The 130,414-nt window shown below is 47.3% G+C and overlaps 8 protein-coding genes across 8 annotated transcripts in view; 4 read left to right on the top strand and 4 right to left on the bottom strand.

Annotated features, from left to right (window-relative positions):
- The window catches only part of LOC309681441 (excitatory amino acid transporter 4-like), a gene marked incomplete at both ends in the record, with an annotated part of 17,123 nt that extends 9,457 nt beyond the window's left edge, over nt 1-7,666 (bottom strand). Inside the window, 7 exon segments of the mRNA XM_082495328.1 lie at nt 426-468; nt 1,357-1,561; nt 2,371-2,508; nt 3,379-3,597; nt 3,600-3,636; nt 7,539-7,648; nt 7,651-7,666. Coding sequence (XP_082351454.1) covers nt 426-468; nt 1,357-1,561; nt 2,371-2,508; nt 3,379-3,597; nt 3,600-3,636; nt 7,539-7,648; nt 7,651-7,666 — 768 coding nt within the window.
- Nucleotides 7,667-46,039: 38,373 nt separating this feature from the next.
- Nucleotides 46,040-91,630, top strand: RANBP3 (RAN binding protein 3; the record flags this gene model as incomplete). The annotated part of the gene is made up of 17 exons (XM_082495374.1): nt 46,040-46,118; nt 50,477-50,532; nt 66,956-66,992; nt 67,078-67,164; nt 68,981-69,052; nt 70,264-70,329; nt 71,882-71,974; nt 73,097-73,200; nt 76,829-76,948; nt 77,610-77,713; nt 80,054-80,132; nt 81,022-81,124; nt 82,004-82,128; nt 84,096-84,216; nt 84,872-85,014; nt 86,868-87,048; nt 87,962-91,630. 17 exons carry the CDS (start codon nt 46,040-46,042, stop codon nt 88,003-88,005), a joined length of 1,614 nt encoding a protein of 537 aa, XP_082351500.1. The 3' UTR covers nt 88,006-91,630.
- A 2,896-nt stretch (nt 91,631-94,526) lies between these two features.
- On the top strand, nt 94,527-98,007 carry NDUFA11 (NADH:ubiquinone oxidoreductase subunit A11). Its single transcript, XM_082495528.1, has 4 exons — nt 94,527-94,630; nt 94,741-94,833; nt 97,160-97,282; nt 97,814-98,007. Exons 1-4 carry the CDS (start codon nt 94,549-94,551, stop codon nt 97,924-97,926), a joined length of 411 nt encoding a protein of 136 aa, XP_082351654.1. The 5' UTR covers nt 94,527-94,548; the 3' UTR covers nt 97,927-98,007.
- A 1,596-nt stretch (nt 98,008-99,603) lies between these two features.
- On the top strand, nt 99,604-104,137 carry KLHL33 (kelch like family member 33). Its single transcript, XM_082495479.1, has 5 exons — nt 99,604-99,617; nt 100,435-100,962; nt 101,215-102,148; nt 102,574-102,744; nt 103,288-104,137. The coding sequence occupies exons 2-5, from the start codon at nt 100,440-100,442 to the stop codon at nt 103,862-103,864; spliced, it is 2,205 nt and encodes a 734-aa protein (XP_082351605.1). The 5' UTR covers nt 99,604-99,617; nt 100,435-100,439; the 3' UTR covers nt 103,865-104,137.
- Nucleotides 104,138-106,435: 2,298 nt separating this feature from the next.
- Nucleotides 106,436-109,687, bottom strand: GP1BA (glycoprotein Ib platelet subunit alpha). The gene is made up of 2 exons (XM_082495441.1): nt 109,542-109,687; nt 106,436-108,960 (listed from the first exon to the last, which is right to left on the bottom strand). The coding sequence occupies exon 2, from the start codon at nt 108,955-108,957 to the stop codon at nt 106,795-106,797; it is 2,163 nt and encodes a 720-aa protein (XP_082351567.1). The 5' UTR covers nt 108,958-108,960; nt 109,542-109,687; the 3' UTR covers nt 106,436-106,794.
- A 3,517-nt stretch (nt 109,688-113,204) lies between these two features.
- On the bottom strand, nt 113,205-121,927 carry LOC309681603 (butyrophilin subfamily 1 member A1-like). Its single transcript, XM_082495504.1, has 11 exons — nt 121,696-121,927; nt 120,906-121,010; nt 119,477-119,824; nt 118,645-118,923; nt 117,527-117,631; nt 116,986-117,006; nt 116,322-116,342; nt 115,610-115,630; nt 115,064-115,084; nt 114,575-114,607; nt 113,205-114,139 (listed from the first exon to the last, which is right to left on the bottom strand). Exons 1-11 carry the CDS (start codon nt 121,832-121,834, stop codon nt 113,622-113,624), a joined length of 1,611 nt encoding a protein of 536 aa, XP_082351630.1. The 5' UTR covers nt 121,835-121,927; the 3' UTR covers nt 113,205-113,621.
- A 2,320-nt stretch (nt 121,928-124,247) lies between these two features.
- On the top strand, nt 124,248-127,368 carry LOC309681604 (butyrophilin subfamily 1 member A1-like). Its single transcript, XM_082495505.1, has 3 exons — nt 124,248-125,644; nt 125,758-125,867; nt 126,494-127,368. Exons 2-3 carry the CDS (start codon nt 125,810-125,812, stop codon nt 127,012-127,014), a joined length of 579 nt encoding a protein of 192 aa, XP_082351631.1. The 5' UTR covers nt 124,248-125,644; nt 125,758-125,809; the 3' UTR covers nt 127,015-127,368.
- A 157-nt stretch (nt 127,369-127,525) lies between these two features.
- On the bottom strand, nt 127,526-128,257 carry LOC309681605 (uncharacterized protein; the record flags this gene model as incomplete). The annotated part of the gene is given in 3 exon segments (XM_082495506.1): nt 127,526-127,900; nt 128,130-128,172; nt 128,174-128,257. Coding segments are annotated over 3 exon segments (471 nt in total). The 5' UTR covers nt 128,227-128,257.
- Between the last annotated feature and the right edge of the window lie 2,157 nt (nt 128,258-130,414).

Here is a 130,414-nt window from a genome sequence, read left to right as displayed (position 1 = left end):
TGATGGTCAAAAGAGACCATTGGAGCATCACGTATCCCTAGGACCGAGATATTCTGGCTTCTCTGATAACCCTTTATACTGCTTCCAAAGGCAGTAGCACTATAGAAGACAGAAAGCCGTGGAGAATCTGCTCCCATTTCACTGCCAGTCCAAGCCTGCTACCTGAGATCACACGAACCCCTCCTACCTCTGAGTGTGGGATGGGATGGAGGTTGAAGCCCCCATTTCCAGACAGCTTGAAAAGCTTGTGTGGGGGATGCTATAATACAGACTAATGACTACAATGCCTCCTGGAGCAGTCAGACTTGGGAAAGTGTGAAGGCAGTATAAAGCAATTGCTATTCCATCCCTCAGAGAAATAGGTTGGACCATGGTCTAGGGCACAAGGTGCAAAGGGAAGTGATAGGCCAAGTGGGATTTCATACCTGTTTGAAGCAGGCTTCTACCAGGTTGGGTGGGAACATATTCCTGCAGTAGATAAAACAAAGAAAGAGTTACTGTCCTGTTTGACTAGCAAGAAAACATGGGCTTCCTGGCCAACACCTCTGTGCTGGAGCAGTATCTCAGGACACAACTCTCACAATTCTAGCTCAGGCTACAGAGCAGATGGGCCCTTTCTGTCTGACTGACAGAAGATGAGAATATGCTGATCTGGAGTCACGCACCCTCCTGCATCTTTTCAGACTCCCGCTGCATCTTTCCAGAGTCCAGAAGGTTGTATTTCAGGTATATGGAAAGAGACTACACACATACAACACTGGGATATGGGTCCATTGCAAAAGCATCATCAAACCCAGCCGAGCCTTGAAACAATACCATATTACAATTTTTAATATACTGCCTTGCTCTCATCCTCATCTCTACACTGTCATTTGAGCTCTCTGTTATCTTGTACATCAGAAACAGCTTCATACCACTTGAGATGGTACAGCTTTGCAATTCACCGTGTAAGGTCACAGCAAGGGAGGGAGAGACAATGTCTCAGGAACCACTGCCTCGATTTCCTTGGGTCAGTGAAGATGGATATTTGGAGTAGCCTTTGCTGGGTGAATTTCTGGAGGGCATGCAGTCATTGATAGTTGTCATTACTTGTTTTGCTGATCACACCTTGGCCTCTCGCATGAATACCTCTAACAGAAAGGCTGGACTCCAGAGCTCCAGGCCAAGTATTCAGTCTCAGAGCAGCAAAGCCAGTTAGCTAGACTGAACTAGAAGCAGTGGGCTGGGCAAGACTCGGGCATAAACCTCTTTCCCTAAGTGCGTATGCCGAAAGGTGTGACACTTCAAAAGTACATTCCGTGGAGGAATGTAATCACACTGTTATGGTCTCAAAATGAGACCATCTTGTTCACCTACCTCACCAAGTCCATGAAGGCATCTGTGGTCTGCACCTGCTCAATTCTGCCTTCTCGGTGAAGCTTGTCCTTAGATCCTTTTCCTGGGTGGATGATGATCACCATGAGGATGCCAATGAAGACTGCTATGATTGTGGTCACCATGTAGTAGACGACAGCCCGCATCCCCATCTTCCCTGAGGCTCTGCCATCCAGCGAGGCCATTCCTGGGGCATCACACAGAGAGACAAGGTGAGAAGGTCTATTGTCTTAGAGGGAAGGGGGAAGCCCAAGGAAGATTCAAAGTGTGCAGGCCACCTGCCTGAGTTGGATGGGGAGCTGGGGTCTCTAGGAAGCACAGCATACAAGGGGCAGACTTTGGAGCTCCAAGGTGATGTTGGCATGGGAGAATGTGGCTTGTGGTTATGAAGAAGCACACCACTGCTGGGTCTTAGGCTGCATTTGGGAATATAAAAATTTCTTCCTAAAGCTCTCAGAAGGGAAATAATCCCCTCAGTAAATTGGGCCTTTAAGTCCCTAATGGTGGGATGTTTCAGCAGGTGGAGTGCCTTGCAGTCCCTTTCACTTTCTGAAAGCTTGGCTGGCTGGCATGTGTTCTATGAGGACTTGGATGAAACAAGCTCTGCAGCCAGTGATCAACTCCAGCTCTTTTGGACTGACATGAATTAACCCTCCCTAGCCTGGAGGAAACCTGAAGCTGACTTACGCAACAAACTTGTTGTCTGAGGTTACGTAGGATGAAATCCTTGTTAGTGTTCAAGTGTCGGGCATTGGAAACACCACATTGTGTCCTCCCTAGTCTTCTGAGAAAGCACAAGGCCTTCTGTTTCTCTTCCCCACTACTGAGCCAGCGGGAGTATGAGTGTGAATCATCTTCACTACAGCTGTAGGTTCAGGCTCATCACTATTGGCCAAGGTAATCCAAGCACCTCCAGCTGGGGCACTCCCAACAACAGCTAGCATCCGTCTTTGCTGATTATTGCTTTGGCTGAAAGCAGCAGAAAGCATTTCTCACCTGTAATCAAGCTAGAGACAATGAGAGGAAGAACCAACATCTGAAGCATACGCATCAGCAGCTCGCCGGGGAAGGAGAAATACTTGATCTGGCGATAGGTCAGCTGGTAGGGCCGGAGGGAAAACGCCAGGATAATCCCTGTGGATCAGCAAGGGATGAGAATGGAAATGGGACAGTGTGATCCAGTGGTCTGTCTCAGTCCTACAGTGTGGCTTTTCTCTCTCGTCTCCTTTCAGCTCCTCCTCTTCCCAAAGGAGCAAATGCTCTTTTTTCTTTCTAAAAGGCTGTGATCCAGTTTTTACTGCATGCGCTCTCTCTCCCTCTGACATATTTATATGCACCGAAGCCTCGTACTAAACCACAGGTCTCCTTGTTGCTCTGTCTGCTGCTTCTCTGGGGTCTGTTCCCAGGAAGCTCCCGAACACAAAAATGCTGTGACCAGAGAAATGATCTCCCAGCCTAACCTAAGTGTGACTACACAGTTCAGAGACTTTGTCCACCCACCTCTTAAAGCTGTGCTCAGCACTGAGTTAGAGACATATAGCCTGGGTCGACAGCTAGGGACAGGCCACTATCTGCTGGGAAGATTTAGTTTGCGTTGTATCACAGCCCTTTGCATCAATTCCCCCTTCTGGTACTGTCAGACTAAAGCTGTGGGCTGAACCTGAAGAGCCTTTGTGCCCTGTAACTGCACTCACAAGAAGCCTTTGAACAAACTTGGATGATTTTTCATGAGGATTGGTAGAGCTGGATCATCAAACCCTTTCTGCTGCAGCCTGTTCCTAAGCTGCAGCCAGAAAGGATCAACAAGGACTCCCTCACACATGCCCTCTGCAAGGCCTGTTGTCCTTGCACACAAAGGTACTTCTGATTTGGACAGCATTTTGAGCTGTCAGTTCATCAGCTTCACCTCCCGAGTCAAATCGTTATGATAAAATAAAATCTTTGCAGAATAAACAAACTTTTCCCCACATTTATAAATGGTGCTCTGTGTTGCCACCAGCGTACCTAGTAAGACTGCAGCAATGGTGAAGAGGACAAAGGCATTTCTCCTGAAGAAGCTTTTAGCACTGTCGGCAGTGATGCTGTGCATCCGCTTCTTGGCCCGAGCTGCGCGCTTCTGCACCGCCTGCCGAAAGCGCTGCACCCGGCTCTCGGCGTTGAGCCGCTTGGCTGCGTCCTCGTTGAGGAACAGGCTGTTGACGTGACTCTGCTCACTCATGGTCGGCCCGGCTGCTCGGTCCCCGAGGCACGGCTCTGCCTACGCTGGGCAGGAAGAAGCACAGGAGGGAAACATAAGCTGCAGCACCCGACACTTTGCCTTCATTTTTAGGTCATTTCCCTGGGGCCCTGTGCAGGTTTATTTAGAATTGATTAATGAGCTCCTCTGCCCCTCTGCAAGGAGCAGACCCCGGGGAAAGGCATCTAAAGGGCTGCCAGGGTCTTGTCACGACTGCTGTGGTGTCTCTGGAGAAGCTCTGGCCTCTCTAGCACCCAGCCTGCACCGAGGAGTGGCTTGGGCAGCCAGAAGGGGCTCCACAGCCGCCCAGGCTTGTTCTTAGGAGTTTGGACAGGAATGAATTTTTATCACCTGGCATTAAAACCAGTTCCTGTACACAAACTGTTCCAAACAAGACCAAGCCTCCTGACACGCTTCCTAGATGGACAGACCCAGAACCACTTTCCCCATGACACCAAGCGGAAACGCCTGTTTCTGCAGAAAGGACCATAATTCATTTGCCTTCTGTGGAGCCTGAGGATAATGCTTTACTGACGTTCCTTTGAAGCATAACAGGACTTTCAAGTAGTCTTGTCAAACTCCGCTGATGGGGTTAACCTGCTCCGCTGTCTTCACAAATAGTACTCCAAAGAGGTAAATAAAGGGCCAGTTCTGCTCCATTACCTACTGGCTGCAAGGCCTGGAGCAGTGTACTGTTCTTTAACTGTTTATTTGTTTACTATTGTTCCCATATTCCTTAGAACAAAAGAACAAGGGGGCTACCCAGGCATACCGTCCACTCTGGAGTGCTAGAAGGCACCAGCAATCCAACAGTTCTTATCATTAGGAGGATTATTGCCTGATTATGAAGGTGCCATTTTTCTACTGTTACTGTGCTTTGACAGATACAAGGTCTGAAAATGATTCTTGTTCCCAGGAATTTGCAAAGAAAATACAAGACTAGATGAAACCAAAGAAGAATAAAGTCACCTTAGCACACCAGCAGGTGCTGAAAGACCTTTCTTCAATGTTGCAAGTCAAATAAAAGCTATTCCATTTACAATCCTAAAGTCAAGTCAAAGAAGCCATCACAACTGGGATTACATTATAAAATACACATCTAGTGGCCGCCATTTGGACCCAGATAAATGCCTGTCATGAACTGAAGACATTACCTTAAAGAGGAATTGGATCATGGTACAACATTGCAAGGTCATTTCCAACAGACAGATGAAAGAAAACCTCCGTTCTGATAGAAGATTTGTTTGCACAGATGCTAATATCTTCACGAGGTTCAGAGTGGTGAAGAGACACCTGAGGTGGCCCAGCCAAGCCACTGTAAGCCCTCCCAAGGTTAAGCTGTGTGAAGGCCACTGGCAAAGATTCTGGGCTTTTGCTACAGGAACCTTGCAGTGCTGCTGTGGTCACCCAAGCTTTTAGGATTAGCAAACAACATTCTGTGGATTTTGTTCCACTGATTCCAGCTTGATCACACATTCACTTTCTTGTTACATCACCCTGCTTTAACCTGTTGATGGAGCCAATATACATCAGACTGGGTGAAAACTTTGCCTGTCTTCTTCCTTTTCACTGCAAGTCCTCCTACTTTTCACAGCTATGCATGAGAGAAACGAACTGCAAAGTACATATTCCTTCAGTTCATTGAGTTTGTGCTTCCTGAACTCCACAGTAGGTTAAGAAACTGGATTCAATCCCCTGTGCCCTAGAATAGACTTGTATTATTTATGTAGTAGCCTCTCAGATATAGGGTTGGACAAACAAAATTATTAGCTGTCAGGTTCCAATGAGCCAGGATTTTCACCCATCTTATATCCTCCTGCCTTGCTAGTTACTGGCGTCGCTGGCTCTACAAGGAACAGGACACCTCTCAGATCTCACCCTTTGCCATCACAGACTCACTGAATAATTCCTTTCTGATCCATTTTATCTTCTTTTATCTGCAGGATTTCCAGAAGTCTGTCCCAGAGCTTACTGCTCTGCTCTGCTCCCAGAGCTTACTCGGTGAGATAAGTAAGTGTCTGCACTGTCAGCGACTGGAGGGATAGAATAGAACAGAATAGAATAGGACAGAACAGAACAGACCTCTTTCAGTTGGAAAGGACCCCTACAATGATGATCTAGTCCAACTCCCTGACTACTTCAGGACTGACCAAGTTAAAGCATGTTATTAAGGGCATTGTCCAAATGCCTCTTAAACGCTGACAGGCATGGGGCATCGACCACCTCTTGAAGAAGCCCATTTCAGTGTTTGACCACCCTCTGGGTAAAGAAATGCTTCCTAATGTCCAGTCTGAACCTCCCCTGGTGCAGCTTTGAACTGTTCCCATGTATCTTGTCCATGGATCACAGGGAGAAGAGCTCAGCGCCTCCCTTTCCACGTCCCCTTTTTGGGAAGCTGCAGAGAGCAATGAGCTTGCCCCTCAGCCTCCTTCTCTCCAAACAAGACCAACCCAGAGTGCTCAGCCGCTCCTCAGAGGACATGCCTTCCAGCCCTATCACCAGCTTGGTTGCCCTCCTCTGGATGCATTCAAGGACCTTCACATTGTGGGGCCCAGCACTGCACAGAGTGCTTCGGGTGAGGCTGCACCAACGCTGAAAACAGCAGGACAATCCCCTCTCTTGCCCGGCTGGCTCCACTGTGTTTGATGCCCCCCCAGGATGCGGTTTGCCCTCTTGGTGCCAGGGCACGCTGCTGGCTCCTGCGGACCCTGCTGCCCACCAGCACCCCCAGACCCCTTTCTGCAGCGTTGCTCTCCAGCTGCTCCTCTTCCCGTTTAGACTTGTGCCCGGCGTTACGCCCTCCCAGATGCAGAATCTGGCAACTGGACTGGCTCAGTTTCATGCTGCTGCTGATTGTCCAGTGGTCCCATTTATCTAGAGCCTTCTGCAAGGCCTCTTATCCCTCAAGGCAGTCAACAGCACCTCCCAGTTTGGTATTGTCAGCAAGCTTGCTAATGAGGCATTCAACTCCTGCATCCAGATCAGGGATCAAAACACTGAAGAGCACTGGCCCTAAGATTGAGCCCTGAGGAACACCGCCGGTGACCGGTCACCAGCCAGATGTAGCCCCATTCACTACAACCTCTTGAGTTCTGCCCTTCAGCCAGTTTTTCACCCAGCACATTGTGCTTATCCCGCAGTTGGACAGCTTGTCCAGAAGGATGCTGTGAGGGACAGTATCAAAAGCCTTACTAAAATCCAGAAAAACAACATCCACCACCTTCCCTTCATCCGCTTGTTATTGTAGAAGGATATCAAATTAGTTGCAGGACTTTCCCTTTGTAAGCCCATGTTGATTGTGCCTGATGATTGCATTATTCTTTAAATGCCTTTCAATAGTACTCAGTATAATCTTCTCCATTAATTTTTCCAGGAACTGAGGTTGGACTACAGCTCTGTAGTTCCCTGGGTCTTCCCTCTTGCCCTTTTTTTAGATTGGAATACCGTTGGCTAGCTTCCAGTCAGCACGGATGCGGTGCAACTTCCTAAAAGAACCTAAGGCAATCACTTCTAAAAGCAAAACTACCAAAGAAAGTTTCAAACCCCCAAACCTCTCTTCTTAGTCCCAAACCACTCATTCTTCATTAAACAAATCAGCCCACCCTGGTGAGGTGAAGTGCTATCTTACTTTGACTTTGCATGTCAAAGTTTTCCTCCCATCTCTTTAGTGAATTGAAAACAATCACACCACCGGCTCTGAAATCACCCATGGAGGGCTTGCTACACACAAACCAGGCTTTCCTTTCGCCATGGTGACCTAAGGAGACCTGCAATGAACCAGGAGTACACAGCTGGTTGAACCAGCAGAAACACAGACTCAGCTCTCCTCCAAACCTTTCTTTCTAAGAGTTGGACCATACCAAAGCAATGGCACAAATTCCCATACAGGGAAGGTGGGAGCAGAACCCACATGTATAAAGTGACTCACCTGCTCTTTTCTCCAGATGTCTCCCCATCCACGTGCACTGGAAAATGTATTTTTGTGCAAACAAAATGAAATTTCTATTTTGATATAGGAAAGTTCAGGATTAGTCATTTGATCCCATGTTCCACCATATGCTCAGCAGCCTTCTCAGAGCAAAACTTATCGCACAGAAGGAACTCACCAGCAGAACTTGCTCCTGTGATGTCCCCACCCTCTTGCTGACTTGCTCCCTTTCTCCATCTGCATATTTTGCAATACAGCGGCCCCTCCACAGCACATTCCCTCTGCATCGCTGGCCTGAAATTGTGTAAATATTCTCTATTGCATCAGCTGGAAGTTCTCAGACTGCTGCAGTAAGTCATCAAAATACTCTTGCAGATTAAACAGTCTGTCAATGGCTTGGATTTTCCTTCTTGTGAGGAAGAAGGTGGCTTTGCTCTCTTGGTGTAGGTTCTCCTATTCATGGCTGCTTCTCAGTCCCCACTCTGCCTGAATCACTGAGACATTTGAGAGAGCATTTTTGAGGTAACTTCAAGGCTAGAACCAGGAAGCACAGGATATTTTGCAAGAAAGTTCAGTGTTGCAAAACCAAAGCCTAGTTCCTGGCAATGAGGTTTCACATAAACAGTGGAATTTTGGCTATTTTAGGGACATCAGTCAGAAGATGGTGAAAGTAAAAAATGGGGAAGGAGGACTTTTGCACTATATTTTTTTTTGTTTTGCCCTTTGCAGATTTTTGTGTGGTTATCTTCCCATCCACCCAGGGAGAAGATTTCCAACACGGGGGGAGGAGGGCAATAGTGCTTAAGGACCTATAAAGAGCTAGAAAACAGGAAATCTCTGAATCGACTGAGACGCATCTCTTCCAGCTGGTACTGTACGTTGAAGAACACCCCTCCTCTTTATACCTTGTCTCTGCTAAAGCAACCAACATCAGAAAAGCTGAAAACATCCAGTGAGCAGCATCTTCCCACGAGCATGTTTTAAAGACAGAAGGTAATAAAATCCTGGCTGAGGGGAAAGAGGAGCTAACCATCGCACGCTCACCAGGAGGCAGGTTCGCTGGAGGGCTAAGTGTGGTAGCATCAGGGCATATTTGCATCCCCTTGTCACAAATTGCATACTTTTGGCCCCCCTGTGCACCCTTGTCCTTAAATACCGCTTTACCGTAAAAAGGATGTAAGCAATGTCAGGACATGAAACTCCTTTCATTTTCCCAAGGGTATCCTAGATCTTCTCAGATCTGTGACAAGGGGAAGCAAATATGCCCTGATGCTACAACCTCCAGAGTGTTTTTTTTTCAAGTTTGTCCAAGGAAGGGAGGTTGTAGCGAGGAGGGGTGGTCTCTTCTCCCAAGGAACAGGCGATAGGACAAGAGGAAACAGCCTCAGGTTGCGCCAGGGGAAGTTTAGGATGGATATTAGGAAAAATTTCTTCATGGAAAGGGTTGTCAAGCACTGGAAGAGGCTGCCCAGGGCAGTGGTGGAGTCACCATCCCTGGAGGGATTTAACAGAGGGGCAGACGTGGTGCTGAGGGACGTGGGTTAGTGGTGGGTTTGGCAGTGTCAGGTTGATGGTTGGACTCGATGATTTTAAAGGCCCCTTCCAACCCCGACAATTCTCTGATTCTGTGATTTTGACATTTGCAGAATGGGGAATGCTGCGCACAAACCTGAGTCTCCCATCCATCTGTGCTGGTAAAGACAGTGAGGAAACAGCCCTGGCAGATGGGCTGAGCTCTCTGCTCTGCTTCCATCGCTCCTGGTGGCTTGCGGGGAGAGTTCCCCTGAAACATGGGGAACCAAGCCTCTCCAAACTCAGAAACTGAGAGTAAAATATTACACACGGCAGAGAAACTTCTTGAAATATTACCTTCAATGTGTGCTTTGACTACAGACTCTTTAAAGGTACACAGTCGTGTGTCGTCCCCCCCTCGCCCCTCTCCCAGAGAATAAGGCCAGCTTGTTAACATGGAGAACTAGGGAGAGCAGTAGAAGTCAAAGGCAATCTTCAAATGCATCTAATTGAAGAAAAACCCACATCAGTAAGGATATAACCTCAGTGTCAGATCAACCAGATTTTTTTAAAAACTTTTCACAAGGACCCTGTATGAAAGGTTTTTAAAGCAATGGGTATATCGTGGGATGAAAGGGAAGATCCCCTTATGATCACTTCTGGTGACAGACAAAACCGAAACGGGTAGAATTTCATGGCTCTTTTTGCCGGCAGAGAGATTTCAGTTGTGAAGTCCAAGTTGTGAGAAACTGTGCAGAGCACTGAGCTATTCATCTGCTCCGAAGTGACCTGGAAGAAGAACTGCTGTGTGAATAAGTGAAAAGCAGTAAATAAAGGAAGAATAACTCTTAATTGTACACTTTAGTGACTCAAAAAGATATCGGAAATATCACATGAAAGCAAAGGCTGATAGAAAAACAGCGATATGAAATATTATGGAAGAAATTAGGGGACAGAAAAGAAAATGGTCTTATGATGACCTACAAATATAGAACATACTCCATCTCGGAGAGGATGAGTGGCATCTCCAGGCCTGCCCTGCTTGGCTTGCTCCGGCACCATGTGGCTACATCTTTGCTGACCAGACCCTGCCCTGTTGGCCGTCTGCTTCTGCTGCTCCCAGTCACCCACGCTGCCCCCTGACAAGGCTTTCTTGGAGGCCAGGTATTTGGAGTTGGCCCCTGAGGGTACAGGGTTGCCGTTTCAGACTTTGAAAGTGCCCAGGCAGGAATTACACTTGTGGGGAATAACACAGCTTTTGTGTTGCAACATTAAGTGCTCAAAACCCTTAAATGCTCAAAATAATATTTTCTTTTTTAGTACTCAGAAATCCACACGTGCATCCGCTACGTCACAACAACAGAAAAAAAATGAAATTGTTAGGGCAAATTTTAAGTCGTTTGCTGAAGGAATTTTGCATTTAACTCAGATTCTAAGAAAGCAACTGTGAACGCCTTCAATTTCTTCTTACTTTGGTTTTTTGTGCAGGCTGAGCTTCAGAAAAAAAAAACAAAACAACTGATGTTTGACTTTAATAAAGCTGCCATCACTGAAATGTCCCTGGGCTCAGTTATTCAAACAGCAGCAGAAAGAAGCAGGCTCTTAGTATTTCTTAAGGTTTTTTACATGCGGTGAAAGTTTTTGAGCTTCTGTATTGAGGCAGTCTGCATCCCTGGGAGCCCACAAGCACGTTCCTCCTGAGGGGTGAACGTGTCAGGCTGTCAGAGGGGTCGAGGGGAGTCTTTCCGCAGGAACGCATGGGCCATGAACCTGGGCAGGCACGACGACTCTCCGTCTACATGTTTCCTGGTGTCTGGTGTAGCTCTGCTGAGCCCTACAGGAGCGGTGTCTGAAACGGGGCAGTGTTTGGTGCAGTGGAGAGCCCAATGCTGTATGTCCGTAGGGCTGCGTCTGGGGGCAGGATTTTGGGGGGGACATGGGCTGCATCTGCATATGCAGAGCTACACAGCTAAGAGATGGGCTGGTTCCACGCGGAAAACAGCCCCCAAGAGGTCAGGGCAGTGGTGCTGGCCAGAGAAGGTCACTTCCGCGTAGCAGCGATGAACAGAGTTTCTGCCGGGGAGAAGAGAGTTTGTGCTGCCCAGAGAGAACCCGTTTCACTGTTATGTTTGTAACCAGTGGAGGAAACTCACTGTCCAAACAGAGCTTCGCACGCCTTAGCATTCCTTCACAACGGGAACAGAAACTGCATTTAAGCATACGGGAAATAAATCTACTCCATGCGTGTGCACGGCTCTGCCCTCACTCCAGTCACATGCAACAGCCTCTGGGGTCACTGGGCTGCGAGATTTCTGAGCATGAGGGGAAACTGCAGAAGGTCTTTGGTCTGGTTTTGTCCAGGCAACGGTCGGCATTAAAGTGTGCGGGATGAAGGGGAAATGCACTTGACTACATTACATGGCCCAGATGAAATTAAATGCTTGCAAACCGCTAACCGCAGTGCTGCCTTTTCTTAAGCCTCCATCCACCCCTGGGACCCCAGAGCTCTCTGGAGGTCCCAGGTAGGACCAGCACCAGAGTCCAGAAATTCTGCTGTGTTTGTGCCAGCAGGTCGATGGAGGAGATCCATCCCCTCTGCTCAGCACTGGTGAGGCCACACCTGGAGTGCTGTGTCCAGTTCTGGGCTCCTCAGTAGAAGAGAGATGTGGACACACAGAAGAGAGTCCAACGAAGGGCCACAAAGCTGATGAAGGGGATGGAGCATCTCTCATGAGGAACGGCTGAGAGAGCTGGGACTGTTCAACCTGGGGACAGGAAGGCTGGGGGCATCTTATCAATATATATACCTGAAGGGAGGGTGTAAAGAAGGCAGTGCCAGACACTTCTCAGTGTTGCCCAGTGAGCAGATGAGATGTGGTGGACACGAACTGAAGTACCAGGAAATTCTTCTTAAGCATAAGGAAAGGCTTTTTGAACTGTAAGGCAGACTGAACACTGGAGCAGGTAGCCCAGAGAGGTTGTGGGTTTTCCATCCTTGGAGATATTCAAGAGCTGACTAGATGTGGTCCTGAGCAACCAGGTTTGGTTGACTCTGCTTTGAGCAGAAGGGGAGTGGACTAGGTGACCTCCAGAGGTCCCTGCCAACCTCAGCCATGCTGTGATCCCCCCATCTTCTGCTGATGTGCTGTGAGACAAGGCTCTACAGGACTTTTCAGGCAGCACTGACACACACCGTCCCTGGCAATGCCCTGGAGCTGATTTACATGTATAATTAATACAGGGCTATGGTCTGGTTCCCCATTCTTCTCTAACCCACCGACCCCTGCACAGTACTCTTGCACCACACTGAAAGATAGACAAGAAAATGCTACTTTGTGGAAATGGCCAAGTGCCATTTGCAGCTATTGGACAGATCATGAGGACCCCAGGGGTGTCTGAGCAGAATCGGTCAAGAGGATCCACTGTGAGATACTCCTCTGGGACAAGGAAGGTCCTGACCACTGGCAGGATATGGCATTACAGGGCACTCTTGCCGTGGTATGTGGAGTCGGAGAAAGTAAATGCAAAGTTCAAGTGAAGACTTTATCTGCCTTCTTGCCCTGCACTTTGTTCTCTCATGAAGTAGAGCATCATCAGTCAGCCCGTGCCCTGCTCCCTCTGCACACTGGCATGGCTTTCTGACTGTTAACATAGCCAAGAGATGTCAGCAGATTATGACATAACCAGCCCCAAGGAAGGCAAAAAACCGTACGGCCAACACAGCAGAGGAGAACTCCAGCCTCCAGTGGGTTCAGGCTCTTGGCTGGGACAAACCCAGTTGTCACTACTCAGAACAAATGGATGGGAGAAAATGATTGAAACGCTGGTGCTTTACATCGTTGTTCCACTATTGCTAATGTCTGCGCAGAAGAACACACAAGGGGTTAATCTAATTAGTCAGTTTTACTCCTGGGACTGACAGAAGTCATCCAAATTAGAAATGACCACTGCAAAATCTCTCCCAGGTTTACCAGCCTCCAGGGACTGGGGAAGAGTGGCAATACAATCCCAAAGCAGCGGTGTTAGTACAGCGTGTACTGTCACACCACCGCCATGGGCATGGAGCGTGGCACTCGGGCAAGCCATGCTGCTAAAGGGATGACACTGGAAAAGCATGTCGGAGTCAGGCATCCCCCCCTCGACAACTGCTACCCCAGGCTCCCTCTTCCCTCTGCTAACACAACTCTTTTCTTTTTTGTTGTTGTTGTTGCTGAAAGACAGCCAGAGACTGTGAAATAACCAGCACTTTTGAGCCCACTGTTTCTCTTGTCTCCAAGGAAACTGGGCTATTATGTTCCACATCAAAACGACCAGGATTTTCAAGGAGGGAGGTCTCCACAGGTAGCAGCAGGGAAGCACCCTAAGGGGGAGAAGAGGGAGAAATCGCTGCAGGGGTTGGGAAGAGCTTTGCACAAGGTAGGCAAATACGGAGGGGCAAGGCAAGGGGTCGCAGAGAAAGCTGTGCTCCTCCTTCCAAGGTGGACAGCTTCTGGTGCTGGGTCACCTAGTGAGAGGGCAGAAGTTAAATAGCCAGTCCTTGCGTGGAGGGAGGGGAAAGCTCAGTGCTTGCGAGGGAGAGGTGTGCTGGGCTGTTCAAGGGAAGGCAGGCAGGGCCATGCTTCGCCCTCGGGACTCTGCTCAGTGGCCTGACAATTGCAGTTAGCAGCTATCAAGTCCCGCTTGCTTTTGGGCAGATCCCTGGCACTCCAGAGTAGGAAGCTGCAGCTGAGTAAAATAAGTGCTTTGCAGGGACCGTCTTTGCAAGGATGGCAAAGGAGGAGTGGATGTCTCCACTCCTGCCTCACTTTCCCCCATCAGTAGCTCAGTGCCTGTGGTCAGGAGCACTGAATCCAGCCACTGTGCTATTAGCTGGGGTTTTTCAGTCCTGAGGACCAGGATAGAGAGGCCTCACGGACTCCCTGGCTGGAGGCATCCTCACCCCTCGTGCCGTTGGATCCTTTGCAGCCTGGCCTGTTGCTTGCCCTTGGGAAGGGCGGTACAAGCTGAAAGCAATGCAGTCAAAGCGCCTATGCTGAAGATTTCCATTCACAAGCCCAACTGGGGTGAACTCAGCTGTCTTTGTGTTGCTATAGCAGCCCCTGGCAGGGCTTTCTGCTCAGTGAAGTGCTCGGGTGTCTCCATTTTCCATTCGTGACCGGGCAGCCAGCTCCCTCCCAGCCAACTCCTACCATGACTCCACCCAAGACCAGAACGGATCTGCCCAGGGTCCAGCCACTGACCCACCTCTGTGAGAAAGCAGCAGCTAAGAGGAGGGGAATCTGCAACGGGCAGGAATTTCAGCCCAGCTAAGCTCTACAGTGATCTCCAGCTGATCAGCTGGTTTGGGGCCTAAGTCTGGTACTGGGAGGACAAGTGCGGCTCTCCCCGTTGCTCCCCATTCATGGTGAGGTCCCGTGATAAGGTTGTCTCTCTTTAGCTGCTCACCAGGCATTTCCCCCCAGCCCAAAACATACAGTCCCACTTTTAAAGTATTCCCCTCTGGGCAGTCCCCTGCCCTCGAGCAGGCTGAAAGCTATCCCTGCTGCTCTCATGCATACGCCCAAGGAAATCTCCGTCCATCCTCCTGTCCTGCTTCAGTCCCTGGACCTGGCACCGCTCTTATTCATGCATTCAGATTTTCTAACAAAACCACTCACCTGGAACAGGTGCCAGTTGTCAAGCAGGAAGGGCGGCGGGTCTTTTTCCTCTTGGGGGATTATTCTGAGTTGTTTCGTTCTGTAATTCTTTAAGCTCAAAGGCAGGATGCAGGATTTTCTCCTTAGAAAGGTACAGCGTTAGCAGAGAGCTCTGAGCAGTACCTCCTGAGAGAGGAAAGGAAGACTGTAATATGCTCAGGATACATGGCAGTAGGGGGTGGGGGAGTGGCATGTAGGAGGAGACTGAAAAAAATCTTCGATGATTGCAGGAGACCAGAGGACAAAAAGCACCTGTCACCACGATGTTGCATATAGTCCATACTGGATTTAACACTACCAGTGTTTTTGCACTTTCTTCTGCTTTCTCACGCAAGCTGCAAAGAGAGTTAGCAGTAGCAGAGAGCAGGGCAAGCTGTTAAATGAGGACCAGATCTCATCCCCGTCCCACCCTGCCCCTCGGTCTGTTCCTTCCACAAGGGTGGCTGCGTGGCAAAATCCATCCAGCAGCCACGGCTGGATGCCCTGAACGGGCAGGTCCTTCACCAGTCCAGTCTGTGTGAGCAGGACCTCAGAGATCCAGACAGACCCCTGGGGTTTGCCTGAGGGGACGGACATGTGTCTGTGCCTCAGCCGAATCACTGTCATTTCCCATTGCTGTACTGGGCAAGTCACCAGGAGGAATCAATTCACTGCATGTGCAAAGGAAATATGTTGGTGATGCAGTCCGTCAGGGAGCCAGACTCTGCTTTCAAGGAAGCGGGCAAAACTTCCTCTGTCTTTACTCACTGATCTCTTAAATATTGACTGCTGCTGCAGCTGCTTTGGTAGAAGTCCCGCATTTCAAAATTTCCATTAATGCACTACGCTAAAAACACAAGTCAGGTTGCAGGTGTGAGCACCACACAGCCAGTGCTGGCCTCTGAATGAGGCAGAGGGAAAAATGATGTCCAAAAAAACCAAGTCCCAGCACCAAGGTTACAGCAGCACCTCTGTTTCTATCCCTACCAGATACATGACTCACAGGGGACACATCAGTTGTTTCCTGACAGTAGCCTTCTCCTTAATTCAGGTGGCACCAGTGCAGAGGCTTTGCTGCATGCTCCAGCTTCAGCGTGCCAGCAGCGATGCATCGTGTCTGCAGCTAGAACTTGCCACAGAGTTTGAACTCATCCAGCAAGGGGTATGTCAAAGCCAAAGTGTCAGGCTCATCTGACAGGGTCCTGGAACTGAAATCCCCCTGAGCTCCGTGTCCCCATCAGACTGCGGGAAGCGGAGAGTTAGACCTCTTCAGCCCAGGTTACAGAGAGCAACTCCCAACATCAATTGGCTTTTAATTGTCATAGAATCACTGAATCATAGACACACCTGTCCTATAAGAAAGGCAGGTCCAGAGGAGGCCCCAGAGATGCTGGGAGGGCTGGAGCCCCTCTGCTGGGAGGACAGGCTGGGAGAGTTGGGGGGTTCAGCCTGGAGAAGAGAAGGCTCTGCGGAGACCTTAGAGCCCCTTCCAGTCCCTAAAGTGGCTCCAGGAGAGCTGGAGACAAACTTTTTAGCAGGGCCTGTTGTTACAGGACAAGGGGTAATGGTTTTAAACTAAAGGAGGGTAGATTTAGACTAGATAGAAGGAAGATTTTTTTTTACGCTGAAGGAGGCCCAGGTTGCCCAGAGAGGCAGTAGATGCCCCATCCCTGGAAACATTCCAGGTCAGGTTGGACAGGGCCCTGAGCAACCTGTCTAGTTGAAGATGTCCCTGCTCATGGCAGGGGGTTTGGACTGGATGGCCTTTAAAAGACCTTCCAACCAAACTATTCTATGATTCTATAATTCTATCATTCTATGGTTTAGGTTGGAAGACCTTTAAGATCATTAAGTCCAACAGTAAAGTAGGACAGTGATTAGATGGGACTTTGCTGGACGTGCTATTTGGAGCCTGGGGTCTTGACTACCTCTGTCATTCTCCCTTGTTTTATCTTGCTTCATCTGCCAAATCAGCATGGGCACAGGCCATTGCTGCATCAATAGACACGTATACACGGTCTGCACCTGACAAATTGCTTGGTCTTCACAGGACGTGGTTGCTCGCATGTAAAAGGAGGAAATGGCACTAATCTTCTTATTAAAGGCTGCACGAGGTCTCAGGTCATCCAAGTGTTAGCTGGGGCTGGAAACCCAAGCCCTGTACCCGGCAAAGTTTCAGTCATCTTTCCAGCAAAGCGTGTATTGGAACGGGCTACGCAAGAAGACAATTTTGTTCAAAAATGAGTGTCTCTAGTTCTGGGGAACAGACTCCAGCACTCTGCTTGCACCACGCACCCAAAACACTTTCCTGCAGAAATGGGGCTGAGAGCCAGTGCGGCCACAGAGGGAAAAGGAGGCGGATCGCGGCAGCGTAGCCTGGGACAGGCTGATCTCCTTTGAGCCTTCTGCTGCGTCCGCAACATCAGCTGCGGGTGGGGCTGTCCCAGAGAAAGGACATCTCTTATTCCTCGTGCCCCCGCTTCTGTCAGTGGCTTGGCCAGCAGCTTTTCTTACAGGAGGGTGGGCGACTTCCCTGTTTGTCTGCCGGAGGCCGGGGTGAGCTGCAGCAAAGAGCGCTCTCTGCGCTCCGTGCATTTCTGGCACTACCCAGAGAGGGGCAGAGCTGCCGCGCACTTGGCCATCCCTCAGCTGCTGCGCGTGAACCCCTGAATCTACCTCAGGGAGAAATGGTTGGCTAACAGGGAATAATTGTCCTTTTCCACTTCCTATTCCTGAAGTCCAGCTTGGCTCCTAGAATCTGTGCTAATCCTACCCAGTTTTGTAATCCCCAGGTTAATACCTCTAGGCCTTTTTTAGCCATAAACTCACAGTGACGAACACCTTAAACCTTCTCCTTCAGCAACTTTTTCCACGTTTCATTTCAACTTGCACTTGTGGCAATTTCCAGACCCCTTCAGAGCAGCCGTCTGAAGCTATGGAGGAGGTGAAGAGCTCTGCTCCCTCGGGATGGAGGTGCCTGATGCCCAGGCAGAGTCCTGCCAGGGTGGAGCAATCCTTGGGGAACCAACCCCACGGTGAGCTAACCGCCCCCAAGCTTCTCCTCTCCCCACAAGTGCCAGGCACGCTTGATTGTCCACATCACACGGAGGCCACCTGATACTGTAAGTTACCAACCACGGGTAAAAAGGAAACTCACAACGTCACCCTTGTGAGAGGCAATGAGAAAAGACATGACAACTGCGCCTCATGTCGCTGAGTCCCCTTATAAAGTGGCCTCCGAAGCTATCCTTGCACAGCTGTTTGAAGATATAGGAAGGGGTTGTTGGGAAACAGCCTGGAATACTTTTCCCAAATCAGCTCCCCGGTGATTTTCTCCACAAAGCGCCTTTCAAAATGATTTATGCTAATCTCACACGTAGACTAAAAGTGTCACATAGGGACAGGGCAGTTTGTTTTGCACCCGCTCCCTCTTTAAACGTGCCCTCGGTCTGTATCTCAGCACAACTTAGAAAGACCCAGTAAAGTCCTGGGCAAAGGACTCCTGAGACAGATTTTTACAGAAGGTTTGTGTGTCTAAAAGAGAGGTTTGCAGGTCCAGTACAACAACTACTTCTTTATCAGCTCTTTGGTTTTTAAGAAATTCATTGATTATCTATTGCATGTTTAAAAAGCAAAACATCTAAAGATGAGATAAGTGTTGATTCATAATGTAATGATAAGGAAAAAACCCACACGGGAATCTCTGTTATTGTGCGGTTATGGCAAATTCAGTTTGCTGTACACAACCTGGGTGAGGCATTGAGGCTGCAGGGCTGGGTTAGAAAAGCCCAAGCAGATGTCCGTGTGCACCGTCCCAGGGTTTCACTGTCTTCCAATAAGCACTTCTTGCATCAGCCTTTTGAAAAAGTTCAATTTGTCCAAACCGCTGAAAAAAACAGCCATTAAGGAGCATGCTGTAATGAATCACAGGCGCAATTGTGCACGGCCCTGTCACCTGGACACGCGGACGACTGGGAGGATGGACGTGAACCATCCTTACCCAGACGTGTCGTAGGAACGTGGATGTTTTCTGCTGGAGTGTAGAAAGACACTGGGATATGCCCAGTTGGCAATTGTCATGGGGAAAGACATGATTTTCTTGTATGTTAAGCAATCCTATAACTCTTCCTTCCCTGGATTTTGCAATTCTGTGGTCTTGTTCTCCTTGTTACAGTAACCTTAATTTGAGGGTTGGGATTAATTTTGTGTCCTGCACTGCTCACTTGGCCCAGGGAGCAGCTGTGACCTTCATTCCAAGTTAGCAGAGTTTCCGCAAATGAACCTCCTTTGTGTTTCACAGAGCTGCAATTTCCTTCCTATGGGAAATGCCAATATTTCAACATTTACTTTTGCCCTATTTTGGAACAAAAAGTTAAAATTTCAACTCTTGCAACACATGAAGTTCAGGATAATTCAGAAATGTAAAGAAATGTTTTTGTTTGGATCAGACTGATGTAGATCTACTCCCACCTGAGCTGTAATATTTCTTCATGTGAGTGCCTCTCATGGCATTTTTTTTTTACCTCATTGGATAGTCTGCAACTCTCATGAAACTCTGCAGCGTCCCCCCAAAAGCAGCTACGGTGCATCATCCTTGACGCAGCCAGGAGGGAGAGCAAAGGCCGAGGAGAACAGGCCCAGGAGGGCTAAAAGAGAAAGAGCACGTGATGCAGTTCTCACTGTCAGCACCTGCCAGGACATTTTGGTTAGAATTTCTGATGGGACAATGAAAGTGAGAGTTAAAAAATAGCGTATCCGATGACAAACATTATTCCCCCAAATTTTTGACTGAGTAGTTTCAACTGATGACTGAGACAAACTTTTGTGAGCTCCTGAAGTTTCTGTCATTCAGAAGTGCCCTCATTTTCTCCTTGGTTCTGCTGAGAGTGTACGCGATTGAGCCGTTTCAGCTATTTTCAATCCCAGCTCATGCTCCCTGCTTCTCTCGGGTGCACAGGGAACTTGTGCTGCGCAATTCGAGGAGGAGTTCTGCTTCAGGAGTTTGTGTGATTTGTTTTGTACCATTTTCTTAACAAATCTCTGTATATCACCATCCAGGCCCAGGCAGCGTGAACTGCAGATGCCTAAGGTGGTTGCTCTGGTGATGCCTGAAGTCTTAAAAACACCATTTTGTCAAACTGTTCAACAAACTTTACTGACACTTCCATTGGAGAATAAATCTCCCGCTCCCTCCTGAAAAGGTTCCCTGGTGGAAACTCACCCGGCTTCTCACAGCATGGCAATAGGTGCGAGGAGTTATTTAGCTTTTCTTCCCTGCCCTAATCTGGCTCTTCCTTCCCGCCCCACGCTTTTCTACTGGAACAACAAACTACCTAGCAGTTGTTCTGCCCAGTGTATTTGAGAGAGGCTTAATTTAGGTTTCATGCCATAAACTAATTCTTTCTAAAGAGAGAAAGAATTTGTATCGTGCAGTCGACACTCTGGAGGGGAGGGATGCCATCCAGAGAGACCTGGACAGGTTTGAGAGGTGGGCCCGTGCAGACCTCATGAAGTCCAACAAGGCCAAGTGCAGGGTCCTGCACGTAGGTCAGGCAATCCCCAGCACAACTCCAGGCTGGGTGGGGAATGGAGTGAGAGCAGCCCTGAGGGGAAGGGCCTGGGGGTGTTGGTGGGTGAGAAGCTCCCCAGGAGCCGGCAGTGTGTGCCGGCAGCCCAGAAAGCCCCCCGCCCCCCGGGCTGCATCCCCAGCAGCGTGGCCAGCAGGGCCAGGGGGGGATTGTGCCCCTCTGCTGCGCTCTGCTCTGCTCTGCTCTGGGGAGACCCCCCCGCAGTGCTGCCTCCAGCTCGGGGGGTGCCCACAGCAGAAGGCCCCGGAGCTGTTGGAGCGGGGCCAGAGGAGGCCCCGGAGCTGCTGGGAGGGCTGGAGCCCCTCTGCTGGGAGGACAGGCTGGGAGAGGTGGGGGGGGTCAGCCTGGAGAAGAGAAGGCTCTGGGGAGACCTCAGAGCCCCTTCCAATCCCTAAAGGGGCTACAGGAAAGCTGGGAAGCGACTCTTGATCAGGGAGGGGAGCCATAGGACGACGGGGGGTGGTTTTGCACTGAAAGAGGGGAGATTGAGATGAGATCTGAGGAAGAACTTCTTGGCTGTGTGGGTGGTGAGCCCCTGGCGCAGGTTGCCCCGAGAAGTGGTGGCTGCCCCATCCCTGGAGGTGTTCAAGGCCGGGTTGGACGGGGCTTGGAGCAACCTGGGCTGGGGGGAGGTGTCCCTGCCCAGGGCAGGGGGGTGGCACTGGGTGAGCTTTAAGGTCCCTTCCAACTCTAACCATTTTATGATTCTGTGATTCTAATGACCTTTTTTTCAGCTTGCTTTATTGTATTTGTGGATTTAACTCTACCCTATTTTATATTTTACCAATGACTTTAGAATGCAGCTTTCTTCCATGGTTTGTGCAGCACAGAGACAGCCCATGTGGCACTGTTTTTTCATTTTTATTCCATGAGCAGACTGCATTTGTCCTTTCTTCCTTCCTACCACCGCTCTGCCTCCTGCAGTCTGCGCTTGGCTGTACTTTGTACAGCACAAACAGCTTCCCCAGTTCTCGTGCTCTCAGGTTTTGCAGCTCTCTCCTTGGTCACTGTTGCAGTTTCTGTGTGCAATAGAGCTTCAGCACAGATGCTAACAGCCATCGGCTGCCTGGTTGTATACTAGCAGAGTTCCCATTCCTTGTTAAGATGGCCAGAAAATCACTTTCTGCTTCTGCAGTAGATGAGTCATAAAAAGCTAAGTGCCAGAGTTGTCTTTTCTATGCTCTACCAGCACGTTAACTATTAACCAACTCTTTACACGTACTCTGAGATGTTTCTTTTTGCACTAGGCAGTTCTCTCACAGTCACTGACTCATAAGTTTTGACAGCTGAATTCCAGATGTGCTCAACTGCACTGGCTGCTCTAGGGACAGATGTGTACTGCAACCTCACAAATGAATTCACAGCAGGTAGAAGCATTTCTCAGGGCCCATCTTCATACCCCGTTTGAAGCACTATGAAAGGCATTATGCCAAAATGAGGGATGGCATCACTCCCAGGGATTGCCCTTACAAAGATATTATTTCTTATTGAAACTCTCGCATGCAAATTCATCCAATGAGAATATTTCCTGCTTTGGAGAAGGGCAGTGTTCAATACAGCACAAGAGGGCCTTGCCACAGCTACCCTGGGAGGAGGGAGAAGCCGGGGTAGATCACAGAATCACAGAATCAGAGAATCGTCAGGGTTGGAAGGAGCCTTTAAGATCATCGAGTCTAACCATCAACCTGACACTGCCAAACCCACCACTAACCCATGTCCCTCAGCACCACCTCTGCCCCTCTCTTAAATCCCTCCAGGGATGGCGACTCCACCACTGCCCTGGGCAGCCTCTTCCAGTGCTTGACAACACTTTTGGTGAAGAAATTTTCCCCAATCTCCATCCTAAACCTCCCCTGGCGCAACCTGAGGCCATTTCCTCTTGTCCTATCGCCTGTTCCTCGGGAGCAGAGACCGACCCCCCCCCTCGCTACCTCCTCCTTTCAGGGAGCTGTAGGGGGCACGAGAAGATATGATGGCTGGGCCTTCCCCTGGCCCTTGCTGCACACCCGTATTTCTGAAAAACAGCCCAGCAAGAGGCAATTCTGGCCAGGCTAGCTGAATGGCCATAATAGAGTGAAATGAATGTGATCTGTTCTTATCATTTCATCTCCTGCCTTGTCTGATCTCACTCCATTCCTTCTGACTGATGCTTTTCAAATAGTGAGGCTTAAATCTGAGATGGTTTCTTCATAGTCCAGGGTCTTTTCTGGGGATATTCACCTTTACAGAGTTTTTCTCACTTTCTCCTTTGCTCCATTCCTTCCCCAGCAGCTCTTTCCTGCTGCTCTTCCCCAGCTCCCCAGCCTCCCCGCCACCACAGCCGGGTGGCGACGGGGCAACCAAGAATGACTGGGGAGAAGGGAATCCCACCCAATTTCAGAATAAGAGTAGGGCTCTCAGGAAACACAGGTTATTAGGTTGGAAGTAATCACTCTGGAACAGTCGCTGGCTTGAGTGATGTTAGCAGGTCCCTGGGAAGCCACCGAGGTGGAAATTTAATCTTCAGTGCAGGGTGGTGGCATCCCAGAGGAGAGCCGTGATAGCAGGAAGGCCAAAACTGAAAGAGCAGCTGTGTCGAGAGGAAGCTGCAGAGCTGCATGCAGGATGTACCATGTTGTTTGACTGCAATTTTTACGCAGCCAAGCAATACGAAAATAATAAACAATATTTCTTGGCAGCAGCAGTCCTCTGAACACTATTGGACATGATTATTATTTGTTCTGAGCGTGTATTTTTTTTTCCTGCGGATGAGACACTGCGATACTGCACCTTCACATACACCCTGCTCCATATTAATAACCTGCGATGTCTGAACTGGCAATTAATTACTTCAGGGGAGTGGCTTTCATGGCTTTCCAACAACAGCACGTGCCTTTCTTTTGGGCATTCTGCATTACAGTTGTACAAATTGGAGAAAGTCAAAAAGCCTCACTGTCGTTTCACGTAGCTTGGTCTGATACTCCTGCTGGCTAAGTCTGCCTTCTCTGAGCTGGGAAAACAGGATGGAAGTGCTTTACTTCTGCTGCTCTGATGATATATTTGTCCAAATTTAACTTGGCCCATTTTCTTTGGCAATTCTTCGCATGGTATTACCATTGGCATTGTGCTCTTCTCCAACAGCTCCCAATGCTGTATATGTGTATATGTATTACAAGGACAAAAGGGACCAATTGTGATCATCTAGTCTGACCTCCTTTTTCGGGACAGGAATAGCCCTGTGTTAATTAATTATCTTTTAAGTGGAATATACTATTTAGAAAAATTTCTGAACCTGCATTACTCTTTCCTGGTAGTGATGAATTCACCACAATTCCAGGCAAATTATATAAGCCTGGGTCTACCTGACCCTGGAAATTATGCATGATAATTAGGAAGAAGCAGTCAGCTGCTGCTGTAGAGGAGCTGAACTGAACTTACTAATGTTAATGGTAATACTGACATTGACACACCAAGAGGCTACAGCTGAATCAATGTGGCTATGCAAACGCTCGTGCATACAGCACCTGCAGACACAGTCTTAGAGGTTAATACGCAAATGAGATCTGGCATATGAAAAGCTTAGTCAAGATGGATGATCCTGCAGCAGTCACTGGGACAGCAGCACCTCCAAGTTTCTTCCAGGTACCCCCTCAAATCATTGCTTCCCTCAGTGTAGATTCATGTAGTTCTTCCTCTTCTCCTCCCAAGTGAGATTTTAGACTACAGACCCAAGTGTTGTGTTGACTTCTGGGGTCTGATTTTGCGATTTGCTTTCCATTGGGAGTCTATCCAGTTATTCACTGGCTTTCTGGAAGGAGAAGAATTCAAAACTACAGAACTTTAGAGAAAGCAGAACTCTAGAGGAAATCTACACCCTTGACTTTCCTTCACTGAACTGCAGAATCCCCGAAAACCAGCTACTTTCAGCCACCCCTGATGGAATTTGTCTTTCATTCTCTCAAGTTCTCCCTAGGAAAAGCATGGTCTACCTCTCTCTTCTGGAGAGACTTTATGTCACTCTTTTTATAACACCCTTCTGTCATGTTTCTTCAACTCCTAATTTTGACAAAACATCTGTTCACCTTGGGGTGGGACTTGCCATAAGACCCCCAAGTGGAGAACTCAAAGGTTCCCGCATCCAGCAGAAATCTTCACGTCTTCCTGATGTGGAGCATCTCCTGGAAGCTGTATCAGAAAGATGCAGAATCTCCTTTTAAGGACTGCAGGTGATACCAAATGCATCTCCTTGCCTACCTGCCTTTGTAGTCAGAGAATTGTACCTTATATCAAAGTTGCATTTAGCGATCTGCCTATCTCTGGATCTTGTCCAGTCAGCGAGAGCTCTGTCAGATCACTCTTTTAGAGGTGTAAGTACATTAATGCAGTGGTAAGTCAATAAACCGGCTTTCACATTAACCGTTGAATAGGTTAAGCTTCATAAGCTTTTTGCCTCCTGTTACATCTTTGATCAATTTGAAGTATTTCAGGGGAAGTATGGCCTTCCCTTCAAATAGTTCTCCAGAGCTGGTGTCTCAGTGATAGTTTTGCCCTAATTGGTGCTACAGAAGGCTCTGCTGGGCACCCTTCACCCACTGAGACTGCACAGATTTGGTGCCTGGTGTCCCTGGCACAGCCGGGCAGCGTGCCCATACAATGCTGGGCTGTGATTCAGAAGGTCTCCGTAGGAGCGGAGGGTGCTCCCAGCCAGCTGTGCCCTGCCGACACGCAGCACAGCTGTGTAAGGGCAATCACACCCTGCGGCATCCCTTCTGCCTCTAACCCAGCATCCTTGTTGGGTTACCAGACAGGGAGTTTTCTCCTCGTCCCCTATCACGGATCGTAAAGCAGATGGGTGAAGCGGTGGCTCCACATGCCTGTGGGTGTCAGGCAGGCAGGCAGGGCCCAGGTCGCTGCAGAGAGAAGCTTGGAGTGGTGCTGGCTGCGCCCTGTCAACAGAGGCGACGCAAACTGTCTCACAGCTCATTACAGAAACTGAGCCAAAGGGAAGGCACGTTCCCAGCTTATCAGGCCACCTCCTCTGTGAGCTCTCTGATCTACTTTTCCAGTGATTGTTCCTGACCTAGGAGAAGCCCCTGAGAAATCTCACAGTTCATAGCCTGCAGCTAAACGGGCATCCGCAAGCAGCCACGGCGGGGAGCCGGGAGCGTGGCACGCGCAGTCTGACTAACCAGCTGGAAAATTCCACTCCTCTTCGTTGCAGCAGACCATGCTGAAGCACTTGGGAAGCAAACCTTGCCAGTGGTGTGTTTATCTGCTCGCCAGCCTGCTGCTCTGCTTTGCTCCCGTGAATTGTGCCACATTTTCCAGGATACGTGCACTATCTGCTCAGCCCTCGCTCAGCACTGCGATAAGAGGTAGCTCTGGAGCAGCGTCCTGCCTCTTTTGCTCTGCTTTATAACATTTTTTTTTTTTTTAGCACTGCTGACAGTCAGTACAGAATGACATGAAGGGTGAGGCTCCAGAACGGGGATGCCAGCAGAACTGGCCTGTCCTCCGGCTCTGGCCAAGCTGAGCACAAGAAATCAGTTCCTCTGATGCTTTCACTCCTTGCACCACTGCTAAGTGATCAGCTCTACACAACCGCTCCTCACCCCAGATTAACTCAAAACCTGCTAACTTCCTTAACATTGGTCAAACATCTTACAACAGTGTCTTCTTACTTAAAGACTATCAAACCGTGAATTATGAAGTCATCCTGATAAATGCTAGCCTTTCAACACTGAAGGAATCCTGACTGGCTGAGGATCTGAAAGCGTTCACATGCTCCCAGCTCCCATCTCTCTCTCGCTGCCTTATTTGCACACATTTCTGCCCCTTCTTGGCACATTCCCACCCACGCACACGCTCTTACCTTCTGACTTTGCAGCGGTGCTCGCTGTAGGCTTGTTTAATCCCCTGTTAGAAGGTGAGAAAAGCCTGCAAGCGTTGGGGCAGAAAGCCTCGTGCCACAATGTCACTCAGGTCACCAGCATACACCCAGAGCCGACCAACGGGAATAAATCCCATGGGAATTAGACAGCTGTAAATCCTGGAAACTATGCTTCACGCTTTGAATGTACTATTGCTGGTTTCTGTGCAATACTATGCAGTGAAATAATACAGAAACCTTTGCATTTAAGCAGCAAATCAAGAAAGAAACATTATTCAGACTTTTCCCCATAACACTCCTAAAACACGGAGTGTCTCACTTGCTAATGGCCACAATGCACCTCACTGCTCCTGATGACGGGAGGCACAAGGAAACGCAGAGCAAGCAGCTCCGCAATTATCCGCGGGACCCAACGCCCACCTTGCAGCAATAAACCGCTCTTGGCGCTGACAAGAAGGGGAGCGAGGCGCAGGCAAGCAGCACTCTCTGAAGGATCTTACTTAGGTACTAAGTAACAAGGTTATTTTAGAAGGCTTCAATTCCATGATATGCTTCCCCTTAGACAGGTTTTTAGATGCATATATAAGTTTCACCCGCGTTTAAAACAGTGCCTCAAAAAAGAGTTGATGGGGGAGGTCTGTTAGTACTTTTCAGGTCATCTAATTTAAAATACGTTATCAGAAGAGGGACGGAAATTTAAAGAAGTGATGCTTACTCAGTCTAATCAACACTTCCAGAGATCTAACACAAAAATTATTTCTTGATTTCTGGTTAAAATGTGTACCTCGCATAGCTGTGGTAGAAAATGTGAAAGACTAGACCGGGTGCAGTGACACGGTCAGTATCCTGCCTTTACTTACAGGAAGCCTAAAAGCAAAGCTGTTTCTTGAAGGTCAGAAGTGTGTGAGCTTCTGTTCACAAAACCTGGATTTATGTAAACTTTGAAAGAACAGATTATATTAGAAATATCCCATACCCTCATCACCTATTCCTTTGACAATGAGAAATGCCACAAAATCTCTGAAAACCCGAAGTAAGAAAGAGTATTTCCTCATCTTTGCAAGTCCCTTGGCACCTTTAACGCTTCCCCGGATCAGGAGTCCTGCCCACATTTGGGATCTCCTGTATGAATAGCAAAGGATTCATGCAAAATTGAGCAGCCATCTGTGTGTTACCTTTTCAGGGTTCTCACCATACCTTCCGGCTGTAGACCGGGGGCAAAGCCCGTGGAGGGCTCAGGGGGCAGGGGGGAGCCCAGCTTGGCTCAGGAACCAACCTCTGCTTGCTCAGCTGGAACGACAGCATCTGCAAACTCCCAACTGCAGAGTAAAGCCAGGCGCTTTTGAAGACGGAAAGAAATCCTTTGGAGAGGAGCAGTTAGCCGTAAGCGTCACATTCACGGCTTGCTCCTTTTTCCTTCTTGCGCCCGTGACTTCTGCCAGCCCCTGCGTGCGAGGCCCCGCTGCCACCCCTCCAGCGCGGGGCCAGGCTGGGAGCCGGGGCCAGGACAAGCTGTGGTGGTGCGCGGCTATCTCCTGGCCAGGCACTACGCACAGCCAGCAGCACAGCAAGAGCTCTGACCCCGTTCCCTTGCTGCTGGGAGATGTTGGGCAGTGGCAGCCGCCGACAGCAGGAGCCAGGAGGCCTCAAGTCAGGTCTTGCAACGCTGAGAGCTGAGGGAGACAGAGTTTGTCCTGGGGATCAAATTGACTACAACTGATAATAATGCTGTCTGCTATTAATAGCGAACCATTTGCAAAGCCAAAACAGGAGGACCTTCTCAGAGCACACAGTCATGCACTGGGGTCCCTGGGAAAGGCCAAACAAGCTCTGTCCCGAGCCCTGAACACTACAGTTGTGACTCCCAGCACAGGGATGACGCTGATGCTGTGCTTGCTGCCATGTCTGCTGGCCCAGGCTGATCCAGCTGCAGAGCTGCTCACCATGCGGTCGCTCTTGCGTGGTGCTGTGTGGCATGGGAATGCCCTCCTGGACCGCTTAGGTGATGCTGTGGTGCTTATATATCCCATATACCAATGGATGAAGTTGTCGCCTATTTTTCTTTCAAGAGATTGGCCACTTCCCTTAGCTCAGGCTGCTTTGGCACAAGGGTTTCCCTGAAGGCTATGGTGGGATCCTTTTAGAAAGGTCTTGCTGTCCAGCAGGTCATCAGTGGAGACAGCAAACATGACCTCCAGCCGAGCGTCCTGCATGACAGTGTAAACACGGGCTCTGCAGGCAGCAGCCGCTGCACTCGCTCCCATGCACAGTATGCTGCAGGCATAAATGCTTTTCAGCAAATGTTTCTTTTCTCCTTGAGTAAGAATGATTATTTCTATATCTACAGTGAATGGTTACCTTAGAAAAACTGCAAGAATAGTCTAAGATGCCAGCACTGTTTCAATAGAGAAATCACCTTTATTGTAATCGGCCTTGGAGAAACAGCTTTATAGATAAATTATTTTTCTTTATTTCCCCTGCCAAAATAATAAAATCTTACTGGTTTGTTCATAGGCAGCTATAAATCTACCTCTTACAAAAGTGAAGTTTGGAAACGCCCACTCACTCTGCAATGAATGCATTCACAAGAGCTACAGAAGATCTGGATTCAGGTCTCTGCTCCATCTTGGCAGGGTTGAAAGCCATGTTTTAGGGGTGTAATTTACCCAACAGGCTGTTCCAAGTGGTGAATGCTCTGGGTCCCTTGTTGGGTCCAATCCAGTTTGTATCCATACTGTGTGGTAAAAAAGAGCCAGAACAGAAAACTGAGGCAGGGCTGGCAGGTACCTGCGCAGGACTCAGCACTGATTCAGCAACACTGAACAAACACAGCTGAAGAAATGCAATCACAGATTTGTACGATATGGACTTACTACTGGGGAAGCCACTGAGACCATCCCAGTTTGACTGAACAATTAAAAATTCTTCTCTCTTTCCTCATGGGTGATGTTTCCCAGCTCTTGCCTTCTCTGGACTCTCCAGTTGTTCCACATCTTTTCTGAAGTCTGTGGCATCCAAGCGGGGATGCAGTACTCAAAGCAAAGCCTCTTAGGAGTGGTGATTAGGACTGAAAGCTTGTTTTAGTTTGCTTAATGGCAGCATTTCAGATATTCTTAGGTTTTGTGGGTTTTTTTGCAGTAATGCCTCTTACAGACCACAGTGACGATCCTGTAATAAACCAGCAAGATGCAGGAATGTGCTAATTCTCAAAATCTCCTGCAGTCCTCTCAGCAGGACAAGTCAAGAAAGCTATGACTAATTTGTCTGACTTTTACTACACTTTTTATCACTGAGGCACCAAGAAAAAAAGGATGGGAAGAGGAGGTGGAATGAATTTGTTGTAACTCTAGAGAGGTGGTGGGAGATCACCAATCTTAATCGCTTCTCAGCTAATTTACAGGAACCAGACCACAGACCTGAGCTCTGCTGGGTGAAAGCCGATGAGGCAACCTGCCACAGTTACTCTGCACTTTTCATAGCCTGCCTTAGCTACACCCCTATCATTTGCAGCCCCCCTACCTCCATCAGGATCACACTATTAGCAAAGAAGGGATGGCTCAGTTATTCGGCAGCTTTGTACTTCTAACTATTTCAGGCCAGTGAGGTGTATGGCAGGCAGCACTGCTGCTTTGCAGGGAACAACAGTACCTGGGCAATGTCCACCATTGCCCTGCATCTTACATACCTGAATTTCCACTTGGGACGTTTTCTTTCTGGCTCTAAAGTTAAGCAAGTATCAGCAGCATGGACCAGCTCTACATCAGCTTTCATAAACACACTTGATGTGGCTCTGATCTGCTTGGACCCTGAAGGACCCATTGTGCCTCACCATCCTCATCAGCAGAATGGCAACAATGATCTGAATACCCTTTGTAAAAGATGCTCACTTCTACTGCTTTAAAACAAGAAAAGTTTGTCTACTGGAGACTGATACTGGATTTGGACAGAGTATTGCTACGAAACTCAATGTAAGGTTGTTTTGTAAAACTGAGGAAGGAGGCTGAGTTTAGCTCCTGGTACACTTTGGACATGTTTATACTGAACTTTTAAAAGTTCTGAAAGTTTTTTGTTAAAAAAGATCAGCAAAACTGTCTTCTCTTTGGGTTTGTTTACATCAAAATCCATGTTTTCATCTTTCAGGAAACTTTTTGTCGTACAGAGATCGTTGCCTCCTCCACATAAACCTCACAACTGAAAACTCATGTCATCTACCCTGGCACTTCATGAGTGACAGTCTCCGTGGAAAAAGGGTGCTTAGCTTGGAAAAAAGGGTGACAGACCTTCCTTTAATCCACAATGGCACCCAGCAGACATGATGCAGAAGAAAACAGACTCAGATAAACGGGTGAGATCATCTTCAGCATGTGAAGTGACACCCATCTGCATGTGTGGCTTTGGGAGGAAGGAGTGCTGCAGCTATGGGCACTGCTATGTAAAGCGTGTCACTTTAATAATGTGGGTAACTGTGATATTTACTGAACTGCTGAGATAAGGACATCTTTGCTCCAGTATCGGTCTCTGTAGCTATGAACACTCTCCTCACTCTGAGTCCCAGACAGGACTGCAAAAAGCTGTGCTTGCGCTCGGGCGCAAGCAGCTGCTGGTGTCTAACCCTGCCATCCTCTAGGGAAGCTTATTATGTCTTTTAAAGACTTTCAGAAAGCTTTGGTAGAGCTGAGGGGCTCTTTGGTGCTCAAGGGTCTCTCTGCAATGACCTCTATGCTTATGGCCTCGCCGGGGCAGGTTGCAGAGGGGCGTCCAGTTCAGCTCCCTGAATGGTCCTGTTTTCTGGCAGAGGTGGCAGGTGCAATGGCAGTGGTTTCTTAAGTTTCCACTGCCCAGTCCAGGAGTGCAGGGTGTGTTTTGGCCAGGAATATTTGGTGTCATCCACCCTGGTCAATGCGAGGTGCCTGCATTATCCCAGGTGGTACGTTGCTGCTGTGCCCCTGATTGGCCCCAGACTAAAGTTTTAGGGGTAGGGTGATGGAGATAGTCCCAACTTGTCAGTGAGGCAGGAGTTTATTGCTCATCTTCTGTCACTACAGGAATCTATCATTATTGACCATATGTTGCTTATCTTGCGTCTGTGGAAATCTATCATTACTGACCATAGCCTTTTGCTGTACAGCTCTGGTATGCTGATGTTTCTCCATAGCTTCCCCAGTGTGATGTCTCTTGGGCAGTGCCTCCTATGATCTTCCTGGAGGTAAGCTGTGCTGGTGTAAGCTGTGGCATGAGCAATGTCAAAGGAGTCTTCTGACAAGCTATCTGACTCCTCTGGCCCTGCCCTCTCCTGTGGCCAATAAAGAATGTTGATTTGAGAAATGAGGGCAGGTGTGCTGCCATCCTGGTACCTTGGGAGCTTCCCCCACACCCTGACCTCAGCATCTCCAGTGCCCTGGCACTTTGTGCTGTCTGGTGTGAGAGCACATGCCCAGTCTGTCCACTGTGGCTGAGCAGAAAGTTGCTGTGTCCATGCATAATGCCTCCCAGGAGCTATACTGCACGGGGATGCTCACCAGGGAGGAGTGTGTTTGGGTTAATGCTGGGAAGGCAGAGACACATGGGAAACCTATGCTGCCCAGGAGGGGTCCTGAGAGGGGTCAGGGTTGCTGTAGCGGGTGGTTAACACAGGTGTAGTGCCCTGGTTGACAACGGTATAGTGCCCTGCTTGACAACGGTATAGTGCCCTGCTCAGCATGGCCAGGGGACCAAATACTTATCCTGAGCTGCAGCCAGAGCTGAACACGCAGGGTCCCTCTGGAGAGGTCCTTAGCCAGATGCCTTTGTCTCTGCGTCTCATGCTCTGCTTACTTCGGATTTTTCTCTGACAAGATGCCTCAAGTTTAGGAAGATGTCATTTAGTATAAAAAATGGAATTCACAGAATCAGTGATTTCCCAAGAAAGCGTTCTAACTGCCTAATCACAAAATTGTTGTGGCAAAAGTCATGGTGGCCAATAATTCCAATTAGCGACATCCTTAGGGATAGACACTGATTATAAGACACATCGGCACCACACCCCAAAGCTATTATTCCTCCTTAATATACACCACAGTTTTGAATGTCCACAGTCTGTATTTCTAATTTTCCCAATTGTTTTTGATGATACTTTTTCGGTACTAGGTTTTGAAGCCAAGACAGGCCTCCACTGCTTTTCTTTATAGGCAAAAATGTTCCACCCTGCTAGAGAAACTTTAAAAACATCATGGAGGTAAAGAAGACAGAAGAGACCAAAGGTATTGACTGTTTGCAGGTGTATCTGCAAACCTGTCTGTTAAATCATTCCCCTGGAAGGGCAACCCTCCTGCTATACAGCCTTTGCAGACCTGCACCCGTGCACTATACGCCTCCAGATTTATGGCCTTTCTTTTGCAGTCTAATGCAGCACCTCTAGATATAGAGAGGCTGAAATCCCATGGTGCGGCGCTACAGCGCAGGGTATCAGACCAGGCAGCCATTTAGAGATGCTAAACAGAGAGGCAAGAAGACAATGAATTGTATGAGCATAGCCAAAACCAAGGAAGTGAAACTTTTGAGTAAGAAATTGTGAAAAATCAAGTGCTTGCTTCCCCATCTAGTGGTTATGTTCAGAAGGAAGAATGCTCCAGTAACAGCTGCTGGTCTCTGGAGGCTGGGGCTGTGAGCACGCACCTTTGGGAGTGAACTGTAGGATCAAACACCACAAATGTGGTCTTACATGTTTTTGCACGTTGATCCTATTCAGATGGACAGGCAGTTGCAGATATAACTGTCCACGTCCTCTTCCCCTTCTACCTGCACAGCTTGTTTCACAGTCTTTTAAGAATGAAAGAGATCAATTATATCGCAGAGTTGTAGAAAGGTATAGGGAGGGCAGGACATTTTGTACTTGCTGCTCGAAATAAGGCTGGCCCCAAAGTTAGATCAGGTAACTCAGTCAAATTTGGTCCAATCGAATTTGAAACTCTCCAAGGATAGAGATTCACTACCTCACTGGTCTGTGTGCCAGTATTGCTCCACCACCTTGGCAGAGTATTTCAAGAAAACAAAGTCCCAGAAAAAAATATGCTGTCCAGTGCTGTCAGAGAATGGGTGTAAAACTCCCTTTTTTGCTTGCACACAGTGCTGGCTGGAGAGGAAACGCTGTTTGCACTTCAGCTATTCGGTTTGCCAAACACAGGCCCAAACTGCCAGCAATGCGGGGAGGTGAGCGAGATTTCTAAGCTTTTCAGTTCAGCCCCTGAATAGCCCTAATTCCTGAAAGTCTTACTCACACTTTCAGGGTCCATCCTCATGTAGAACCCACAGAGCTATTAGGACCACCAGCGCATTGATTCGGGTCCTGGACCAGTGTGCCTGGAGGGTCAAAGCTCAGGAGCAGCGTTCACGTTTCAAGTGAATTAGAGATGTGATCTACAGACTGTGAACCCTTCTCAGGCATTTCTTTGTGTTTGAGTGGGCTTAGCTGCCCTTGCACACACGCACTTTGCTGGAAGCGAGCCACAGCTGGGAGCCACCCAGCTTGCTTCCTCCAAGAGAAAACATCAGCTTTTCCCAGGAAAAGCTTCAATGATCCCCACCATGGCATTTTTAGGACTGCGTCCACAGGTCCTGTGTTTTGGCCCATCCCTTCAGCCCCTCATGGCAAACAACGCCTGGCCCTCTGCTCTCAGGCCTAGGGAGCCTCCTTCTTGTTATCCTAGACCTCCATCTAGTGGGTGCTGGTGATCACACCACAGCCACAGGAGAGGGCTAGGCGCTGGCCTGTGGAGACCAGGTTGTTCTCAGCTGACCCATAGGCGATGCCGCAGGAAGCCATTTAAATTCTAAAGCTTCACTTAGCTGGGCTGGTTGTCACATGCAAAGCAATTGACACAACACCATTCCCCTTCATGTCAGCAGCGTATTGCCCCATGCCGTTACAGGGTCTGCAGTTGAATTTGCGTACAGTTTCTGGAAATGCTGAGTAAACCCCATAATATTGCCATATTTTCATAACCCACGTTCAGTTCTGCAGTGTGCTGAGCATGTGAGCAGCTTCACTTGTGAATCAATCCACTGATAGGACCTATTGATCCTTTCATCGTAGCAAGTATTTTACCTTGTAGATTTTTCCACTTGAAATCATTGTGAATCCTGTCAGATGGGGATATTACAAGGAACTGAATTTCATAACAGCCTGAAAGCCTTCTGAAACTATACCAGATACCAGAGAAAAGCAACATGTAAGCTGTGTAGGTGCTTGGTTCCTTACATGGACTTCATCCAAACTGTCAGATGACCTCTTTCCTTACAGCTGGAGAAAGATTGGTGGCTTTCCTTCCTCAGTGAAAAACCTACAGCTCAGTCCTCCTTAAATGGGAAATAAATGTTTCATAAGAAATCACCTGCTGAGTTAGAACCTCTGAAAACATTAACGGTGGTAACCAACATCACTCTCATATTGTTAAAAACCCTCACAACAGCTTATGCATAACTGTTAGTTTCCAATGGTGAACCACTGCCTTCACACTTGCAGGTGCCTTGAAATCAGGCCAACAAATGTGTTTTCTTTATTGTTGCAATTTCCAGCAAGCAAATGTTTGTAAATCTGTGGCTTGGCAGCTGTTCAATAACCCAATGTCATTAACACAGCAGCTTCTGGCTGAGGATAACGATCCACAGGAGGTCTCAGCCTTCATAAGAGGGGTCAGGATTCTAACAAAACATCATTCTGAAGTGGGTCTAGAAGACCCACAGAAATGTTCTGGCTTCTGGGAAGGCCTGTGACATCGGTCAACTGAGTTTGGCATAAACCCATGATGCTGTTGAAAAAGGAACCCCTATCCTTCCTTCTGGAGGCCTCTGATACAACTTTCTGCTTGAGCAAGATCCACCACCAATAGCAGACAAGGTGTAGGTACTGACCAACATGGTGTGAACATCTAGTTCTAGTGTGAACATCTAGTGACTACCTTCTTGCCCAGGGCACTGGTAGAGCGATAGAGTTGGAAATGAGATCATGATTACCTGTGGTGGTGTCTTCACTCTACAGCCTCTGTTTCTTGTCCTGCTGCTGAATGCTTACAGCTATCAAAATGCCAAGCGATGTTATTACTATCACGCTGTGGAACACAACACTGTGGAAAGCCTTTCAGGGTCTGAGCTCATCCAAATTACAAAGTCTCAGAAGTAGAAAGCCTTTAAACAGGGTGGGTTGGTTTTTGGGTTTTTTCTCTTTTTTTTTTTTTTTTTTTTTTTTGAGGGCTCAGCCACTGAAAAATATTTAATTTGTCAAAGTCATGGTGACTTTTAGGCCATGTCCCTTTAGAAATGCTGACCTAACAATAGTACTAATCAGAAAGTATGGCATTTATAGTATCTTAATGGCATGCACCCAAAATAGATTCTAGTTATATCAGCAAGTTGACAAGCTCACAGGGTACAGATAACTCTTGTAATTAATTTCTAAAAGTCACAGGAACTGTAAAGTTGGTGTGGGTGGAGTCTACTTTTTATTGAAATAATAAAGTGCCAGAATCACATTTACCCTGCTATTATTATAGACTTACTTGAAGGTAAATTAAATCAGAATCTGGCCTTCAAACTCTGTTAGGATAAAACTGTTAATTTTCCTCTCATGTTAATGACACTGGAGAAGTATGGGCTCTAATTAGAACATGAATAGAGAGCACACTCTGACCTGCTGGCTTTTAAGGTCTAGCGAGTGTAACTTTCTGAGGTATGTTCTTGCTAAATCACTTCCCTTAACTAGGTCACACCTATCACTATGCTGGTACCACATATTCATTAGAGAAGCACAGTACAGTAATTCCTATAATTAAAGTTGTCCGACATTTCCGTGACAAAAGCATGTTCACAGTTTCTTATAGGTTTAAGAAGCTTTAATGCTCTGAAGTGAAATTTTCCATAATGGATATCTGTATCAGAATAAGGGCTTAAATTCACAATGTAATTATTGTTTTTTAGATACTCACATAATAGGTAATTACTCTCGCACCTTTTCAGTATTAGTGTTTGGCTCAGTTTGTAGGACGTCTGCTTTGGGACAGGAACTTAACTCCATAAAAACTGAAGCTAATTCAGCCACATTGTATGTCCCTGAAAATTACGGTTCTTGTGTGATTAGAGACATGCTAATGTTTTCAGCTAAATTCTCTGCAAATTGTCTGCACCAAATGTGATCCAGTTCTCCAGGGAAGAGGCACAGACAAGGTCTAGACCCACACATAGACTCAGGCTGCCATTTGGACATCACACAGCTGCCAGCACTAGGGCCTGGCCCTGTAAGCTGCCAGTGGACATGCATGAAATGAAAAAATCTTACAAAGCTGTTCAAAGTCTAAAGCCGTGATCAGAGGAGATGATAAAATCAGCTTTAAGTCAGCTGGGACCAAATAAAAAAGGCTGCAGCCTAATGACCAGAGTTTCAGTAGTACTGGCCGGGGCTAATTCTGATCTAGCAGTGTTGGTGTTTCTATCATCTCGCTCTGACAACAGGTATTCAAAGACATGACCGAAAGGCTTCTCTGCCACCTGCTTCCTCCATGCTTTCTACTCTGCCCACTCTCAGAGTCCAGTGCCTGCACTGTTGGGTAGCTGAGCTGAGACCTCAGACCTCCTGTTTTCTTAGGTGCTTGCCGGATATTTTCTTGACTGTTGTTAGCTGTTGAAAGTTGCCTTTAATCTCTGAAAAGTTGTATTTAGTCTCTGCGTGCAGCTATGGCTCTGCCCATCATGAAGAAAATCCTGTTTCTGCATATAAGACTACTGCTCAAAATTCGACATGAAGAGGGCATTAAGATTGCTCAGCTCTTCATAGCTGCCTAGTGAGTAGGATGCTTGATAGACTGTAACAATTGCCCAGTTCTTTCAAAGCTTTCTCCTCTTCAGGAGCAGATGCTGTGGTGCTCACCAAACGGTTAACTGCCCGACCTCCCTTTTTAGCCTCCTTACAGGCATTATGCATCAGGCTTTGCATTCAAATACTTTGTATTCAGACTCTGCACCAAACTCAGAATAATTTATTATTATTATTAATTTCCTTGAACAATTTTCTCTGTTGTGTCCCTTTTATTTTGTGTCTTGGATCCTCTCCAGAATTTAGATGCTTAATTCCCGCAGAAGTCAGTGAGTTCAATACCTTGAAGGTCTGGGACTTTTTCTAGACAAACAACAATTTTCCAGATCTCTTACCAGTTCTCAGCTCCAGAAAGGTGAGGTTCCTGCTCAGGCCTAACCCAAAGATTTCTGAAGCCTTGCTATGTGTCCTTCGGGTATTTGCAGATACTGTGGCCAGAGCCCTGCCCTCAGAGACACCGGGGATGACTTGCTCAGGACCACATAGCATGTCAAAGAGTGGCAAGTTCTGTTGCTTAAAGTGCCCCCTTGAATGTGGACGTGGCCTTCCCTGATCTTCACGACCTGTTAAAGATGATGGAGTGATATCACACTCAGTTCAGTGATATCTGCCAGCTTTCAGCCCCCTCCAACACAGCCACTGGGTCCCATGGACTTCTGTGGGCTGAGAGTTCTCAAGAGATTCTTGACTTGATCCTGTGTCTGTCTGAACCCTGTCTCTAAGCCCAGAGTCCTGGGAGATCTTGTTGGTGGAGAGTGAAACAAAGACAGCATTTGATGTCCCTTGCCAGCTTCAACTCTAGTTGAGCTTTGGCTTTCCTAACACCATCCCTGTGTGCTGAAGAAGTATTTCTCTATTCCTCTTTAGTAGTCTGTCCTTCTTTCTGTCTCCTGTATACATATTCTTTTGTTCATTCACAAGTTCTATGTTTAGCTGAGTTTGCCGCCTGACACATCTACTTATTTCCCCGATTGCTGGGATAGACTGCTCTTGTGCTTAGAGGAAGATGTCCTTAATGAGCTGCCAGCTCTCTTGAGCTCCTTTGTCTTTCAGAGCTGCCTCTCACAGAATCTCACCTCATCTGTTCCTGAATAACCCAGAGGGAGTTCTCTTGACGTGTCTGTAATCTGCCATTTGCCCTTCTTGAGCCCCTCAGGACCTTGAATGCCACAGTTTCATGGTTGCTACAGCCAATGCTGCCATTGATTGTCAAATCCGCAAACAGTCCTTCCTTGGTCGTGAGCACCAGATCCAGGAGGGTGTCCAGATGAACTAGATGGCCTGTCCAGCACCCTTTAGAAACCACCAGGATTTCTTGTGCCCCATGCATTGCTCATTCAACAGATAATGCAGCTTGCACTAGTAATCATACAACTCCAAATGGTATTGTTTGATCTACAGAAAAGTGCCACCAAATGCTGACAACAGACATTGGTTTAAAAGTAGGTATCCTGTATTTTTTCTAAATTAGTGCCATTCATTTATTCATGCTAACTTTTGCCAGTCCTGCTGTTATATTCTTGATGGAAAATTCTCCTAGCGGCTAAACCAGATAGTTTAGAAGTGTGGTATTTGCAAGAGGGATCAGGAGCCTGGCCCTCAGTTTCTGTTCTACACTGGTGCAATAGCTTGTGAGGGATATATCCAAATGGTCAGGCACTGCGCATGCTGGTTTTGCACTGTGCCACCCCCTTGAAGCAGTCATTAGGGGTAAGACTAAAGCTGTGGGTCTCTTGGTGTGTGCCACTGAGCTCGCTGCCATTGGCTCCCTTACTAATGAGTAGAGACCCAGTCAATGTGAGCTTAGGTGCACTGACCAAAGAAGCCAACAAAACATAGGGCACCATCAAGAAGAACGAGAGCACAGGAGCGTGGTTACGTCCTGTACTGTCTCTGTACCGTGTACGCTATAGTGTCACTCTGTGGCCCTATAGAGCCTTGGTGCACCTACACTTTGAGCGGTGTGTGCAGTTCTGCAGACAGCAGCAGAGTTAGAAGTCACAAAGAATGGCAAATACTGATGTTTGGGTGTAACAGCAGCCTGCCATAAACCGAAACGAAGATTGAGGGGGGACCTTACCAATGCTTACAAGTCCTTAAAGGGAAGGTGCCAGGGGGATGGGAAGAGTCTTTTTTTAGTGGTGCCCAGTGACAGGACAAGAGGGAACGGGCACAAACTTGAGCATAGGAAGTTCCATCTTAACATGAGAAACTTCTTTACTTTGAGGGTGGCAGAGCACTGGCACAGGCTGCCCAGAGCGGTGGGGGAGTCCCCCACTCCGGAGACATTCCAAACCCGCCTGGACGCCATCCTGTGCAGCTTGCTGTAGGTGCCCCTGCTCTGGCAGAGGTTGGACTAGATGATCTCCAGAAGGCCCTTCCAACCCTGACCATTCTGTGAAAGAATCTGTGTTGCATTCTTCAGTCTGGAGAAAAGGCTAGGGAAGATACAGTCGAGGCTTATACACTGGTTAGCTGAATGGAGAATTACCATCCAGTAAATCCCACAAGACTGTAACTGTGAGGCACTAATGGAAGCAGTAAATGGGAATCGAGGATCTGTTTAACGCTGGAGTGAACTTTTGGATCCTACAGCCATGGGAGGCCACAGCGGCAGACCAGAGAAGTCGGCCAGGCAGGTCACAGGAAGATCTGTGGGCAGCCGGTCGCAAAGGACCCAGTCCAGGTGCTGAGAGCCTGCACGGGTCGCAGAGAGCGATAGAGCTCTGGGGCACCTCCATAACCTGTCATCACAGAGAAAGCAGGAACGCAAAACACCACCACCCGCCTCGGCCGCCGTACCTCTAAATACTAAACGCGCCGCTCCCCGCCCAGCCTCGCCCACCGCGCATGCGCGGCGGCGCAGCCCCGCCCGCCCGGCACCCGCGGCCCGCCCGAGCCACCCGCGCATGCGCGGTACCGCCACGAGACGGCCGGCAATTGGCGCATGCGCCAGCCGGCGGGGCCCGCTGTAAGTGGAAGCCGTCCGGCCGCGCGATGCATTGTGGGCGTGATTGAGGAAGTAAAATGGCGGACCTAGCGAACGAAGGTAGGCGGGCGCTGGCGGTGCGCAGCGGTCCCGGCCGCCGTCTTGGCTGCTGACCCGGCGCCGCCGCGGTCCCGGCCCCGCGATCCGCTCTCAGAGGCGCGCTCGGGCGCGGGGCTCACCCTCAGAGGCGCCCCGGCCCCGCGGCCTCTCCGTGTCCCGGCCCCTCTGGGGCGAGCGGCCGGACAAAGGGAGCGCCCGGCCGGGCCGCCGCGCTCCCCGTCGGCCCCGCTCTGCCCTGCGGGCCCAGCTGCGTGGCGGGGGGCCGGGGCTGGCGGCGGGCCGGGGCCGTGCCGGCAGGCGCCTCCCGTTGGGTTGGCGGCGGGGCGGCGGCCGGCGGCGGGGCGGTGCGGCCGCCGGCGGGTCGGTGCTGCCGCGCTCCCTGCGCGCTGAAAGCCGGCCCAAAGCCGGCCCCGCCGCCCCCGCGCAACAGGCCGCGCGGCACCTCTCCCGGGGGAGTCCTGAGCCCTTTGTATCCCTCTGTGTCCAGTTGCTTTTCGGGGTTATTGTCCACAACTTCAGGATTGTTGTGAATCTTTCTGTAATACCCGCTCATGTTAATCCTTCCTCTAGCTAAGGGAATAATAGAGGCGGTTCTGTAAAACTAGGTGAGGTATAATATACATATATATTTTAACCTAAAAACCTTTGAAGTAAAAAAGTGGTGGCTTAATTTTTCTTTGAAGAGGATTAGGAAAACATGGGCTGCACTACTGTAGGACTTGGGTGTTCTTCTCCACTTCTGTTTAAGTGACGGTGGGCATCAACAGTTTGCCTTTGAGAATGACTAACTTTCCTCAAAGTCTCTGCAAAACCAAGTTTTTCCTCAGCTGTCTCTGTTGTTTCTCATCATTATTCTCACCTAATGAAAGAGAGGGGGAAATGCCCAGAACGAGACAACTGGAAGTGTGTGAAGGCCCTTCTTTCAAGACTCTTCCTTACATTTGAACTCTTTACCAATGGCAATTACAGTTCAGATATTAATGTTAAACAGCAGGAAGCAAATATCTATTGTAGGTGTAGCTTTTGAAGATGAAGTCTACAAGCAACTAACCACATAATTACACTTAAGTTATTTGACAAATCCTGTGATGCAGCATGTCTTGGGCAGCGTGCTGGCTTCTATACTTGAGATGAGCTGTCCGTGCCCAGAGAGGCATCAAGAATGGTAGTGATCTCTCATCAAGTGGCCTCAAGAATGGTAGTAGATAGTCAAATGTGTAATGACTATTTGTGAGAAACTTAATGATGATATTTACATACTGTCATTATAACGACCTTATAATACATTTTGATGGGGTTTTGTGTTCTTTTAGAACCAGAAGTTTAGGGATGGCTATCTTAAGCTGTGCAAACCCCTCATTTACCTCCCCATTCTAGAGGGAAATGTAAAGCTCAACAGTGAATTCCAAATTACCAGTGCTTATTACATCTTTTGATGGTGATTTGTCATGTGTTTCTACCTCTGTATTTTTGCAGAATTGTGTAGACTCGGGGAGAACAGGGAAGTGTGGTGCCATCCTTATTTTATCTCTATTTTTTTTTTCTCTTCACACCCTTTCCTGACTCCAGTGCTTCCCTCACCTGTTAATCTCTTTAGTTGTGCTTGCATCTCCTTCCAGAGTTGTCATCTTTATCCTTTGCTGTTCTGTTTCTTCTTGCAATAAGAGTGTGATATAATCTTTCGTAAGATTAAGCAAGATCAGCTTGCTTTTGAACTAATGTCTCTTCTGCTCATTCTAATATAATTGGCTGCATTGGCTGGTGTTAGGGTTTTTTTTCCCTCTGGTTCTATTTTTGAGGTGTCTTTTGTTTGTATACCAGTGCAAATATATGTGCTGCTTTCTGGAATTGGCATCCTGCTGAAAGTCGGTGGATTCCATACTCTTTCTACTTGCCTGGTTTGCTGTCTCTGACATGGCTATGATGTTCTTGGGTGACTTTGTTTTCTCCTCATTCTTAAACACATCACTCTGATTTTTCCAGTACTGTAGGTAAATGTTTTCTTTCTGTGTGCCCAGGTATTTTCATTCAAATATCGGAAGCCACTATTTTGGTACTGATAATTCTTTGATCTTCTGCTTCATATTGATCTTCTCTTGTTTGAAGCATGTGATACCTAAATGTTCATGTTCACAAAAGAAACGTGGTCAAAACAAAACTGTTAATATTCCTTAATCTTGATTGATCTGTACAACAGTGCTGTCTCAATCATACTTCATTGTGAGGTGTGAAGCTAATTATTCTTTAACACATAGTAGACACAAGTACCTAGAAAAAAGTTTCAGTCATTCTTGCAGATTGTTTTTGCTTAGGGTGTTGGAACGACAACTTTTCTTGTCTTTTCATGCAAGTGAAACTTGGTTAGACTCTGCAACAAACCTCCTGGCCTTGAAATTTGCTGTTGTTCTGCCTGGGTCCTTTCATCTTACTAATGCAGAGCTCTTTTAACCTGTCACTTTTACCATTTTAACCTGTCGCACCCCTTTGTTTCAATTCATTAGTTTTTTTTTCCTTTTCCAACAGTGTATTAGTTATCTTTACCTTCTAGATTCTGATGTCTCACTTAGTCTATTGTCTGTCTTCAGACACTTCAGAGGTATCACCACTGAGATGTCGATATTGCCTCCATGTAACCATTCTACTAATGTTCTTCAAGCCTTCAAACGATTTTAATGGATGATCTTTCTGTGATGCATTTCTTCAAAGTTACAAGCGTTCCCTCTTATATTCTCGTAACTACTTCATTTTCTTCATTCTAATAATTCCTGGAGTTTTTCCATTCACTTGTCTTTCCTTTTTCTTTAGCGAGTTGGTGAAACTGTACGCCTGCGTCTTTGTAGTGCTTTGATGGCAAGCTGTATCTTGGCAGAAGAAGGTTGTTGGATTAAGGGGGAGGGGGTCCTCTACTGCAGAGAAGGGGGGTGAAGGATGAGGTGGTCCAAGTGCCACTTTCAAAGAAGTTTGTTCTGTGAAGTTTCCTAGGAACAGGTTCTGGTCTTGGCATTGCCCCTCATCATGAGAGGAGATGAGCTGGTAAGTGTGGAGCTAATGAAGAGGAAGAGAGTAACTTCTCCGTGGCTGTGTGGAGTTTGACTGACTTCGTCACAAAGATTTAGTACCATTGAGATAAAGGCTTTGGGAACTGGCATTGTGAGAAGTTTGATCATTGAAAACCAGGATTTTGGAATGGTAGGCACAATTGTTATTGTTACTATTGTATAAAGTAGCCACTGAGTGGTATTAGAAATTTTCTGTGAAGCTTTTGGTATGATGTTCTTTGTTGGTATTCTAGCTGGATCATGTCTTAAAACTGACACTGCACATGTGTGGCAGTGAAGTCCATGGAGCACTAGACAGCTTGCCGTCAGGCAAATGTTTATGTAAACCTGAATGCTTTTCTTATTAACTTGCTGTTAATACACAACTAGTAATTTGTTTGTATATAACTTGCTTCTGAAGCTGCTCGTTAGATGATAGGATCTCCGTGTGTTGAGAATGAATTACTTTATCACCTTTCAGTCACTGAAAAGGTACAAGTTTTTCTTGGGGCTAAAACTTGATGGCTTTGCTCCCATTTCCCTTTCAGCAGGTGCCTGCATTGCCTGTGTTGGCAAACTCTCCTTAGACACCAAACACAATTTCTTTTGCTTTCTGAAACTGCTAAGCATACACTTCATGATTGTAATGAGTTTATTGTGTGTAACTGCCTCAAACGTACAGAAGGCAAGAGAATTGAAGCAGTTCCTTTCAGAGTAAACTTATTCCTTTGCCAGACTTGTATGATGCTGTCATTGCTTCTGTGCTGTTTCTGGGGTTTTTTGCCCTGACTATGTAATTCTGCTTGCCTTACGGTAGCTTTCAGAGAGAGACTAAGGTCTGTTGTTACTTTGAGGGGAAAAGCTGGCATGCGCCACTGTCCCTGACGTTTGTAGACCCTATAAACGAGATCTTTTTTTCCTGTGGTGGTTTACCTCAGATAAACTAGTGCATGCACAGTTACGTTGAGTGATTTGGTTTGTGGTTTGTTTTTTTTTTTTTTTTTTTATATTCTAATAATTCACATCCAAATGCCATAAAGTACTATTTCAGTTACAAGACAGAACTGTCTAAGTACTTTAATAATTTTTGTAAGTACATCAATTTTTGTGTTAACAAAAATTATTAGAGTTCTTTATAAGTCTTTAATGTACATTGCAAAGTAGTTGGGTTGCCTCATGGTGTTCTTCTTCTTGTCATGTTAAAAAAAGCTACTTTTTTCCATTTCTGACTTGTAACATTTCCTTTATATGACGTACCTGAGCTGAAATAGTAAAATTACCCAACGCTGAGGGTAACCTATTTCTGTTAATGCCACGAAGGCTTTGGAAATGAAATAACACGTGCTCTGCAAACACAAAAGGTTTGTACTTTAAATATGGTGTATGGAATTTTTATTTCATCTCAAATATGTAAAAGGCATTCTACCTTCCCATGCCAGTGGTGGAAGTACTGTCTGGAAGCAGCCTGCTTACTGATGCTGTAGGAGACAAAAAAATAAAGCGTTTGAAGGTGAATGAGAACATCAGATGTTTTACATCATGAAAAGCAACTTATCAAAGTTTTGAAAATGAGGCAGAAGTATCTTTTTTTTTTTCCAATGTCAGTTATATTCACCATGACATCACTAGTGAAGGCTGGCTATAAATGATCCAGTCGTGTTTCTTGTACTTTCTGATAGGAAGTATGATTAGACTTTGCTTGTGGGGTCTTTTTTGGCCATCAGCTTTTGTTGTGGTGGCTTGCTCATTGCTTTCCGTTTATTCGTAGCTGCTGGAAAAGAGTCTTATTTGGTTATCAGCACCTTTAGAATTTTATAATGCTGCAAATTGCCTGTATCTCTTTTGATATGTTTTTTTAGCATGATTATTGTGCTCTTTTTTCATCTTGATACTATTTACATTCTAAACATTTTTGCGGCCTGAGCTGTTCAAATAAGCATAATTAAACTTAACTTTGAACTTAAATTTTTCTTGACCTTCAGATAAGCCTTTCACAGGCAATAAATTACCACTCTGAATATTTTTGGTAAGTTAGCAACATAATTGCTATTCTCCTTTTTAACACTCTCTTATTGTTCACAGGTATGATCTACTTTTTCCTCTCAGGTGATGTATTGTGATGAGTTAAAGTCAGAGAAGTTGTTCCCAACTTGTATGCTTTTAGTGGTGAAGATTGCTTCTTCAGAGCTAAGCAAGGCTCTCTTGCCTGGAAGTTTCTCAGTGTTTTTTTTCTGCCTCTCATATAGGTTTCCATGTAGTCAGGCACTATTGCACTTTAAAATGTAATTTGGAGTAAATTTAAAAAAAGAAAAAAAAGAAACAATTTAGTTCTTAGCTTTAAAAGTAAGTTCCTCTTGTAATAACCTGGCTACAGTAGGTCTGGTGAGGATTTGAGAGTTGTTTTCGTGACAGCCCATGCCTGGGTCCCTTCTAAAATCTGGAGATTAATTTGAGTTGCCAAGGCAGTCGGGGACCTGGATTGCATGACCTCTGAGGAAAGGCTGAAGGAACTGGGCTTGTTCAGCCTGGAGAAGAGAAGGCTTCAGAGAGGCACATTTGGAACTTTCCAGGGTCTATGGCAGGATTATTAAAAAGACAGAGCCAGGTTCATCACTGTGGTGTATGTTGGAAGGACAAAAGATGAGAGATGGAACGAGATGTTCAGACTGGATACAGGGAAAAGTTGTGGATTTTTTTTTTTTTTTTTTTTTTTTTTTTTAACCATAAGGAAAATCAAGCAGTAGAAGAGATTACCCTTGGAGGCTGCTCAGCCTCCGTCCTTGCGAGTTAAGACCAGACTGGATAGATAACCTGCTTACTCTGGTCTGACTTCATAACTGACCTTACTTGGAGCAGGAGGTTGGACTAGAGACCTCCTGTGGTCCCTTCCAACCTGAATTATCCTGTACTCTTATGGTAGAGACACAATGGTCTTGGTGGCAAAGGAGAAGAATGTCCTTTTGGCCTTTGTCACTGCTCTGCCATGGGATTTACTCTGTAAGCCTGGTAACTATACAGAGAAAAGCACCTCTGCACTATACCCATTCCTCCTCCCCCCATTTTATGCCATTTTACCTTGTTTTTTCACTTATGTGGCCTTCAAAGATGGATTCAAAAGGGGCATGGTTTTTGCATCCATACACTTAAAATGCCCATTGGATTTTTCAGTAATGGGTCATTTCATGCTGCAGTGAAGGTTTAAAACTTTGTATTGCAAAAGTAACTGCTGCGGCTGCTAAAGATGCCACCAACTGCTGTGGTTGCATTGGTGTGAAGGGGTGGAGAGGTAGAACAAGGCCATGTTTTGTCCAGTTCCAGGAAACATTGTTGACATCACAGAGTTTGGTACAGCTACAAGTGGTCATGTATCTGAATTAAAAATCACACGTTAAATAGTATATCTGACTCAAAGAAGATAGCTCTACCTGAGCCACTGAAATAGTATTTTCTGCTTCTGTGTTTTGGTTTCCAAGCTTTTTCTGACAGCACATGGGGCAGATATTGATAGTTAATGACTCGACAGTGAAATACCTTAAAGGAATTTAGCCTGTGAAAGCCAGCTTTTACGGTTTTTGTAATTATTCATCCAAGTTGAAATGTCTGAAACTTATGAATAAACTGCAGGGAGGAGTTCTGTGGATTCAGTCATTTTTCAGGCTGGTTTGACAGCCTACCACCATTCATAAGAAACTGAGTGGTCTGTTCAGGTTCCAGAGCTTCAGATTGGACACTTGCAGTCTCTATGGCAGTAATTACTGAAGGTCTGCTTTCCTCCCTACATGCTTGAGCTTTCTCAGGACACCTTCACTGAGACTGCCTCGGTTAGAAAATTGACATTGTTTCTGTACCTTGTTTCTTTTTGCTTGTCTGGAGAAAAAACAAGTCTGTTCTGCAATATTTAAGAACTATGTGCTGTCTCTCTTCATATTTTAGATGAAGGAGAAGATCTCATGTTATTTTACATGTATTTTACCTGAAGTTTGAAAGTTGTTTGTTTGTTTGTTTGTTTTCCCCCATCTTTTTTTCTACTTTATTTTCCCTTTACCTTGGTGACAGTTCTATGGACCTGACAGATCCATTTCACTGTAGGTCATCCTTCAGACACCTTGGTGGATTGGAAGTGTGCTTGTGAAGTGCAAACAGGACTGTCCGCCTCTGATGGTGGCTAGTAGAAATGACAGTGTAATTCTCATTTTGGAGTAGCACTTAATAAGCTGCCAATCTCACCATGTGGGATAAAACTCCAACTACCTAACGTGCATTCCTGTTCTACAAAAATAAAATCTGTTGTAGGGATTCTTCAGTCAGTAGGAAAACATGGTTTGTGTAAGTGCTTTTGTAGGAAAAACGTTAAATGCTAGAGAGCTCTTTATCTAGTACATAAATGAATTCAAAAAACATAACTAGGAATATGAACTGAAAGCTGAAGCCAGACATTTGAATGAGAAATTTGGCACTGGATTTTTTTACCGTATGAAGTAGTGGATGATTGAGGGCAATAATCCTTTGCTTTTAATATCTTCAATAATTGATGCCTTTGAAAATGTTTCCCCAAAACAATAAGGCTCAGAAAAATATGCAGCATTTAATGAAGGTGATCGGATTAGACAATCTAGTGATCCCTTCTTGCCTTGGGCTAGAATTAGGGAAACACTTCCAGCATTGTGGTCTTGTTGCAGACTTTAGAAAGGCCATGGTGAACAAGTTTTCCCCGGTAAAGAAGGTGCCTGACTACGCGCAGGTGTAGTTGGTAGCTGTGAGTGCCTGCTCTCTCCTCGTCATTCCTGCCAGATGCCATCATTTTAGTTGGTCTCACATCCAGCAAGAGTAATAGTGAAATTCCTAGATCTTGAGAACTGGAAGGCTGTGTTCCTTCAGTGGGTAGAAACTCTTGTGTGTTGCACAAGAGTGTTATCTTTTCCACCTTGACTAACAGGACTAGACATAGTTTAACTAGCTGCTTTTCCCAGTCTCATTTGCCATAGCTGGGCAGTCTCTAATATTTGATATTTTTTTTTCCCCACTCCATTTTTTTTTTTCCTTTGGCTCTTCCATCCCTTCTATTTATTTTTTTTTTTTTTCCTGTGAGCTTTCTGCTGTTTCTGGCATCCCTGTTCTTTTTTTGTGAGTACTCAGTTTTCCATCACCATGCTCCATCTCCTGTTTTGTCCTGTTCCTTTGCATCAACTTCTTTGGCTCCCCATTCTAGCCTTTTGCCATCCATCCCATGTTTCCTCTGCACTTTGCATTGGTTTGGGATCTGCTTTTTTTTTTTTTTATTGTTTGCTTTCTTCTCTCTCAGTACTTCAATGCTTTATTAAGCACCAAATAGACAAGTAGTTCCTTTCTGTTCGGTTCTCTTTGGTATCTGTGGAATTTGGTTACAGGAGTCTCTTGCATGTTGTGCATTGCACAATCAAGTCCTGCTTTGGGCAGATCCCCAAAAGGGAAGAACACTAATACAACATTTTATTGACTGTTTTGGCAGTCTTGGATAAAAGTAGTTTGGTAGAATGCATGCTACTTGTAGCTGTAATTACAGTATTAATGAATATTAAAGTGTACTGAATGTGGTATAAAGAAATGAACAGCACTTTGAAGCGAAGGGTTAAAAGCTTGAACCTTAACATGAGCGGAGCCTCCCACAGGCAGGTTTTACTGAGGCCAAGGGAATGAAAAGGGATCCCTGGTTTGTTTCAACAAACTTTTTTTGGGGGCGACAGTTATAGCAGTTAAGTCTTTGTTGATGACCTTCATTAGTTAGTAGGTTGTTTTTCATTTTTGAAATAGATTGTCTGCATTGCTCTCGTTAATAAGCATTTTTAAGATTCAGCAGTATTTGGTGGATAGAGGAACTTGGAAAAGAAGGGGAAAAAAGGAGCAGGCAAAATGCTGCAGTAAGGAGCTCTATTTCCTAATCAATTTTACCTTTTGTAGAACAAGTTATGACAGTCTTGCAAAATCAGTCTTGCAATGTTTTTGCTGGGTTATCCCTCTGAGTTAGACCCACAGAAGAGTGGAAAGAGGGTTTTCCACCCTCACGGATAAATGCACAGAGTTCTTAGAATAATTACCATAATTTTTAAGTGTTGGTAAAGTTTGACTTTTTCAGCTAAACTAATCTAATAGCTAGCAGTTCCCAAATGAACAGTCTTTTCTCCTTTTCCTTATATGCTGACACAAGTGCTTTACTGCAGTGGATTTATGGAGGGTTTTGTGATATGGTCTTTTATTTTTAGACACAAGGTAATTCTTCTTGATGACTTTATAGATTATTTTTTTTTTATGGTAGCCTTTCAAATTCTTAGTTTTAAAAATCAAAATTTTCTTAAATGTCTAGTCTTGTTTGTAAGACTGAATAATTGCAAAAATGGAACTTTTGCAAGGAAATTAGCCAAAATACAGCTCATCCCAAATCCCCTACTTTCACAGTAGTCTCACTCTGAAAACAGACTTAAACGTTGTACTCATTTTTATCCCTACAAACATATAGAAGGGCTACTGACTGCATAGCATATGTACAGTTCCTCTTCAAATACAACTCATGCACAAGCTGTATCAGTTTGTTAAACTCTCAGGAAAGCTCATTTCTGGTTTATCTGCTCCCTCCCCCCCCCTCCCTTTTTTTTTTTTTGTCAATGACACTGAGGTAGTTTTGAGGTCATTAAGGACAATGGAAAAAATACATGCATTCTAGCAATTCATTCTGGTCTTGAAGACTAAATGTTGATGTGCTTATTTAGAAAATAGTGTCCCACTAATATTTGAATCAGAACTTCAAGTAGAAAGCAGACGTGCTCTTAAGTTATGCAGAAAAGACTGGTGTCTCTGTAATAATATATATAGTATATATGGTTTAAATTGTAGACCTGTGAACGTTGAAGATTTAGGATGTTTCTAAAGGTTTCAATGGTAATGAAAAACACGTATAATCAAGTGTCAGAGTTAGGCGACCTTTAAGAAGGGGTACGTGGGTGTGTACAGCAAAACTCCCTTTGCATTAATGCATTACTGGGGAAGGAAAAACCTTTGTGTGCAAAACTTACATGTGTTCAGAAAGTAGACTACTGCAGCAAAGGGCCTTTCCCTGCTGATGTACCTAAATACGATGAATATACTCGTTTGAAATAGAGAAATCGGGAGGGAAAAGACAAATAGCTTTCAGATATCAGTTGTATTGTTCGTAAAACACTTCTTCCCTTTGAAGATCAAGTCCTTATAATTACATGTTAACTGGAACCAGTGGAAACAATTTGTCTAACTGAGATTTAACTGGTTTAGGGATTCATTGTCAGTAGAACATAACACTTTCATATTAGTCAATAATGAATGTGGAAAAAACCCAACGATTTCTCTTTTTACAGAAAAACCTGCCATTGCTCCACCTGTATTTGTATTTCAGAAGGATAAAGCACAGAAGGTAAGGAGATGTTCATATGTTGCGCTTTTTTGTTTTGTTTTGTTCTGTAGCACTGACTCATTCCACAGTGAGCAGCTGTTTGTATCTACTGTTTTGAAGTTGAAGATGGATAATAGAGCATTAACATTATTAATGGGCATAGGGTAAAGAGGTACTGGAGGGATAAAAGTGGGAAGATGTATAATGGTGGCATGAAACGGGTAGCTCTTCAGACAGAAGATGGACCAAACCTGGGAGAAAAAGTATCTTCACAGCTGTATCTTGAAAGGAACAGGTGGCAAAGGAGTGGTGGCAGTTGCATGAGAAAACTATAAAATTTCTTTTTCTGGTAATACAGTTAAGACAAAGCAGAGAAAACCATGGTCTAGATGGTTTTCACCTCCGTATATGTAAATGTATCTCATATCTTTGGTTAGTAAGCTGTGAGGTGTCTTAATTACCTTGGAAAATGGTAGTCCTGTTCCCTCACCTGTCCCTCTCCCCCTGCCACGTGTTCCTGTCCCTGCCTTTGGGTCTGCGGTAGCGGTTAGACAGTGTTGAGGTGAGCTGGAGCTGGGCCACAATCTGCTGGAAGACGTTCCGAGGGTGAGCTTGTGTTGAACCAAGAGGCTGATGCAACTCGTCCTGTGGCTGCAGAGGAGTGGAGCTCAGGAGAGAAATGGGAGTTGAAGAAAGGAGCAAGACCTTATCAAATGTTTGAATAGAGATGCTGAACCATTTTGCAGTTGGTTGCTTTTTTTTTGGTTTGGGACAAGTACCAGACTCAAGCTTTCTCACTGGTTTAGTAGGCATATTCCACAGCAGGAGCTTGAAATCTTTTGTCAGCTTGGAAAGTATTTGAATCTGCCATTCTTCTAATATTAGCTGTTCAAATAAAATATATATGAGTAAATACTTTTGAGGTGTTCCTTCCAATTACATTTTTTACAGCAGCAATTTACATGGAGTAAACAAAGGGAGTGCTAGTGTTTGTGCTATCAGTTTGGAACACATCGTTTCCTTCTAGGAAATGTGTCCCAGTCACGGGCTGTTCCTTGGGCTGTTCCTTGGGCTGTTCCTTGGGCTGTTCCTTGGGCTGTTCCTTGGGCTGTTCCTTGGGCTGTTCCTTGGGCTGTTCCTTGGGCTGTTCCTTGGGCTGTTCCTTGGGCTGTTCCTTGGGCTGTTCCTTGGGCTGTTCCTTGGGCTGTTCCTTGGGCTGTTCCTTGGGCTGTTCCTTGGGCTGTTCCTTGGGCTGTTCCTTGGGCTGTTCCTTGGGCTGTTCCTTGGGCTGTTCCTTGGGCTGAAGTCCCTGTGTTGCACCACAGTGAGTTTTCTCCCCAAGTGTCCTTTAACCTGGCAGTGCTTCCACAGGTGGCCTGGAAGCAGTGATCATGGCAACGCGCAACCCAAGCAGAGCGATGTGGTCCCGTGTCCTTTCTTTGCCGGCCTGGTCTTTCAGTGCCAAGCTGGCAGGTCTTGTGCTCTCAAGTGCCTTCATGTGGAACCTTCTGTTCCTGCACAGAAAGCAGACCTCCAGTGGCCTGCACACAGCCTTCAGCTCTGCAGGCTCCGGTGTTGGGCTGGGGGACAGAGCTGTTGCATTCTGCTGTGTCTCAAGAAAACAGTCATAAAACATCTTAACTAAAGGCTTAATGTCTCTTTGGGCTGGCAGGGAGGATCCAGCGTTCCGGGGAGAGGGATCTGGGATTTAATCTTCCCAGCTGCCTCTGAGGCCGCTGAGGACCGCGTTGATGCTGTAGGTAGCTGTGTGCAGGACAGCCTCTGCTGGGGCCCAGCCAGAAAGCCTGCTGTGGGGTGGGGTGCAGGGACCGTGCGCGGCGAGGTCTGTGGGTGTGCCAAGCACCCCGAAGGCACAGGCGTTAGAAAAGAGATCGGAATTGATCTAAAAACGAAGCGGTGCTGATGCCGGAGAGGGGGCCAGCTGCAGTCCGCCTGGCTGTGGAACAGGCCCAGCTTGGCTGGGAACAGGGCTTATTGCTTGAAGCAATTTATGTGGAGTCTACCTGTGGCATCTGTCACTTGGTTGCCAATTTTCAAAGTGTAATACATCTAGTAACAAACATAAATGTTTATGTTAAATGGTGTAACCAGTGGAGATGTACCATTTTCTTAAAAGGAGGAGGGAGGTGGTTAATAATCATTTTAGTAGCTTATACTGTGTATTTGAGACTGGAGAGAAAGAATGAGAGAAGCATCGGTGCTGTGCTTCTTGCCGGTTTATTAAATAAAGAGCCAAAGCCTGCTTGTGCCCAGAGCTGTTTTTGTAGTGTTGATACAATAGTGATAGAGTCAGAGTGTGGTGCTGTCAGCCAAAAGTAACAGCCACTTAATATATGCTCTGTATATCAGAACCTAGCATTCAGGCTAGCTGAGCGTCCCTTTAATCAACTTAATCAAGGAGAGGTGACTCCAGGTTACACAGACATTTCACTGGACTTTGGGAAAGACTAACAGCTAAGTGTTACAGTTAACGGTTAACTCCGGTATTGTTTCCATGTAAGGTGTCTGGGTAAGTGCATTGCCTGCCACAAAAGATTATCCTTATTAAAGTTAACACGGAAAATCTATTAACAGAGGAGATTTTCCTTCGGCAAAGTTTTGAAGAAAATGCAAAAGTAACTTCAAAATAGTTACAAACCCCCCGCTTCTAAAATATGTAATTTCTCTATTTAAATTACAATTTTGATTTTGCAAAATTTTTTTTTTTTGAAAAAAAATTTTGAGACAAGTTGGCTTTCCTCTGGGGCTGTAAGCAAGGGGTTCAGAGGCTTTTCAGCACCAACCCAGCAATCCGACAGTAAGCAGGGAGTGAGGAGAAGGCATTGCGTTGTGTATTCAATTAGCTGTCCACGATGATTGTGTAGATGTTTGCCTGGTGCTCTTCTGCATCAAACAGGGCAGCCTGCGCAGAATTATTTTGTTGCGGTGTCTGCAGACCCTCTGAGTATCAGGGCTGGGATGATATTGTTCAGCAGTCTTAACTGACTACTCTGGAGCTAAAGAACGTTATTTTTCTAGAGATCTCTACTTAAGGTTGTGCTTGTAAGGTTTCAGACATCTATTTCTCAACTAGAAGTTGGAAAATATTCAGCATGTTGCAGGACAAAATGCATACTAGTCTGGAAACAATTTTTTTAACTGGTTGTTCCAGCTAAGGTTGTATACAGTTTAGTAAAACATCAGAACATGCAGTTTGTCATGTTTATTTAGAAGGGACAAAGAGTTCATGGTCTACAGAAATGATGCCTTAATTTTACTTTCAGTAAGGAGGTTCTAGTTGTTTTCTTTGGCAGTTAAAAAAACAGGATTAGTCTGTCAGTTCTGATTTTCATTATAACTTTCAGTTAATGGTAGACGTAAAGTTGGCTGTTTCCATATTTGTTGAGTGAGTCTCCATTTTCATATCTCCTTAACTCTTTGAGAACTATTTTTACAATGTGTGAAAGAGTGAGGTCTTGCAAATATCTGAATGATAGCGTCCAAATATCTTCCTTTTTCATATGCTGCTATTCATTTTTCTGACAAGCAGAGCTCCTAGTGCTGACACTAGTTGGAAAATTGCATCAGCTTACGAAGACTCATAACTGTTAAGATCTGAAAGCAACATGAAGTCCTAACCTTACTATATTAAGCGTAAATATTACTGTTACTCCATTATCTAGCTCGATAACTAATACATGAATTATACCGTGCTTTTCATAGCACTTTTTGAATTAAAAATTTCAGTTGATAGATACAACTTGCTCTATGGTTAATTTTTGTCACTTGTTAGACTTGTGTTTCTGCTCTGAAACTAATTTTAACTTCTGCCATAAAACCATTTCATGATAGTTTCTGGCCATAGGTTACTTGGAGGCATTTTATGAAGCTAACTGAAGTTAACTTTGAACATACATTTCTGAGATCAAATTATTCTGAAGTCTTCCTTGCATTTACACATTTTAAAGTAGGTATAGTAGCTCAAACAAATTTAACCAGTAGTGTTGTAAAGAAACAATTTGTCCAAAAGTGCTTTTAGAGTAGCGTCCTTTGTTCTGCAAGTGTGAGCTGTGTCTTCCACTCCGAGTTGATTCTGACAATGCAAGGATCATCATGCCTGTGCCCAGGCAGCCAAGAAGGCCAACACCATCCTGGCCTGCATCAGGAATAGTGTGGTGAGCCGGACTAGGGAAGTAATCATCCCCCTGTACTCGGCACTGGTGAGGCCTCACCTTGAGTACTGTGTTCAGTTTTGGGCCCCTCACTACAAGAAGGATATTGAGGTGTTGGAGCGTGTCCAGAGAAGGGCTACAAAGCTGGTGAAGGGTCTGGAGGACAAACCTTATGAGGAACGACTGAGGGATCTGGGATTGTTTAGCCTGGAGAAGAGGAGGCTGAGGGGAGACCTTATCACCCTCTACAACTACCTGAAAGGAGGTTTTAGAGAGATGGGAGCTGACCTCTTCTCCCTGGCGACAAGTGATAGGACAAGAGGAAATGGGTTCAAGTTATGTCAGGGCAGGTTTAGATTGGATATTAGGAAGCATTTTTTCACTGAAAGGGTTATTAAACATTGGAATAAGCTGCCCAGAGAGGTGGTGGATTCACCATCCCTGGAGGTGTTTAAGAAAAGGGTAGATGAGGTGCTTAGGGACATGGTTTAGGAGTGGTGGTGTTTTTATCAGGGTAGGTTAATGGTTGGACTTGATGATCTTAAAGGTCCCTTCCAACCTCACTGATTCTATGATTCTATGATCATGACTCCCTAGTCATGAGTACAACAAAAGGTAGATACTCAATTCACATTTAAAAAATATTTTTGCACTATAAAGCAAGCTATTCTCTATTATGTAGCTTGCACCTTGTCCTTTTCCCTCCACCAGCCTGGGTTGGGGGTAATGGTAGAATATAGAAAAGAACACTTTATTTCTAGCTTGTTATATAACTAGTTGTGGTTGGTGTACTGGTTTCTGTAGGTGAATTGGTAGTGGTGAGCTTTTAAGGGTGGCTCTGGAGGAAGAGAAGTTACATGATACTTTGGTCGTGTCCCATACCTAAGTGGTGCTGCAAAACGATGCAAAGAGTTTAAGGGGTAACTGGCACCTGGATTGTAAAGGTAAAGGAGTAGTTCTGGAGCGAACAAGGATTTACGTTCTTAAGTTGTTACATGGTCTTAACTGTGGAGGTTTAAAAATAGATGTGGAGTTATAAAATGATTTAAGTGATTAGAAAGGTGTCACTCCCATGTGGTCTGGAGAGCAAGATCATGAGTTTAGAAAAGAGAAATTGTATTAGACAATACATAAAGTAGAGATTGGGTGAAGTCCTGGTTTGATGTAGCATGATTTGGAAATGCCTGGGTTTTGGTGCTTTGAGGAGGTGGATGATTAGAAGGTGCTGTTCATGCTATGGGCATAAGCTGTAGGTTTAGGATGGTGGAAGAGAGAAAGCCATGGAGGAAGTAGCTTGTGTAGGGGGAGGCAACAATATCTCCCAGGCTCTCTTAGTATCATTAGCACAGCTGCCAAGTGGTTTTATTAGGGAGACCTAATTGAATTGTGTTGTAAGTCAAAGGTATACTTAAGGAGTTAAAATTAATGCCAAAGTTTGTAGTTGTGAATGTATTGCTACACTGGTGCACTTAAAAGAACAATCATGAATGTATTTGGAGAGGACAGTTGTGCTAGACAAAGCTTAGAGGAGTACAGAGGCTGGTAATGTCAAAGGCTGCTGAGAATACCAACAAGAGTTGTCCTCTGCTCTAAGCAGGTAAAGATTGTGAAAAGATACAGTAGTCTTTTTGGGCCATTGGATGTGGGTGACAGTTTGGGGAAAATGAGGAAAGGAGGCATAAATAGTACAACTTAAAAATGGGAGGAAAAACTGACACGAGTGTTTGTGCCAGCCTTTATAAAAAAGGAGTATTATTTCCTTGCCTATATTTGGTGGTTTTAGCATCATGTTAATCTTAGCTTTTATGTACTTCTTCATGTCTCTCCTTATTTCCTGGAATGCAGAGGAAGCCAAATCTCCAAGTAGACTTTTACATATTTAGTCTAGGTGTATTATTTTGGGGCTTTAATAACATAGGTGTTTGATCTGGCTGAGCAAGGTGAGTTTGCGTAGGTGGCTTCCTAACATTATTAGTCTCTCTGTTGATCTTTGCCTTAGTATTTAAGAGACAGGAACAGATTTCTGCCAAGTTCTCCCTAGAGCTGTACTTATAAGGAATGCTTCCTCTAGAGAAGAGGCAGCTCAAGCCGAGACATAAATCATCACAGACCTAAGACATTACAGCAAAAAGGAGGAGAATGAACTGTTCTTCACCAGCTCCAAAGAACTTTGAAGAAGAACTTCTAACTTACGAATTTAAGAGATCAGAAAACACTTTCAATAGTAAGCATGACTGAAGACTGAAATGAATTTCAGGAGCTTGCAGTTTCCCTTGGATGTGCTTTTTTGAGAACAGCTGTACAAAATTCTGTCTGGAGCAGTTTTGGTTTGACAAATCCTCGAGGCCTTTTTTTGGTTTTGTCTTCCATGAGTTAAACCACATACCATTCACAAAATTCTGAAGCTTGCAATAGTGCGTGATCCATTTAATATATTGATTTTTTTCTACTTACTATAGTTTTATGTATTGACCTGGCCAAGAAATTCTCATCTTGGCATCAGATTTTTCTGCATAAAAGTGGTGATTGGCAATAAATGTTATTTTTGGTTTGTTTCTTTTCTGAGTCTTGGAGCCCATATTCCAGTTTTGCTTAGGATAGAAATCAGACTTATACCGGCAGGTTACCTTCTTAAAATACTTCTTAAGGTTCACTTCTTAAAATACTTGTCAAGTATTACAAGAATTACTAAAATCTGATGCATGTTTACTTAGCGTACTTTGAAATGTTCTCAACTGTATTGATACGAATTACCTGCAAAATAATTTATTGTCATTTCCACTTTTAAGTATATAGCACAAGTGTGCATTGAATGATCTTGCCGCCTCTTGCATTATTGGCATTTTTATGATCTGTAGCTAGAAGTCAGTGTAAATAGCTGGTAAGGGAGGTGTTTTTTTCTTTGAATTTTGCCAATTGCTTGCTGAACCCAAGTATGTGAGCTACTACCATCTGCATGATCCTCTGACAAGAAGTTCAGCATGATGGGTTTTTTGTCTCCTTTAGTTTTGCGTTGGTTTTCTTGAACCTGTGATAGTTTAGTTTAATTTGATGCTTTCCAACTCTTGCTCCGTGGGAGTCACTGCGTTGCCATCCTATATGCCACTCATGTTTTCATAGTTATATTCCTGCTCCTTTTCCCTCCAAATTCTGTGTATATTATGACTGAAGAATAATAAGGCATTTAGGTGTTTTTATGTAGAAACACTTCTGCACCCTCTTTCTATGCATTATTTTGCTTCTTATGGACAATTAATCATCTTAGTCATCTTCAGCCCCAGAGTCTGTGTGTCTACAGTTTCCTAATTGGTCCCTGTTGCCTTCAGATCCCTGGGATGGTTAGCTCGTCCTGAGGTTCATTCTGGCTTTTGACAAGGGTCGTCTGTCCCATCCTTATTTCCTACTACTGTTTTGGGTATAGAATCATAGAATTGTTTGGATTGGAAGGGACCTTAAAGATGATCCAGTCCACCCCCCTGTTCTGGGCAGGGACACCTCCCCCCAGCCCAGGTTGCTCCAAGCCCCATCCAACCTGGCCTTGAACACCTCCAGGGATGGGGCAGCCACAGCTTCTCGGGGCACCCTGCGCCAGGGGCTCACCACCTGCACAGCCAAGAAGTTCTTCCTCAGATCTCATCTCAATCTCCCCTCTTTCAGTGTAAAACCACCCCCTGTCGTCCTATGGCTCCCCTCTCTGATCAAGAGTCCCTCCCCAGCTCTCCTGGAGCCCCTTTAGGCACTGGAAGGGGCTCTGAGGTCTCCGCAGAGCCTTCTCTTCTCCAGGCTGACCCCCCCACCTCTCCCAGCCTGTCCTCCCAGCAGAGGGGCTCCAGCCCTCCCAGCATCTCCGGGGCCTCCTCTGGCCCCGCTCCAACAGCTCCGGGGCCTTCTGCTGTGGGCACCCCCCGAGCTGGAGGCAGCACTGCGGGGGGGTCTCCCCAGAGCAGAGCAGAGCAGAGCGCAGCAGAGGGGCACAATCCCCCCCGGCCCTGCTGGCCACGCTGCTGGGGATGCAGCCCGGGGGGCGGGGGGCTTTCTGGGCTGCCGGCGCACATTGCCGGCTCCTGGGGAGCTTCTCACCCACCGACACCCCCAGGCCCTTCCCCTCAGGGCTGCTCTCACTCCAGAGGGGAAAAGAGCTTTCAGCATTTTCCCCACTATGGTTTTTATGGTCCCATCCCTTGTGCCAGGGTTCTTCAAAGGCTTTGTGAATAACGGCAGGGCTGTCTCTGTCTCCTGGACAGCAGCTGGACTGTTTTAAACGTTAAAACCATTCTGCATGTTTCCTGAAAACTAGAAACCTGCCTGGAGCAGCGAGACCCAAATTTCCTCCCTTGCAGCCGCAGTGTGCATGGCCCCGCTTTCTCTGCTCAGTGCCGATGAACTGCCTCTGGCCCTGTGGATGGCCAGAGATGGTTCGGCAGGGTTGAAGAGGTGTGGGGGCGAGGTTAATGGTGAGGTACATGGTGAGGACTTGGGATACCACAGTGAGAGGACCAGGGAACATGTGCAGCATAAGCCAGGAGAAAAATCAGATCTTCAGTGCTGCTCCTTACATAATTGCCTTTGTGGTTAGTGTGATGCAGGTAACTTGTGACTTAATTCTTTTACTTTTTTTATGACTGTCTCCCCTTGAAGGGGAAGAAAGCCATTTGGGTGACGTTTGGAATGCTGTTAATCTTGGATTCCGTCAAACTGGGAGAGGGTAGATTTAGAGTAGATATCAGGAAAAAATTTTTCCCTCTGTGGGTGGTGAGTCCCTGGCACAGGCTACCCAGAGAAGCTGTGGCTGCCCCATCCCTGGAGGTGTTCAAGGCCAGGTTGGACAGGGCTTGGAGCAACCTGGGCTGGTGGGAGGTGTCCCTGCCCAGGGCAGGGGGGTGGCACTGGGTGAGCTTTAAGGTCCCTTCCAACTCTAACCATTCTGTGATTCTATGGAAGTGAGGCTTAGCATAAAAACTGGACTGGGAGTAATGGGTATAAAATATCAAGTGGAGGACTGAGGTGTTTACCCCTTGCCCTTATGTATGAATAACATACACATGTTGTAAGTGCTGTGGCCAGTTCCCGAGACCCTTTTCATGCTGTTCTTCTGAAGCAAAGAGGCAAGAATAGCCGAGTGCTAGACTTGATTTAATTTTTGACGACAAACAAAACAATTCTTTAATTCTACTCTCTTATTCTGTAGAGTTTTAAGTTAGTATTTGGGTCTGTTCATACCAGCTTCCGGTTAAAACCAGAAAATTTTAAAAATAGAAAATGAAATGAACCCACTCATGAATTTGCGTGTATTGCAGTCATTTAATAATTGCTTCTGTTTGAGGACAGGCCAAGTTGTAGCTGAAGAACTTTGGGCCCTTAAGATTTAAAAGCTGCTGTTTATTTTTGAGGTTGCTGTTCTCTCTCTTTTGCATGAACCTAAGCAATGATGAGCATTTTTAGTCTGTCTTCATTCTACTAAATGCTTTTGGAGAGCAGGCCAAGGTTATGTGCTTCTTAGCCACATCTTCACCAGAAGACACCAGGAGGCCTCTGCCACAGATGGCAGTGGGAGAATGTCTTTGTCCTGCATATTATCCACGGACTGTAATTTAGTCCTTCATCACAATACAGTTGTTCAGGCTCAAAGCCTTTAACTTTTTAATTCTCCAGATGTGTGCAGGATATGGTAATGCTTATTTTTTGTTCTACAAGTGGGGACCTGCAGTATTAAATAATCTGAAGAAATGTGAAGAGTCTGTCCCAGGAGTTCAGAAAGTATTGAATACCATTAGTGTGCACTCACTATCCTGTCACCCTCCTCCTGGAAACAGATGGGCAAACTATTTAATTTACAAAAGAAAACATTGGTGTAGTTTTTCAGAGAACTCACCATCACGTGAATATGAAAGGAATTGTGTCTCTTGTGTGAATGTTATAATGAATTTCTGTGGGGAATATAATCAGCCCCACCTCCCTCAAATGTGGTGTGAAGAAGCAGTGAAGGACAGTTATTTACAGGAATTTTCTATTTAATTCTTGTGTCTGAATCTGTGGGTAAAAGCAATTAGCTGTCCTTCAGGCCTTGAGAGAAGGAGTTAAACCCCAACAACCCCATGGCTGGCAAAAATGCTCTTTTCCCGGGGACGCTGACATTTTTAGCTAACTTTCAAAAAAGTGCATTTGCTCCAACTGATGGCTTTTGTGGGGAGGGGAAGCTGATTCACTCAGCAGGTTCTGTTACCTGGTTTGTGCGTATTTTAATTGGTGTCCCAGTGGCAAGCCATTCCTTCTGCCATGCTGTGAAAAGAGTGGAATTTAAAGAGGGATTAGCAGATCCTCTCACTAGGACAACTGCTCTCTCGTGTTGCAGCCTTGCATTGAAGGGACGTGTTCTTTTTTGCTCCCAGTCCCCTGCAGAGCAAAAAGGTTTGTCGGATTCAGGCGAGGACCCCCAGGGAGAGGTTGAGCCCCCCCACCATGGTCTGGGTGACACAGAATCAGCTGGTGAGCGCGACTCTGAGCACCCTGCTCCCGCTGTGGCCTCAGTCAGTGCTACCCTGAGTCCCGCTTCTGAAGCCCAGCTTGCTCCTATTCAACAAGAACTGGCAGGGGTAAGTGTGAACCTACCAAGTACTTCTGCTGCTGAGGGGATTAAAGAAAAAGTCCCTTCTACTAGGAGGAATCTGTTACTGTTAACTTCAGGTAGTGCAGCTCTCGATCTGTCTGGTTCTTTGATCTCAAGCGTTAGTCCCCTCTAAGCTGTTGTTGCAATTCGTAGAAATGAAATTTGTTTGGGCCTCCCTAGCGGGTGTTGTTATAGAAGACTCATCAAGTATTAATTTCAAAATTTGGGGTGTAAACTCTGTGTTTGCTAAGGATGAGAGCTCTTCTAAGTGAGTGAGAAAGTGGGTATATATGAGGGATTTGCTTTGAGCAGTTTAGAGAAGGATTGTTTATTCCCTCTGAGCCATAATGCTGCAGCTTGACAAAGTGAGCAGCTAATGCTCCCTTTCCACTGGATATAAACCAGGAGCTTGTCATGCTCACCTGTAATGTACTTAACAGATTAAAAGCAGCAAGAGAGATGCTAAAGCAGAATTTTGAATTTGGGTACTTGGGTAAAAAAAAAAAAATCAGTACCTTGAGGTAGGAAAAGCTGTCAGTGCTGTTAATTTAAGTTTCTTCTACTGATGGTGCAGCAAAATATTTTTTTGAAAGATTAGATCACCAAATTGCTACCATACAGTCTTTCAGAGAAATTTTAAGTGTTCATAATCTTTCTGGGTGGTGGACCTTGTTTTCTTGGTGCAGGCGAGTGTCACCTGAGCGTGCATTGTGACCACGCACACTAGGCGTGTATTCTTTGATAGATCTTTGCCTGCTAAGGCTGCTCGACGCAGTACCTGCACCCTTGTCTTGTTTTGATTTTTTTTGTTTTGTTGTTTTCAAGAATGGGCCATTTCAAGTAAACTCGGTGCTGAATGGATTGTCGTAAGAAGGTACAAACAGCTGTAGGTTAAATCCCTTTTGGGGTCCAGGCTGTCAGGTCTTGCAGACCTGCTGCAGAAATTTTTCTATTTCAAATTTTTTTTCTTTTTAAGTTTAAAGATTTCAAGGGTTAGTATTTTAAAATATAGCTGGTAAACATAGCCACAGCTTTCTGTGTCAGTTTTCTATCATTTGAAATTGCCGCTGTTATTAGAACTGGGCAAGAGAGCTGTATTAACCATACTTTCAGGAAAACTGCAGCAAGTGGTCATTATCTTAGACTCGCTCTTAAAGGGCAGAAAATCTTAGCCCAGTTAACCCAGATCTGAAAGAAATTTAAGAACCAAAAATGCTGTTGGGGAATGTATGCAGGAGTTCTTGGCTGTACACAACAGATATTGAGGCATCCTTGAACTTTACTCTGTTCACTTGAATTTACGGAGTAGTACAGTGCTCGGTATAGGCAGGTAACTGGCCTGTGTATGCACTGGCATTCCTCAAATGATCCCGGTTTCTTAGAGTAAAACTCTCTCTTACCTTGAACTATACAGAAGGACGATGCATCTTCAGAATGCTCATACTGGTTTGCCAGAGCAGAAGGTTTCATGTCGTCTTCCCAGGACCTTGGGAAGGTAGATGAATTAGGACTGAGGTCTGAAGAAGAGACACTGCATATTTCTTGTTTGCTTGGTATTGTTTGTACATTACCATGGTGTGGCCAGAGATACGGCCTCTTGCAGAGCTGGTTTTGATGTCTTGACTTTCAGCTGTATAACCCAAGCCAGCATGTAGCCGTGCCAGCAGGACTCTATTGTTTGAGAGGTTCTGGAACAGCTTTTAAGCAAGAGCCATGGCAATTCAGTAATGCTTATAAATGTGCAAGTGTCTGGATTGCAGACTTGCTCTACCGTGCTCTGAAGTCCTTTTGTATAAGACTTTTTGCATCCTAAATGTATTTTTCAAAGATAAACACTGTAAGTGTACTCTTAGAGATTTCACCTAATTATGTTGTCTTTTTTTGCTTTCCCTGAATTCTCCCTTGCCTTCCCTGTTTCTGCTCTTTATTGTGATTAAACAAAAACTGACAGATTTGTTGAAGTTTGTGTAAGTTCTCTGTTAGTTTGTTGTAACTACTGTGTGAGAAAGTAATGGGTGTAAAGCAGTGTTTATACTTCAGTATGGGATGGTTAATTACTTCCACTTGCACTTTTAAAAAGCAGTTGGTAGCCTTTGAAAAGGTCATGTGGTCAATTAGAAACAAGTCAGAATTGTAGGAGCCTCTATTTAGAAATAATTGTAACTTTTCTGTAGCTGGATTTCTAAAAGTAAGTGGAGAAGGGAATAAGTGAGAGGTGCCTTCTGTTCTTAAATGAGGAGTAAATTGTAGGTTGGATTTTGATGTTACTGGCTTAAGTGTCTCGTCAGCTTCTGATTTCAAAGAACCGGATGGAGAGAAGTTGAGTCACCTTAATGGTTCCTGATAGGATGAGATGGACCTGGCTTTCATTCTGTTGCGTAGTATGCTTGTGTAAAACGTCTGTTGCTTTAAAGTACAGACTGAGTAGCCTGGAAAGAGAGGCCTGTCGTGGAACGGCTGGACTGCTGTTGGTTGTCACTAATAGTAATCTGATTTTTTTTTTTTTTTCCCCAGTGTGTCAAGTTTATCATGCATATATTCCCCCTTTTTTTGTCTAGTCTCCCCAGCCTCTCCCGAATAAACAACACTGGTAAGCAACTTCTGGCTGTGGTGTTAACTTGCTTTATAGCGTGGCTTCATAAGAAAATGAAGCTTATGCTAATACAGTTTATTGGTGTCCCCCAGCCTCATGCTGCCTGCCTTAACCTCTCCGTCAGGTGGAGCAAAGCTGCTGAGAGGGGTGGAGGTCTCGGCTCTGGATTCCTCTGCGGGTAGGGGCAGACTAGAGAGGAGAGAGAACATTGTACTACCTTAAGCATTTGACTTCTTGCTGCAGGTTCTTCCACATCATTTGTCATCTAGGAAGGGTCTGTGGGAAATCAGGCTTCGTTAGATCACGTGCATACAGCTTCATTTTCTTGAAAGCCTTTCTTCTAACAATGAAGGATTTAGGAGTATTTTCCAAGATACGTAAGAACAAATTGGTTGTTGGTGAAAGCATTACTATAGTGAGAAGACTTGGGATTTATCCAAGGTTGAGGAGACCTGATAGGTGAATGCTCAAGTAATGGGGGGTGAATATTGACAGCGAGTTTTATAATAAAAGCAAAGAAACAGAGGTGTGGGTCTTACTGGATGCAGAGTATAACAAACTTAAAAAAACCCACAACAGTTCCGAGTAGTGTTGGCGACTCCGCAGTGGAATAACTTGTGCGTATTCTCATTCATTTGAAAGCAGAAAATTGAACCGGAATATCTTAAATGCTCAGGCAGGAGTTTCAGTACTGAGGTAGACGTAAACGAGGTTCTTTTTGCCTGTCTGTGCTTGGGGATCAACCTAAGGGATTATGACTTTTTTCTTCCCTGGCCCTTTAAATTCTTGAGTCCATGAAAGATTTAAATCTGTTGTTGCATTTCTCTGGTAGGAGTTACTTGCAAGGTCTGTCCCAACTTCCCCAAGCAATAAGTGACAGAGCGAGCAGCGTGTGTATGGGTAAGGATGGAAGATAGCATACCAAAGGATCTAGATATTTCGATGCCTATGTAGGAAAAAAAAAATACATTTGAGAGAAAGGGAAGTCCTTTTTTACTTCTGTGCAGCATCTACTTTGACTAGGGTTGGCAATATCAGTAACGGCTGTAACTTGTCACGTGGGCTCTTGCATAGCTTTAATCTCCTAAAACTCTTGGACTAGGAAGCATGGAAGTAATTCAGAGAGAACAGATATTTACCTCTGCTTTGCCCTCAGTAGGTTACAGAGCGGGGTTTGGATATCGATGCTCCTTGCCCACTAAATGAAGTGATGATCTTTATAATTGTGCTTGCATCGGTTAATGAAATGACAGTGATGTGATAATTTGAAGCTTGTGCTGTACAAGCTTGTGTTTGACTTTTATTTTGTGTGTGATACTCGAGCATTGAGAATACAGCAAGTGTTAGTAACAGCTTAAGAAGTTTTTGAAGTTCGCGGGGATATCACTTGTTGATTTTTAAGGGGTTTTGCATGTGGAGATCTGCAGTTCCATTCACGCAAAAGTTTTACCAAATTGTTTCCTTTTGCTTTCAGGATTTTTGCTAAAAATTGAAACAAATTTCTGGTGTATGTGACAACACTTTCTGTGCAAAATAGATTTGTTTTCTGACTTCATATGCTGATTGCTGAAACAGATAGATGGCATCATGGTTTTCCCCTTTAGCCTTATCCTTTGTGAAACTAGTGTATGTTGGCGAGGGAGATGCCTCATAAGATCATCTTCCAGTAGTGCAGAGCACTTGACCAATTATGTAGGAAGAGCGTGGATCATCAAATACAGTATTAATGCAATTGGGCTGATAGATGTGTGTGGATGTGGAGGATTGTTTTCCAGAACTGTCAATAGCTTTGCATTCCCTACGCTAAAGGTCTTGACGGGGATACTAGTGAAGTCTATACTTTTCTATTAATGTAAAACAACAGAGGAAAAACCCTTAAACTTACTGCATAGGCAAAATGCAGTGTAAACGGGTTTTCATTCGCATTGAGTTGAAATAGTGATAGCACAGTAGTATCTAGATTCTAAATACGTGCAGTGCTAAACACAAAATTTTGTACTTTCTGGCATTCTTCTGTCCAAGGTATGTCTTTCGGATGATAGTCCTGTGTGGCCTTAACCAATCCTGTTGCACGTTGTCCGGTCCTTGTGTGCCTGCCTGTTCTCCATGCCAAAGTCTGAGTAGCTGTGGTGGGGGAGGACGAGCTCTGGGGCTGCCGTGGGCTCTGGCTGTGAGCTGCTGACCTCCTCCAGGCTCTGGAGGTGTCTGTCTGTGTGTCCTGGGGCAGGAGTGGGATGGGAGAGTAGTGTTGGACCAGGGAGAAGGTCCAGCATGTCAAGAGGTTCCGGAATGAGATGGAGGTGCTAGTGCTGCCCTGGCCACCTCGTGTAGTGAAAGGAGTCCATTATGGGAGTATGTTTTGCAGGAACAAGGGAAATTGTGTCAGCTGAGGAACTGGCAGAGCGAGTAGGAGGAGAGAGACCTAGAAATCCTCAGAAAAGATGTGAAAATTTTGTTTAAAAACTTTTTGAATCTTGTGATGGATGGTAGTCTGTGAAGCTTCCTGTTTTCTTCCTGCGACTGTGGAAGATGCTAGGAGACTATCCATTGCTCATTCCTATCAAAATATCATAGTACTGGTTTATAGAGCATGCTCCATATAGACATTCCTGCAACACTGTCCTTTTGTGGAAGGAACAGATGTCATATTAATTAGGAGAAGTGCTTTGGAATGGACTCCCAAATAATGGGTATGTTCATGACGAGTTTGGAACTTCTATATTTTTGAAATCAAACCAAATTTGAAAACTGTCATTTTCAGATTTTCAATATATAGAAAATTTTAACTGTAATAATTGTTGCATGTTCTCTAACGATGTTAGTGCTTGGATATGAATTTTCAGGTATCTTATTTGTAAATGAAATATTTTGAGTTACTATTATTTAATAGCATCTGGATGAAACTCTATGCCTACATGCGAGTCATAAAAATAATGCTTTGCATCGAGCTTACATCATTGATGGTAAAGAAAAAAGAACATTCAAACTAATGATTAAAACATTTGGAAGTATCCAAAGAGATTGAAATGTTCAGCATGTGATTTTTGTTTTATCTCTGTCATCTGATTGCAGAGATCAGCAGATGGATCAAGTCCAGAAGATGGAGACGGTAAGAGATTTGATTGTAAGATTAAAAAGCACAAATATATGTCTCCAGGATTTTGTGCATTTACTCTAACTGCTTTTTCCTACAGAATCTGATCGAGAGGATGGGAGCTACTGTCCACCTGTAAAGCGTGAGAGAACTTCATCCCTAACTCAGTTCCCTCCTTCTCAGTCAGGTAAGATTTGTTACAATATTATATGAGTGGTGAGTTTCCTTCTTATCCTTTTTTTTTTCCCCAGCCATGTCATCAGTCTTATTACTGTCTGCTGTGCTTTGGTTTAAGACCACAGCAGCCACGTACCCCGACTTTTTCTGTGATCTCTGTTGGCAAATTCAATGAAGCCCAAAGGAGTTGATAGATAAGTGTTTTAAATATTTTCTATCAATAAGTTTATATACATTTGTAGTTTCAGCTTTTAATCTTACGCTGTTAAATTGAAGAATTTACCAGAAGTCTTTTTGATTTGTTATGATCAGTTTGCCTCTTAACAAATTTATATAAATGCAATTTTTTTCTTAGTTACTCTGCTGCCAGGTGAATCTTGCAAGTCTCAAGTCATGCTTAACTTTTGATCCTTTCCTTTTCTCCCATTCCTTTTAAAGTGGAGAGGATTCAGTGCATTTCAGCAATGCTCTCACTGGGAAATGCAAGAGAGAATGACCACTGCCTGTTTGCTTATACAGTCAAGGCAGCAAAATCGCTGGGAAGGCCGGGGGTAAATTCTTGTAATTCACATAGTCATGAATGGTCATGTTTGATATTTGTTGATGTGTATTGTTGTCGAGCAGTGACAACTTTTGATTGGAATTGCAACTTCCGTAAAGGCTTCTTTGAATATTGCTGACAGTATTCGGTGGCCTTGGTTTACAGAAAATCTTTCACTTTCCAAACCTCTTAAATTTTTTCTTTCTCTCAAGGGTAGGGAAATTTTGCTTATGCGCATCATGTTTAAGTTTAAGGCAGACCATAGTTAAAAGAGGGAAGATGGAATTAAGGAAAGTTGCAAATATGAAAAAAAAATCTAAAACTTAAATACAAAAGGAAAGCGCTGCATCTTTTAGTGTAACAGTGTTCAGAGATGAGTTTCCTTTCTCTTTTCAATATATCTTCTTCCACAGCCTCATAAAAGCTAAAAGAGCGGGTAGATATTGTCATACTTCACCTTGTGCAAGATGATCTGTTGGAGGCAAAAATCCCCAGCCTACTATTGTTGCCTTGTGACACTTGGTGCATCTACCTCCTGCTCTGATCATCATATTTCATAAACTGCATTGTCTGTGCTTGTTTGTACAACACCGAAAGTACTTACTGATGAGCAGAGCCTCGACCAAGCTCCTTATTACTTGCTTCTCTAGGTCCCAGCAAAGGGTGGAAAAGAAACACTGTCCTTTATGTGCTCCTTTTGAACATTTTTCACTCTTTTGCTGACCGTTATGCTGCTTAAGTGTGACATCTGCAAAATAACTCTGATGTACTCTCCTCTGTTTCTGTAAAATTTTTCTCCTGGCAGGGTAGTTCAAACCTCAGTTGCCCAGCTCTTAGTGCGAACTACGCTCTCACCCTTTTGAGGAGCCCGGGTGTTAGCTTCCACTATTTACCAGGCATTATACTCCTTTCTGCCCTCTCTGCAGAGGCCTTTTGAAATGTTCTACGTATTTGATAACGATACTGTACATTCTAACATGACTTTTAATTCCTAGCTCAGATACAGTTCAGACTGTGAATCTTGTGTTTATCTTCCCTCCAGAATGAAAGAAATTTGCTCGCTCTCTGCTTCAGGAGAAACTAAGGGAATCTTTATGGACAATGACCTGTTTACTTCTATGGCTGTAATAGTTTTAGTTTAGAAGAAAGAAAAGCCTAAAATAAACAAAACAAATGACTGGGAAAATAATTTTCATTTAGCAGCCTTAATATGCCTGAGAACGGAGTTTATCATTAACAACAACTTACACAACATCTCTTTATTTTTCTTTTTCCTTGACTGCAGTAACAAAGAACAACGTCTTTATGCCGTCAAGCTTCTGTGAACCCTCTACAGGCAATTCTGACTCGGAACCAGGTGAGCTTCCTCATTTTTCAGCAGACGGCTGTCAGGCTGTCACGGTCCAAAGTACTGATACTTCAGAAGCAAGACCCTATCTGGGAGGATGCAAGTGGTGATGGTTCTGATTTTACAGCTGTTCTCTTGCTCGCTTCATTGCTTGATTTCATGCTTGCTGGAGGTAATTAAAATAAGAAATATCAAAATTCTCAAATGCTTTGGGAGTGGTGGTGGAGGACTTCAATGTGACTCTATGCCCACCTGTTAACCTCAAGATAAAACTTAAGGGAAATGTTCATTTGTCTACTTTGGATACTGTGGGTTTTTTTGGTATTAAAAATCAAATCGACCATAATCTGTGGTCATGATGATGATCAACCCTGACCTGTGAACCCTATGTTGATAGTACCGCTTATTTTGTTAATCACCATTGTTCTGTGGTTTGGCTATGTTGGTGTTGCTGTGTAGCGCATCGTTATCTTATGCCTAAATAGCATGAGAATCATGAAGTACAGTAAGATGGTAAGGTGCTGAGTTGTCTCATTCTGAGCACAGCCATTATGCCCCTAAAAGGAAACATTTTATAATTATAACTTGTGAGTTATAAGGAACTCATTTTGTAGTAGCTGTGGATTTATGAATATTATTTTTTTGAGATTTTTGTATTTTATCTAAAAGCCTTAACTGTAGTGAGCACAACCAAAGGATTTTCTTTTATCTTCATACTATGAAAGCATAAGGTAAAAGCTAATGGAATTATAAGAAACTAATATTAAGCAATGAAGTCTAATTTAATTTATGATAATTGGCAGTTGGGTGCTTGTTAGCAGCTATCATGTTTAGTCATACTTGTCAGATTGTCCTGTCTTTAGTTTGATTCTCACTTAAAACCAATATTAAGTTCCTCTATTACGTCTTTCACAGAAGGAACTCAATTTATCTTGTGAAAGTGGTCTGTTTCATATTTCTCCTGAAAAACAGTTTTGATTTTTTTTCTTGCAATGACTTGTGTGTCTGTCTTTGTGATGTGTATCTGGCATGATGATCAATGGAAGTTCAGAATTCTTTTGGAAGAAGTGAAGTTGTTCTTTGGAAATCTCCTTATGACTTTGGTTATTTATAAAACTTGTGGGTTGTTCCAGTGGAGAAAGCACGAGGAATTTTGTGACTGACCAAACGTATGTAGTATGTTACAGCTATGTCCTTGTAATTTTGTATTTTGCTTGTAGAGGAAAAGAGCAGTGGATTCCGGCTGAAGCCACCAATACTTATCCATGGTCAGGCACCCAGTGCAGGTGAGTTCAATGTTTTCTGCAGCAGTACAAAGAAACCAGTTCACGCATTTTATTTATTTAGGAGCTTCTTCAAACTGCCGTTATAACTGGAAGGTGGCAATACCTGTGTTTATGGAAAAAAAAAAAATCTTGTATTCTCCAGAATGGTTATGCCCATATCCACTGTGTAATGTGTACAGACACCCAAATTTTGGCTTGGATCAGTCTTGCATTTCTGAAATGTTATCTCCCAGCTGCCTCTTCTTAGCATGCTTTGATTCAATTCTGGGAGTAGTCCTGGGCTCCATGAGCTCAGTTCCTTCAGTAGCAAACTGGAACAAAAGGGGTGCTCCAGGAGCATGCTGAACAAGTCCCAGCTGCTAACGGGGGCTGGGGCTGGGACAGGCTGGAGCAAAGGCTGAAATGGTGTTCACTACCCGCTTCTCCTCTCCCTGGCTTTTGACGGTAGTGTCGATGTTGGGTCCTTGATCCTACCTGATCTGCTGGACAGGTTGGCTGCGTGGTTTGGCTCTTACTGAGTTTCCTGTTTGATGATGTAGACCTAACAGAATAGGACATACATTAATACTACAGCCCCTTAGGAGTTAGAGGAAAAAAAACAAAACAAAACAATTTTGGTAATGGCAGTTATTATTTGTTATATGTATAAATATATATGGAAACTGTTTATTTCATTTGGAGGAAGAGAAGTAAATTTAAAAAAAAAAAAACACATGCTTTTTTGAGCTGACATATGAACATTTGAACTTAGGATAGTTGTTGTATTTTGGGTGTTGTCATGTCATTTGAATAAGTGTGGCCTGAAATGGAAGTACTTGCAGAATATTCAGCTGAGTTGCTATGAGTAACTTCTGTTGCAGCATTTTATTGGATCAAGGGTTCATCTCTTTGTTCAATGAAGAAAACTGAGCTTTCTGGGATTGCCATAACCTTCTAGAGCTGATGTTAAGGTGTTGGGTTTTTTTTGTTAGGTTGTTTAAGGTCAGTTGGCTTTTTGAATCAGAGCATAATTAAAGAGCTCTAGTGCTTAGTATAGCGAACCTGAGGCTAGGTTAATTCAGAAAGCCAGAAGGTCGTTAAATGAAATAACATGTTAAGATTATTACATTACCAATACATTTGATTGCACGAAGAATGGAAAAAAAATATCATTTACCAGTGTCTGGAAATTACTTCCTTGGAAGGAGAAAAGATGACTTGGAATTTGTAGTTGAATAATAAGTTGGTGAATAGATATGATTGCTTGTGTACTGTTAATTTCTCTTACATTTTTACTTTTATTTCTGAGTCATTGACATAAATTCTCCTTCTAAGCTTTCCTGGATAAGGTAGGGGATATATTTTAAAGTGTCTTTTAAGGCTAGGAAGTTATCTTCTCTGTTTGGGACTAATTCTATTTTGAGGCTGAGTGGGAAAGAAGGGGGTGGAAGCTTTTTAAATGTCTGGTTTTCCATTGTATCTTCTGTCAGAAGCAGTTACAGAGAAGATCGGGTGAAGTTGAATTTTTCAGCTTTAAAGCTTTATAGCTCTTGAAAAAACTTTTTGCTTGCAGGTCTCCCTAGCCAGAAACCGAAGGAACAGCAGCGAAGCGTGCTACGTCCAGCAGTATTACAGGCACCACAGCCAAAAGCGTTCTCGCAGATGGGTAAATAATGCTTTTGCCTTCTAGGGTACCGCAGGAGGAGAACAAAAATACAAAATCTGTTTAGTGTAGCAGTTTGTTTTTACTCAGCATCTGCCTTTGTTTTGCTAGGTTTCTCCTTTCAGAAAAGAAACAACTGTTAAGTATATCTGTGTTACATAAGGGGTAACACAGTCAAACCTTCAGTTTGTGTATAGGAAGACTGTCTGACATTGCCAGGCCTCTAACTTTGGTGTAGTCCGTGCTCGGGCTTTGGAATAAAAGGACTTTTAAGGGTGGCAGCATTGACCATGGTGTAATAAGCTACTGCTGATCAGTTGAACAGTGGTGGTAGGCTTCAGCTAGCTGCACGGTGCTGTAAAACGCCTAAATCGCTAGGAGGCGCCTCTTGGATCGGGGACCATTTTGTAGTTGGGATTTTGAGATACGCTTTTAGTTCTTAGTTTGGTCATGTATATTATGCTTATTGTATTGTTAAAGCATTTGATATAGCTCATAGAGATAGGCATGATTGAAAGCTAGAAGTTAAAACAAAACAAAAAAAAAAACGTTCAAGGTGTCCATGTCTCCTAAACTCCTATGTTTTCCCACCCCCCCGCTTTTTGTTACTCGGAATTTCAGTTGAACTGAAACAGAAGTAACTTCAGTTAATGCTGAATCTGGCACAGAACCAAATGTTTCTAGCTGGGTTTCTTGGCATGCCTGTTGGCAAAGATTAGACTCTACAGAGGACTTAATATTGGGGCACACGTTTTCAGTGGGAGTTCGGTACGTAAGAAGGTAGATCAGTCCAAAGAGGAGCCCTGCTGGCTGTGAACAGGGTTAGATTGGAGCAGTGTGGTTGCTTGAAGTTGTATGTGTTGAAGCCCCTACTGCGTTTGTACAGATCAAGTGACTTTTTGCTGACTTGGTTTTCTGCGTTTGGAGTTTTGATTCTGCTAAGAATTGCCAAATCGTGGTCCTTATGTCTCTTGCAAAATACTATGGGAACTCTGTAGTTTACACTGCGTTGTTTCATGGACTTAAACAAGAAAACAGCATGCAATTTGGTATAGAAAACTTGCTGCTTTTAGGACAATCCAAATATCTAGAGAGCTTATGTCGTTTTCTCATTCCTTGTTGCAGTTCTCAGCAGTGGCACCAATGGTGTAAATATCCCGCCAGATTCTGCAGCCACATCAGAATCACTAAGTAATGCAACGCTGAAAAGTTCTGACTCGGAAGACAAGGTGAGTTGGAGAAGGATTGGAAGGACACTCCAGGTGACAGACTTTAAAAAAAATATTCCCTGAACAGAGTCTACTTGTTTAGTAACATGAGCACAGTTTTATTAGTGACAGCCCCTTTTCTATCCATACGATGGTAGTACACTTTACGTGTGGTAGTAAATTTTTATACTGCCCTAATAGTATGCTATATTTGTCTAACTAACTTGAGAACCGTAATAAAGATTTACTGAATGCACAGTTTAGGGTGGGTTTTGATACCTATTTTTCCTTACAAAATATAAAAAAAATTTGCTCATTTCTGCTTCTACTCTCATTGGTTCCTTTTAGTTCCTCTAGCTTCATTTCTAGTTTTGCTGTAAAAAACTGGACAGGGACCTGCTGGAGCGTGTCCAGAGGAGGGCCACGAGGATGACCCAAGGGCTGGAGCACCTCTCCTATGTGGAGAGGCTGAAAGAGTTGGGGCTGTTCAGCCTGGAGAAGAGAAGGCTCTGGGGAGATGTTGTTGCGGCCTTCCAATGCCTAAAGGGGGCCTACAGGAGAGCTGGTGAGGGACTTTTTACTGGGGCATGTAGCGATAGGACGAGGGGGAATGGCTTTAAACTGGAAGAGGGCAGGTTCAGATTGAACATTAGGAAGAAGGTTTTCACTGTGAGGGTGGTGCGGCACTGGAACAGGTTGCCCAGAGAGGTTGTTGAGGCCCCATCCCTGGAGGTGTTCAAGGCCAGGCTGGATGTGGCCTTGGGCAACCTGTGCTGGTGGGAGGTGTCTCTCTGTGGCAGGGGGGTTGGAACTGGATGATCTTCAAGGTCCTTTCCAACCTAAACCATTCTATGATTCTATGACAAATGAGGGATGGCATTCCTACCACAGACATTGGATTCCTGTAATTTGGGTGTCTGAGTTAGTGGACTGATAGAATACTGCTTTTTCATCTGATCAGATTGCATGAAGAAATACATCTTCCTTCCTGCAGGTTCATCTATTGATCTGTGTGCAGGGAGTGGGTCAGGAGGTAGGGAGTTGTCTTTTTGGGGGGGGGGGGAATCTGTTTCCTCCTCCAGTGGCTGTCACCAAATCTGTCTGGGGCTTCTGTCAGGCCAGAGAATAAGAAGCATTTACCGAATTCCTATTCCCATCTGAAAAGGCTTTGGTTTTGAGCCAGGCAAACCGAGCAGTTTACGTTGCACGTGTTCAGTCTTCCTTCTCAGACTGCCTAGTGAAAAGCGATCCCTGCCCTCGCATGATGGCTTTACTGGTGTTGTCTTGATTTCTTACGATTGAATGGTGTTGGGAAATGTGAGGGTGGAAAGCATACAGGCATCTGAAGCAAATGAGTAACACATAAAGAAGCTGAGAGACGGGAACTGATAGTGGGTAAAAACCCAGAGGCAGCAAGTAAATTCCCTACAGGAAATGATGGAGGGAGAGTGCAGGTAATGAGAGGCTGAAAAGCTTCAGCTAGAGGAAAAGGCATCTAAGTGCATCACAAGTTGTTTATTTGGTATCTTGAAAGGAAAGGAATGAAATGGTTCATTCCCTGTTCTGTTCAAAGCGTGATGGGGGTTGGACTAGATGATCTCCAGAGGTCCCTTCCAACCCTGACCGTTCTGTGAAAGCGTGTCCAGTTCTTTCCTTTTATCGAGCTAACCGTTGGCATCTTAAGATACGTTGACTGAGAGCATGCAGAGGATGTTTGGGGATTTTGAGGGTGTGTGGGTTTTGGGTGGTGTTTTAGGTTTGGGGTTTTTTTTTTTTGGTAGCTTTGTTAGACAGTGGGTTGCTTTTTGATGCCAGGTTGAGCGTAGAAACAGTATTATTAACAATGCAAAAGTATGCAACGGTTTACTTGACATTCAAGTCTCAATTAATTTTGAAATCTGAATATCTAAGTAGACAGGCTTCAAGTGTAAATGGCTTTTTAAGGTTTAGTGAAAGACTACTGCCATAATTAAGTAACAATAAGTTAATTCATTGCATGCATGAGTGTGAAGTCTTTGTGGGACATGCTTGTTACCTTTGTGTATATCTTTAGGGAGACCCTCTATACATTTTTAAGAAGTTTTCTGATAGAAGAAAGCTCTTAAATCTAGATGTTAAGGATAGCTGAAAGCTAATTATTAAATGGCATAAAGCTTCATAACCGAACATTTGCAATTTTACCAAGCAGCGCGGTGGGATATTCTTCATTGTCTTGGCATTTGTGGTCAGGATGGACCATCTGCCTGAAGCTTTTTAGCACAGCTATAAGTAATAAGTTCATAGAGTAGTTGTGTTAAACACTGGAGCATCTCTGCAGAATATTAGATTGCTTGTTAAGAGTGAATGGTTACTTCCGGAATTAAGTTTCGTATTAGTAATTGTATGTGTGGCTCTGTGGTATAGATTTGGTGTACCACAGAGAGCAACCTTCCTTGTGAGGGCAAGTGTGTGGTATTTTGCAGTTCCATATGAGCCTGGTCTGCCTTTGTCGGAGCGGATGTAGAGTTGTTAGGCTTTGTGCATGTTGTTGGGTCTTCTAATGTAAATCAAAAGCTGCAGGGTAAGAAATTGGGAGAGAAAAGGGAGGGGGCGATTCCCATGCTCTTGCTTCCCAGCACCACCATAAGGGTTTGCAGGAGCAAGGCCCGGAGCATAACGGGACGAGAACTATAGTATGAGAATAATAGGGAAAAGTATTGCCACAGGTTCTGTGGAAAGCACTGCCATGGCAGCTGCAGTGAGAGTTTACAGAGCTGCTAATGGAAAGCGGGCTGCAGAGGTACAGAATAGAAGGTCGTCAGCAGGACAGAATGCGCAGAAACCCGGACGTCCTGTGCAACAGTGATGAACAAGTTGAACACGACTGAGCAGTGCATCCTTTTATTGATTAAGACAACGTCCTGGGCTGCTTTACTAAGACTGCAGCCATTAGGTTCAGAAAAGTGATTGTTCCCCTTTACTTGCCACTGCTGGGTGCCGTCAGGAGTATGGTGTGTAGTTTGGGATAGTTTGGGGCTTGCCAGTACATGAAAGCCATTTACAAACCACTGAGGTGGCTGGAGCGCGTGATGTCTGAGGCGAGAGTGAAAAAGCTGCGTATGTTCCGCTTGACCTAGCAGGGAGGGCATTGAATTTTTGTCCTCAACTCTCTAGTGGTGTGCTGTAGCAACGTAGAATGAGACTTGGAAGTGCCTACCAAACAACTGAGAGGCTGCAGGTGTGGGGAAGGGGGATTCTGGTTGGGTATCAGGACAGAACTGTCATATTTTTTTTAGTGCAGTTGAACATTGAACCAAGCTACCAAACTGTAAAAGTGCCATCCTTGGATTTTTGGAGACTTGACTTGTTTGGGGTCTCAGGTAGCCTAGCATAATTTTGAAGTTGATGCTGCTTTGGAGCACGGTTTGGACCAAATGATTGTTAAGAGACCCCCTTGAACCTTAACTGTTTTGGGATTCGTTAAGAAAGATGCTCTAAACAACAACAGAGGATTTTTTTTTTTTTTTAAATGCAAAATTTCCCTTGTACCTCTGTAGATGTTATTGGCTTGTTGTTGTAAATGACTTGTGTGAATCACCATGTTGTAACGTGTTTTTTGTTTAAAGAAGCTCAATTACCTAGGCTAAAGTTTTCAATTTCTTTTCTTTAGGCAGGAGAATGTCAGAAAAAAGAGTCCAACAATACTTCGGATGATGACAGCTGTGAGAAGGCGGAACTAAATGCACAGCAAGCATTTGTATTTGGGCAAAACCTAAGAGATAGAGTTAAGGTAAATGCATGTTTGTTATCTTGACTAACATTTGATGTGTCTAAGTGAGGATAAGAAGCAGTGGGACGGATCATTTGTTGTCATGAGCATTACACACTGTTTATGAGGTACTTTGAAGCCACTATCTAACAGGGTTAAAACCTCCATGTATATATGCAAAATTAGAAGCTCTGAACACAGTTCGGTTGGCTGTTTATTAAAACTGGTCTTCCAGGCATTTAAAAAGATTAATTAATACTGTTTAGTAGCATAAGAAGCTTTTTCAAAAATAAACGTGTCTACTGCAATCATAGGTAACATCTAAAGCTCAGCGGAATGTAAAGTTTTCTCTTACCTTCTGGGTCCACATTAAGTTGAAATGTGTTCCTAAGATGCTCCCATGCAACTGAGACTCACAAAAAAGGTGAGCAAAGGCAAAAAGGGCACCCTGGGTTCAGACCTGTGCCTGAAGTAATTGAGTTGGATTGTTAGTACCTCCTGTTGAGGACAAGTTTGCGCAGGTTTCCTAGCATAACAAAAGAAAGTGTAATACTGGGATGTAGGCTTATATTGTTTTATTGTAGAAAATGTTTGTGGATGGATCTCTGTTTTGGGAAGAAATAAGCTGAAAATTTTGTGGGGAGTAGTTAAAAGTGTGAATGTATACTTGTTCTTTTTATAGCTAGGAGACGAAAGCGATGAAACTGCCGATGTGCAGAATGCTGGCCTTCCTACATCAGACGTACCTTCTGCAACAAATTATTTTCTACAGTACATCAGTTCCAGGTGAGACTACAGAGAAATCTATAGGACAGTTTTCCTTATTCTGTGTTCAAAATTATTTGTGATTCTGCTCTTTATTGGATGCAGGGCTTACACTGAGTCAGTGGGAACCCAGGCTTCTGCAGAATGAGGTGGCAAACTTCATATCTGGGGTAATCCTTAATCATCTGGTCAAGGGAGATGCATTTGACAACATTTACTTGACCAGGTCCTCACCAAAGGCTCTTCAGAAAACTAACAAGCATAAGATGAGAGAAGTCTTCTTAGGAATGATTAGAAAGAAACAGTGATGGAATAAATCGGAGCTACCAGTAGAATCCTGTAGAGATCTGTGCTGTATTTGTAGTGTTCAAAGTGTTTCATATATGATATGGATAAAGGGAAGAATAGTTTAAAAAAAAAAAAAAGTTATTTATTCATGGTAGTATGCTTTTCAGAGCAATATAGAGGGTCTGTATAACTAAGCAGGAACCTAACTGTGGGAGATCTTTGAGAGAATTTCTGATTAGGCAACAGCATCAGAAGAAACTTGATGTAGGTATATTTAAAGTGAGGCAGCCAGGAGAAAACTGCTAATTCTATATATGATGAACTCTGAATGGACAACCTTCACTTAAGGCTAAGATGTTGATACGGCTCTGAAAGTGTTAGCTCAGAACGAGTAGAAAACAGAATAGAATTTCTTACTACACAGAGCTGTGAATTCAGGTAATAACTGGAAAAGCATGGGGGGAAAATCCCTCTGAGAGCAGTTGAGTAGAGCAGTATCTCTGCTCCTGGAAGAACCTGAACTGCAGATTGTTTGAGGCCATGAAACAACTGTCGGAAAAGCGCCGGTGTGTGCTTGTCTTGTCCTTATATTCTGCATTTTTAAGACCCTGTTGTTCACCACGAGGTAGGCACTAGGCAGTCTTGCAGTCTTAATCCCTTTTGACACGGGACTTTTCAGATGATGCGCTGGAGAGGTAGAGAACGCCACGGGGTGACTGTGCGGGTGCCAGGTCAATGCCTTTCCAGAAACGCTGTCACATTATTTTAATCAGATTTGGCAGAGAATAGCTTCTAATATGTGGGCTTCAAATACTGGAATATTTGTTTATATCTTTCAACTTGTATGACATCTACTGCCATGTTTCGATTGAGTCTTCACTTTGCGAGGATTTATTCATGGTAGGTCAATTGCCAGAAACCTGGTTTTGGGTTTGCCTTTAAAAAAAAAAAAAAACAACAATGCATCTCTAAGTGGAGCTGGCTCTGGTTTTTAACTGAGATGGCGAGACACTATGGCAGTCAACTTGTAAAAGAAAAATTCCTCCCTTTGTGTAACACGCTGCCAGTCCTTTAAAAATTGTAAATGTCATAGGTGACGTGGCAGAGATCAGGAGATCATATTGAGTTCCCAGGTGGCATTTAGAGCTCAGATCTGTGGTATTTAATTCCCTTAGTAGGCAAAACTTTCTTCCCTGAGGATTTCCTCTGTTCTTTAAATTTCCTTAGTCAGAAGTAGCAAACTCTACATGCACAATTTAAAGCTTTGGTTCCACTTCAATCATGCAGTGACATATGTGCCCCCATTTTCCAAACTGAGCATGATATGCATAGGCTTGATTCCAGGCGGTCTGCATTCTGCATGTTCACGTAGCGATCACCTTCTGTCTTAGGCATGCCTGAAGGGGAGGCAGATGAACAATGACTTCTGAAGTTTTTGAGTCTGTAAAATAGTAAAACTATTGCCCTTCCTAAATGAGATTTAAAATCTGTTAATAAAAATGCCACGTGGGAGGAGGATGCCTGTTCTGCAAGGAATATGCAAGGGCTGAGATTTGATTGTGAAACCTCTTGGGGAAGCTGTAGTATCAGCTAATCTGATAAAAGGCATTACTTATCCCTGCTGCCTTTCTCAGTTATGATATTGCAAATGTTTGTTTCAATTCTTTCCCTTTCTGAGAAAATTGACCTAAAAAGTTGTAGTGGTTCAAGTTTGTGCATGTAGAATACTGTTGTTTTGGGTTTTTTTTTTTTTTTAAATAATATGCTGTATAATTCAACAGTAAGCCCTCACTTAGCATTCAGCATTGCTTAATATGTAATTAGATATCCAAAGGGAAGATATTTACAGTGACAAAATCATTTGCCATCATTCTGAAAGAATTTTCATTCTGTAAAACCAGTATGTGCTCTTGTGTTACTAAGTTGAATTAATTTTTGCTTATGTTTCTGTGTCAACCAGTGCTTAATTTTTAAAGCCAGTGACAATCGCTCACTTTTTGAGGAATTTTATCAGTACAAGATAAACTGATATTTTCCTGACTTATAAAACCTGTTCTGGGTTTTCTTTTTCAGTGTAGAGAACTCCACAAACAGTGCGGACACGTCTAGCAACAAGTTTGTTTTTGGACAGAACATGAGCGAGCGAGTCCTAGTGAGTATCCGCTGCGTATGAAATGTTGTAATTTTGTGAGTAGTGTGCGTTACGGACTCTCAGGGATTTTGAGAACCTATATTTATACTTGTCACTGGAGCACAATTTTCTTCCAGTGACTTCCCTTGTAGGTTACTTACTTTGAGAGCAGCGTGGGGGTTTTGTTATGAGCTATTGTCTGCCACAGCGGTGCTCTCCAGGATTTCCCTGCCAAGCTGTACCAGTGTGAGGAGACTGAGTGCCGTCTGTCATGCATGTTGTTCTCCAGTCCAAGCACTTTATGGCGTAGCTTGCTGCTTTAAATGGCTTCTTCGGTATAAGTATTTGAGGGTGTTTTATGTTTGCTGGCCTCCAAATTGAGAAAAGTTCAGCTCCGTGACTCCCCCAGTGATGGGACTTCAAGTCCAGTACTGAGGAGTGATTCAGGAAATTCTCTGTTTATTGTGAACCAACCTAAGGTGTAACTCTTACTGCCTCACTGGTTCCTACTGTTGTTTTTATTGCTATGCTGGTACAAAAAGGAAACGTTTAATGCTGTGCTTTCATACCTGTCTAACCACTGAGCAGGGAGTTCAGTCAAGTATGCCTTGAGTTGAGCTGTAGCTGAAATTGGTTTGCTTTGTTGAACACAACTTTAAAATGAGTGTTGAAATTTGGTTTTAGTTCAGGGGAAAATAATTTGAACTGGTTTTTGGGTCACACTCCATTCAGTCTTGGCTGGGGTAGTAGGATAGCTTTTTCTGTGCAAACATGTCATCTGTGGGATTCTTCTTTTGCTGTATGGCTTATAAACACTCGGGCTTCCGGCAGTAATTGATCACTAGTCTTTTTCTGTAAAATTAGTGTATGCTTTCTCTCTTCTGTTTACCTCCTCTTCTTTTTGCAATAGAGTCCACCAAAATCAAATGAAGGTAGTACAGAGAGTAATAAGGAGAATGCTGCTACGGAGTCTGGGTCTGAATCCTCTTCTCAGGAAGCCACACCAGAGAAAGGTGAAAAACAAAATTTTAGTTTAGGAATGGTAGTTAATCCTTGTTTACATGATTGCAGTTTTCAATATCCTGTTACTTTATAAGAACATCACATTTTTATGTTGCCTTTACTGTCTCCTGTCCCCAAAGGTACAGGCTAGGGGTGGGAGGTGACGTACTGGATGCTATAGATTCTCTTGTCCTTTTGTCTTTAATATTAAACACTGTTCTTTTCACGGTCATTCTGTGGTATTGGGTGTATCTTCAGCAGAAGGAAAGTAGAGGCAATTAACAGAGCAGGTACTTCAACCTACAGAATGTAGAACTGTGGCAAACTGTTTTTTAACAGTTTTATTGTACTCCCAGTAACTGAATGTCTGAGTCAAATGTATATTGTATTGAGTGGGTGCACCAAATGTGTTGCTTGAACCAAGAACTGTTTGCTGGATTCTAGACTTCTGTGGCTCTTCATATTGGCAATATTTTCTGGAAATTTGGGGAGCTATGGGTTTTCTCCAGCAAACTGCTTGCAAGTCAAAATAAAAGTGGAAAACGAATGGTGCTGTAGATGTGTAGCACAACTGCAGAGCTGGTAGCGGTATTGGTACTGCTGGAGCGCCTACAGACCCACAGGTGTCCATGTGTTAGCAAAGGTTTTGAAATATTGTATGCAGGGACAAAATTTTTCAGTAGCTTACCTCTTCGGTCCCTTGTGCTTTTAAAATAAGACTTAAAGGACAAGCTTTAATTTCTGCTTTAAACTTCAGTTCTGTTTCTAATGTTCTATTAATGTCTGTCTTTTGTACTTTATTTCTCAAAATTCTGGTATACATGTGAGACCTTTATAAACCTTACATAATTATACGCTAATCAGTCTCAAACTTTCAAAATGTTGTTCAGCTAATAATATTTCAGAATCGCTAGCAGAGTCTGCAGCAGCCTATACTAAAGCAACAGCAAGGAAGTGTTTGTTGGCGAAGGTAGAAGTGATTACTGGAGAGGAAGCTGAAAGTAACGTGTTGCAGGTAAGAAACGGAGAAAACAGGAGCTCTGAGTTCATGGGGATTCATATGGACGTGCAGTGAATGCACACCGCCTGATGCCCTACGACTCAGCCATCCTCTATTTCTCTAATGTACTTTCTTGTGTTAAAATGCAAACTTTGGATGTTTATTATCAGATCCTTACTTTGTTGTTTCTTAATTTCCTCTTTCTGAATAAATTTTAGTGTTTGAGCCATCCAGACAAATCTTAAGCATACTTTCATGAATCTAATCACGTCAAAGTTTGTGTCCTACAAAACAACTGTTTGAAGAAAATTTAAATGAACTAAATATTTAAGTTCTTGAATTATTGTACTACTGAAGACTTTTTTTTTTTTTTAACAACTCAGAATGAACTGTTATGCCAGCAACCTGGTTTCTTGCGTAGCAGAAACCATAGAACAGTACTCAGGAGTTTGTCATAAGGAACTCAATTGAATTAGTGACGTTTTAGAAGGACATTTGGTCATGACTTAGACTCTTGATTTCAATCATGATTTATTTAACATCGTAGTTATTCGTTAACTTAAATATGCTTATTAACTTCAGTATGTCCTGAAGAAAAACATGCAGCATTTTCATGTAAAGCTAAGTGGTGTATATGGATTTTTTTTCCTCCTCTCTTTATCCTCAAGTTATAGTTTTTTTCTTGACCTTTTAAGTTTCTCAGCACCTGAACTGTGTTATTTTGTTAAGGATAGCTTTTTGCCCTTGCAGAGAAGCTGGTCTATTCTGACACCAAACAGATGCGCTATGTCAGTAACTAATGCATACTGATTACGCTTGTGTTATCCTACAAAATAACCTACGATGCTCGTCTTCTCGGACTTCTTGTTACCAGACATGAATGGTCTTTAAATAGTTGTTCTGGTACTTCTCTGTTTCTGTATGATTCAGAAACTACTGAATGCTTCATGTAATTGAGCAAGACGCTGAAGAGATGAGAATCCTGTTTCACTTAGGAGAACCACAACTTTTAGCAGTTGTATGCTTAATTAGAGGACTGATTTGTAGGATTATGTTGTAACTTAACAGACCTCTCGCCTAACTGCTGTTCTTTTTTCCGGTGAAATTTAATGCACTGGAATCCCGAACAGACAGAACTATGTTAATGTTGCGGAAATGAACTATCCAAAGCTGGGTGTGCTGTGGAGGAGAAAATGAGAGAAACGGACGGAACGAAAATGGAAATATATTCTCCACCTAGTGCATGCACATGTGTGGGGAACTTGAGGGGTGACGGTTTGAAGTATGAAACCTCAGCGGTGACAATGAAGACGGATTAAAGAGGGGGATAGAAAGTATAGGTATTTGGCAGGGCAAGAAAAGGAGCTTTTATGGGAAGCAGGAATGGCCCTACCATTAGAGAGTACAAAAGGTGTACTTTTTCAAACTGATGAACCAGGAAGGCAGAAAAATTATCTCTTGTTTAGTCATGGCTTTGAGTGGGTCAGGCTTTACGACTCAATAATGAGCTAATGTGTTTGTTCATCCTTTCTTCCTTAATACAGGAAGAATTTTGCTTTGCTTTCGTTGTGCTGGGTCTTCCCAGTAACAAATACCACTTTCAGTGGTGCAAAGTGCACCTAAGACTTTTAAAAGGATTGACTGATTTAAGACTATAGGTGACTTTTACTGAGTCTGTTATCACAATAAGTTTCCTCTTTAGAATTTTGTACCTTATCTGAAAATTGTTCTTGTTGTTTGACCTTGAACACAGGTATTCTTTGGAACATATAGCTTCTGTTAATAAAACCTTATGAAACCAGACAGCATATTTTGAGGAATTTATTGCAAAAGGAGAGGACAACTGCTTTGATTTCCACAGCTATAAGCAGTTTAAAATTCCCATAATCTGAAAATGTTTTTAACCAGCTGTAGGTGACTAAATCTGAAATACATGATTACTTCAATCAGCCACTATGCTATAGAGATATTTTCTGTTACAGATTCAGTGCAAGCTGTTTGTATTTGATAAAAACTCTCAGTCTTGGGTGGAAAGAGGTCGAGGACTTCTGAGACTCAATGATATGGCCTCAACAGATGATGGAACATTACAGTCTCGGCTGGGTAAGAGGAACCAGGGGAAATGAGGTACTGGATGACAGTCAGCTCTATTTTCACAGGACGCTTCCATGACATGTAGCAGCATCCACTTTGGGTTATGTCTTAACTACAGCAACTAAGAAGCAGTTTGAATCTTTTCTCTTGCTTCAATTTGTAGCCATTTCCTCCAAAGAGAGTATCTTTTCATATCCTCCTATTGTAACAAATGTTCCAGTTACTTTTTTTCCCCATAAAAGCAAGCTGTACTTAGCAACTAGAATATTTGCATAGAAATTTATGGTAATGTTCTTCAGATCTGGGCTCTTTGCTTTTTGGGATAGGGTGCTTGGGGCGGGGGAAGTCTCTTTGAATAGTGCAAGGTTGTTCAGACTGGCAGGAATGTGCAGTAGCCTGAGATTATCAGCTCTGATCCAACCGCTGAACTTTGATCTTTTAACATATAAAACTTTGGACTGAGTATCTTTAGACGGGACTGATAATCTTTAATAGCCTACATTCTTCTGATTAACAGTTGTGACAAGTTTCCTGTTTTAAGGGCTTTCCCTTGATACTCTTTTTAAAGAGACTTAAACATTCACACAATAGAAAGCCATTTTGGCTGTTTTGAGCTTCCTGTTGTGTCTTTTGCCACCTAACCTGTCTTGTATGTTGGCTTTAGTGATGAGGACTCAGGGGAGTCTCAGGTTAATCTTAAATACCAAGCTATGGGCTCAGATGCAGATAGACAAAGCCAGTGAGAAGAGTATCCGGATCACCGCCATGGATACAGAGGACCAGGGAGTTAAAGTTTTTCTTATATCAGTGAGTATTGTTTTTTGTTTACATCTTAACCTTCCTACTAAAAATGGTGCTTGTTTAAATTGTAGTTGAGGTAACATTCCCATTCTTCTTTGCACCCTGCCTCCTTACACCACCCCGTCCCTGAAAACAAGGGGCTTGGCAGACTTTGCTTGCCTGCAAAGCCGTACTAGTTGTGAAGAACGTCCATATAAAAAGTGACCCTAGGAAGCCAGGTTGTCCAAAGCATTGACCAGGGAGTCATGGGATCTGTTCTACTCCTACTGAGACTGTAACTGTAGTGTAAGATTAATGCAAATCATTTTTTGCTATCAAGGGGAATAGACGTTTCCCAGATTTCTATTGATTTCTGAACCAAAATTAGATCTGCCAGAACTTGCAGCACAGGAAAGCTGTCATTGTCTATGTGGGTAAGTGTGTAGGTGCTCACTGGAAGTGAAACACTAAATATCTGCCAAGAACATTGTGTCAGTAGTTAAGGGTAACACGTTTAAAGTTTGATTTTTTTCTTCTAATACTGAGTATTCCGAGTGGTAGTAGGACAGGGAAAGCAATTTCTAAATGGGGAAACAGCAATCCCAAGTAGAATTACTAAAACACTTGGGAGATCATGATACAGTCAGCAAGAAAGAAAGGTTATTCTCTAATGTGCTAAGAGCACTTAGTGATTTAGAGAGGTCTGATTACATTCTTTTGACTTACACTGATTCTACACAAGGGGTTGCTAAAGAATTAAGTGTGCTTATGGATCAAAAATTAAGAGAACAGCAACAAATGGTCAGCTTCCCCTGTGACATTAGGTTTGTAGGACTGGGATCTGGAACCCCAGAGTGGAACTTAATGATACAGAATATCTATTGTTGAAGAAAAAGCATTGAAATTAATGGATAAGTTTTTCTCAGTATTTTTCCAGATTTGAAAAGGTTGAGTTAATCTGTCATGTTATTCAGTATTGATTTCAGTGTTGATAAAAAGTATCTTGTACGGAATAACTTATTCGCTATAGCTCACTGCAGGGGAATTTTGCAGATACGGGGGACAGATTTAAGTGACAGATGGGGAGGATGGAAACAATTTTTTGTGTAGGAATCCGAGAAGTGGGATCATTACCTTACAGTTAAGTTAGGGTAACAGTAGTAGTAGTTAATATGAGGACTTAACTGACATAGTGAAGACAGAGTTTCACAGTATTCGAAGGGAGTTCCCTTTGAACAATATCCATTAAATACTTAGTTTGATAGGCCTAAAAACTGATTCTTTTGAAGGCATGAAGTATCTGTTAACTCTTCAGATTAAGAAAGATATATTCTTGTACAGGTTATCACAAGTGCTTCCCTGTGAAACAGCTGACCAGTATAAAAAAAAAAATAAAATTGGAATAATCGCCTGCCTGCGTGTCCATTCAGTTTTCTCATAAATTTTTATGTCAGTGCATCATGAAACAATGAAGTGACTTGATTACAATTAACTATGTGAAGTTGAGTGATTGACAAGCCTGGAAAAATCTGTTCAAGACAAACTTTTTAATTAAAGATCTTTTTAGCATAAGCTTTTGGGAGGTTTCAGGAAAGCTGTGTGACTCCTGGGTGAAGAAGGTTATATAAAATCAGCCAGTACTGGTTTCTTTAGCCAGAAAAAGTTGGTGCTGAGTGGAATATATTCTCACCATCAGTTTAGTGTATCTAGCATCTTGCTATGTATACCACAACCCATTCTGACCTAGTTTGAAAAACGCTATATGAGAAAACTGAAAAGTAGATTGTGAAATTTGGTGTGGCTGTTGTGTGTTATTTAAGCAGTGTTTTATTCTAATTCCTTGCACCTTTTTCTTGTTTCTGAATATTGAAAAAATGTAGGCAAGCTCTAAAGATACAGGGCAGTTGTATGCTGCATTACACCATCGGATCTTGGCCTTGCGGAGTAGAGTGGAACAAGAGCAAGAAGTCAAGAATGTAGCACCTGAGCCAGAGGTAACGCAATCAAACGAGGAAGACAGTGATGATGATGTCATTGCACCTTCAGGATCAGTTGGAAGTGGTAAGCAAGAAAGACAATGGGGTGTCCGGTTTTCCATACTCTTGTCATTCTTTAAGGCAGACTGTTCTCTCTGTAATTGTAGATTGTAGGTGTACTTCTGGCTTGTTATTTCTCACGGGCGTTTGTGGAACAAGACTCGTTGTGTGAATTGCCTTTTTCAATGCAACTGTTTCTTGCTACTTCTCCAAACTCGCGCAAAGGCCCCTGTGCTGCTTCCATCTGACTTACATGTCACGGTTTAGCAGAGGTTATCTGTGCTGCCATTAGTCTTAGCTTTGTTTATGGGTTTTTTAAGGGGTGGTTGCGAGTTTCGTTTTTGCCTTCAACACGGCCGAGGCTTGCACTTAAAAACTGAGATGACCATTTTGAGCTACTTCCAGTGGGCAGGAGCAGAGCGCTATTTGGAAAGCAGAAGGGGCATGGGAAGAGAGTGATTAATTTCATTGTACATGAGGAGACCATAATTTAAAAAAAGCCCTAATCTTCAGTTTGAGGAAGGCTTCCTTCTGTACTCCTGACTTAGAAGTCATCTGTGCTTTGCTTTCCTGTGGTTTAGAACTTCCCACCAGTCCTCCATCCTAATTCACTGCAGGGGAAAAAAAAAAAGAAGGAATGAATACAAACAAAAGCAGTGGGTGGATTAAAGAGGCTGGAAACTGAGCTTTTAGGCTCTGGGATGCTACTGGGATCCCCAAACCAGATTACTCAAGAACATGAAGTTCTGCAGGGGGCAGAACTTAATGTGGAGAAGTAAGATGTAAGAGGGGGGAGGGAAAACTCTACAGTTCTCATCTGTCATAGAAATCCTAAATCTGAAACTTCTGTAGTCTTTTCGGGTAGGGTATCTAATTGTAAGGCAAGAAACAAAAGATATTTTTTATGACAAAGAACTACTTTTTTTTTTTTGTTTCAGGTCCTAATGATGAAGGTGACGGGCAGAATGTTGGCAGCACATAGCAGATGTGAGCCGATCTGCTTGCAAGGCTGCTATGAACACCATCTTGCAGGCATCTCTGGATACCCCAGGCCAGCTATTATTTCAGGCAGTGTTGAAGGCTCCAGGACTTAAGAACTGTGCATCCCTGTTCTGTTTGTTTGGTTTTTTGGTCTGGATCAGTAGATTCCACACAAAAAAAGCAGACTTGGAAACTACCTGAATGTGGTTTGGGACGTGAAAGCTCATCATATTGATGAGCCAAAAAAAAAAAAAACCAAACATTTCCCCTCATCCTTGTAATTGAAATGGCACATTACAGCTTGTCACAGCTTTTCATTGGGACCTTTTGACTGTTTCTTCAGTAGTTCGTGTCTTGCAGGCCTCCAAGATAGAACTTTCCGACACGGTTCCAACTCGAATTCTGCTTTTGTAACCCCTACTCCCCTTTATGAGTTTCTGCCACCTGCAGGGAAACCGTGTCCTCACCAGTTCCTACGCTCACTGCCTGCCCTTTTGGGTTCATTCTCTTTTTGGACTGCAGATGGGGCAGATTATGTTTTTACCTTTTAATCCCAACATAGGTTGTGGACACCGTTGTTCCCTGTCTAGTGGGTTTGTAAACAGAGAGAAACAAAACATTGTGGTTCACCAGAAAAGCTTTTTTAATGCGGTAATAAGAGACTTCAAAATCCACAGGATGTTTTGCTAACTTGTTTTATTTCTTCCCATTTCATTATTATTATTTGGGGATTTATATTGTGGTGATACTTTTTTATTTTAGTTTTTCAATAAGATGCTCTTGTGTGTTGAAAAAGTGAAACTATTGTTTTGTACTGTTCTGTTACTATTTAAGGGAGAGCTAAGCCACTATATATAATAGATGTTGCATACAATTTTTCTTAGAAAATTATATGTTTCTGTGGCTACAGTAAAGTGTAGGAGGCATACAGGTTACACCTTCAGAAAAGTTGATGAGGAAACAGCTGTTAGCCCTTGGAAGAATAAAATAGGCTCATGTAATGAGCTCAGTCAGCCATTAAAATAAATCTGTATAATAAAGTAGCTCTCGTTTTAATGGCTTGATTCACCAAGCCATTTAAGCACTTGCCTGACTTAACTACATGTGAATAATCTTACTGAAGTCAATGCAACTATTCATGCTTAAAGTTGAGTACATTTTTAAATATCTTGCTGAATTAACGGCCTTAAATAGAAAATTAACTTCTAACCCTTCCTGTCCCCGTTCCGTTTCCTGAAGTCTTGCAGCATGAAGAGAAAGGTAATATTGCCAGCTTTGAATAGTTTGGGCTGAAGGATATTGTATTCTGTTCCACCAAAATAAAAGCAAGAATGTGTTTTCCTGCGTGTAATTCTGAAGTAGTCCTACTGTAACCAGAACTTACTTTTTGCTTTGGATGTTTTCTAATCATTTGGACCTTTTGTGTGAAAGCTGAGTTTTGTTTTGTTATTAAAACGTATGGTATAGTCCTGTCCAGGACAGTTGGAATTTGGTGGTCACTAAGAACAGTGACCAGGTCACTTCCGTATAAATTCCCCAAACTGTTCTATTTCCTTTCTAGTTTACTGATAGCTCATTTCTCACTCGCTTGCTCTTTCTCCTGTACGCTAAGGAGACCGAAAATACACCATTTAAAAGAAAATAATAGAATGATTTAATGTAGCATGCATTGCAAGTGAAAACCCAGGTTGTAGCACAAAAGCAACTTTGAAGTTAATCGAATAGCAAAACAGTCCTTATTGCCTCTATTTTAATGAAGCACACTTTTCTTCACTGGGGGTCGAGAACATGTTTAATTTTACCTGTTGTCTGTTGTTAACCATTGTCAGAGACTGAAGCTGTTGGGGAAGGGGAGTGCTTCGCTTTTCCTGGTAGCCCATTGAAGGTTCATCTTGGACTGCATTTCTGGGGAGTGAAAAGGGCTAGTGATTAGCTGTGCCACCGCATTTATGATTCCTCTGGATTGTCTGCTCATGCCTTTTTCCATTTTGGGATTTATTTTTTTTTTCCTCCTTAGAGTTAAGGGGTATTTTAACCATGCGCAAACCTGTTGATGCACCCCTTCTCCTGCAGCTCACTAGCAGAAGCGTAGCGTGTTTCCTGATACCCACCCACACGATTGTTTTTGCATCACAAGGTCTGGGGGTCTTCTGTACTTTCAGCGAAGTGATCTTTGGATCTTTTTACACTGAGATTCTCAGATTTCAACTACTCTTTTCAAACAACCTTGCAGCATCAAGCTGCTTGTTGTCATCTTAAAGAAATTAATAAGGTGTCTTGGTTAGCAGGGCCGACTTGCGGAGAAACAGGTGGTGTTTCCTGGTCCCAAACTCCACGGGGTCTGCGCAGTCTAACGTTGAGGCGCTTTACCTAAAATGAAATTGGTGGTGCGTGAAGATTCAGAAAAATGGCATAAGCATGCTTGCTGTGATGGGGTTTACTGGTGATATGCAATCACCTACAACATTTTAAAAAAAAAAAAGTGTATTCTAAAAAAGATCAGTAAATAAAAAAAATATTTACTGATACAAATTTTCTTTCAGCTGGAAGTTTTGCTTATGTTGGTAGGCAAGAGGAAAATGCTGGTGTGAACCACTGACAGACCCGGCCGCGGGCTGAGGTCAGGCCCTGCCCGAGGAGATGTGTCAGGCCAAAGCACAACTCCCATTTCACTCTCTGCTTCAAGCCTGAGTAAACTAGTGACAGGTAAAACCAGATGATGCCCACGTGTTTGGAAAGATTTACGCAAGACACTCGTATCAAAACACGTGGGAACTACTTTAAAACTTTGATTGGAAAACAAGCAAACAAAACACCCCGAGCCCTGCGCGGCGGTTGCTGTGCTGGGCAGCGGCTGCCGGCGGGGAGGTGGATGACGACCAGGCTCGCCTTCGACAGCCGTCTTCCCCCGCGCCACCCTCCTGCTGCCTCTTTGCTCTTAGGTCTGCCGTTAACATACGGACGTTGTCAGCGATCACTGTGTATCTTGTTCTGGCTGCTGACTTGTGTGGGCACAGCCCTTCAAATTTTCCAGGGGGGAAAAAAGAAAGATACTAAAAAGTGTAGTAGTTGAGCACCATCTGATGGGGAAAATGTTGCAAGAGTGGTGGTGTGCCTAAAACCAGAAGTAAACCTCTTATCGAAAATTAAAAATAAGTTTACTCCCGCAGGAAATACAAACATTAAGGTAAGAAAACGTGTAGTTACAACATCGTTTTGTAGTCCAGTTCCCAGTGCGTGATGCACCACTTCAGAGAAGACAGGGCAGGGACAGATCTATACGAACTGGTCCTCGGCAGCCCTCCGCTGAAAGCAGGCTGGGCAGGTGGCCAAACTGTTAGAAGCCTGCAGGAATAAAAAAACCCAACTTTGTCATGACTCTCCCCGTTCCCAGTCGCTGAGGTATCAATTCCGTTGCTGAGATATTGCGGCCGTTAAATGACTGTTCCTCACACGTCCCATTCTGCAGTTTGACTTCTTGTTCACCCGGTGAGTGTAGAAAATGGTTTATTTCCGTTCTAGAAACATGTTACATATTTGAAAATTTACCATGTTTCCCCGTAATCCTCTCTAGTTTTAGGAATTCCAGTTATGATAATTGCCATAATTTGTCATGCAAGATTTCATTAAACTGACTTTTCACTGTGCGCTTTTCTCCCCTTGTTCTTTGGTCTTTCTGTGTACCGACTTGCTTGAACTAAACTCGAGAGTCCGCTGTGTGGGTAGCAGATAAATTCAGACAGAACATTATGAAGGTATTTTAATTTTCCAGGGTAATCCGCTCCTCCCCCGTAAAGCTTAGCATGGAGCAACAGAGGTGTTAAGAGGGAATTGCTAATCAAGACTCTTAAGTCAATCTTAATTCCTGTCTCCGAGGTTATGGTACAGGTATCTTCCAAAGAAATGCTCAAAGATAATTTCTGTAAATAAAAGTCTCATGTAAAGATAGTATTCGGAATTCCCTTTCAACCACCTTTCAAGGGCTTAAAGATATGAAAGCTGAATTTGTCATCAAGATCACTGGTAATTCTGTTGCTGGGGTGGGCGGTGAATGCCTTTTTGCAGCATATCACAATTGAACGGAGGATATGTTTTAAATGAGCCATCCCTTGTTGAACTCTTGTAGCTTACCTTCAGCTCCTCGTGAAACCGAGGAAAAACAAAGCAGCAATGTTGTATTTGATGTCCTCCTCCTCTTCAAGAGACCAGGAGGTATCAGACAAGCCCCACGCTGGAGGATGTCTGCTGCTGGGAGCAGTTATCTGAGCAGTCCATGCAAAACCTCAGCCAGTGCTAATTGTACACCCGGGAAATGCTTTTTAGATTGGCCACTGGGAAGCAGCTCACTCGTTGCATTGTCCGTTTTGCAGACCATTCCTGGTCCCGAGAGCTCAGAGTGCGAGTTTTGAAGCAGATAGGAGGTCTATTGAATAAGGCCATACAAAAAGCTCCCAAAAGAGGGGAGGGTGGGGAAATGTTTTGAATGTGACTTGCTGGTGGATGGTTCTGTCCCCATTTCTAAAAAAAAAGTTTCAGAGGTAGAAGGGAACAGTTATTTGCAGCATGCGGCACGATGGCAAGTCACTTCCCCCCATTTAACGGTTAAGGGAACTAATACCCTCTGTATTAGTGAACATGTCTGGAACCATAGTCTACAGTTAAACATAAAATATTTGGAGTCAAGTTAGAGGTTTTAAGAGTAATGCTATTTACCTAGATTGATTTATGCGTTGCTTTCCCCGGAACTTGCCTGTTTATAGTAAGATAAATTACTTCTTACTGTAACAGTCCTCTAATGAGCACTAATTGCCTAGGAAGTGTCTTACAGCCTTCAGAAGCCCGAGGACAGCCTTCTGAAAAACAAACCGCAGCAGCAGCAGCGTGCCCGTCCCTAAGGTTAACTGTGGTCTGTAGGTGAGGCAGGTACTGAGCTGCGTAAAACCGGGTGATGTGCACGGTGGCTACAGGCCCTGTACCCGCTGCGAACCGGGAGAGGTGTCGGGAAGAGTCTCGGTCCCACCTCGCTTGTCTGCGGAAGGAGCGGTGGGAATCCACTGTGTGATACATGCTCAGGACAGACCGGCTTTTTGCAGCTGCTTAAAGCCTAGAAGGCTATTCCTCACTTGATGGCGCAGAGTCCTCTCCTGCGCAAGGCTCGGTGGCTTCCATGTGTTTATATTGGGGAAAGAACATTGGCACCATGTGCCACCATAGTACCGGCTGCCCAGCGCTTTGTTCCGTGCGCTTGGAAAGCACTTGGCGGTGGGAAGAAGCCCACCCTGTAACCTGCTTCCTTAATAAACTGCCAGCGAGCGCTTGACTGTCACATTGGGGTTCACATTTGTAAGAAGAGGCACCGTTTTGGGGCACCGATGAGGTGGAACTGTGGCCCTGCTGCTACGAGGCCCTGAGGAGGAGCGACCCCCTGTCGCTAACAGCCCTACCCCCGCCTGCAGGAGGGGACGCTGGTGACAGCTCTGTAGGGCCACTGCAGCCCCAGCTGTGTCCCGCCATCCCCTCCGTCCCCCGGTACGTGGGGCTGGGCAGCAGAGTGGTCACAGGCCCTGGTACAAACCGCGCTCGGCTGGGGTTGTTGCGGGGGACTCCGGCAGAATCGGGGGAAATGCACAAATAAAGTATTTAATATGCTTTTCGCATAAAAGGGAAAGAGAAGTAGAGAGGTGAGGGAAAGCCTGAGCGTCCATCCAGTTACAGACCTCTTCCATTCTGCCGCTGGAGCTGGTGGGGGAACCAGAACTGGGCGAGCCCGGCGTGAAGGGCTACTGCTGCCAAAGCACAGCCGTGAGCTGTGAGACGTCTTGATTAGCAAACTCAGGAAAACTGGAAAAATAAATACATACAGTACAGCCTACCGTGTGCTGTGGCCTAAGCGTGTCAACACATCTTTATTATTTCAGAAAGAAAATATGGAGATATAACAGTACACAGAGGCAGCCAGAGAATTCGACTAGAGACTTTGAAAATTCATAAACAACAATCCAAGTACTATTTAGCTATAACTATAGTCCCCACACAAAAAATAACCCAAACCGACTTCCCCCCCCCCCCCCCCCACCGCCCAAACCACCACAAAGCGCACAGCACCGAGACGTGAGAGGATCGCAGCTACCAGAGGCGTGTGCGGTTCAGGCCCGGACGGACGCAGAGCTGCGCCCTCCGAACCCAACGCGAGCGCAGAGCCGGGCCCGGGCGGGAGCGGCGCGCAGGAGCCGCCCGCGCCGTTCTGGGGGGCCGCGGGGGGCCCGGCCCGCCGGCGGGGAGGCGGGAAGCGCCGGGACGGGGCTCCTGGCCCGGGGATGGCGCCGGGCTGCGCAGTACCGGCGTTTCCAGCACCGGCTCAGTGCTGCGTTCACTCAGCGGGTACCGCAGACCCGCTCCCCGCCGCGGGAGGCGCGGCCCGGCCCGGCCCGGCGGCAGCGGAGGACGGGGCGGTGCTGACAGGACGGGGCGGCGCTGACAGGACGGGGCGGCGCCCTCCTCTCGCGAGAGCCCGTCGGTGCTCGCGCCGTGCCCTTGCGGCGCCATGGCGGGCTACTGGGACGGCCCCGAGGGCGAGGACTGCCCGCGCCGCGCTTGGCTCACCACCCGCGTGGGCGCCGCCGCGGGTGAGCCCGGGGAGGGGGGGCGCGGCCGAGGCCTCGGCGGGGGGCGGCGGCGGCGGGGGGCCCGGGGGGCGCCGAGGGGCCCCGGCGGCTGACGACGTGCTGTGTTGCAGGCTTGGTCGGGACGGCGTACCGCATCATCCTGCTGCAGCCCAGCTCGGCCCTGGCCGCCCTGCAGATGGCCGCCGCGGACAGCGTCACTATGGGTAAGGGCCTCCCCGCGCCCCCCGCTCTCCCGGGCCGCCCCCGGTGAGGCCTCCAGGGCCGGTCGCCACCGTCGCCCTGGGCCTTGTGCTCGGCCTCGGCCGCGCCGCCGGCCCGCGCCCCCCGGGGCGGTCGGTGTCGTGAGGGTGGGAGCCAAGAGCGGAGTGCTGAAACGGGTCAGAAGAGCCACAGCTTTACAGTCGGTGTTCCCTTCGGCTCCACCGCCTCTAACGCACGACTGACTTAGGTGTCAGATGCGGGTAGCGTAGAATGGTTGCTCACGCTTGGGTAAGGTTTTCTGCTGGACACCAGTAATCACTCACTGGCGATGACCAAAGAAACTCCCGGATTCACGCTGGAGGCAGCAGAACAGCCGTGTCGGCTCAGGGTGAAGGTGCATCTGTGGCAGCCTCTGCCTCCCGTGCGCTTTATTTAAAACCGTGTTCTTTATTTAAAGTTTAGGCAATGCATTTTATTTTTTTTTTTGCAATCTAGAGTAAAAGGTACGTATTTGCAGTGTTTGCGAAAACGCTCGTTTCTGGGCAAAGGTATAGTGGAAGCAAACTTCTCGTACTCCTTTATATATTTAGGCATTGCACTTAAATCATGCTTAATGAAGGGCAAACACGATGTTTTTGATGGCAAAAGGAAAATAAATGTGTGTGGGGGGTTCCCATCATGTTGTATAGCCAAGAAGAAACCACTTAGTTGTCTTGAATTGCCTGTGTTTTGCAAGAGAAAGTGGGCGCTGCCGAGGTGAGCGGGAACTGAGGGCGCTGGTCCAGGTGCAGGTGCAGATCCGCAAGGCGGAAGCTCCCCCGGCCCCTTGGGGACAGTGCACAGTTTTCTTCTCACCAAACTCATCTTGTTTATCAGTCTGATTTAATGGCTTATGTCACCTCTGTCTCTCCCCTTGCTCTGAACTGGAAGTTGGTTCACGAGCAGTTCAGATCTGCATTTTTGAGTTGTTCAGTGCTAAAACGACCTGGAGTCTCCTGTAATGAGTTGAGCCATAAAAGGTCACTATAATGGACCAGATAATGTAAGCAATTATCATTTCAATAAATCCCATGATCCTAAACCGGCGTGTTGAATCCCCTCACCAGCTATCACACCTAAGGAAGGGCTTGTCCTGCCCACTGTTTAGGGGCTGGAGCTGCTGGTCTGAAGCCAGTGTGTTTTACCTACAGACTCCTTGGCCCAAAGCGGAGAAGCTGCAATACAGTCCTTGGTGTGTGAGTTTTGTTTCCTCGGTGCTCTTTTCAGTTGGTTTTAGGATCAGCGTAATTGCATTTTCGGCGGAAAAACTGCAGAGGTTTGTAACGTGAGCTTGTGGTTTACTAGTTTGCCATAGAGATTGAAAATTTTTATCCTGGACATTTTTGTTCTTCCCAAGGAAGATGAATTGAAATCTGCAGATGGTGCCTGGTAGCCAGTTTCACATTTCATGATCAAGAATCTGTACTACCAACAAAGAAAAACTTTTAGTGTATTTGCTTGACAGCTGTTTGCCAGTTTTCAGTTATATAGATGTAGGGTCTGATGGGATGAGACACGCAATTCAGTGGGCAAGACAATGCTACTTTGTGGTTTCTTAATTCAATGAAATCAATTTTCAAAATCGGTGTACAAAAAGAAGAATTTACAAACTCAATTTATTTTTCTACTATCCAAAAATCACTGCAAGCCCTGGGCAGGCAGAGGAGTGAAATGCCGGGACAAACCGACCTTAAGGAGAGCAGAGCCGGCTGCGTTCCCCTGCCCGGGTCCCCGCGAGGCTGGATTCGCAGGGACTCGTGAGCCGATTTCAGCACCGAGCCCCAGCAGAGCTCTGCTGTCACCTGCTCCCAGGGGGATCGTGCCACAGAGAAACCTGCTGCTCTCTTCTCTGACCCCCTGGCTCTTCGGGGGCTGCCCTGTTGCCTCATCTGGAGGGGCTCTTATTAACTCTGAGCTAATAACCAAGCTGGATGTGGTGGCGATTGTCTGTAGCCACTCGGTCGCACCCGCCTTGCATGCCGGCACGCAGCGGTGTTCCTTGGGATCCAGCACACGGCAGGACCTGCACGGCATAGAGGTGGCTGCGCAGCTGGAGCGGAGAAGGTGCCAGAGGGAGCTGGATGGGACTTGCATGGTGCTGCATCTCGCCGTAGGGGCTGGGATGTGAGGCCCCTGGGTACCCGAAACCAGATCTTGCTTCGCTTTCCTCTTTTCTCCCCCCGGAGGAACCATTGTATGGCACTGTCTGTCTCAGAAATGTACTCTGTATGTATGGAATTCTCAGGTCCTTGAGGGGTTTGGTTTTGTTGTTTTACCTCTTGTTTGCAGCCACACTGGGAGCTGTGTTTGGCGTTACTACCTGCCTCAGTGCCCAAATCCGAGAGGAACCAGACAGTCCCTTGAACTATTTCATAGGAGGCTGTGCAACAGGAGCCGTCTTGGGTGCAAGAGGTAAATGTGGATAATGTCTGTAATGAAATGAGCCCTCTCTGGTTTTAGAAACCTTTCTGTTAGGGAGAAATGTAAAATAATCTTGATGTCAGGCATATTTGGTAAAGATTCATCTCGGCATATGAATTGCATTTCATGGCAGTTTCATTGAAGCTCCATTGTGCAGGTCTGCTAAAGTAAATATTGCTACAGAAGGCTGACCCAGTACTGCCAGTTATAACTAATAACAACTGAGCTGATAAGAGTTTGAAGCAGTGATTGTCATTTTTGTCACTGAAATAAGCAATTTAAGATTGCCTACGTAAGGAGATGGGGTAGCGGATTATAGAAATTGATATTTCAAACTGCGAGCTAAAAGCACGAGAAAACAATTTAAAAAAGAAGTCACTTTTCTGTTTTCTCTTGGCAAACAGTGTTCCTGATGGTCAAAGGACTCTTGAGTAGCTCATGGAAAAATAGCAGTCTGTCGAGATCTCCTGTGTAGTACTTGTGCCCTAATAGGTCTCTTATGGTTTGATTTGTTTTTTCCAGCGCACAGTTACATGACCGGTACCACTGCATGTTTGGGGTTCGGAATTACCGCTGCTCTAATGAAGATAGGTAACAAGGAGGGCTGGAGGCTGACGGGACCTCCCAAGCTGTAAATGTGGCCTCTCCTCCCTGCGAGCTGTCTTCTGAATGCTGTATGTAATAAGACGTTGTGTAATAAAGATACTGTCAACTCAGCAGTTGTCACAAAATCTTGCCGTCACCCGGCTGTTTGCAGTGTTGGGGCTGAGATGCAAAAAGGCGGAGCCGTTGGAGAGGAAGCTTCGATCTGCTGCTCCTGCTGAGATTTCATCTTCGTGCACAAGTCACTTTGCCACCGCGTCTTCATGTGGCACACGCAAGCCTGAGGGCTACAATTATCGTTTTCAGTCTGGTCTTTTAGGAGTTTCTCTTGTAGATTCGAGTGGGTCCTGCAGGATTTTTTGTCAAGGATTGGGATTGCACTGTGCTGAGACCATCAGTGCGAGTTTGGAGTCAAAACTTCTGAAGAGGCTCTTGGCTCGAGGTTAAGGATTAGGAATTTGGGGTGGGGGAAGGAGGAGTAGGTTGCCCACAAGGTGTTCAGGAGCCTGGGGGCTGTCTCTGATGACACTTCAAGGAAGCCCAGAGCCCACAACTTCGGAGTTGGGGAATGGGTGAGGTTGGAAGGGACCCCAGAGATCTTCCTGCTCAAAGTTGGAGCTCAGGGCTGCGTCTGGTTGAATTTTATATGTGCAAACTGAAGCACATCCAGTAAAGCCACCAGGTATAGAGGGTTGAGGCAGAGGATCCACGAGGAGAGGTGAGAACTGCATCATTCAACCTGGAGAAAAGACAGTCAAAGGCTGATCTAATACTTTTTTTTTCACGATTTATTGGTTACAGACAAGGCAGGCTCAGGTGCACAGTAAAAGATGAGAAATAACAAGTGCAAGTTGCAGAAAGGGAAATTCTAATTAGGTAGAAGGAAAAAAAAGTCTCCCAGTTGGCGTAAGTGCTGGAAAATGGATTGGACAGGCTGTGAAATCATCATCTTTGGGGACGCAGAATTCCTGCAGACACATGGGAGTATGGGGGTACAGGGACAGGACGTTTGGGGACAGGGATGTGAGTTAATGGGGGCAGGGAGTATGGGCGGTAGGGGAAACAGGGATGTGGGGCAGGGGAACGCAGGGAGGTGTGAGGGGAGGGGACAGGAGATCGGGGAACCAAGGACAGCAGAGGAAGAGACAGAGTGACACAGGGGGACATGTGGTCACAGCCGTGGCAGGCTGTGCTGCTCCCTGGTATGTGCTTTCTGTGAGGGTTCTCGGGGGGGGGGGGGGGGGGCGCAGGATGGCCCTGAGGTCGCCTGGGGCTGGGGTCAGTGGGGCTGGGCTGCAGGTCAGGAGCACAATGGGGGGTGGTGAGGTGTCCTCCCAGTGGGGCTGGTGGACAGGAGGTTGTTTCTTTCCCACCCAAGGACTTTTGCGGGCAGTCCTGCTTCACCCTGGGCTCTGGAGGGGAGCAAGGTTTGGGGAGGGTCTGCTGGTCCAGAGATGCCCAAGAAGATCCGCCCAGGTAAGCCGGGGTTCGCAGCCCTACCTGAGAGGGGACAAACACTCCTGGCAGCTTCCACCTGCCCCGCTGCCTGTCCTCAGCGAACCCGTGTGTCCCCGCTGCCCTGTCCGGGGGCTCCGGGGCCTCGGACCTCCCTCCGCCTCGGCCTCTCCCAGCTCCCGGCCATGGCCACGTGTCCCATCTGGGCTATAATTACCCAGACACATTCCTGGGGGGTCACAGGAGCTTCCCGGAGCGGCGGCAGGCGGTAAGGGGGGACGAGTGCGTGGCACGGCACAGCGTGGCATGCCACGCAGCAATACAGGATATGGCACGCACCGTGCTGGGCTGCAAAGCACGCGGCCCGAGCGAGGACACGCGACATCATGCAAACAGCAAGCAACACGTGAGGCGCCACTCGTGACGGGGGGGGGGGAGACGGGACACACACGGTGTGTGGCGTAGCACACCGCGCGAGGATCGGCCCACCCCAGCGGTGCAAGAGGGTGCACGATGGGCAACATCACACACGCCTTGCGGTGCCACGCGTTGCAACACGCGACCGGCAGCGTGACATGCAACAGGCAGCGCACAGCAGTCACTGCCATGCACCGAATGGGTGGGACAGGCGGCTTTGCCGGGGAGCCGTTCTGGAGACCAGTGGCTTTGCTGCTGTTGGAGCACCAGTAGTTTCAACTATGGGGCAATGGTTGGGGAAGGGCTTGGGGGCTTCTGCTGTAGGGCAGACGGTTTGATGGGGGACAGTGGACTGAGTTATGGGGTTGCAGTTTTCAGGTGGGGCAGCAGCATTGGCTGTGGGTCAGTAGCTTCACCTTGAAGGTTCAGCAATGAGGCAGATGAGGGACATCAGCCTCAGCTGTGGGGCAGTGACGTGGCCTATTGGTCTCACCTGTGGGGCTGCAGTTTTGCCAAAGGGCATTAAATTCAGCTATGGGGCAGAGGCTTTCGCTATGGGACAGTACAAGTAGCAGGACCCCATGTCCCCAGCCAGGACTCCTGCCATGAGCCAGAGGCTCTGGCTATGGGGACGGCATCCTGACCCCCTGCTCTGTGTCTTCCCACAGGCAAAATGTGGGTTGCAGAGGGGTCGGCCCCAGCGCAGTGGAGTCTGCGGGACAGGGCCCATGCCGGACACTTCCTGGCCACGGCTGACCACCTCCGCACCTCAGGCCTGCTGGTGGACATAGCTGTGGGCCCGGAGGATGATGCGGCTCATGCCGTGGTCCTGGCCTCCATCAGCTCCTTCTTCCTCCGCTTTCTGGAGGGCAGGACCAGAAAGCAGCACCAGGGCCCCCTGCCCCATGTCCCCCTGCCACCTGGAGCCACGCTATGGGGCTGGCGGGCTGTGCTGGCCTTTGCCTATGGGGGAACCATGCCCCATGGCCGGGAGAAGGAGGTAGAGGAGGCCGCCCGGGCCCTGGGGGCCCCCCGGGTGTTGGCCGCCTGTGCCCTGCGTCTGGAGAGTGACGCACAGGAGGGAGTTCCCAAGCCCCTGGAGGAGCAGTGGGAGACACTGAGAGCCATGGAACAACTCCATGCCAGCGGCCTGGGCTGCGACCTCCAGCTTCGGGCAGGGGACGAGGTCATCCCAGGTGAGCTGGGGGTGGGGGTCCCGCGGGAGGGGCTGGGGAGGGGGCAGGGCACGCTGGGGCGAATGGGTCCCCTGGCGGGGTTGCTGGGGGCTGAGGCTCCAGGTGGGGACGAGAAGGTAGAGGTGCCCCTGGGGCTGGTCCCCTCAGGAGAGCTGGAGGTTTGGAGGGGGATGCAGAACGTCCGGGTTGCCAGAGGGCTGCGCGGTACCAAAGGTCCCCGCTGCCCGCACCGTTCTTCCTCCTTCCCCCTAGTTCAGCGCCTGGCCCTGAGCTGCTCTTGTGACTTCTTCCGGGCCCTCTTCACTTGCCCCATGCGGGAGGCCACCCACGACCCCGTCGCCCCGCTGGCCACCGGGCTGTCCCCAGCCGAGCTGCGCCTCCTCCTCTCCTTTGCCTACACAGGGGCTGTGGCAGGGCCGTGGCCCGTGGTCCTGGAGGCAGCCGAGACCTCCCTGCACTACCAGGCCTGGGGACTCCTCAACCTCTGCCTGGATGTTTTCACCCGTGGCTTGACCCCAGAAACTGGCCTGGACGTGTTGGCCTTTGCTGTGGCTTACGGGCTGGCTGAGGTGGGCCGTGCAGCAGAGGACTACATCTTGGCCACCTTCCCCAGTGTGGTGGCCACACCGGCCTTCCTGGATCTTCCTGCACACCTTCTCATTCGCCTCCTCCGCTCTGACGGTCTCAACGTCCTCCATGAACTGGAGGCCCTGGAAGCGGCATCCCGGTGGCTTATGGCCAATGGAGATGGCCAAGAGGATCTAGCTAAGGAAGTCCTGTCATCTGTTCGCTTTGCTCTCATGTCCGGCCGGGAGCTGAAGAAGGTCCCCTCAGTGACTGCAGGGGTAGCTGACCCAAAGGTCCTCCACGAGCTCGTGGTAGCAAGTTTGGCCCCCATGGCCCAGCTGCCATGCCGAGTGCGTTCCTTGCAAGAGGTGCTGGTGGTTTGTGGTGGAGACAAACTGACGTCCAACCTGGCTGCCCGGAAGCCCAGCACACACCTGTGGTTTGCCCACCGCTACCTCAGTGCTGTGGGGCTGGTGAAGCAGGTGGAGTGGCGGGCACTGGGGCAGTTTCCTGATGGCCCACGCTTCCGCCATGCTGTAGCTGTGGTGGACAACATCCTCTACATCCTGGGTGGAAAGCGCTACTACGGGGTCCGTGACACCCTGGCCAGTGTCTACAGGTGAGGGCTACAGAGGACTTAGAAGTGCCATGTAGCACCAGGACATTGTGGGATCAGAGGAGGTGTTGGTGGAGCTGGAGCTGCCCCATGGACCCAAGGCATTGTGGCATTGCAGTTGGCCAAGTGGTCCCAAGACATTCTGGGGTTGGTTGGGTGTAGGACTGAGAGGTGCCCTTGCGCTCTGGGATGTTACAGGCTTTTTGGGGGTAGGGCAGGGATGTTCCTATCTGGAGATGCCTGAGGGCATTAAGGGTTTGGTGTTGCCCAGAAGGGGGGGGATATTACCATGCAAAGGGGCTGTATGGCCCCAAGGCATTATGGGATTGACTGGTTGTAGGTGGGTTGCTGCCCTCAGTGGTGCCAACATCACCTCATGGCATTGTAGGTGACAGGTAGTCTCTTTCCCTTTTACCTCTCAAACCCAGGTATCGACCTATGGATGATTCCTGGGAGCGCCTGGCCAGCATGTCCTGTGGGCGGAGCTACTTTGCCGCTGTGGCACTTGGGGACTTCATCTATGCGCTGGGCGGCAACTCGGGGGAGCTCTACTGCACAGACACTGTGGAGTGCTATGACCTGGCCAACGATATCTGGAGGTGAGACTGCTCCACGTGGACATCTGCTTTCCTCTGCCCCTTGCATTGGCCAGTGGTGCCCATTGAGTGGCCTTTGGGTCACTGAGCCTCCAATGGAGAATGGGCCTACAGTGGCCTTTGGGAGAGGTCTACTGGGTGTTGAGCAACCTCGTCCCTTAGGGGCATTGGGTGTTGGCCAGTGTTGCCTATTGGGTGGCGAATTATTTTTTGGCCAATAGTATTCACTGAGGGTCTCTTGGCCATCTGCCAATGATACGAATCATTTAAACATTTTCCAGCTATGCTCATTAGGAGCTCTGTTGGGTGTTGGCCAATATCATTCATGGAGGGAGTCCACTGTGGGTTGACTGATGGTGTCTTTTGGGGTCTAAAAAGTGTTGCACAGTGTTGCCCATTGGGCCTCCATTATGTGTTAGCTGACACTGCCCACTGGGGCTCATGGGGCGTTGGCCAGCATTGCCACTGGGGAACTCCTGGGCAGGCAGTCACCATGGGGCAGCCCTGCTTAACCCGCCCTTCACCCCTCCCTCTCTCCTTGCCCAGGAGATGCCAGCCCCTGCCGATGGCTCTGTGTGGGCACGCGGCGTGCGCCCTGGATGGTGCCCTCTATGTGTCAGGGGGGTGTGATGAGGCATACCAGTGCCAGGCGTCCTTGCTGCGCTACATCCCGGGTGCGCCTGCCACGCTTCTGGCCCCCATGAACGGCCAACGAGCTGGCCACATCATGGAGGAGGCGGGTGGGCAGCTCTATGTGGCTGGGGGGCTGTGCCAGCGGGATGGGCAGACTGGCTACAGGGACCAGCTGGCCTTTGAGGTCTACAGCCCCAAGATGGACATCTGGGTCCTCCTCAGCCCCCTGCCCCATGCCCATGTAGTTGGGGGCGCAGCTGTGCTGGGGGGGGAACTGCTCGTACTGGGAGGGTACAGTCATGAGACCTACCGGGACACCCACTTGATCCATGCCTACCAGCCAGGCACCCGGCGATGGATCACCCGGGGCACCTTGCCCCATGCCTATACTGACCTCCAGGTTTGCGTCCTCACTGTACCCCCTGCCTTGCGTGGCCCCAACTGCCCTGAGGACTCCTCAAGATCACCTGACACCCCCAATAATACTTAGGGAGGAGCTTAAAAGCTCTTCACCCCACACTGGCTCCCCAGTTAGCATCCATGGGCACCTCTGTGGGATGAAATTGCCCCCAGATCCCTTGCCCAGAATGGGTTCCTCCTGTGATTTCCAGCAACCCCCTCCCCACCCCAGACTGTGGGGACCCCATGGGACACAAAGACGCCCCACGCTGCAGCCCTGCACTCCCCTACCCTGAGACCTTCACTGGCAGCTGGGCATTCCTCAGTTCCACCCCACCCTACCCCCTGCTTTGGGTTAAATAAAAGTGGCTCCTGAACTGCCCATCTGGATCTTGTTGTTTCTGCTGGGGAACCCAGACATCCAGGTGCTTCTTGCAAGGAGAGCAGGAGACCAACGGCTTGAGTGTCCTGAATGGGTGGTGGTGGTGACCAGGATCACCTGGGTTCCTTGGGATCAGTGGGTGGAGGGCACTAGTTGCCTGTGTTCATTGAGCATGGGAAAGGATGCGCGTGTGTCTCAGGACTGAGAAGCATCTTGGGGTGTGTGGGGTATGCTGAGGGAATAGGAGAGTCCTGGGGGTGCCAGGGTTTTGGGGTAGATGGCAGGGTAGATGGCGGCATTGCAGGGGTCCTGGGAGCTTTGGGATTCCTAGGTGGCTCTGGGATATCTTGGCTTCCTGAAGTGACCTGGAGTGCTTGGTGTGTGGAGAGGTGGGAGAATCCTAGGGAGGACTTGTAAGGAGAGGCGGACATAATGGGGATTCTGGGAGATATTGGGGTACCAGTGATACCTTTGGGGAGGGAATTGAGGGTCGTGGGATGTGTAGGGGAGGGCTGCAGGTTCTCATGGCTCCTGAAAACAGTATTTTAGCTGTAGTCTAATGAGTGCTGAGCAGAGGGAGATAATGACTTCTCTTGGTCTACTGACTACCCTCCTGGTCACCCAGCCCAGGCTTCTGTTGCTCTCTTTTAGCTGCCAGGGTGCACTGCTGGGTCTTGTTCACCTTTCTGTTGACCGAGACAAACATGTCCCTTTCCGTAGCTCTGATTCCCAGACAGTGTGTCCCCCACCAGTATTGTTGTGGTCTTCCTTCCCGAGGTATAGGACTTTGCATTTGTCCTTGTTGACTTTTATCAGGTTTCTGCCAACCCGTTTCTCCAGGGTGAATGGTGCTCCCTGAACGGTAGTTCTGTTGGAAGCATACAAACTGGTCCCTCTCAAACTGGTGTCATCTGCCAACATGATAAAAGCACACTTGATCACCTCCTCCGTGGCATTGATAAAGATGTGAAACAGAAGACTTTCCAGCACAGCCCCACGTGGTACTCCACGTTACCAGCATCCAAGTGAAGTATGATCCATTAACCACTAGCCACGGGTCCTGACCTTCACATCACTTTTTAGCCGACCAATTCTCCAGCCATTCAGAGCTTGATGGCATCACCTGGATGCCATGACATTGTGGGAGAAGTGTCAAAAGGAGGTCAAGGCTCCTGGAGAAGGTGAGAGGTGATGCACGCTACCCCACCACAGAGCCTTAGCACAGGAATGTAAGAAACAGCACCGTTACAAAACAAGAAAAGGCATCCAAAATCAACAGCATTGCTAACAAGACCAGAAGGGGCTGAAAAAAGTCCCAAGATGTAGTGAAAGTATCTGATAAAGGGAAAAAATCAATATAAAGGAACAGCTCAAAGTAAAGTATTAGGGATCTCTGGTGTCACTGGGGTCTCCCCAAAGCCATCCATGTGTCCCTTGGATGCTCTGAGGTTATCTGAGGTCTCCTGGGCTGCTGCAGTCATCTCTAGAGTTGTTCAGAGGGATTCTGGGTCAAATTTGGGGTCTCTGGGGCTGTTTGTCTTGTCCCGGAAAAAGGACAACACACAAACAAACACTTGCTTAAAAATGTAGAACTTGCATGTCCACAGACGCACTAGCTTAGAAGGATGCTCGCCCCAGCTGGCCAAGTACAGGCGTGTGTATCCTTCTGTGGACCAATTAATTAAGCTGACAGAAGGCCTGCTGCCCCACAGTAGCTGGACCATACGTTTGGGACAGTTGGAACTGGAACAGTGTTTGAGGCTGCAAAAGTGATTCATATGATCTAGTCACTGCATTTGTGCACCAGCGCTGGGGCCTGCCTTTTGACACCACCCCACCCCCGCCTCCCCAGGGACAAAATTCTTCTCACACCTCCCAAAATGTTTGGGTGACTTCTGCAGAGGTGTTCACAAAGTTTGGCCAGCCCCTGGACATTTTGCCCTAGTGTGATCCATTACCAGTCACACCCATCGCCCTCTGAATGCTCCCGCCCTCCTCTCTCGTTTCCAGCCATCCCATGATGGGTCATGCAGGGGCATCGACACCTCCCGTTTCCTGAACTTGTTACGTGATGGTGGGATATGTAGTGGGATGCTTTTCCCATGTGATTCAATCCCACAGTGAAGGACCATACATTTGGGGCAAAAGTATAAGCGGACTTTTCCTCTCTGTCTTCACTCTTCCAAGTACTGAAGACAAGTTTGTCATTCACTCTGCCCTGCCAGAACGAGGGGGGGGAGGGGGTGTCCAATGAAATGAAACTAGCACCCATTTGAAACTCAAGCAAAGAGAATATTTATTCTGTGAGTAGCAACCTGGCACTGAGCTGAAAGCATCGCGCATCTTTATGTGCATCATTCGAACAGAAGAAGCTGGGACGCGGAGTACGAAGTAAGCTCCCATTTCCCACGCTCACCCCGAAATCAGGCGGTGTCAGCCCCAAACTATCACTGACATCTTCTCTCCCTGCCAAGTATGCAATTATTTCAGATCTAGAAACCTCAGGGTGTGTGAGAGTAATACTAAGGGAGGGAGCTGGATGGCTTTTCCATGGGCAAGCAGACCTTTCCCTTGTAGCATAAGGGTATGTGAAGCAGAGCCACGACCCTCCATCTCTTTCTCTGAACACACAGAAGCATTTACAAGGTGTTGCCGGCATATTTCACTCTGACCCCACCGATGGCCTCGACACCCCTGTCCAGGCTGTAAGCAGAAGGGGTCCTCAGGGAGTTGAGCTCCGTGACTGTCAGCTTTCTGGAGAAAGACTTGCACGAAGCATTCAGAGGACTATGGTGGACCCACAGCTCCTTTGTGGTACAGAAGGAGGAACTTGCAGGAGGACTGCGCTGTATCCCCAGGTCTTTAATTGTGCAGTAGGTGACCTCAGGGCACAACTCTACTTCCTTGATGGTACAGAATGTGGGGCGCCGGGGGGGACTTTTGAAGCTGCTGAGATGCATCTCAGGGCTTCCTGTCAACTCCCTCCACCTCAGCAGCGGATACTGCACCTCATGGGTCTGCAGGGACTTGTGCCAGGAGGGCCGTCCCATCAGACACATCCACACCATCCAGCCTGCTAGAGCCAGCACGCTCAGGACCAGCAAAACCAAGGAGGCCAGGTAGAGCACCCAGTGCAATAGGCAGCAATGCCTCAGCACCCACTGCCCCCACTGCGGACCGTCCCCGCCTGTCCGTGAGCGTAGCACGGGTACGGCCAGCCCTGGGAGGGAGCATGGGCAGATGGGGAGTGGTGCAGGTGGAGGGGAAGCTGCAGGCTGGGTGAAGAATGTGGTGACCAGGGGAGCTGGTGGCGTTGGAGCATGAGTGGAAAGCATGGTGGTGGAGACCATCGGCGTGGTCGATGTCAGAGGAGATGAAGATCTGACAATGGAAGAGGCCTCCAGCATGTCAGTAGAAGGCACTGTTGTGGAGGTGGTGGAAAATGCTCCAGTGGACACCATGAGAGTGGCAGATGTGTTGGTAGTGCTGGTGGCGAGGGTGGTTTGGGGATGGCTGGTGGTGCTGGGAGGTCTGGTGCTCACAGTGGTTGTCAGTGAGGTGGTGGAGACAAGGGTGGCGGATCTGTGTGGGGTGCTGGTGGGAGCAGCAGTGAGAATAGCAGCAGTGCTGGGAGTCTGTGTGGGTGTGGTGGTGGGACTGGCTGGCACAGGAGTGGTGGTGCTGGGAGCTCTGGTGCTTGCAGGCACTGTGGACAAAGCGCTTGGGGTGAGGGCAGAGCTACAAGGGGTGCTGAGAGGAGGTCTTGTAGTAGCAAGAGGAGGCCAGGTAACAGCATGGGGAATGGTAGTTTGCTCTTTGGGGATGGATGGATGGGAAGTGAAGAAGGTGGTCATGGTAGTTTTCGCCATCGTTTCTTCCTCATCATCATATCCATCCTCTTCCTCCTCATCCACATCCCCCACGTCGCGGCAGTTGGGCTTGAAGCGGATAATGGGCTTCTGCTGATGCTCAGGGGGGCTGTGGCACAGCACCTTCTCGGGGGCAACCTCCACCTTTGTCTTTTCCAGGCCCCGCTCTGGCTGATAGACGCTGCCTTCGTTCTGCAAGATCCAGTACCGCAGGTAGTACAGGTCGCAGTTGCAGTGCCAGGGGTTCTCAGTGAGGAAGACATACGCGAAGAGGTGGCCCTCAGGGAAGAAGTTGGTGGGCAGGGTCTGCAGGCGGTTCCCTGAGAGCCAGAGGGTCTCCAGGTTTTGCAGATCCTGCAGCAGCTCCTTGGGGAGCTCCTCCAGGATGTTGTCTGAGAGGTCCAAGTCCTTGAGTGCCCTCAGCTCCGCAAAGGCCTCCTGGGGCAGTGTCCGCAGCTGGTTCCCTCGCAGGTCCAGGTCCTGTAGCTGTGGCACAGCGCGAAAAGCCCCCGGGGCCAGGGCCGTCAGGCTGTTGTGGGCCACGGCCAGGCGGGTGAGTGCGGGCAGACCCTGCAGGGAGGGCAGAGCCCCCAGTGAGTTGTGGGAGAGGATCAGCTCCCGCAGGGACGGCAAGAGGGGCCCGGTGTGCAGAGCCGCCAGCCCGTTGTCAGATAGGTCGAGGTCCTGCAGCTGGGTGAGAGGCAGGAAGACGGCGGTGGAGAGGGACACCAGGTGGTTGGCACTGAGCAGCAGGATGCCTGTGTCCGCAGGCAGATCTGGGGGCACCGCGCTGAGAGCCTGCCCCGTGCAGTTCACCTCCAGGAGGTCCTTGACCTTGTTCATCTCCGACAGGCAGGGCTGGCCTGGGTCGGTGGTGCTGGCTGGGGGCAGCAGGGCCAGCAGGATGAGCAGAAGCAGGGCAAGGACCCGCATGGCCTGGAGGGGAGAGCCAAGAGGTGTAGGCACGGGCAGGCATGCACCTACAGGTCCACGTAAACACCGTTCGCAACAGAGCTGGCATCCCCCACCAGACCCTCTGGGAGCCCTCTGAGCCCCACAGCTCCTCCTTTGGAGGATGGAATGGAGAGATGAGTCCCGCAACTACTGCCAGCACACCCCCCGTCATCTCGTCCTTGGAGGGCAGCAGGCTCAGCAAGGAGACACCGTCTCTGCCCTTTTGCTCACTTCATCTTCCTCCGTGGGAGGGAGAACCTGATTCATGCGCCTGCTCACGGTGCTGCCTCCTCTGCCGGAGCAGCATTGCTGCCCTCACCACTGTGAAAGCAGTAGCTCTGTGGTGTTCACGTCTCTGCATACCGACACCCACCCCAGCCCAAAAAAGCCATGTGCTGGAAGAGGGCTCCCCAAACACGCTCTTACCCAACGCCAGCTGAGCCCTCTGCTTGATTTGGCTTCACAAAGTAGGAGCACGAATTGTGTGAAAAGAGCTTCCCATGCACAGACGTGGCTGCCCTGAGCGCCCGGCCCCTGATGGACACCACTTCCCTGGGACTCACCTGTGGACCCTCCGGCGTTTGCTCTCCTGGTCCGGCGGCAGCGGGAGCAGCGGGGCTGCCCGGGCCTTCTATCAGCAGGCACAGCTGTGGGAAAGGAGCTGCGGCTTCCTGAGCGGCCAAACCCACCTCCTGTCCTTCAGCGCAGCCCTCGCTTCAACTGCGCCGCCACACCACTCGCCTTGGAAAAGCCTCAACCAGAGACCGGCTCCATAATTTCTTGCTTCTGTGCAGTGAAGGAGGGAGGGCTGCACCCAGGAGGAGCCCCTGCGTGCCCCCCCCCCGGGCCGCAACTTTTTACATCCCAGGAAAAGGGTCCCTTGCACAAATGTCTGCCCCTTTGTCTGCTTTGAGGCAGCTCTTTTCTCAGCACACTCTGGGCCTCGATCCTTGAGGCACCTCAACCCAGGGACGGCAGCCTACTCGGCGTATCAGCGAGAAACAGTTTCTGTACATTACCTCAGCTAGTTTTTGTGGGGTAGACAAGGCATCCTTTCTTTCTGGCTTGCCAGGAAAAATGGGGATGGCTTTTGTGGAGAGCTGCGAGGCAGCTTTAACGTTTGTGGCAGAAGCCGCAGCACAGACCAGGCAAGGAGATTAGAGGCAGAGGAAGGAGCTCGGTTTTGCAATTCCTCCTTCCTGTCCCTGTAGCCGAGCTGTCTCCACTTCCCTGGCCCATAGGTCACTGCAGAGCATCTTGGACTGCGGGGCCGGAGGGTCACCCAAAAGCTGCAAGGGGAGATGCTACAGAGGAGGGGAGATACTGTTTTTTCTACTGGTCCTCCATTCTGTGGACTGCAGTGGGTCAACCCTGGCCAGCAGCTAAGCACTGTGTCTATAGTGGGATGGGGGAGAGAACAGGAAAAGCAAAAGTGGGATAAAATCCCCTTGTGGGTCAGGATAAAGACAGTTTAATGAGCGAAGGAAAGAGAGAGAGAAAAAAAAGCCATGCAAAAGTGTTCACTCACCACCTCCCACCAGCAGATCGATGCCTGGACAGTCTTCAAGCAATGGTACCTTGGAAAAACTGCTCCCCCTTCCCCCCAGTTTTTATTGCTGAGCACAACGCAACGCGGTACGGAATATCCCTCTGGTCCACTGGGGTCAGCTGTCCCCTGTGTCCTCTCCCAGCCTTTCTCTCCGCCCCAGCCCAGTCCCTGCAGGCACGTTTTAGTTCAGCCCGTAGTAAGAGGGCTGGAGGCAGCAGCAGAGGCAGAACTTGGGGAGAGGGTTTTTTGGTTCCACATCAGAGATTTCCAACAGAAAGCAGGGGACAGGAAGGCAAAGAGCAAATGTAACCCTGGCCTTCTCCTAGGATCACAGGGATTAAGCCTACATGTGGTTTCCCCTCCTCCACAGCGCTACTCTTACCCTCACCCAAGACCTACAGCATCCCCCACGACACCACCAGTCGCTCTTCCATGCCATGGCCCCACATTCCCAACCCGCAGACTTTATCATTGCTTCTGCCTGCTCTGTCTCCCTTTTCCAGGTGGATAAATGCACTAGAACACCTGGAACCTTCGAAAGGTCCTTCACCCCACCTGCTTCACTCCCTGAAGGAGAAGACCCAAGCAGTCCACTGTGACAAGCCTTGCTGAAGGGGAAGGAGCACACTGTACCAGAGAACAGGGGTGCACAGGTCAGGAGTCATCTGCAGGCAGAGTCTTCTCATGGCTGGTGACAAGCAGTGAGGAGGAGGCCAGGAGAGATCCTGGGGTCCTGACATCCAGGTGGGGAGAGCAAAGGATCAGGGACCGTGTCTCCTTGCTGAACCTGCTTCCCTCAGGTGAAGGCAAGAGGGAGATGAGGCTTATGTCAACCTTCCTGCTAGCGACGATGCTTTTGCCCCACATTTGCAGTCCACTCTAATTTCTGTCCTAGGTTCACCTTTTTGTCCAGCCCATCGACTTCTTTCCCTGCTCCAGAGCCTGTTCCCACACCCCGGGGGTTGATCTCCTATGAGGTTGTTGCCTCAACCTTGATTTCACCCACAAACCGTTTCGAGTGGGTTTTTGGAGGGAACAAGGCTGTTTCCCACTTCCTTTAGCACCTCACCAACACCATGTGTGACTCTGGGAAATAGGAAGGAGATCATGAGGTCATGGTGCCCGAGGGTCAACTGCATCGCCCCTGGCTTGAGGAGCACAGTGCTTCTTCTCCGGTGCAGAAAGCAGGGTCTGTACCTTCACCTTCCCACCAGTCTTCTTTCAGGGACACGAACATCTAACCACTCTTCAGAGCCCTCATGCTGCCCATCCCTGCAGACTTGTGCTGCTGGTCACAGTGGGCTTTGGAGCGCTGTGTCACCGGGTCCTTCGACAAGCTCCTCAGCTATGGCAGGCTTCACAGCTGATTTTGCATCTTCTGTGTGGGCTTGGGCATGGCAAGGAACAAAGCTGAGACATGACCACCAACCTCTGGGAGTGTTACTCCTGGGGGCTGGGCAGGCCTGGAAAGAAAAGTGAAAGCCCTGCTAGCATCTCTGAGCTGTTCCCTTCGGCTCCTCCATGGAGGGAGGATGGAGCTGCCCTGGGCTAAGCATGGACCTAGCCTGGCACACATACAAGCACATCCTGGAATACTGTGTCCAGTTTTGGGCTCCCCAGTTCAAGAGGGACAGGGAACTGCTGGAGCGAGTCCAGAGAAGGGCAACTAAGATGATTAAGGGCTTGGAGCATCTCCCTTATGAGGAAAGGCTGAGAGTGCTGGGACGCTTTAGCCTGGAAAAGAGAGGGCTGAGGGGAGACCTTATTATGGCGTACAAGTATCTAAAGGGTGGGCTGAAGGAGGATGGAGCCAGGCTCTTTTCAATGGTTCCCAGTGACAGGACGAGGGGCAACGGGCACAAGTCAGAACATAGGAAGTTCCGTTCAAATACACGGAAACACTTCTTTACGGTTCAGGTGCCAGAGCACTGGCACAGGCTGCCCAGGGAGGGGGGGGAGTCCCCTTCTCTGGAGATTTTCAAGACCCGCCTGGATGCAGTCCTGAGTAATGTGCTCCGGGCAATCCTGCTTTGGCAGGGGAGAGGGGCTAGATGATCTCTAGAGGTCCCTTCCAACTCTGAAAACTCCGTGATTCCATGATCCTCTTTCGTTCCTGACAAGCCCGTGAATTCAGCAGTAATGGTGAAGCCTTCCCTTGGAAAGGTCCATGCTTGCTGGACACCGGTTGAATGGAGGGTCTGGTGCAAAAGCACGCCTGGCCTCAGGGGGAGCACATACTTCCATCCTCCCCTTGCCAGGTGGCAATTTCCACTACAGCAAAGTAATCTGCAGTTGCCCCCAAACGTGCCTCAATATGAGAAACCCTTCTACATACAAATTTTTCATTTCTCCAGCTTCGTTTCAGCCCACATGGGACATTCTGAGCCTGCCCCAGGTCCTCAGCACCGTAAGCAAAAGCAGCTTTTCCTGCTCCAGAACGAACGGCCAGAGGTGGGATCCATCTTGCAGTGTTAGATGTCTCCGGGTGAGCTTGTCACCTGGGCTTGTGCTGCGGGCAGGCACGGGGACACGCGCGGCATGGACTGAGCCCACTGACATGCCTGCGTTGCCTCCTGTGGGATGCGGTGAACCGTTTTCTCAGAAGTGCCCGCAACTCCCCGCATGCTAAAAGGAGGTGGAGACAATGCCTCAGACATTCGGTGCTGACACACACGCAGACAAATCCTACTGATGTAACTTTATTCTGTACATTTAAAAAGTGATCCCTGTTGCGGGAGTGTCCTTTCAGTGGAAGTGTTGTTCAACGGGTGGAGGAGAGTGAGGATGAAAGGCGGCAGTCACAAGTTGTAATTGGGGAAACTCTGACCAAACGTGAGGGGTTAATTCTTCCCCTCGAGAGAGGTGCAGCACCAGGACAGAGGTCCAGAGAGGTAACAAGATCTCCACCCTTGGAGATCCTACACAATTCAGCTCAACAAGGTCCAGAGACACCTACGGCAGCTTTGAGGTCAGCCCTGCTGTGAGCAGGTGGTTGCAATAGAAACCTCCACAAGTTCTTTCCCACCTAAATCTTTCTGTGAGTCTGAACTACTGAGGTCCCCTAAAAAAGCCTTCCCTTACTCCCTCCTTTTCATCAGGGCCACATTTTGAGCCACGTCCCAGGACCCAGCCAGACCCAAGGCCGGACTTTTACTCCTTCAAACGATGTCAGGGGAAACGTGAAGATGGGAATCTCCTCATCAACACTGAAAAATGCCACTCGTCCCTCCTCATAATCCAGAGAGACCCGGATCCGCTTGGGAGTCTGGATTTCAGGAAGGAGAGTGCGATTAGGGGATGTGAGAGCTTGGAAGTGCCCTGCCCACTGCCCCACTGCCCAGATGCCCTCCTCCGGTTTAAACTCGATCTCGCCTTTCCTTTTCACGTCTTCTCGAGAGACCCCCACAGTCCATCCTCCTCCATCCACCGCCTCCACCTCCCAGTAGTATCTCCCCGAGGTGAAGCCTTCGTGGCCCAGCACGCAGCGCCATGGGTTAAATCTCTCAGGGATGTCGGGGATGTCCTGCCGCGTGTCTTCTCGTTTCACACTTTTGTAGTCGTCAGACAGGACAAGGTCACAGTGGGCTGTGTCTGGATCCAGAACCACTTTCACTGCAGGAGAGATGGAGTCAACACATCAGGGCAGAGCTCACCCCAGGAGAGACCTTAGCTGGGGCTGCATAAGGAAGAAGAAAAAGGGTGCAAGAGATAGCCACGGGAAGTTGCACAAGGTAACTATATTAGTGCAAGGAACTAAGCAGAGAGATGACACCGAGCAGGGAGGGAAGAGAACTGTCAGCAGAACTCCGGGCTGAAAAAGTCCCCACGTCTCTAAAATGAGACCTGAGGAGCAGGACTCTCCAGATTTGCCTGAAACCGGGGCACCAAACGAACACAGGGCTTGAGTGTTCCTCTTCCTCCTGTAAAGCGAGAGCTTGTAGAAGCATCCCTGGTCCCACCAACGTTGCTGCGGGAGGGGAACTTCCAGGAAGGGAACTTAAAGCAGGAAAGATGACTCAACACCCCGAAAGACCAAACTTTAATTACCTTCTTGTATAGGCACCGCATATCTTCTCCATGCTTTAAAAAAAACCAACAAAGCACAGATGAGACGTAATCTGAACACCCTTGTACTGGATTAGCTCAGGGCAATGATATGCCAGTGTAGTTGCCCATTTTCTAAATTGTTGCTATATTTGTGAAAGTCATCTCACAGCATGTATCTTCAAAACTTCAACATCTCCATCCATTTTCCACAAATACAATCATGCTGCCTGTCCCGATTCAGACATTTATTTATGGTCTGTTTGTACTTTCTTTGAAAAGCATTTTCATCTTAATATAAAAGGATTACATGGAATAGCTTAAAAACACATAGAAAGCAAAAGAAAAAAACCCATTTCCGAAATGCGTTCAGTATTTGCTACCTCTTCCTTCCCCAAAAGGAAAACCAAAAGTGGGGCATATGTGCAAAACCTGGATGACAAAATGGCCCAACCAAAAAGTCTCCCATGTAGGAAGGAGAATGATACTCACCAAGTTCCTCAGCTTGCTTTTCTGAAAAACAAGATAAATCAGCACAAATGGGCTGTGGGATATTGATTTGGGTATAACCACTCCCATAACCGCCCGCACATGCCGGAGGGTGGGATTCTGCCAATGCCCTCTCCCACCCCAAGCCTGCAGCTCTGCTCTGCAGGTGCTGGTGCAGGTTGTCTTGCTCAAATCTGGGGCAGGAGGAGGTTTCTGGGAGGACCCTTGCCTACAAGGGGACCTGTTACGTGGCGTTTCCATCAAATCACGGTGCCAGCAGCGAGGGTGTGCAGGGCACTCTCACCCTGCCTGCGCTGCCGCTGCAGTCAGCCATCCCCAACCCCAGGCACCATCTTCAATGATCTTTAATTTTTTGATTCTCAAATTCACTCTCTCCCTTTCCCCGCCGTGCCCAACTGCTCTTCAATTCACTTTACACTTTAAAAGTGAAAAAGAAAAAAAAAAAAACAACAAACACCACAACAAAACCCACCACCCTAAACAGATTCTGTAAAAAAAAACCTCTGTAAGGAAGAGGAGGAGACTCACCGATTTGTGCGTCACGGTCGCCTGAACAGCAGACAGACAGACAGACAGACAGACAGACAAGAGAGGAGTTACTATTTGACAGAGTCCCTTCCCTGGAACCCCAGCTAAAGGACCACATAGGTGAGGAGAGGCTGTGATGAAGGGGGCAGATGCACTGATTTACACTTTGATTGAAGGATGCTCACGACTCCTGAGCGAGCTGACCTGTATTTATTTTCCTCATCAATCTGCGTTGGCAACAAGAGCTCATTATTAATAGCCAAAGGACTATTTCGTGGCAATTCCATGAGCTACAAGCAAGCAAAAACCCAATCAAAAATATATGCCCTCTTCAGGTGTTGGTTTGTTGTTTGGTTTTGGTGGTTTGTTTTTTTTTTTTGTGTTTATTTTCTTTCATTTCTTGGTAATCAAGCAATCTACATTTTAATAAGAAAATTCTCTACAGCTTAAGTTTCTGTAATCTTACCCTAAAAAACAGTAACTTTTCAGTACGATTTGACTACTTAAATTAAAATGAGAGTGTTAAAAACCATGGTCAGCCACACAGGGAAAAAATGGTAATGACTTTTCAGGGTGAATTTTCATATCAATAGGGGAGGGGGAAGTAAAGTATCTCCTTAAAAAGGACATTTGGGCAGAATGACAGGATGACTAAAAAAGCCTGAAAGTTTTCACAGAGGATTTCACAGGGAAGATGGGGAGCGGGACTTACGCAGCGCTGCCTCTTGCGTGGCTGAAAAGCAAAACCAGAACAGAGCGTCACCACCAAAGCCAATTCCTTTTTCACCCATACACTCGTTGGGGTGGGGAGGGGGCTAAAATTGCTCATGATGGAAAAGTTTCAGCCCAGGAGCTCCTCAAGACCTTTCTCCTCAAGACTTTTGGATGTCTTGCCCGCTCTCCCTGAACCCACCTCAGGCAGAGACCAGCGCTGCCTTGCTGGAGACCCGAGTTCTATCTCCACCACAGTGGTGAAGGGATGGGGTTGCATTGACGAGGGAGGGTTAAATTTCCCCTTCAGTGCTACCTCACCATCCTGCCCCTGTGTTTTTTTCGGTACTGAGACAAAGCTGAGCCCCCTGCAAAATGAAATGTGCTACCCCAAATCTTCCCCCAGCTTTGGGAGGAACCTTGTGAGCCCTTTGAAAAGCAAAGTTCGCTGTTGGTACAACATCTATCTGTTCACGCTTTCTTTGGTTCTGCAATGATTTTCCTGAAAATTGCATCATTTCATAATTTTGTCATTTCATAATTTTCACAATTTTCTACAGTCATTAGCCAAACCCTCCCCCACGTCCCCCAGAAATGGACCCCATGAATTCTTCTTCCATTTGAGGGAATCCTCCGGTTTCTGGAAAATGGAAAGTAAAGCTTACCTATTTTTTTCTCCTGCTTTCCTATGAAAGAAAAAAAAAAGCAATTGGAATAATTTTTAAAAATCAGCCCTTCCAAAGAGGAATGGTTAAACCACAAGAGGAGTCACAGCCGCTTACATGGCAGAAGGTGCTGCAGCACCTGCACCACCCACTGGCTCCATCGCCTTTTGGTATTTCTGTTTCCTTTAGTCCTTGTATTCTTTATCCCCAGAGGGCTTTTTTTTGGAGGGAGACCAAGCCCTGCCAGGACCCCAAAAGTGCTTTGCAGGGCCAGGCAAATTATTGCTCCATTTCTGCCGGCAGAGGAACCCCTGGCGCGTGTTGCTTTAATGCCTGCTTCCTTATTTGCCACCCTTTTTGTTGGAGAAACCACCTCTCTTTTCATTCCAGAAATGAAATCCCTGGGTCTCCAAGACCGTGTGTCCCAGCCACCACGAAAAGATCCCAACATTTCCTAAACCCACCCGTCTGTCAAAACCAGGAGTGGCTGAATAGGGCAGCCGCCCGGCCCCCTCCCCCGGACACCGCACCAGGATGATACCTTTAATTTTAAATAGATAAACGGTGATAACAAGGAGAGCGACCATGGCAAGCAGGACCACGCCCAGGGCGGTCATCCAAGGATGGGCATTTTGGAAAAAGGGATCTGAAAAATAAAATCCCCAAAGGTGACTCTCCAAGCAGCAGTGGGAGGTAGATTATTTCTATTTCATACATGCTTATCCCAAGCGGGTCTGAATCCCCTCGAGGGTGAAAATTAGCTCCTAACTCTACTCCACAAAGCAACAAAAAATAAGATTTAAAAAAAAAACGCACTTTGGCAATCTAGCACTTGTCTCAGGCTGATGATGTTTTTGTCTGCATACATTGGCGGGAGTTTTTAAAGGGAAAATGGATTTCTAACCAAATTACTCCTTGTTAAATCATGCTTTCTTCTCCTTTGGGAAAAAAAAAATATTTTATTTCATTAGGCATCATAGGATCAGAAACAGGCTAACGTATGCACCACCAACAACAGCCCAGTGCAGAGCAGTATCACCAGGAGAAAGGTATGGGTACGTGGGGAGATAAATTCTCCCAAAATTGTTCATTCCCAAAGTAAAAAAGGAACAGGATACAGCTGAAAAACATGTGATACCGCAGTGCAGTTTGGTGTATGGTTAGTCCAGTTCACCACTGCATCTCTGTTCTGATATATTCCCCACCCCGAATCAATCCTCTGGTAACAAAGGAGCTTCTCTGCGTGACAAGGAAAAAATAAACTACATTCAATATTCGCAGATGCTAAAACGCGTCGCCGCGATTTATTTCTCATACCAAACTAGCAGAACAGGATTTCACAGCAGGTGAGACTGTGGGCACAGGTTTTGTTTCTCCTTTTTTGTTTGGTTCCAGCGTTACGCATGTTTGTCGCTAACCCGGGGGTCCGTAGACATCCTGCTGCGATGAGGGATGCCCTTTTCCCCCTCCCTAAACCCGCACTTCGCGATGGAACTGGAGAATTTTGGCAGCGCAGCTGCACCAAGGCTGCTGCGAAACACACTCCGTGCACTGAACGCACAGCCTGCAAAATGCACCCGAGGGTTCCCGCCCGCCGCGCTTTCCCGACACAGCTCCATGGGGAACGCTAACGGGGCGATGCCCTCGTCCTCCCCTCACCTGATATGTAAAAAGCTGATCCCTGTTCTTGGCTGCGCAGGTGTCGGACCGAGCAGGAGAGTTTCTGGTGCTCGCCCCTGGTGAGGATTATGCTGCTTTCCGCTGCGAAGAGGCCGCTCTCGTCCTGGGTAACGCTTTCCGAGAGGGACGGGAGATGCCTCCCGTGGGGATCTTGCCACAGCACCTGGGGCTGCGGGTACCAGCCGGCCGAGTGACAGGCCACCCGGATCCCCCCACCCTGGTAACGCTCCAGTGCGATGAGCGGGGCAGAGCCGCCGGCTGCGGGAAAACAGAGACCCCGGGTGATTCTGCGGGATAACGGATATCCGGGAATAAGGCGGCCTGGCCGCGCCTCTCCCTGACAAGAAGGGATGAACTTAGACATAGACGAATCCCAGGTATTTTTTAAGACAAGTGTCACCTGGAGTCAGGAAATTTTTTACAGTCTTTTTCACAGAACTCAAAAGATCTGCTCCGGAGGTTTCTACTGCAGCAAAATAACCTGCAGGCCTGGATATTAAAATACAAAAGCACAAACCTGGACATTACTACTTTATTATGCAATGCCAAGTTTTCTCTTACACCCATTTATACGAAGAAAACAATATCAAGACCGCTTCTGAAGTAGGTATCGTATCTCACGAGCTCCTCACAGCCACTCAGTCGGCATTTTTACCTGACTGAGAATTTCTTGGTATTTTCAGCCACGGGACTTAATAAAACCCCATTTCCAAAGCAACCACCTGAAATTGCTGGTGGGAAGAAGGAGAGGGAAGAAGAGCACTGGCTACGAGCAAGTAAATGAGAGGTACCGGGGACACGGACTACAGACCTGTCACCTTCAGCTCCACCACAGCCTCGTCGTAATCCGAGTCACGGTGAACAAAGCAGGTGTAATTCCCTCTGTCAGACAGTCGGACGTGGAAAATTTTCAAGTCCACGCTACCCTTGACGAGGCCGTCCTTCAGCAGCTCGGTGCGCCCTTGGTACTGAGGCATCTGCTCCCCGTACTGGTCCCGGCCCCCCTTGTAGCGATGCACAAAGGGCGAGAAGTGTTCCCGAAACCAGATCACCTCCGTGTCCTGCGTGCTCTGCTCCGTGGAGAAGCGGCAGGGCAACACCACATCCTCACCCATGGCCACAGTGATGGGGCCGGGAGGTCCCGTCACATTGAGTGGAGCTGGGAGAAACCCCCGGAGGAGGAAGGAGAAATAACCGTGGGTTTGCTGTGGCGGCCTAGCTCGGAAAACAAGCAGGTGCTGCTCCACGCGGTTTGTGTGCTGCTGTGCCACGCCGTCGCGGTGGCGGCGTAACTGCGCCGGGGGAGAGGAGGCATCGAGGGGAGGGCTGGGAGAGGGACCCCACGCCGGGCCAGGCCACCACCCCCTCCCTCTGCTTCCCTGTCCTGCGCTACCGTGAAAGTTCTTCAAGTCTCTAAAAGATTATTTGTTCTCAAGGGTAACCAGTGATGCCCGTGCTGCTCGGGGTGGGGAGAAAGCAGGGTAGAGGAGGAAGGAAGTGGCTGGGGGGTTTCTGGGTGGTTGGCTGGAGGAAACAGGCAACTTGGGTACAAATAAAACTCAAATATCCTCAGTTATTCACACCTATTCCAAGAGAAAACAAATACATCCCAAGTACTCTGGGCATCTATGGAAATTAAAAAAAAAAAAAAAAAAAGGGCTTATTAATTAGCTGTCCACTCAAGTCACAGAGAAAGTGGCTTCTGGTTGAAGGAAAACAAAAGCAAAACAACTTTTTTTTTGGCAAGGTAACCTTCAAGTCGACTGTTCTGCTGCATCCTTTTGCCAGGGCTGCCTCAGAGAAACTGCTTCAGGGCAGCAATCTAACAGAAAAAAGAGCCCCCCAAATATTTTTTTTAAGATTTTTTTTTTTTTTTTTTTCCCCCTTTATTGAATTGGTTCGGCAAAGGGTCCAGCGCACCCTGGACAGAGCTCGGTAAAGCGATGACGTGCTGGGAACGTGCTGGGAACAGGGAAAACGGGAAGGGAAATGGCAGCAAACTCTAATCAACTCATCGGCATCAGCTAATCCCCTCCTGGGTTCAGCGAGGTTGTGAGAACCCCTGTGCTGGCGTGGTCGGAGGAACAAACCAGGACCCAGAGCACTCTCAGACCTGCACAAGGGGCCTAATCCTGCTCTGTGCTCTGCCCTTCACGGGGAGTAGCTGCGCTGGCAGCCGGGATGATATTCGGGCTGGAAGTGATGCCACAGGGATCAGCAAGCACCGGGGGGATCCCTACCTGACTGCAGCTCGTAAACCTGGAAAACGAAGCCATAAATGATAAAAGCCGGCAGAGAACCACAGAGGTGGAAACGGGAGAGCATCCTCTTCACTGGAGCACAACCTGGAGACGGGGAAGGAGAGGGAAAGGGCAAAAGGGAGGAGGAATAAGGGAATTAAAAGAAAAAAAAAAAACAAAACCAAAAGCCAGAATTCACTTTTAAAGGGGTTTGTTGCTGATTGCAGCCCGTTTTTGTAATGTCTAGGGAAGAACCTCAGATGCCAAAGGTTGAAATCAATTTTCCATCATCAGCCTGACTTTACTTGGTGCTTTATATATAAAGTACCCGACTGGTAAAAATGTTGTAGGAATTTCCCATGGGGAAACAAAGGACGAGCTACACCACCTCCTCTAATTCCATGAAAAAGTGGCGGTTGTTTTAATATGGAGCACTTGCTTTTCTTACCCAGCCCTAAGAAAGAGATGGAAGGAGAAACCCAGACCGAACGCACATGGAGCCGGGGACGCACGCTCCTCCCCCCAGACAAATCTGGGACTCGGCATCACATCCCCCGCCACCGCACCGAGGGCGGGAGGAGGTCTCAGACCAGGGAAAGCAAAATAAGCAAAACGTTAATTAAAACCCCAGCCAAGATGGGACCTGGCCCTGCTTCGACCCCACCCCGAAACCTCTTATCACTCCCTGACTTAGACCCAGCTTTGCTAACGAGAGGTGAAAACCACCACCGGTTTTGGCAGATGGCAGAAGGCGACGTCAATCTGCAGCTTTCCGAGAGACGCTGCGTACCTGGAGGGCCCCGGGCTGGGGCAGGAGCTGCTCGTCCGTCACACTGTGCGTCCGGAGGGGTCACCCCGCGCCGAGCTAAGCGTTTCCTTGTCTGAAAACCAAACAGCAACGTCACTCTTCTTCCCAGCCTGCAACCCATTTCCTCCTGCGCTGCCTCCGCTCAAAAAATGAGTCACTGAAGGAATTGGGGGGCTTTTGGCGATATTTTTCTCCGGAAGTGCTCTTCTGGCAACGTCCACAGGCACGTCCCTGACGCACACGCATATCGCAGCCTCCTCCTGCGGCTCTCCCCGCACTTGGGAGGGGATGGAGAGCGGCAGCGGTTTGCACATTCCCGGGAAGAGCCCAGAGGCAGCAACGGGAAGGAGGGAGGTGACGGAGCCGGGATTCACACCCAGAGGCAGCGCAAGGCTGGGAGCAAAGCTCAGCACCAGCTTCAAAATTGCTCAAAAGCAATTTCCCCCTGGCCAAGAGGTGAGGCCACGGAGGATGGTGTGTGCACTGGGCTGTGTCACCCCACCGGGCGCTCAGACCAGATGGGTCCGGCACCCTGCCGTCCCCAGCCAGGAGCGTGGGGGCTCTTGGGTGTCTGGGTAAAGGGACCTCATCAGGGCCCTCACCAAAAGGGACGAGAAGGAAAAGAGGGGGGCGGTAAATAAAGCACACAGAGACACAGAGCTGGCCAACAAATGAGAGCGGAGATAAGTATAGTAAACCGACCTCATCACTCGTGCTAATTGCTGGGATATCACGAATCTGCAGGCGTCACTTCAGGCGACGGTAAGGCTGTAAAGCGGGGGGGGGGGGGGTCCCAGATACGGGGGTGTCAGTGGAAGTATGTGAACTGCAGAAGGCACGTGCAGCGGAAGGGAATCAGGGATGCCGAGGTGGGGGACAGGCAGAAAGGGGTATAAAAGGGCCGGCTCGTGGATAAAACCAGTCTGTGCGCTTGGCTGGCTGGTGACTCAGTCTGCGGGTCCAGGCAGAGGTATCGGGCAGGCGGAGGGTCCACACTGGTGTCTGGGGGGCCCAAGAGTGTGGGGAGCCTTTGGGATGAGTGTGTGAGTGCTGCGGGTTTGCAGTGAGCATCACGCTGGATCAGTCATCGAGTAGGGGACCGGTGGCAGGGTCAGAGGACCCGGAGTCTGGGTGGGGGTACTGGGCAGACAGAGGAGCTGTGCTGCTGCTTGAGGATCTGCAAATGTGTATGTGAACCCAGAGCATGTTGCACATGTGCCTGCACTAGTGACCTTCCACCGCTGCCAGTGCTGGTGGGTGATGTCCAAGTGGTGAGAAGTGACAAGCGGTATTCCTCAGGGGTTGGGACTGCGACTGGTGCTGTTTAACATCTTTGTTGGTGACATGGATGTTGGGATGGAGCACACCCTCAGCAAGTTTGCTGATGACACCAAGCTGTGTGGAGGGGTTGATACACTGGAGGGAAAGGATGCTGTCCAGAGGGACCTGTACAGGCTGGAGAGAAGGGCTTGTGCCAACCTCATGAAGTTCAACCAGGCCAAGCTCAGGGTCCTGCATGTGGGTCGGGGCAATCCCAAGCACAACCCCAGGCTGGGTGGGGAACGGCTGGAGAGCAGCCCTGAGGGGAAGGACCTGGGGGTGTCGGTGGGTGAGAAGCTCCCCAGGAGCCGGCAATGTGCGCCAGCAGCCCAGAAAGCCCCCCGCCCCCCGGGCTGCATCCCCAGCAGCGTGGCCAGCAGGGCCAGGGGGGGATTGTGCCCCTCTGCTGCACTCTGCTCTGCTCTGCTCTGGGGAGACCCCCCCGCAGTGCTGCCTCCAGCTCGGGGGGTGCCCACAGCAGAAGGCCCCGGAGCTGTTGGAGCGGGGCCAGAGGAGGCCCCGGAGATGCTGGGAGGGCTGGAGCCCCTTTGCTGGGAGGACAGGCTGGGAGAGGTGGGGGGGTTCAGCCTGGAGGAGAGAAGGCTCCGGGGAGACCTCAGAGCCCCTTCCAGTATTTGAAGGGGGCCTACAAGAAAGCCGGAGAGGGACTTTTTAGAAGGACGTGTAGTGATAGGATGAGGGGTGATGGCTTCAAACTGAAAGAGGGGAGATTTAGATGAGATCTGAGGAAGAACTTCTTGGCTGTGAGGGCGGTGAGCCCCTGACGCAGGTTGCCCCAAGAAGCTGTGGCTGCCCCATCCCTGGAGGTGTTCAAGGCCAGGTTGGACTGGGCTTGGAGCAACCTGGGCTGGGGGGAGGTGTCCCGCCCCATGAAACGGGATGATCTTTAAGGTCCCTTCCAACTTAAACCAGTCTATGATTCTATGTGGGTGCTGCAGGTGGGTGCTGCTGAAGGCAGGCTGACTCGGAGGAGTGAGGGAGGACATGTTTAACTTGTCACTGGTTGACCCTGCAGATGGGAGCTTCAGCAGCAGCCCCCACCATGCCATGCCTATTCCACCATGCGACAGCAGTGAATAGTCCTGCCTTCCCGGGCCCCGTCCCAGTGCCAGGCAGCAGAGCCGTCTGGCAGCAGGTCCCCTTGCACTCTGCTTTATTTTGTGCTCCACTGGTGGCTTTCAGAGTGATGTGACAAAGCAGAGTAGTTGCCACCTCCCAAGTTCCCAATGAGCGGGGGTGAGGCCATCACCCCTGAGCACATGAAAAGCTGCCTGGAGAACAGAGAGGTGGGATGCAAAGCCCAGCACCTGCTGTCCCCCATTTACCAGCTGAGCAATCGAGGCAACGCATGCCCTGCAAACAGCTCCACCCTGCAACCCATCGGCAGCATGACAGATCATAGAATCATAGAATCATAGGGTTCGAAAGGACCTCTGGAGATCATCTAGTCCAAACCCCCTGCCAGAGCAGGGCCACCTTAGAGCCGGTTGCACAGGAACGCGTCCAGGCGGGTTTGGAACGTCTCCAGAGATGGGGACTCCACCACCTCCCTGGGCAGCCTGTGCCACTGCTCTGCCACCCTCAAGGTAAAGAAGTTCCTCCTCGTGTTTAGGTGGAACTTCCTATACTCAAGTTTGTGCCCGTTCCCTCTTGTCCTGTCACTGGGCACCACCGAAAAGAGCCCCATCCTCCTGGCACCCACCCTTTAAGTATTTATAAGCATGGATCAGGTCCCCCCTCAACAGTCTTTTTTCCAGACTAAAGAGACCCAATTCCCTCAGTCTTTCCTCATAAGAGAGGTGTTCCAGTCCTCTAATCATCTTGGTAGCCCTATGCTGGACCCTCTCCAGCAGTTCCCTGTCCTTCTTGAACCGGGGAGCCCAGAACTGGACACAGTACTTCAGGTGTGGCCTCACCAAGGCAGAGTAGAGGGGGAGGATGACCTCCCTTGTCCTGCTGGCCACACTCTTCTTGATGCACTGGGCACAGCAGCGCCTGTAAAGGGGCAGACCTCTTCCTTCATCATGGTACGCAGCCTGGACACCCAGAGCATGGCCACTGGTCTGTGGCTGGTGTCCCCATGTGACATCTCGCTTGGGGCTGGAGGTGAACATGGTGCCATTGACTCTGAGCATCGTGCCACAGGAAGATACGGCCTCTTCCAGCAGTGCAGCAGGCTCTTATCACCCACATGCAGCTGGCCGAAGGGAGGGGAGATGCAGCAGACCCTGTGATGCAAACAGGACAGGGGGACTGCAGGAACGTCAGCAGGGAACTCCCAAATTGAAGTTTTAGATGGAAGTCCCATGCCTGCCAGCAGCTTCAGGGCATGGGAGGCGGTCGCCAAGAGGAGGGGAGGGAGAGGATCCTGTGGTGTGATCACCTCCAGAGAAACAAAGGTGGTGGACTCCCAGCTGTGCTCTCCAGGCCATCCAGCCCCTCTGGACTTTGACCTGCTCACTCGAACAAGCTGGAAATGCTGTGCAAGCCCAGTCCAGCCATGAGCTGATGGGGAGTTCACAGGAGTGGAGAGCAGACTAAAGACCTTCAAGACCCATCCAAAACCTCCTTTCCTAGCAAAAGCCTGCAGGTGAGTGCTGGCTGTCTAAAAAGTGTCTGAATGCTGTGACTTTTCCATCATTCCTTCTGCTGCTTTATCATCGTTAGGCAGCCTCCGAGTCTTGCAATTTCCACTTTCCACAGGGAATCCTGCCTCCGCTCCTGTTGATTTTCTGCAGATGTGCTGGTATCCGGGATGGAGAGAGAAGAGAGTGAGACCCTGGCCAATGAGGTGGAGGAGATGAGTGGAAGAGGTGAGATTTTAGAAGGGAAGATGAGGGGGAACTGTCCCTCTGTTGAAGAGAAAAATGCATCCTGCTCCTGCTGTGGAAGAGCTATTTAGGGTCAAAGCACCTGGGGCTTGTCCCCACCTGGGCTTGCCATAGGGTTGAGACTTGATGGCTGCAACACCCCCAGGCCGGATTCCTTGTGCTGTAGACCCACCATACCTGAGCTGCCACCCTTGGCTCCCTCCATTGCCCACAGAAAGAAAACCAGGAATTTGTGGTGTTGGGGTAATGTCTAGCGCACTGGTTTGTGCCCAGATGGGCCTGTTTCAACCTTGCAGCACTAGAGGCACCCCAGGCTCAGGTCCAGGTGTCTGCACAGCGGATGTGCACCCATCCACTCCGGAAAACTGGTGTCTCCTTGAGCAGGGATCACATGAAAGCCCCTGAGCCCCTGGAGCAGGAGCAGGGGCAGGATCAGGGCAGCACTGAGACCGTGGTAGTCCACCACAAGGGGGTTTCCCACCCCATGCTGGACATCTCTGGGCAGGGGAAAGGAAACTGCCCTGTCCCTTCTCTTGCTGGGGTGCATGCAGCCCTGACGCACCCCTGGGGCTGCCTGTCCTCAGCACCTTCTCCTCCTCTGTCCCCAGCCGACGTGACCCTGGACCCAGACACTGCCAACCCCTTCCTCATCCTGGCTGGTGACCAGAGAGGCGTGGGACGAGGGGACGAGTGGACCTCACTGCCCGACAACCCCGAGCGGTTTGACACGGAGCCGTGCGTGCTGGGCAGCCAGGGCTTCGCCGTGGGGAGGCACTGCTGGGAGGTGGAGGTGGCCGACGCGGGAGATTGGTGGGCTGTGGGGGTGGCCCAGGAGTCTGTCAGGAGGAAGGGGGTCCTCAGTTTTAGCCCCCAAGAAGGGATCTGGGCTGTGGGGCAGTGGTTTGGACAATACCACGCTTTCACCGACCCTGACTGGACCCCCCTGCGCCTTGCCTGCCTCCCCAGGGCCATCCAGGTCTGCCTGGACTTTACAGACAGGCAGGTGGCATTTGCTGATGCTGAAAACGAAGCCCCCATCTTTGCTTTCTGCCTGGCTTCGTGTCCTGGGGAGAGGCTACGCCCGTGGCTCTGGGTGGGGATGGACTCGTGGCTCAGGCTGTGCCCCTGACACAGAGGCAGGGGGGAGACTGGAAAGGCGAACACCGTTGCCTTGGGTCTTGGTGCTGGGAACTGGGAGGGTCCTGTGTCTTCTCCTCGCATGGTTCCTCTGGCTGCCAAGTGGGAGGACCGGCAGGTCTTATAGACGGACGCCACCAAAGAGCCTCCTTCATCACCTCCACCCCACAGCTGGGACCGCAGAGACAACGGGGAGCACAGAGATTTGGTGCATGGAGGAGCTCGCTGCCAAGTGGCCCCAGGGCAAAGAGGTGGCATCGAGTGCTGGGGCACTGCAGAACTGCTCTGTACAAGGCCATGAAAAATACAGCAGGTTCAAACTCCTTGAAAGGTGCTGGAGTAGTGTCTTTGGCTTTTATCAATTAAGCTTAATGATTAAGTTAAAAAAACCCCAAACATAGCTGGATGCTGGAGCTCATGATAAGGCTTATCTTCTCCATACATCCAAAGCTTCTCCTTGCCTTGTTTTCAGTTCTCACTGACATGTGCATCAAGCACATTTCTTACAGCAGAGCACTAGTAAAAGCTATAGTGACAGCCAAGGAAGGAAAGTAAGAAATTGAGAAGTGTCTGAAGTCCACAGGTGGGGCAATTCCCACCAACCTGCCCTTCTCTGATCTCTCCTCAAGAAGGTCTGTTTCAGCAGACCTCACCTGCGGGGCCTCGTGTCCTGACAGCTGGCACACCTTCTCCTTCATCAGGCCATCCGGATAAATAATCTGTTTAGAGAATTTAGCAGCATTTTCTTTCAATCTTGTTTTCATCTTCTTCTCCAGCCCTCCCAGCTGAGCCAGCAGCAGGCACGCTTGTTCCTCCAGGTACTGTTGCAGCTGTTTAAATTCAGGCACAATCTTCTGCCTCTCCACCTTCACTTTTTCCTTTACGAGCAGAATCAACCCTCTCAGGGAAGGGTGGGACCGTGGAAAGGGAGAGGCAGCAATTAAAATCATCCATGGCTTTTGCTTTCTGGTTTGGAGCAGGACTGTGATTCCTGGGGTGCTCATGGTGCACCAACAGCTGGACACGACTCAATCTCCCAACTCCCAAGAATTGACTTTTCTTCACCCTTCCCAAACGAACTTCTTCCTGGTAGCACCCCGTACCTACCAGATACTCCCAGCAGATCCATCTCTCCTTCCTCTCCCACTTCTTTCTCTCTCCTTAGGCTCTCCAGCTGCGACTGTGCTCCTGGAAGAAGAGACATGCTTTAGCAGCTCCCTACCCCCCACGTGTATGTTTTGTGCCTGTAAAATAGTCCGTACCCTGGGCTGGACATAAGCACCTGTGGGTGCAGGATGCTCGCAGGGGCCGGCGTGACTGGGAAGTGGTGAGGGAACATGCGCGGGAAGGGGACAGGCGAGAAGCTGAGCGGGATCAGGCAGAAAGGGGTATAAAAGGGACTGGTCGTGGGTAAAATGGAGCTGGTCAGTGCGCTTGTCTGACCCAGCCCTGCGCCTGGTCACCGCGGTCTGTCCTACCTTCTCATTAAATCCTTTCTCCGCCGTCTTTTTCCATGATCTCTCTGTATCCTGCAGGTGTGAGGGCTGCAAGGATGAAGTGCCAGTTACTGGGGGGACCAGCACCAGCGGATTTGGTGGCAGGTCCTGCATCAGGTGGGGGGTGCAGGTGCCCCGGGGCTGTGGTCTCAGCTCCTGGAGTCAGTGGGGTGTCAGCGCAGCTGCCGGGGCAGGTGGGGGTCCTGAATGCCAACCACTGCGTCTGGGAGGGTGCGTGGCCCCAAAATCAGCTACTGGGGGGACCGGTGTGAGCAATGTGAGTGAGGAGCTCAGCACCAGCAGCTGGAGCAGAACCACAACACCCGTACCTGGATAGAATCCCTACGAAGACAGATGCCAAAAATACAAATAATATTAAGGACTGTTTACAATCACTATTGTCACCCTGGTCTGGCAGACAGCAACATGCTGAGGGACACCGGAGAGGCCACCAGGGCAGGAAATTACAATGTCATATACGTAAACTGCACAACCAAGTACTGAGAACAGACTCCCCCCCAGGCGGGTGAGCGAATTACTGAGCCAAAAGCCCTTCGCTGAGACTGTTTCTCACCTCTCCATTAAAGGCAGGGCAGGCACACGAGATAAACTCTCCCAGTGTCACCCCAAGCAAATATTTTCCATGTCAGAGATTGAGCTCTTTGTATTAATCCATAACGGTGTGGAGGTCAGAGCCCTGTTGTGTCCCTGAACAACCACAAAGGAGAAAAACCTGCTGGGATGCTGCAGGCGGTGGCACAGGCTCCCTCAGTGAGGGAATTCACTGCAGGCCCCTTCTGAACCCGTAGTGGCCAGCGCCTCCCTGTGAGGGTCTGGGTCCAGCCCCGCACTCTCCAACGCCTCCTGCTCCTCCTCGTAGCTCACAGTTTGCATCTGCAAAAAGAAATTGCATGCACGTGCCCCCAACCGCTTTGGAGGTTTGCTTCTAATTAAACATTTCTCTCTTCTCCTCTTCATCCCCTCCGGTCCCGCTCCCCAGCTGGGTTTGCAGTGGTGGGATCTGGTCCCCGCCGCAGTCCTCACCGACAGAGGGGGGCTGCCCTGCTGCCTCTCCCCAGGGATGAGTGCTGGGCCCTCGGAGGTGACCTGGCTCCAGATGCCGCGCTCATCACTTGCGCATGGCTACTGGGAAGGGAAGGATGGGGATGGGATGGGGATGGGGATGGGGATGGGGATGGGGAGCAGACAGCAGGGTGCTGAGGTGGGACAGAGCTGCTGAGGTGCCTCATCCACCAGGGCTGTGAGGATTCAAGACCTTCTGCCGTCCGACCCTCTGATGAGGGATTTCACCTGCTTGGTTTGAAGCGGCATCAGAAATGAAGACGCCCAGCTGGAACAGAGTGAGACAGCTCTTAAAAATGAAGTATCGATACGTTGGATGGCAGGGGCTGCTCCTGATAGTGAAGCTTATTGTGACTTTTAGGACAGAGAGTCTCTTTGGTGTCAGCCAGGACACTTCAGCTTATTTGGTTTGTTTTTTTTTTACCCAAGAGGGTCCAGGGCAGAAGCACCCCAGAAATGAGCAGACTTGGGCATTTCTATTCTCTTTCTGTTGGATTACAGGGAGGTGGTAGGTAACATTGCAGCTGGAGATATTTCAAGGGGTATTTTTTCCCCTCTCACCTTTTGTCCTTCTCCGTTTAAGACAAGAAACTGAGAAGCACATGTGATCCTACAATATAAAGACTATCTCTTAATTTGATAGATACTGTCTTGGAGTAGATGGAAAAGCTTATTCTTCTCGTTTGCCCTGTACAAAATAATTGCAATTCCTTATTGCTGTGGTTTCCGGAATCTGAGATTAAAATGCAGATGTTGAAAATGTGCATAGCTTAGCCCAGTTTTTCTTTTGCCATCTTTGATATGGGGTCTCGT

This window comes from Vanellus vanellus (genome assembly GCF_965231255.1).
Source record: "Vanellus vanellus genome assembly, chromosome: 25".
NCBI classification, from domain to species: domain Eukaryota; kingdom Metazoa; phylum Chordata; class Aves; order Charadriiformes; family Charadriidae; genus Vanellus; species Vanellus vanellus.
This window is presented reverse-complemented; position numbering and strand designations above follow the sequence as displayed.

What these genes read in the sequence shown, in the direction of transcription:
- NDUFA11 (XM_082495528.1), top strand. Translation starts at nt 94,549, where the DNA reads ATGGCGGGCTACTGGGACGGCCCCGAGGGCGAGGACTGCCCGCGCCGC. An exon ending in CCGCGTGGGCGCCGCCGCGG is followed by an intron (nt 94,631 to 94,740) that starts GTGAGCCCGGGG and finishes GCTGTGTTGCAG; the next exon opens with GCTTGGTCGGGACGGCGTAC. An exon ending in CGCGGACAGCGTCACTATGG is followed by an intron (nt 94,834 to 97,159) that starts GTAAGGGCCTCC and finishes TCTTGTTTGCAG; the next exon opens with CCACACTGGGAGCTGTGTTT.
- KLHL33 (XM_082495479.1), top strand. Translation starts at nt 100,440, where the DNA reads ATGTGGGTTGCAGAGGGGTCGGCCCCAGCGCAGTGGAGTCTGCGGGAC. An exon ending in AGGGGACGAGGTCATCCCAG is followed by an intron (nt 100,963 to 101,214) that starts GTGAGCTGGGGG and finishes CCTTCCCCCTAG; the next exon opens with TTCAGCGCCTGGCCCTGAGC. An exon ending in ACCCTGGCCAGTGTCTACAG is followed by an intron (nt 102,149 to 102,573) that starts GTGAGGGCTACA and finishes TCTCAAACCCAG; the next exon opens with GTATCGACCTATGGATGATT.
- GP1BA (XM_082495441.1), bottom strand. Translation starts at nt 108,957, where the DNA reads ATGCGGGTCCTTGCCCTGCTTCTGCTCATCCTGCTGGCCCTGCTGCCC.
- LOC309681603 (XM_082495504.1), bottom strand. Translation starts at nt 121,834, where the DNA reads ATGGGTTGCAGGCTGGGAAGAAGAGTGACGTTGCTGTTTGGTTTTCAG. An exon ending in GGTTTACGAGCTGCAGTCAG is followed by an intron (nt 119,825 to 120,905) that starts GTAGGGATCCCC and finishes GGTTTCTCCCAG; the next exon opens with CTCCACTCAATGTGACGGGA. An exon ending in CGACCGTGACGCACAAATCG is followed by an intron (nt 115,085 to 115,609) that starts GTGAGTCTCCTC and finishes CTTGTTTTTCAG; the next exon opens with AAAAGCAAGCTGAGGAACTT.
- LOC309681604 (XM_082495505.1), top strand. Translation starts at nt 125,810, where the DNA reads ATGGAGAGAGAAGAGAGTGAGACCCTGGCCAATGAGGTGGAGGAGATG. An exon ending in GGAGGAGATGAGTGGAAGAG is followed by an intron (nt 125,868 to 126,493) that starts GTGAGATTTTAG and finishes CTCTGTCCCCAG; the next exon opens with CCGACGTGACCCTGGACCCA.